A 120,409-nucleotide genomic window follows, 5' to 3' on the forward strand; every position below is an offset into this window, starting at 1 on the left:
CATGCAACAGAAAGCACCTATAAAACCTTATTCTTGTCAGGAACAGGGTAGCGTATCACTTCTATTATAATTCATGACTGGGGGAAGGAGGAGGAGGAGGGAGGTGAGGAGAGGATCCGTGTTTGCCTTTGTGTTGAAAGCAATTTGCTGCTTCTCCACCTATCCAGCTGCACTGTAACATCAGGGTCAAGTCTGAACAGCACCATGCAAAATATTTGGAAAAAGAACGAGCTCTGGGGATAGCAAAGATTGCACTTCCTTATGAAGGCTCTGCTTGAAGGTAACCCACTAAGTTAAAAGACGAGGAAGCTCGCCCTCTTTTTGTGCTCCACAGCGCGGTATGAAGAGCTTTTACTCAGTGTGGCCTCGAGTGCTGGCTGTGGGAGTAAGAGTGGAAAATGCAATGTGCAGGGCAGGGCATGCCAGAGCATCCAGAGTCACTTACAAGTGACTTCTCTCAGCAGCAGAAGGGAATATCCACTTCAGTCCCACTGTGTGCAGCCAGAATTGCTTGTCTTAGCCACCCTACCCTCTCACCCTGTCCCCCTTCCTGTGTTCACCTTTTGTCTGGTCTCCCTATTAAAAATAAAAAATAAAAATCTCAGAGCGCACCCACATGCTCCAGGCTTTCCCTCACATTTAAACTACCTGCCAGCAATGCGGGCAGCTACTGGGTAGGAGAGACCAGTGCAATGCGCTGTGCTTCACACACCACCCCAGGAATCTGCTTCCACCACCACACCAAATTTGAAAGATGGTGGAAATACTATTGCTTCAGCCACCTCAAAACACCGTGTTACTTTTACAGACTGCAGTTATCCATGATTTCACACAAACCCACCCCCAACCCCCATCCTCAAATACATTTGAGTTGAGGAAAAAAACAAAACAAAACACTAGCGACATGGGAGAACAATAAAAAAAATCTACGTTTTAGGACATTCAAGCCACACTCTCTCTCCCTTCACTCGTCTATCTGGAAAAGCAAAAGGCACAAGGGCATGAAAAGCCATTTCAATTATTTCTACTCCATTTGCTTGAGGACTCTTGACATTGATGTTAGAATGAGCACCATCGCCTGACCTACTCTAACCGAGTTATCGCATGGAAAGTAGGACTCTGATAACATTTATGGCAAATTTCCTGCAAAGAGGAAGGGAAATGTCATAAGGCTGATCAGGTGTGCAAAGCACTGAACAGCCATGGTATCAGTGGGTACACAGAGGAGAAATGATGTGTCTTTATACCCTGTTTGCGAGACAACACCAATCATTCAAATTCAACACACCAGTTTTTGTAAAAAATATGATTTACTACTTAGATTTATTTTTCCTTTAATAACACAGTTTAGCATTTCAGAGTTTTGCATTCTATACTCTTACACACTGTCCTTGTTTATTAGCATTTAAACACAAAAAGACATAGCAAGACCTCCAAACACAAATAAATACAAAAACACAATATACAGTAAACTGAAATACAACATAGAATAATGCTATTGGGAAATTAAGACATGTTGCTAATTCTCTTTTTTTATTATTATCTTAACAACATGGTTATTGCTGAGCAATAAATTATACATTTTAAAGTTGTTTTTCCCCCTAAAAGAAAAGGACGAGAACCACTGGTTACCAGATCACTTGCACTGTATCCTTACAGCTATTGATAATTAAGACAGGCAGAATATACACAATCAAATGAGGTTGGCCTTCTTTGGTCTTTGTTTTTGATCATAAAACTGAACACAAGTGTACCGTTCACTGAAGAGTATGAGATTAAAGAAATGGTTACACAAGTTTTAAACACATTAATTTGTACATTGTTCTTGATCACTGATGTCTTTTCCATAGATATTTCTTACAGAATTTCTTGGAAACAAATGTCAGCTTTAGTTTTCCCGATTATTATGTTGTTCCATGCATCTTAAAGGTTATCCTACTTGTCTAAGAGAAATGGACCTACGTCTAGTCCACCGTCTCCTAATAGGGTATTTTTCACAGCTCTCTAGTCACAACTAAATCATTGGAGTTTTATAGCTTGTAGAAAAAATCCTGAACTTTCCTTTTTTTTTTTTTTCTATAAAACTGAAAAAATATATTAACTGAACAACAGCTATAAGAAAAACAAAATAGGTGGATCACATGATGCATCAGCAACAATGGAAGCTTGTACCTTCCCATTCCACAAGTACAGATTATACAACTCTCTGCCAGTGACGCAGGTCATAGTTGGAAGATGTGTCCTTTCAAAGGTGAGCTATTTTCAAATCTGAAGCTCAGAACACTACGCAAGAAAATGACCCTTACGGATGGATAATGCTGGTTTATCTCAGTAACCCTTAGACAGAGTCAAATTTTATCACTACGCATCGCACTGCCAGCAATGGAGCGTGTGAACACCGGCATCGCTAAGAAGTTAAAAAGTCCTTGCAGAACTGGCAACCAAATTAAAAGCTTAGTTCCAAAGGACCAAAAACACGAACACCACACAGAGACGACAAACCCTTCCCTGAACGGGCAGGTAAGTAAGCCACAGAGTTGGGATCCAGATCTGAATTTCACATCAAGGATGGGATGTTTGGATCCAGGATTTTGGTTCAGGTGCTCCTCTGTGAAATTTAGAACTTATTTGAACCCTAAGGAACTAATCCTAACTTGGAGGGAAAAAAGATAAAACAAAACAAAACACAGCCTAATATCTACACTAAGATCATGAAATGGAAGACAGAAGCTGCAGTCTTGCCTATAAATTAGAAGAGAAATAGGAATAGTCAGATCCCTTATGTCTCGTGTATTTCTACTCTTCCAAATCTTAAGAGGATGTCCCTGAATTGGCATTCCAAAGTTTTCCACAACCTTCATTATCTGGTGCTTCTCAGCAAAGGCCTAGATTAAGAGGCAGGAAAGATCAATTAAGCCCTCCGTAATTTGGTTTAAAGGAAAAAAAAAAAACAAACAAACAAACCACAAGAAAGAAATGGTCAGTCACACTACAGGCTGGCAGAACAAAGATTAATCCACTTGAAAATGGTATCGTTCTCCCTCCTCAGCTGAGTTGTCAGCTGGGGCTTTGTTGGGCGATTCTCAACACCCAGAGCAGGACACAGGTTTGCTGCTGTTACTCACGCGTTGTGCTGGCCTTCCCCTCTGCAAAGCAGTCAGGTCATTAGCAATGTCTGGGCTGCCATACACACACAACCCCAAATCACGACAGCTTGTATGTTTAATTCTAGCCCTTACTGTCTTGATGTGGGCCTTTAAGGTACATCAACTTGTTTTTCGGTTCCTTTGAGGGGCAAATGCATTAATAATTAAACCTAGTGATTTGAAGATGACACCAAGGAACTGGAACCTCTCATTTAGCACTGGCTCCAGGAGATCCCTTTTGTCACATCTCATCCTCAGTTTCCTTCTTCCAGAAGAGGAACAGCACTTGCTGTAAGAAAACATTTGCAGATGCAGAATACTCACTATCTCTGTACAGAGCACTAGAAGCTACTCTCAGACAGACTGAACTCCAGAACTGAGCAATTTTATTGCAGTAGCTACAATTCCTAGGTCAACCAGAACCACAGAGGTACTGACTGAACAGGGCAGGAATTTGAAGAAGGGATCCAGCTTTTTTATCTTTTGTTCCCAAATTAAAAAGAAAATTTGAGTTTGCAATTAACAAGTTGCCCATCTCTCTGCTAGTTTAAAAAACAGGAATCTCCTAATTAGCTGAGTATGAGGAAGGATGTGTCCTAGAGGACGTTCCAAGGTCTCCAGAAAGGCTAAGCAAATTGCTCATTTTCCCCGTCAACAAATGGTTTGTTTGCTATGCACAAGCCTTCAAACCTGGAAGATGGGAATCCAAAGTTTGCCCTTAGCCCAGACCTTCCCTTAGCAGCAGCAAGTTGTATTTGCACCACTTGATCAAGTATGAACTGAGGGGAAAGGGTTTTGTTTCACCACTTCTACATAAAATAAAAGACTTTGCATATATATGTGCATGCATGTCTGTACGCATATGTATGTACCTACACTGTGAGCATTTTAAAGAGCAAGAACTAAGAGATTAGGTATGCAACCCAAGAATTTTTCCCCCTCACCTATTTGTATATTTGCATAGTTAAATCATAACAAGGCATCAATACTGCAGTAACATTTTTCATTCTTCTGCGGTGCAGGCAACTTTTCTTGTCACTCCCTACACGCTTCTGTCTTGGACCAAACAGCACCAGTGTTTTAAAAACAGAACACAAAGAAAAAAAATAGAATTCAAAAAATATCACACACAACAGAAACCCTGCATTGTTGGTGAACTGCCTATTACGGATGATGGAATACAAATAGGTGGTACCTTTTAAACTCAACAAGCCAAAATCGTGGCAAGCCGAGAAACACGAGCGATACAATCACAACCTAACACTCATGGGTTCAACACTTAAATTACAACTAACACAAATCTCTATTATCTTTGCATTTGAGAAATTCACCAGGCACAGAAACAGGCACATATCTTCAACTTCTCCTTTTCCAAGTAGGAGAACCCACTGGAAAAGGACAAACTGGTTTTCATATTTATAAGAAAGCTAGCATGTTACCCATATTTTTCATCAAAATTATGCCACCTTTCCCATTTTCCTATTGCACATTCTCTTTGTGAAGAACATTTACAGTACAAGGCTGAAATCCACATTGCATATTGTAAGTCAGCAGTTGAAGGTGTACCATGTAGACAGTAACTGAAACAAGACCCCTTTAGTTAGATCAGGGAAGTAATGCAGACACGGTCAATCGTAATCATCGCGGGTTGGTCTTTGAACCGAAATAGTTTCATCCTGTTTAGAATTCGAGACTTTCTAAATAACAGATGCGTGCCCCTGTGCTGAACAACGCACAAGAAGGGCAGCATCCAGATTCTCACTGGCATCTCCCTAGAGAAAGCTGGAAATGAAAGAGGCTCGTACATCACCTGGAGCATCATCACTAAGAAAGAACACTAGCAAGAGACGTTGGATGTGCACTGCTAAGAACTACTAAGCAGAGGGAAAAAAGGTTCCACTGCAGAAACACTGCTCATAGTAATGGAAATACTCTGGGACCCCTTTTTGCAATAATGGCACGCCACACAAGGTGCTAGGGGTTCAAGAGTACATCTGGGGGCAGACTGTTGCCTTATGAACCACTTTGAATAGACCTTCCCTAAAAACCTTTGGATATCTGGATCAGAAACAGAGTAAAAAGGATAAAGGGCATTTCAATGATAGGAAAAAAAAAAAATTAAATTATTTAAGTGTTGAGTAAAGCACCAGGTATCTTTCCTTCCAATTTAGAGAATATACAGCGGCCCTGTTTTCACAAAATGCTACATACTCCTTGCTGGAAAGCAGAGGAAACTGATTCCTATGTACACAGTAAGAACTCTGCAGAGATGGCCTGTGAGTTCTGCGGACAGAGGGGTGTCAGGTCAAGGCTTCGGGTATTCCACAGCAGGCGGTGTTTACATTTGTGTAGCAAGATCCCGGATTTCACAGTACGCAGGGTTGGCAAACTGGAAATTCTCTGGCAGCTTCATGTAGTTTTAAAAAGTAAGTGCAGTAGGCCTCCGTTTTATTAACTGTGATAAAAAGCATATATGCAAAAATATTTTTATATTGATAGCACATTACTGCATTATAAAAGCTGCCCAAGTGAAGCTGAAGACTCTGGCAGCTGGTGCTTTTGGCACTTGGGAGATGTGGAAAGCAGCATAGAGATCTGTGAAATAACAACAGTGACTGATGTTTCTGCTACAGTGATCGGCATTAATAGAGTTAGCAGTGTTCGTATTTTAACTTCTCTACGAAGTTTCTGAGTCAATATCCCGCTAAGAGGAGATATTCAGATCTCTTAAAGCTACTAGTTTAGGCTGTGTGCAGACTCAGGAAGACTTCCCTATTAGTTCACACTTTTCACATGTTTCAAAGTCCTCTTTCAATCACAAAGGCTGGAAACTTTTTTTTTCCTCCTCTTTTAGAGCCTGGATTTAGAAGCGCAATTCTGTCACAGGAGTTGGAAACTTTAGTCACAAATCTGCAGAATATGCTGGGCCCTGCTTACACCAGAAATCTCCTCCTAGTCCCAGATTGAAACAGGATATAAACTGTTTTGAGATGGCCAAACGTTTTCATTTAGGTTTGCAAGACATGCATTAGCAATGGGAGGAGAGTCCTTTGGACATTTCCACTTGGGAATCCTGTTTTCAGTAAAATTCTGTGATGCACAAACACAAAAGCTCAGCTGCCTACATTCACAATTATTAAAATGACACGGGTTGAGCGAACCTCCGCCCGAAAGCATAAGTGATGGGTTTGCTTGTGCAGCCTGCATAAAACTGCAAGTGCCATGTAATCATATCTACAGATATAGATGCAGGTATATCTATAGATATTTATCTCTTGTGCAGAACGTCCTCCTTCTGTGCTAGAAATTCAATGCTAGCACATGCCTCCATATTTTAGCTTGCACCTGTTGACAGCTGTGTACCATAACGGGAATACAGTACCGGGACAATGGAAGGCAAGAAAAGGAAGACAAATTGCTACTGACAGTCGGGACTGTCAGCAGCAGGCAGTATTCTAGCAGGTGCCTGGGAAACCCATGAAGACCACTTAGCATGCATTGTATATTCATAAATACTTCTTGCAGGCACTGTGTGTGAAGGCACAGCCAAAAAAGACAAGAGCAAAGACAAGCTGAAATACAAAGGCATGAATTCAACTGCACCTTAGACAAAAATTGTGACTATGCCTCAAAAAGCAGAAAGCTGATACGACCTGACGTTAAAGACTAAGATGCACCATCTTCTTTCAAGCCCACGAAGGCTTAACACAGCGGTGCAAGCCCGCTCTGCTGAAGCGGTTCTTGGATTTTAAGAAGCACCACAGTCAGGCTATGTCACTAGACTTGCTTGTCACAGGCTATTAAATAGAAGCAGATGAACACAGCAGGTTGCAATCAGCATGTTTCAGTGCTAGCAAATGCTTTCCACTAAAGTTCAGGCTGTTAGAGGAAAGAAGCCTGGGCATTCCCTGTTAGGATGCTCGTCTACCATGAAAAGCTGCCATGAGCATATATATTCACAGCCCCACAGAGTTCTCGGATGAGTCTGTTTCAAGTGATGCCACCTTACGACCACAGGCATTAGAGGAAAAATGTCGCCTTCCTTCACGCTGGCCATGGAGACTGTCTAGTCCGAGCTCCATAGGAGCACTGGGCATAACGTTTTGGCACCTGAGTAAGGTGGATTCTGCAATGGCCAAGTCATAGAAGCTCCAGAAGCCAAAGAAATGGGGTTTGGCTTCAATTCTGCACATCACAAGGTGCCTACGGGCTCTGAAGACAAGGCTAAACATTATGCCTGAAGTCCAATTAAACTACCATTTCAGATATCAGAATCAATCTGAATAAAAAGCTATGGTTTATAAGCAGCACAGCACACCTAAGGCACATGTATGCATGCAAGCCACCATCACTGTATTAAGACATGGCTGATTTGTCCTTAAGAAGCAATGGCTGCTAGTACGGAACAAACATATAGGCTTTTTCAGCACTAATCCTCCTCCCCAATACTGAATATACTATATACTGCTGACAGCATAATGTGCAACATATATAGCTTGATTGGAAAGCATGGGGCAGAACTTTAAAAAATGTACAGGATTCCGTTTAGAACTCCAAAGTTCAACAAATGCCCTATTTTAGGGTGAAAACAATTATAAATCTGATAATGATGCACAGCATCCATGAGTGATTTTTCCTTAATTTTGAAATAGTGTCATTAACTACGACATATATTGTAGGTTTACATTTCTAAAGAGAAATAACAGAATTGAATAGTTTTTTTTCCTATCACAAGTGATAACCAGTGTTTGATTTCTTCTATTTTTCTTCCAAGAAATATCAGTCTATCAACAGTTTTAAAATAAAATGTTTTCTGTAACAATAGAACTTTAAATAAAAATATGATTTTGATTCAGATACTTTTGAGAAGACATGGATACTTTTCCAAGATCTTCTGACAAAGTAATTATTAAAACAGAGACCAGATGAGGCCTTAAAAAGACAATATACTATATTTCAGACAAGATTGCACCTCAGTTTTTCAAATAATATAATTGCAACATTACTTCATTTCTTCTTTAACATGCTGACAATTTCCAGCTAGCCCACATGTGAATGGTTTTTTTTTTTGTATTCTAGCTTAAAGAAATAAAAGTCAGTAATTTATTCAGCACATACTGTATATGTCTTTTCACCTCCAATTGACTAGATCATTAATAAGTTAAAAACAAAAACAAAAACCCTCTCTGACCATAATCATTATCCTCATGAGGGATAAATGATTCTTCAGAGTTTAAGTGTCGCTAGTTCTATTAAAAAATACACCATGGTATGATTTCTTAATGTGTTGCTACTTTCGCAATTGGACCCTATGCAGTTATGCCTTCAAACTCTTCCGTCTGTTCCACAAGGTGGTTCTGTGAGCTTTAGGACCTCTGATTGAAGACAAACTGATACAAAACCCCCAAATGGAGTTGTCTTCTGTTTAATCTGCCTCCCCCATCGTATGTCAGGGGTCTGGTAGATCCGATGTATCCACTATGACTTTAATAAAAATAGTATCATCTTTAATATACGTTCCATTCTCTAGAACAGTTTGAGCCACAAAGACTGGGCAGCCGGATGCAATGTTCATTTCTCCAGTTGGCTTCTTGAAACTGCTGCTGTTGGGATCTGGCTTGAAAGCATCTCCTAAGTGGCGTCGAGACGGTCCCTGATCCATTAGCATTAGAGTCACTTTCTGCTTAAATGGCCAAGGAAGCAATGCATCATATTCTCCACGCATTATGACGAAAAACAGCGACAAGTGCGTCCCCTTTCCCATGCCATCTCCATTAAGGTAAACTCTGGCACACATCTTGTAGCCAAAGTATCCAGTATAAAAGGGTTGGCTGTACAAGGACAGAGTCTTCCCCATGACTGCCTCTTGCTTCCGACGTTTATAATCTCGAATTTTCCAAATTAGTACTCCGTTGTAACTGGCAGTTTCTAGCACTTGGAATCGGAGGTCCATGTCAGCCAGCCGAATATCATGAACACTCAGCATCTGATCGTGCCTGTTCAGCTGTGTCTCTAGCAGGCCTGTTAGAAAACGGAGAAGACTTGGGTAAGAGAAGAGTTTTTTCTCAAGATTGTAAAAATCTATCACCAATACTGCTATCGTATACACAAACATCTCCTTCCCCAAGAACCAAACCACATTTGGTCACTTTTGAAACAATTTCTACAGCCAACAGCTTGCCAGCCAGAAACCAGGTTAATTGGGATTTTTACATCCACGGGTATTAATGATGCATGCAGTGAAAGTCCAGTCATCTAAGAAATTTTGTCAGATCAGTGAGCAATGTAACTACAGAGGCTCCCATTTTTTAGAGAGAAGACCTGATAGCGTTATCTGCAGGTTATTATTGGCAGCGAAGGCCTTGGAAGGAGTCACAGATTCCACATAATCCCTCTGAAATTCAGAGGCACCACTGATTACTCAAAATGTTCTTCTCACTATTCGACTGAGAAGTCAAGTGCCTTTACCTTGTCTCAAGTTCATTGTAATAGCACAAAATTCAAGCTTAGCTCTGCACTGTATAGTCAGTCACTTCAGAAGAAGGTCTATTTTTAATGTCTCCTTTCCCTTGCATGAGAAGTAGCGTTACTCATTCTCTCTGCATACTGGCAAAATTGACCAACATGAAATACTGAGAAACAGATGCATTTGTAAGGTAGGTTTGTTGCACACACATCTGTTCAAATGTCAAGTTGCTTGCCCTTATCATTTAAAACCTTATGAATGTTCTATGCTATCTTCATAAACTCCAGGTTTTTACTTCATTCAACAAGTATGGCAATAACCTTGTTACTCAAGCACATCCCTGCAGTATTCTTTGGGATACAAATATAGCTCTGTAATAGACAGCAGAACACATGATTTCAAGTGGGAAACAGTAATGTTGATCTATTCATGGGTGAGAACAGTAACAAAAGATGACTTGTCAATACAGAGACAACATTTAAAGAAGCTGCTGAAAGCTATTAGCTTTCAAAGATCAGTGGAAGAAGCATTTATAATGAACTAAAGTTATAATCAAGGCAAGGGTCAAGAAAAAATAAAAAACAAGAAACAAACCTAAAAAACATCACGGAGCAATGCCACATCATTAACAAAGCAACTACATAGTTCCCTATTTATGAATCAGAAGGATCAGCATTTTTGATGCTCCACAGGAAAATGGCAATGGGAGTGGCATTCAACCAGTCCCATTTCTCCTTTGACAACGCACTGAGTACTTCGGACCCTTCTGCTTCCACTTACTTGTATTTCGAGCTCCTTGCCCTGCAGTTTTGTCAACACTTTCCAGCTCAGTCACTCTGTTCTGGAGGGATTCTACACTGCTCTTCATGCTGTCAGCCTCCTCCCAGTTCTGTCGGAAGGGACGGATTTCCTTGTCCAGTTCTTTCAGTTTCTCTGCTTGACTGTCTATCACTCGCTTCATGAAACAGTAAGTTGGAGTTAAAAGAAAAAACTCAACATAAAGACAATTTATTCAAGATAAACAAGGATTAGATTTCCATAAGATGCATTTCCGATACAAAAAGTTTCACTTAGGTCAAATACTGAAATAACACAAAGAGACCTGAAAATTCAGCAGAATAGCCCAAGTATTTACAAAACACCTCAGAAGTCTTTAGTGCTGCATAGATATTAGTATTAGAGCACTATTAGACTTGTCAACACAATCACTTAAAAACAAAATTGTTAGAGTGCTCTTGTCTGAAGATTTCTTTTTAAAAAGCCTTTTGATGCAAGTACAATATTCTGAATGCCTCCATATCAGTATTATGGGCTGGAATTTGTTGGGTTTCGTTTTAGAGTACTTAAGCAACGTAGTATGGGCACAACAACTTCCCATGGTGTGAATCAAGTGGCTATTAGCATGTATGCTTTTATTGTTGGGTAAAACCAACGTAACTTACCCCTCGGGAAAAACAACAGCACTCCTGCACTCCACACGGAGCAGGAGTGTGAATGTGTGCAGATACAGTGGCATCAGCAAGCTACAAGTTTCCATAAACCAGCTATCAATGCCTAAGTTATTTTGTGCCCATATCATTAGGAACAAAAGCCCTGAAGCGCATAAGCAGAACTAGCACTTCTGACCCCTTAAGCACCTTTGAAATTCCCACCCTCACTTCCTAAATTAAATAAACCACACGTCCTGAAGGTGCTTGCTAGTCAAATCTTTTTAAGAAAACAAAGGGAAAAAAAACATAGTTGATTTTGGAAAGCCATTAAAAGCCACAGTCAAGAAAAAACAGATACAGAAAGACTGTTTTTCCCAGCAAGAGGAATACTGCAAGCACCTCAGTAAATACAGAGGACAACATACTCCCCAGTCTACCTCAATTCTGGTGCAAGAAATACATAGTATTTGATGTTGTCACAGCTATATTAAAACTAGCAGGAATTTTAGCCAGAACCCCATATTCATATATGAAGTACAAACGATAAATAGAAATATTTGAGACAAGAAACTACTTTTGCTACCACCTACAGTTAAAAGTCCAAGTCTAACTTTATAGTTTATCATCATATAATGCCAACACATGTAAAAATGACTTTTCACTTCTTTAAAAATAAAAAAAACAGTAGTGGCATTTGAGAACAAAACAAGAAAAAGTTACTTTGCATTTGCCTTCTGGTTAGCCATGTGGATTCGATGTTCCCCACTGATGGGGAAAAACCTTCTGCCTCATGCAACCTTCATTTCCCTTTTAGGCATTTGCTTTTTTTTTTTTTTTTTTAAATCATGTGGTTTCAGTTATACTGGAAGTCTGTAATGCTTAATTGAAGGCTGTCAATTTGACAAACCAGTTAGCAAAATCATGTTGTGGGAGTGTTTTATTTTGTTATGTCCCCAAACCACAAAGTAATCCAACATATTTCAAGATTAACTACTTATTTCTATGTTGGTGTTTTTAAAACAAGCTTACATAAACTTATATATATTGCAAGATTAGGACTGTGGTTTAAGGTTAAGACAGATTTCCTTCACAATGGGCTATGGTTCCATTAAATAGATCAACCAACTTTTCTGGACATACTAATCGTTCAGCTACTGACACAGTTGCACCCTCTTTTAGACTGACAATAATCAGAAAACAAAACAGAACAGCTGTTTGCTATACATACAAAAAGAAACACACCAAGAAATGGCCTGAATGAACACTGTGAGAGCCACAGGACTCGGCCATTAAGTTTACTGAGAACTAAGAACTAAGGTGTGCCTAAGTCTAACACTTTTCCAGTACTCACACAAAACATGAACTCTCCAAGGCAAGGACAATAACATGCTTTGGGGTTTGTACAGTGTCTCACACAGAGATGCTCTCATTTCCTGTTGGGACCTCCTGGCACTAACACAGCATCACACAAAAATACATTTTTAGATGAACTGGGAAAGTGCCAAAGATGCAAACAGTTATAAGCTATTTTCCTTTTAGAAGAAAGCTTTCTCAAAGTTGTTACCAGGGACCAACTTCCCTCCATCAACCTGTTTGCAATGTTCTGCTTTCGTATGCACACCACCGATTTGGGGTTTTAGCTTCTTTTTAACAAGTGTGTAGCATTTAATATCTTGCACCTCCTCATGTGAATTCAAGATACAAAATCATCTGAAATAAACTTGCATCCCGTTTTTAAAAAAGCAGTGGGATCTCTATGTTTTTTACCCTACAGGGAGTCAAGTCTCCCTCATGCTGGGAGATACTGATGTACTAAATCTGAATTTAATGCAGCAGTTGAGAACCTTACTCTCTCTAATTATGCCATTAGAAAGCACACAGATGTCTCATACTGTACTCATAAATTTTCAAGTAGACATCAATTTTCTGCATGAACTTTTTATTCCAGCAACTGACCTCTCCAGATCATTAATCTACAGAGCTATATACCTGAAAAACTACTCTTCTGGACGTTGATTTTCATTTAAGGTTTGGGTTTGTGTAAGTCACTTTCTGAATATTAGCACTACTATGATTAAAAGAATGCAGCAAGTTTCATACATAAGCTGACCAAACTGTATTTGCCATTTTCTCTCTTTAAGATGTTCCTACCGCACCCTTCCATTGCAACTGATAGAGCAAAACTGAACAGCAAAAGAACACACCAGAAAAGGAACCAAGGGTGCTACTTTACTGGGAAACAAATTATGTATCCTTCTTTCTTTGAAGGGATGTATTATCTATCAAAAAATATATATTCATAAGATGGTTGTCTTTTGTCTTACACATTTCATGTCCACACTGAGTTTAAGACTTGGTTTACTAGTATGATTCTGTATGCTCAAAGATACTGGAGACTGGATGTGAATGTTTTTTTCCAAAAGATACTAGTTGAAAAAAAATATCACATATCCTCTTGGTAAAGCTAGTGGAACAGAGCTAGAAAAAGCAGCAATTCTTCCCCTAGACACTAGTATATAGAAAATTAATGTGAATCAAAACGTCCTAAGGCCAAGTACGAACCCATTCTAAGAACCCATTTATTGGTTCATTTCAGTGCCCATAAACCTTCGATGCTTTTTCAGGAGTTGGGCTAAAATGCTTCACAGTGCAGATGATGCCAGTTGTGCTCAACAAAAAACAGTTCTTGCCGTGCCACAGAAGACTAAATGACAATACTGAATTTCTACTGGCAGGTACTAGCATGCATCGGACGTGGGGGACTACGCACGTAGTAGTTCTCCAGACCTAAATCTGTTAGCTCTGGAGCTATCTGTGGCTCTGCAACAGTCATGGCTGCTCAATGCAACTCAGAAAATTGTTCACACCAGGTAACCAATTCCTTCAGCTCCTAGCAGGCAACAGAAGGAGGCCAATCAAGTTGTTCAGGGAGGAGTAAATTGAGGTGAATTTCCAGGATGGCTTTAACAACCTGACTGAACCAGGAAGTTCCAATAAGTGAAAGGAATCTGGCAGAAAATGCTGTAAAATGCAGCTTGGCTTAAAATAACTAAACTAAAATAACTGGCAAAAACAAGTAAAGAGGAGGAGGCAGGAAGAGAAAAAAAGCAAAAAACCCACACCCTCTTCAGTACCTATTACCCATCAAAAATACCTGTTGCAATCTGCCAACTCTATTTGTTTTGTTTTTCTAAGCACAAAGCATTTGAAAATTGATTTTTGTTAACACACTTATGGCTTGGGGAAATCAAAGACATTGCAATCAGTCATCAAGACAATCAAGAAACTGTGCTATGTTTTCTACATTTCCCTCCTCATCACTGGTTATTGAGACAGCACGTGTAAAAACCCAGGCTTACAAATTAACTTACCTCCAGGCAGATTCAATCAGCAATATCAGTACATACATGGATTAGCTTCTCAATGTCAGAACACAATACTGTAAGCATGCAGCCACATCCCAAACTATCATCAGACCAAGTAACAACAGCTAAGGCAGGCTAGACTGGTTACCACGTGGGCAGAACATGGCAAGAGTACGTGCTATACAGAGAAAAGTTGCTGTCGCTTAACTTACACTATAATTTGGAGACTTACATCTGTCCTGAGTATGAACTTCTCTAGTTCAATATAGGAAGTGAACAGTAAGTGAAAGAGCTACTTTTATTTACATTCCTTTTAAATGGATGATAAAGCAGATACTTGATATTCTGGCAGCAGATGTGCTAACATAATGTGTAAACAGTATGTTCACAGCAGCTCGCTAACCTACTTCCTGAAGTTCCCCTACTTGTGTGTAACATCACGCATGCTAACACAAACTCCCAGCATCCACATTCCAAGTTAGGTCTGAACACAGAGCAAAGTATTTCAACTTGGGCTAAGCACTGTGCTACTATACCCAGAGGGCTTCTACTTTATGTTTTGTGGCCAGGTGATTCAGACCACAGAATACGAAACTCAGACCTACTAGCAAAGGAATATATAGATGCAGTTTTCTCAGGAGGCTCAAAGGCCAAGAGAAAGATTTTTTTTTTTAAAGAGTATTCCAATACATCGTACTACCTCTGGATTTTAATTCTACCCTAGACTGATCTCACTCATGATTAATACTTCTTAATATATCAGCAAGTAGAAAAGAAATATACAATAAGTATGTCAGTTTTAAGGTGCTAAGCTTTTCCTGTCGTTTGACAGTAGTTCCTCAAACAAGTATTAAGTATTTTTCACAGAGTAAAATATAATTATGATTGTTCTTCAGATATTTTTTAACTTTGCTTTTAATAATTTTCCTTTTTTAATGGGGCTTCGTTTTAACATTGGGTCGTCAACTGTGGTGTTCTGGTGAAGTATCTTACTCCAACAAAAACAAGCCAGCTGCTGACCAGAAGAAAAAAATTTAGAGTACCTTTAAAATAAGGTCAACTCTCCCCCCCCTTTTAATTTGAACACCTCACTTCCCAAGTGTAAAGGTACAGTACAGAAGCTACTACCATTTCTGCTTTAATGGGGATATTCTAAATTTCTTACCTGTAAATGAAGTATTTTAGATTCATTATTCCGCAGCATTTCCTTCTGTCTTTCAATTTCTATTTCAAAGCTACAAATCTGATTATGTAAAGTTTGTATACTCTTGTTCTTTTCCAAACTTTCATTCTGGAGCAAGGCCACCTGGAAAAAATTCTACAATTACTCCTGCCAGAGTTTATTAAGAATACCTGTAACTTCATTATTTTTAAACTGTCTTGCATACATGAAAGGGAGAAAGATTTTACTAGGATCTCCTCTATGTCTTGCCAAAAAAGTAAATATAAAAAAACAAAACAAAACCAACATAACCTTCCAGTAGCTACTTTTCCACTTCCAGAGTGGTACTGGTACAACTTTGGCTAATAAAAGTACAGATGGGATACACAAACAGCAATAGAACTTGTTTCTAAGCATAATCTTTCCTTTGGTTTGTAATTTAATGGTTTGGTTTCCCAGTTTCCACTAACCAGGTAGTGGAACCATGACTACCTTGTTAGTACAACAACCATTGACTTGACAGTGGCTAGGAGCTGGAAGAACCAACCTGAGCCCTCACAGACAGGGATACCAAAGAAAAGTTGGACAGATGGAAAGCTAGTTAGGAAAGGGAAACATTAGTCTTATTCCACTTATTCCAATCTATTCTGATATATAGCAAATTTAAGTTAAAATGGCATCTGAATGGGATTGACTTGGCTTCACGGAATGTGATGGTGATGAAGACTCCTTTGATGAACAAATATAGAAGGGATCCATGTATCTGAAGGAAAATCCAATGGTGTCTACTAGCAAAAAAAAAAAAAAAGAATAAAGAGCTACAGAGACAGACTGATGATTATGTTCTCTCTGTATTGACATTTTATGAATTCATTCATTAGTGACTCATTCTGATTTTAAAACATGAGCCTTGTTACAAGAATATCATATATTGTATCTCCTTGGAGATGAAAGTAATACAGTAAATATTCTCTGTTACTGCAGGTACACACTATTTTGTGTTCTGTTCATTAATGTGGTTTGGAGAAGGGTGGTGATAAGGTGCCTTTTTTTCCCCGACCTCATTTTCCCTAGGTAAGATTATTCAACAACAAAAACGTGGAAAACAACCAACCCAAAGTAACATTTGGACATGGACATTCAGGTGGATGGTTGGACTAGATAATCTTAGAGGTCTTCTCCAACCTTAATGATCCTATATCCAGACTCATTCCACAGTTAGATCTTTAATGTGGATAACGAGCAGCACTGTTTTCAACCCACCAAAATCTTTTGATAAACATTCCACATTAAGACCAGTTACTTAGATGCTTCATGTTCCCCCCAAAACTTATCCCCTGCCTCAGCAAATACACTGGCATTTGGGGTCACACCATTTTTACTTCTGATGTGGATACCTCTGTAGAATTCCACTACTGTAACTGCCCTCTAATCAGACACAGTTGGATTACTTGAGCATCACTGCATTCCCAGACTCAAGCAGCTAGCCTGTTTAAAAAGGCAAATAATTTTAATCTCTATACTAGCCTAAACTGTGCACAAAAGGACCGCCAGAGTCCAAAGGCATTCAGCGCGTTGAACATGGGCCCAAAAACAGAGAGATGATACTTCATATTATAGGTTGGTATCTACCTTTCCATATAGCATAACATGTGTGTATAGAAACACTTAAAATAGCTCCACCTTTTATCTATCAAACACTAGCACAAAAGGGCTGGTCACCAGTAATGAGACTAAGCTGATTTCACCCATGCAGGGAGCAAAAATCCTGAGGCTATGGGAATGCATGCCTAGGTGTCAGAAAATTCTCAAGAACAAGTGCAAATTTAAATTAGCTCCCCTGCCTCCCACTTATTTCAGATCTGCTGGGGTAGCCATTTTTACATCCTCCTTTTCCTTAATGAATCAGAGTTCTTCAGTTAATCGTGATCTTTACATTCCCTCTCACTTTTTCCTGCTCAGGCCTCCCAGTCGTAATGCTAGTGGCACAGTGTTACTGCCTTACATTTCCATTTTTGTACAAGCTATAACACGTGGGTTTATCTTGTACCAAGATTTTCCACGCAGTTTTACAGATCATAAGAGAAACAGAATTATGTCCTGCAGTCCTTAATCATAAAGAGCAGTCGATGCTAACTCAGTAACTGTATTTAGGTGGCAATTTGTGAATAAGAAATCTTTAAACACTAAATGCAGTTTCATAATTACATTTGGCATAAGTCTTTGGAGCTTAGGTTAATTAAATGAAAAACAGCGTAAAGGAAACAGGGCATCCACTTACAAACTGCATCAACCATCAGCTTCCTTTACTTTTTGGTCATATTTGAAAAACTGCTAGGGTAAAGTGTGTTCTTATTCAGCAGTTTTTCAAATAAAGCTATTCTTACCACTATTGATTAGCAAACAGACTGAAAGAAACCCTCAAGCCACAAAGAATCTGATTAGAACAGACAGGTCCCATATTTAAGTCACATTAAAAATAAACTGTTTCTACCAGATTTCTTTAAGAATGGTACAAAGCCACAAAATTGTGTTCAAATCATTACTTCCATCACCATAAAACCTAGAGGAGTTCAGTCTGCAAGTCTGTCCCATAACAGAGCAAATAGAGCACTCAATTTTAATTCATCCCACAAACTTGTGATTCAAGATTTTAAATCTGACCTCCTCTTAACTACTTTTTGCTAATAAGACCATTCAAATACTTAAGTCGTAACTCAGCACAGCCTTTGTAGCTATGAAGGCTTTCAGCTTGCGTACTCCACATCTCTGTTAAAGACCACTGTGACTGGGAGAAGGCAACGTCTCCTATCCCCTGCATTTCACAGTGAGTACCCCTAATGAGATCTTTACTCTCCAGAAACCAGTGACAAGACTTCCACCAACTTCAGTGGGGCCATGATTTGTGATATTCGTCAGCCAAGTCAACTTTGCACTGTCTTCAGTGCAGAGCGTTTTTTTTCTCAAAGAGAACAACAAGGAAGTTACAAATTTTATTACCCTTCTCTAGAATAAAGTCACTAACATATGATATGTGGTTAGCTATTCTGGTAACTTGGCACTGTCTTGGGATTTCCAGTGATTCAACTCTTTATTATGAATAGGAAGAAGTCTACAAAGCAGGAAGTGAAAAAGAAAAAGGACAAATAAAAAAAAAGGACAAACAATGATAAGCAGTTATGTCCTAAATGGAAGTTAAAAGAACTATCAACACATTAAAAAACATAGTAAAGTGTATATTCTCTTAGCTCTGAAAGAGACAGACACAGAACTGCTGAGCATTTTGTAAATGATGAAGCACCTCTCAGGACACTGCCAAAAGGCAGGAAGTGATCTATTCTGGAAGTCACAGGGAACGCTGCTTCTTCCCCAATTATGCAAAATAAATTGCATCGTTTTACTCAGACTAATGAAAAACAAAACTAAGGATATGAATTGGTATCTGTTAAAACCAAAAATGCACAGTTCCTACATTAACAGAAAGATTCAAGTGCAAAAGCAAACTTAAGTATTGATATTGACCAACAAACTAAAATTTACACACTTAGTAAAAATTGTACGTGAAAAGAGTTAACACTGCACTAGACCTCTCGCAGGCTCAATGGTTTCCCTTACAGAACTTCAAGTTAAAAAAAAAAAAATGCAATCCACAGACTAATATGCTAGGGACAAAACTGTATTTTGCTGTTCCTGTTAACTTCTGCTTTAAAACTGCATTTCCTGTAGCTGCAGGACTTTGCTGGAAACCCATGCATGACAGAGCACTGTGCTAGACCAGCAGAGGAAAGCACTTTCAAGACAGCTTGCTAAACCATTGCTAGCAGTCTGCTGGGAGATGACAGAAGTCACAAGCTACACATATCCAAGTGCCACTGAAGTTAGGCTGGGATTACTACTCTCATTTAACTCACTCTAGAAAAACCTAAAGGGGCTCCTAATTCTTCTGCCTGCATTTCTAGAACAGTTCTATTAGTTCTGGGGTCCCCACTACCACCAAAAAAAAGCAACAGTATTATTTAACGTATGTAGAACTATAAGAACAGCAACCTTTTCCAAAAGATGCAAAAAAGCAACAACTACTTCGGAAATTTTGCATTTTAAAAATCAGAAGCTTAACCATCTGCTCTCCAATTAAGAATTAAGTCATTTAAACTATTCCCAAGATCATGGCTGTTCTTTGTGTGATTTCCAGAATCTCCTAAATCCCAAACAATCTAAAATACTATGAAAGTCAAGGATGCACTGCAACAACTTCACTCTGGTCCAATGCCAAAGCAGAAGTCATCATCCCCAAGAGTTACAGGATGTTTACTTTAATTAACCTTTGCAGGTCATCAAGTTTGGAGAGCAAGAACAAAAATAAACAAAAACTAGTTTATTACATGCTATTTCTAGTAACGTTACCCCTTGAAAAATACTGAGGTAGAAAAAATACAGCTCATAGTACTGCCATAGCTTTCAGAACCCTCTTTTTTGTAAGAAGGCAGCTCAGAGAGGGTATTTAATATTGGATATTATATTAAATATTAAGGTGGTTTATCTAAGTGAACAGAGTGTTTTAACTAATAAGCTACCAATGAGGAAAATTGTACATGGAGTTGCGAAGCCAAGTTTCTTATAGCATTCTATTATAATAAAGGTAGGGTTACAATATGTGGCTTGAGTGCTTTTGGAGCCTACTACTGCTTTAGCTGTACTGTTGAACAGCTGTTAAACAAAAAAAAGTGCTTCTTCCAGTACTTTTAGATGATTTAAAGAAATCAATGAAAATTAGAAGTGAGTAGAAGATATACCTTATTTTCTAGAGCATTGCTCCACTCTTTCAATAAGTTAACATGCTGCACTGCTGAGCTGGCTTCGTGTGCTTTAATTTGTTGGTTTGTTCCCTGTGACAACAAAGAATTTATACATTTTAGCCAATTCCACTTCTTTTAAACCTACAAAGAAAGAGTATATCAAGACATCGAACCAACACTATGTATTTTGGTTCACGGATGCATGTTGCAGAACTGTAGAGAGAAGGGAAATCTACTTGAGAATTTACAAAAGTCAGGAAAACAGTTAATATAGCAAGTGTTTTATACAACTGCCATATATCTCCATCCAATAAACTCTATACGTCAGAGACAATAAAGGCGAGCAAGATTTACAAAATGAATTGTATTTCAGAGCCTTCTGCGTAGCTTTACACTAAATAAAGCATAATAAAACTCTTGAGGCATACAAAACCTAAAGTGTCCAATTCCCCAAAGCGTAATTTAAACTTCTGTTGTATTTCATAAGCAGCTTCAAAAGCACTAAATTTACCCTCAGTTGAGTATTAAAGACAGATATTTAAGACAAATTCATCACTGGAAACTGCCAGCTTTATCAACTACTTTGAGAAATATTTCAATGACTAGTTTGTCATCCTAAGATGTTATCATGATAGCTCTATGATATTCAAATACGCTGCCTCTGCACAAGCTATAAATGCTGTTACAAATAATCACTGTATAAGAAGTTTACAGAACACACATAGATCATATACAGAGTACATAAGATGCGGACCATATTACTTTGTTTGTATTGTGTTGCATTACACCTACTTCAGTAAGTGTTTTGCAATGCAGAGTGTATTAGCAGCGATGGCAGATAAGCTCCAAAGAAACTGAAGAGGTTTCAATGATCCTCAAAGTATGTACTCTATATAAAGTATTAAAAATATATATGTGGATATATGTACATATATGCACACATATACATACATAAAATGAATGGCAATACATACGACATAACAGTGGGCAGGATTATAGCATTGATCAATTCTACAACTAAGAGCATTACTGCTAACACTTAAAATGATGAATGCTCATTATTTAAAAAACTGGAAATACCTGCTGGAAGTAGTTTATTGAGAAGTGTTGCTACTTACAGTTCTTGTCTCTTTAAGCTCTCATGGACTAACAAACGAATGACACTATCTGATAAACTCAATTTTTTCCTGTCAGCAGTTTCTGAAATTTCCTGAATAATCCTTTCATTATATAAGCATACAAAATCGCTATGATATATGCCATCGGGAGCAGAACATTACAAGTGATTGGAATACTACTACTGAATCCAGTGTTAGATATATATATTTTTTTTAATTAACATCACAGGGAGTGCTAAGATTAAAGTCTAGAACATTTTTTTAAACAGATTTCAGCTATACTTTGACTATACACCTATGTGCACACAGACATATGAATGCACATAATACATGTTTTAAATGGGCTCATCTATGTCTAAACTTAATAAAAATGCTAAGACAAACAAATGAAAGAAAATATAAACATACCTAGGTTAAGAAAATAAATACTTTCATAGAAACAAGTGAAGTTACTGGTTTATTTTCTGAAGAACAGAAGCAACATTACTCTTATTCTAACTTACTAAGTTCTTCAAATATGTCAACCTCCCTGTTTCAACAAAGATGTACCTAACAACTGAACTGTCAAAGCATTAAAGGAATGTATGGGTTTTTAATATCATTTACTTTTAAAATGGACAAAAAAAAACAACAATCATCTCTGCTGCTTAATCATTTGGTCCAACTGGATGACTTTTTCTTAACCAAGACTAGAGAAGTCCAGAACTTTCACGCCAAAGAGTTAAGTTCTACTTGCAGACTTTCATCAATTGGGAAGTATAATTGTTATATACTGACCTGAAAAGTGCAGCCATAACGCTTAAAACTACAGGTACTTGGGGCATTAATACATTCTGACAAATGTGCATTCAACTGCAATAGGAAAAAAATGTGAGTTTTGGCAAAAGACGTTTGCATGATAATGCTCAAAACATAAAGGGCACAGGTTATCAGATTTGTAGTGTGCCATTTGCAGAACATACAATACACGTGTGTATATTTTCTCCAGTCTGAACTAAAGTGCAAATACTTTATATACACATATGTAAACCACACGCACATGCCAATACAGTATACAGTGTGATACATTTAATATACAGTGAAACTTCTACTAAAGACTATTTCAGTAAGCAACCCAATTAAAAAAGCAAACAAGAACAGTTTACAATTATTCATATTATTTCATTTGACTTTAATGAATGGACTTTAATGAATGACTAATCTTTGCTCACCAAGTGATTTTTACTGGTGTTCTGGTTAAGTCTTAGGATCAGTTTCACTGTAGCAAAGTACATCTTTTCTAACTCTAACTGCACAAGGAACCAATTTTTCAAAACATCACATGCAATTCTCAGTGCCAAAATTAATGGTTATATTACACAAAAAAGACTAAACAAGTACTGCATGAAACAGACAGTTTTATAGTAGGTACAGTTAAGTAACTTTTTAAAATGCAGTACACCGGACTAAAACTGATTAGTAAAATGCCTGCATTTTTCACAGATTGAGATTTATTCCAGTATTTTAGATTATTATGAACACAGACCACTTTTCCTTTCAAAATAAACCAATTCACAGAAGCGTATGCATATATACAGACAACAGCCATTGCAGCACAGAGGGCAGCAGCTAGATGCAAACTGCCTAAAAGTTGGAGCAAAGAGCCATTTTTGCAAAGGACAGAGCAACAAACACCCTCTCTTCAAAAAGAGGATCTGCAATTTGTCTTTCCCACAAAGCAGACAGGAGCTAGAGTCTAGCTCCTCAGCTGGTACCACTCTTTTGGCTTTCAAGATCTCATGTGAAATTCCCACACAATAAGTCCCATATGACTCATCAGCTCATCCACCTCCAAGGAAGAAGGGGCGAACCAATTTCTGCTTTGAACCTGCAGCTCTGGAACGGACAGGACAGGCTTTACAATCTGATACCGAGATGCAGTCACTCATCTCTGATATACACCTATTACATTTCACTATCTGTAGAAATTCATACTGTAGTTTCAAAAGAAACACACGGTTCAGAAAAGAGACCAAATAAGAATGAGACATGTGGTATAGCAGGCTTACTAGAATGCCACATTTTCAACTTCTCCAAACTAGAAGTCTGCCAAAGAATTATGAATTAAACATGAAAAATTGCCATTTATTCTACAGTTAGATAGTCGCTTTTTGTGCGCTACAGAATTTTCTCAAACTGTTAGGCAGGCATTTTTCCATTTTTGGCATTAGAATTGTTGTCCCTAACCATGCAGCTAAGCTATATTATACACGTATATATATACACTGACGGGATCAGAAAAAAATTAAGCAACATGTAACATCGTATGATGCAGGGCAAGATTGAAGTTCTAATTCTACCAGTGGTTTCAGAACTCCTTTCTGGCTATATGTGCAATGAAGTGATAAAGCCTGGGTTGATGTCATGCAAATTAGTGGGACAATTCTCTTTAGCAGTAAGATATACCTCTTCACAAAATAACTGCTCAAGATTTAACTATGCACAAGTGCTCCAGAACCAGGGTCTAAACTCAGAAGTGTTTAATTCAGAAACTTGCTGACAGAATTGGCCCAGGATATATACTTTCTTTTTTCTTAGCAGTTTAATTTCTGTTAATTTCTGTTTAATTTCTGTTATCTAACATACATGTTAGATTTCATTATCCTAAAGGAAAATGCTGCCCATGTTTGGGAGGTGCTTTATACACCTTGGGTACTGTGATGTATGATTAATAATTTACAAGTGTAACTGAAAAAAATCCAACCGAGGAAGTATAAGTAGAAAGAGATGAGCTGACATCCTCAGATCAGAAACTTGGCTTTCTTTAAATGAGGTTTACAGAGTGCTGAAGACTTAAATAAGCTCTTCCCCATCCTCAGAAAGTTCTATTTGAGGAAAAAAATAATGCACATCGACTGACAGAAGCTACCTATACCTGCTTATAAGAACAAAGATCTGTTCGAAGATGACACTTTGTGTGTTTGGGTTTTTATTTTGTTTGCTTGCTTTAATCTGGTCTATGTTATCGTTCTATGCATAGTCTCTATGCATTAAAAGAAATTTTTATGCATTGTTGCATCTGGCTGTAGGCATGTTGTATTCATGTTACCCTGTACGTCATGCTAGTTCTCCAAGCATTTGTTATTTTTTCCCCATATTTAATAACCTTACTTTACATTTTTCCATAGAATGATTCTGCTTTCTAGCAATTCCTTATATTTTTCTAGTCTTTAACTCTTGTCAACGTGCACTAAAGTTTCATTCACTCATTCTATTTTAATACAAACAATCACTACCCTGAGACGCTGCTCTATTGTGCTCAACAAATGCTTTACACTAGGGTAGGGTGGAGGGGGGGATGTTGTTAAAAAGAAAGCAGGAGAGACATGCACTAGTCTTGGGTAAGCCAAGTGTAATATAGACACAAAACTAAGAAATTATTTTTTAAGTAGTTTTTCAATAAATCATTAAAGATACTTGAGTGTTAATCACACTTAACTGTGTGGTAGAAAAAGCTTTTCTTTAGATCTCACATTTTAATGAAGGAAATGGCTTCTGGCAAAATTCTTGCGAGATCTTACTAAAAAAATATTTGATTTTCCAGCACAACACTGGGCAAGACTTCTTACCTCGCTCCTCATGAGTGTCTTAACACTACATTTGTGAGGACATGAAACCATGACACATGGACAGTCTGTATCTTCATGTTTCTACAGAGGAAAAAGCAAACAAACCACAGATCAGCTTGTACTCTGAAGTTAATGAGCACTTACCTGCAAAGAAAAGCATCCTACAATAATTAAAAATACACTTTTTTTTTCCAACATTAATCCTAATTGTGCAGTTACACAACTGCAATTGCTGAAACATCCTTTAATGCTTTTGATAGATTCTGAACCAAAAATAAATATTTTCTTGTTTTAAGAACAAAAAAATAAAACTTTAATAAAGATTGTCTTGTTTCATTAGAGTAAATCTTCTTGATTAGTATTTTGTTTTTACTCAGGAACAATGAAATAATAAAAATCAAGTTTTCTCCCTCAAGAATTACTCACAAAAATCAAGCACCTTTAAGAGTGAATAGAACCACTGCAGATGTCCTTATGCCTTTTTTTTTTTTTTTTTTTTTTTAAGAACATACAGTGCATGAAAAAGCTCTCCAGCAATATGCATTGTACCATCTCTGATAAGCTTTCCCTCCTATATAAGGATATTTCCCTTCCGATGGTTTTCTAACTTTTATTCCCAAACATCTGATACTGAGTCTCATTGCTACACATCCAATGTTCAAAGAGATGAAATTTATCACACTGCTAGGCAGGCATTTTGATCTGAACCTAGCTGATGACAGATACCTTAGTATTGCTGTCAAACCAAAACACCATAGAAAGGGAAGAAAATCAGGCCCAGTCTAACTGAATTTGCATTTCTTCTCAGTTTTTCTCAGCAAAATGAAAAATCTGGAAAAAAAGTTTTCATTTTATGTCAGGGAAAGGTCCCATTCAACTTGAAACAAACTGTTTCATTTCTGGTACTTAAGAAAAGCAAAGGAAACAAAGGTTTAGATTTATAAGCCCACTAGAAAAGTAAGATGATGTAGCATGCCTTTTTTGCCCAGTATAGATGTCTATCTTTGAAACAAAACCAAGACAAGGGAGACGCAAGCTCTGAGATGTGAAAGGTCTTGGTTCAGAACTCAGTCATAAATCTGTGAGCATCGGAGAACATATACGTCCTCGGTTTTAAAAGCAGATCGGGCATCCTGTCCTTCTGCGTGAAGCAAGTCCTTCCTGGGATCCCTCTGACTTGCACTACCTCACTTGGTGTAGCGCACACAGTCAGAGACAGAAAGCAAGAAAGCTTAGGTTGCTCCTCAGCCAGACAGCCAGGACAGCCTCCTGAAAGGTGCAAGGAGCTAGGTTCAGGCCTACCCCACCAGGACATGGCTACCCAAACAGGCTCTGTGCTCGCACAGACTGAGAACACCTCTCCCCAGAACAACTTCTGCCACAGTGACTGCAGTATTCTGATGAAGAACAGCTATAGGACCATATCTTCTGACAGACTTAAGAACTGGACCTGGACCCCACACGTCACTGTGTTGAAGAGACATCACACACTACCATGCAGCCCTGGGAGCCTACTGTCCTACAGACTTCTCCGATTGTTTGGGAAATACAAAATAAAATTACTCCCTTCTAACATCCCTTCCCTAATTTTAGCTCTCTCTAACCTACCCAGGCTATCTGACTAAGGCTATGAAATAAATGCTCAAAGTTCCCTCACGGTTGATAACAAAAAGGCCCCGTGCAACCCACTGACAGCCCTCTCTCCAGCTCCTCTCCCAAGGTCCACCCAGTGAAACCAGTGACCTCAGGATACAGACTGATCTCATTCCCATGGCAGAATATCTGAATATCACATGCTGCCAAGCACATAAAACCTAAAGCCAAAGGCAGCACACCACTTGGGGAGCAGCGAGCACAGGTGAGGGAAGGCAGAATATTAACACAGCTCTCTAGAGAAGCTACGGCCACATTAGGGACACATCTAGCCCCAAAAGCAGCAACAAGGGAGCAAGGTCTCATGTCTACCCCAGCAGCTGTCCCAGCCAGCTCAGCTGTATTGCCAACTACTGACTGAAGTTCAGATTGCCTTAGCAGGGGCAGGGAGGTAGCAAAGAGCCTAGGCACCAAGTAATGCTGTCCTTCCAGATCTGTATCTTAACACTACCCAACTATAAATTTTATAGGATAAACTTTCAACTAACTTTGTGGATTACCCATCAAAAAACATTAACGCACCTATCAACAGTGCAGGCAAGACAAATGCAATCTAAAAAAAGTGAACTAACTTTGTTAACTAGAGAGTCTGCCTTCAACAACGGGGATTTCCTACCCCCCAAGATCATGGGATTCTATGAAGACACAAACCATATGTACTCCGGTAAAATTATTTTTGTTTCCATTTGCATACCTTTTTTCTCAGTACGCTCCCTCTATCTCCATTTTCAGTTCAAGTCACTGAGGCCTGCTTCAGTCATTATTACGTTAAAAAAAATTAGGCTACAGAAGCTAGAGATGAACTCAGTCTCTGGGTGACAAAACTCTAATAAGTCAAAAGGAGCCTTTTGTTCAAATGTTCGGTCTCATTAAGCTTCTAATTCTCCTCATTACCAAAGTATAATGAGGTAACACAATCAGGCCATAAAAAACAACAGCAGCAGCATTTCTATAATCACTGAATTTCTGAAAATATAGGAAAGGATCTGGAGAAGATCTTGGAAGAGAAGAACAATTACTTTATTTACAACTATTCTTTTCTGTACTTCAGTGTAATGTCATTCTTATTTCCAACATGAATACATAAAAGGTAAATCACTGAATTAAAATCTGGTAGAAAACCTTGTCTCAGCTTCTGAGTATCTTGAAAGCTACCACTTGTTCAAAGATTTCGTAAGTGTTAAATCCACCAATATCTGATAAAAGAGATTTCTGAAACTAACACAGAGTTTTATGTTCTTCAAAAGGTAAGGATGATTTCAGACTCAAAAAATGTAAATGGTGATAACTGCATTGCCCCAATAAAAACCAATTGTCTACAAGGATCCCACAAGCATGTTAATTAGGTATGGAAAACCAGTTGTATAACAAGACCTATCTAATACTCGCTGATTTTGTCCATTAAGACTGAACACATTTTTTAGTGTCATTCTTTGTCTATTATCCATTCCCAAACTAAAGAAAATTCTGGGAGAATACCAGCCATAATCTAACTAAACACACTTTCACATTTGCATGTGCAAGAATAAAATAGGTACATAAAATATTCTTTGCCTATTTTGTATATCTCAACCACCTAATGCTAGGTAATTGCACAATTACTAATTGTACCAAACCTTGCAAGTATATACTGAAATATGTTAAAGACATACTTCCAAACTTGGCAAGATTCAGCCTATGCTTTTTTGTAAAAGCTTATCTGAGCAAGGAATGCTTCTCATCATTGTGAGGATTCACTTAACAATATACAAGAACACAGCTGAAAATGACCACTCTTAGCATACTAAGAGGGCTGAAATCTAAGACTGTCAAATTATAGAAACTATCAAATTATAGAAATTATGTAAATAGAGAGCTATCGTAATTACAGCAAGAGACAATCAGCATAAAATATGGGAAATAATGCACACACTCAGCTTACAATTCTATGTCTAAAAAAATGTATGTCTCTCTCATTCTCTGCTCTGTACTTAGTAATTCACAACAGGCTGCTTATCAGGCAAGTTACTTATATGCCAGAACAGCAGAAATTTGGCCTAGGCCTGTCCTGCACCATTAGTGGTCACACTAAGACATTCTGTTACCACATTGCTGCCTTCCTTCCTCTAACAGTTCATACTGTACCCAAGAAGGGTTAGACAAAAGTTATTTCCCCAGTCAATAGCTAATACTTATGTATTTCCAGTATAACACTCAACTGTTATGATAGGAGTTAGATTATATCAATTTAAGCAAAAGAGAAAAGCAAGGCAGAAGTTACTGTAGTGTCATTATCAGGCAGTGAATCTAATTTATTTTTTAAAGTGCAGTATCTGAACATCAGAACTAAACCAGAATACATTCCCCAGTCACTGCAGTAGCTGGGGAATGTAGCACAGAAAAAAAAAAAGTGTTCCGAAAGACTGCCTATTTTCTGTTTTGAGCTACTAAGTCTGAGAGGACAATACTCTATTGGCAGTTAAACATAACATGAAGAGTTATTTCTCCATTTTAACATATGGAATCTTGAAACAAGAAAATACCGCACCTGCAACATAATCATTGGGACTTGGCTTTTACAGTATTTACAAGTTGTCTCCCGGTATTTACAGGTCTTCTCTACATGGTCTGGCAAATCTTTTCTTAATATTTTTTCTTTGCAATCAGCACGAGGACATGCAAGTTCTTCAAACTGACAATCAGTTTTCAAATGCATCTGAAAGATGAAGAAAAGTCAAGCCAACTAAGTTTTGTGCATTTCTTCTCTCCTTTGAAGACATCCCATGTTAAACAACTTCAAAACCAAAGTAACCTTAGGACCAAAGTAAGAGAAGTTACCTTGCATACGAGAGTGTGCAAATAGCAACAAGTCTACTCAGGAATAGGTAACACTGAATTGACAGTGTTTAATACAGTGAAATCTGCTTTCTAGGTAAAGATATATGCTTTCAGTATGAAAGTTGCGTATGTATGAAATTTCACACAGACTAATTAAACAAAAGGCAAGAATTCTTTTTCAATGTATGTTATCTGACAGACATATATGCTGCTTCAAGGTTTTAGGGTTTAAATACTTTATCTGTTTCACTCACAGCAAGTTTAAATACCCACACAGCTCACTGCAGACTGCTGTATAACCATTCCTTCTGACTGTTAAATTACTAGATTACTGTTATACCTTTGTGAAACAAAGCTGCAAGTTCTGTATGAGTCTGTTGAAGCCAAAGGTTACACAACTCCATGCATAAACCACCACTTATGTCAGAGGATTATCATTGGTAATAAAAAATAAAAGAAATAAACACACCAAAAAACCCTCACATTTTTAAGGTATATATTAGGATTTTTCCCGATTTTTTTTTTTTTTTTAAGTTCTCTCTAGTCCCTGCTTTGCACTTTTACGTTTCAGAGCGCTTTAGTGTCACACAACCACATTATTTTTTCACCACAATCCCTCACAGCATATCAAAAAGATGAATTCCAAAAGGATCTAACTCTGTTCCAACTTTGTAAATAAGCAGCTTAATCACCAGTGTGAGCAAGACACTGGCCAGGGTTTTCATTTGCAAGATTTGTTCTCATTCTTTAACTCAAAAGAAAGCTTATGACTATGTTTGATTACTTACCAGTAATTGACCCAGAGACAGTTGTTCTTTGCAGCCCTTGTTTTCATTTCTGCAGTATATCTGAAGGGCAAGAAGTTCTCTCCTGCAACAATTATCCTTAAACACCTGAAGGGAAAAAAATAAAATAAGATCAAAGGCCACTTCATCTTAGAAACTTAAACCCCTTCAAGAATATGCAAGTTCAAAGAAAGAAGTCATGCAATTCAGCTACAGCGATGTCATTTAATTTTAACCTTACGTGCCAAAAATAAAATGCTACCATTCGATTTTTCTTAATGTGCACATCACAGATTTCTCCACTGTGAAGCAGCCCGGTGACAAAAGATATTTGGACAGATGCTCTACTATTATTCCACCTTTACTACAAATACAGTAAAGGCGGAAGGTAAAAGAAAAGGTTATGATTTTTGCTATTTGTTTGCCTACAGTAGATGTAAACTAGAACTCTTCACGTTATTTGGGAAGCTAGTACGTTAGATAAAATACCATAAGACAAAAAAAAAAAAAAAAAAAAAAAAAAAAGAGTTGAAACAGTGGTTTAAAGAGAGGATTTCAAGGAAGGCAGTCACCCAATGACCAGCCTGGTTTGTTTGAACACCTATTTACACTTCTCTGATAGTACATAGTTATAGAAATTCTAAGGTCTTAGTTCAGAGGAGGTTTACTATTTCACTGATAAGAAGGCTTTAACCATCTCTCCATTTTGATGTTTGTAAGCCTTTCCGGCATTTTTATCTATAATAGAACTGCAAGAAGTTAGAAGTAGAGAGCTAAGGGGGTTAGACTTTGTACCTTTTACACATGATATCCCATTTAAAAAAAAATTCTGTTTCAGAGAGAATGTAATGACACTACCAAGAAGCCCTATTGCTAGGGGCAGAAACTGGGAAAGGACTGGATGCCCTTATGGCTGTTCTTTGCTGTTCTTAAGTGCAAACTGAATGGATAGAAACCCTAGTTAGTTGAAATTGCATCCATGGCCATTTGGAAATACCAAAGACCAAGTCCAACTATGACTACTTCACTGATAAATGGGGTTTTGTGAAATGTATCCCTACAGCTTACGGTCCCTACAGTTCCAACCACGGAACTGTTCGGCATGCCAGCATTTAATAACAACAACAGCACTGTCCAGTGTTTATAAATCTATCCCCAGTATCAGTAAAGGAAAAAAAAAAAAATACTGCAACCAATCTGACACAGGTCACCGATTTTTATTTACTTTTCAGATGTACATGTGAAGTTTAATGAATCAACAAATCTCATTTAAATAACCAATTTTCAGCACTGCAGATCATTCCTCCCCCCTTCAGTAATACACAGTGCTACTAGGCACAGCTTTGCCAACTGAAGTTAAGATAAGAAGATGATTCTTGAAGTTTTGCCAAGACTGTCTAAAAGCTCTTTACTGATTTTGGACACCAACATTCTGTGGGAAGATACAGGTTTCCAGTTTCATGAAAATCACCATCTGACTTGCACACTTAGTCTAACATATGTAATATATGCTGCCCTTTGTGTCATCCTCCTATTTTAAAGATATTTGAACTTTCATCATAAATGTACATATTTATGTGTACTGGGAGCTAGAAAGCCAGAGCTGAAATGATGAATAAAGTAGACATCATGATTATTGGTTTGAGCTCCTCGGAAGCCCATCCATGTCAAAACTGAATTAAGCACTTTTCAGAGAAGTGCTCTGTGTTAAGACAAGAAGAGATTGATGTATCCACTAGCATATTCTTGAAAATGGTTACTATTAGAAGCATTTATTCAGGCAGTAAAGACTACTGACACGAAGAATTTACTAAACACTTCAGAAAAGTCTAATGTAAGAAATGCATAGTCAAAAATAATTTTCTCTACCCTCAACCTTTCAGAAGCAACGCAGTTTTCTTGTGAAATACAACAGAGATTATCAGTGAAATAACTAATCCAAATAAAAAGTCTCCAAGTCTGTTACAGTTACTGTAACTCCACACAGTTTTGTTTCCAGTGTGGTTCACAAAACACCACCATGTAAAACAGAACTAGTCAACAGTAGACATGGTCTAGAGCCAAATCAGGAGTAAGGTTTGCTTAGACCTGTCACAGCCTCTGCAAAACTACAGTAGATGCAATATTTGTTACCATCATTCCAGCTGATGAAAGAAGTGCAGTATGTTGCTGCAGCTTCCAGCTATGAAAACAAGATACAACATCTGGACAGACCATTAGGGATGAAGCCAGCACAGTTTTCTGCCACGTAGTTAACATCAAAAATAAGCTGTCTTCCTAGATAAAATAAACAGCTCAGATTCTAGAGCAAAACTATGTTCTGTAGATAGCTTATTAGGCTTATGAAATAATTGCCAGAAAGCACTTAACACATCTTAGATATGCTACACAATTCAGTACTGTGAGTAAGAAACAATTGTAACAATACCTTGTCTTTCACTATGCTTTCTTGACAGGCTGTACATTTTGGACTTGAAGAACTGCAGAGAAAAGAAAAAAGCTGTATTTTAACTCAACTGAATTTTTACAGTATAAGAACTTCACCTTAATAGGCATTTTACTTGGTTAAGACTGTTCAATTTTTTTTATTTTTTTATTTTTTATTTTTTTTTAACTGTTGGAAGTAAATATAGCTTATTATAATGAGATAACAACATTATGTTATTTCAAGAATTTGGAACAGAGTCTGGCGTTCCCAAGGCAGTAAGACCTCCATGATGCCTCTAGACACCTGCAGAGTGGTTTTCTTCAAGTCATCAAAATTTATCCTCTATTTTACAAGCCTGCACCTGATCCACAATTCTTTTTCCTTCTCTTATCACTGCAAACAGGCAAAATATTGCCTCTTTCAATTATCCAGATGTTTTTCAAACACCACATAATTAAACTTTACTCTCTCTGACAGAGAATTTTAAATAGTTTTACCATAAAAGGATACATGTCCATCTCTCTCACATTTGTTATGGTTTTAGTAGCTGTTACAGACCCCTGCTCCCTTTATCTAGTACAAATCCCTTTATTTCTTTGCAGCTCCTTCTCCCCCAAGTAAAATGGGGATACCCATAGTGATCTCCCTCATAAAGATCTGGGATCTGTGGATGAAAAGCACTATTTAGCAGCTAGGTAAGTTCTTTTGTAAAGCATCTCACCGACAGACTGCAAATTGCTGCTGTTTGCAGCATTGCAGATCAATGTAGAAGGCTGAATTGATTATTTTATATAATCAGTATAGTTAGTTCAGTATAGTTATTTCAAATCACCCCACTGGCTTCTACTCATTGAAGTGACCATTCTTTATGTCTTAACGTATTTCAGAGCATCTTCACTGTCTCGCAGCCTCAATATCTGTGATATTTTTCTTAGATAGAAAAAAAAAGAAAGGAAGGGAGAGAAACTAATCTACTTGAGGGCATATAGTGTTTAATACGATGTCATCCTTTCCTCGCTTTTACTGAATTCACTCAAGCATCCCACTTGCTCTTTTAAGCTACAGCTGCATATTGAGCAGACTTTTTTTTTTGTTATCTACACTGACTCCCAGTTCTTTGTCCTCAAATAACCCTGGAAAAGAACCTGCAAGCATGTAATCAGTGTGTGTGCAGCAGCATACCAACACTGAATGACAAAATTTGGTGGCAGATACAGAAACAATTTCAACTTATTTTTCTTCCTTTTTTATGGCACATTTTTTGATTTCTTTAAAAAAAAAAAAGGCTATAAATTTAATTTTAAAGGATTTGTTTGCAACAGGCACTTAAATATGGTGAAGTACCTACAATGACAGTAGCGTGAAGATGGCCTTAGCCATGTGTTCTTTTCAATAACAGACTGGTTAAAAAAACAGGAAGGTAAAATTACACATATTCTAGCTGCACTGTAATAAGCACATGTGCATGTCTCGCAGCAGGGAAGGAAAACTGCCCAGATTCCAGCAATGCCAGAATCCTTACCGCTTAGATTGTTAAGGGTCTGCTCTGTCCATCTGTACACATCCAAGCATGCCAGGTGTTTGTTTTTCTGCAGTCACTGCTATTAACCATGTAAGAGCCTTCCAAAACATACATTCAGAAAGAAAAAACTGCATTTCTTAAAACAAACTACACCTTAACTGAAAATGGGTATTGAAAGAAAAGTCTTTTTCCCCTCCTCAATTTGGCATGCTGTAGCATAAAACCTATAGGAGCTGATCAGTGAGCTGCAGGCACTGGTATTTCCCCTGTACAGATCTTATTCTTTATTACATGACAGGGTAATGTAGTATCCTACAACCTCTTTTGCCATATTGCATGTATTCTTAATTTGCACCTTCCCGAGTTTACAATATTGCCAAGTGAAATATAGCCTGCTGCCTAGATTTAAAATGGTGACAAAAAGTAAATGGGAGATCACCAAGAGCTTCCAAAGACAAATCCTCTCTAGATTAGTAGTCCTATGTGTAACGTCCAGCAAGCTCATTTTGTTCTGTACTTCTGCTTTCCCAAGAGTAAATGGAACTATTGACTGCTTATTTACAACAGGAGATTAAAGCTTGGACAATGGTCTCCAAATATCAGACCAAGTGTCAAAATCACACTGCTGAATAAAATCCCTGGCAATGCACCCAAGTTGAGAGGCAAAGAAATACACTTCTGTTGATGCACAGATGTTTCTTAAAAGCTAGATATTCCTTTTTCAATAGCCACACTTTTATCCTTACCTACACTGGGAAAGAATGTATCTCTCAGCATTTATTTTGTCTGCAACATACACTCACATTCTACACTCTGAACCAAAGATCTCAGCAACATTGCAGCCAGAATCCACAAAACAAAAAGCCCCAGGCCACAGATACAGAATGTTTGTGGAGCTTCATTTCCCCATAAGACGTGACATTTACCCAAGGGTCCCACCACTCAATTGCAAAGACAGGTCCACAGGTAGGTCAGGTACTATCACTCTGCAGGCTCACTTCCTCACACAGCCACAGCTCCAGATTATTAAATGGGTTCTGGACCAAAATAGCTACCCAATCTACACTCCAGGCAATGCAATTTTTACTTAATGCAACGCTGCATGGAACTAAAACACATTACCAATATTTTCAACAATATTTATGGAAAGCTTAATTCATCTTCACCCAGAGGAAAACACAAATGACTGTGCCAGCATATAGATAAGAAATAAGCAAGCAATCGACAAGATGAAGACTACTTCCAGCCCCAGGCATTAGCTTAATATATGCATAAAACTATGGTGGTGTTCATACTGTTTTCAGCAGTTCACAAGTTTTAAATATGTTTCAGTACAAGAAGAGTTACCTTAGCAAGGCATTCATGCAGGTCTCACAGAATCTGTGTCCACATTCAGTCTGTTTAGGATTGCATAAGATGAGGTGACATTTTTCACATTTATACTTATCCTCCACGGCATTTACAAATTTCTCTTTGTAGCCGCCTTGCTCTGGAACATAAATCGATGCTGAAGGACTGCGATCGGGGTTGGCCCTTTGTTGTACCATTTCTACAGATAAAGGAGGTTCAGTCTTCTTACTGGCATCCATGCTCTAAGATAATTTCTGCGAAGAAATAAAGTAAGAAAACCTCTGAGAAATGAAGGCTTTTTCCATTTAAATAAAAAAACATATCTAGCATCTGATAGACTATGTAAAAACCAAGCACTAAGAGAGGTGTGTCCACACATCATGCACATGCTACACATATAAAGTAAACATATCTACATAAATGTATTAAGCTTAACAACTCTTTAAAGTATTCTACGTTTTTAAAGGCTCTAGAAGGTGAAGAATTAAGCCCCATTCCTGAAAACATAGCCTTAGTTATCTGTGGGCATTGCTTTGGGAGCAAGAAGGAAGAGTTCTTTTTATTCTTTTATCTCTGTCACTGAAAAACATCAGTAATATTGAAGTCATGCCATTAGAGGAAGCAGCAGGGTGTGTGGAGGACAAGGTGTGCTGGTACAGCACCACACTCAATTTTGCTCACTTGCTACTGCAAAAAGCACATAACCATTACTGTCCTATATGGGATATCTGGAACCTACACAGCCCCATTGCCAGCTTCTCCTGTCTAGCTCATGCAATAGCAATGTATAAGATGCACTGTTGTAAGCCTGTTTTAGAACAAAACATCAGGTTTTTACTCATTAAACTGCTTTCCAACCTCTTCATCATACATTCCCACATGAAGAGAGCAGGTGACACAACTCTAATTGGCAGATGAGATATGTCGACATAACATGGCCACTTGATTAATTCACTAGAATGAAGCGCAACTGACAGGCAGCTGAGAAAATAATTAATGCAGTTGAAGACTGAATTACAGTAGCTATTATCCTGGACTGTGATACCTCTAGGTCAGCATGCAGTGAATTAGCAGAGCAACAGAGGAAGAACACTGCGGATTAAATTTGAAAACCTTCTTTGAATAACTTCCTTGCTTATAGAATCTTAGAACAGAAACACAGAATCATTTCAGTTGGAAGAGACCCTTAATGCCACCAAGTTCAGCCATCACATGTTATTAAATATACCATTAAACCATGTCCTTAAGGAGCCACATCCACATCTCTTACAACACCTCCAGGCATGGTGACTCCACCAGTTCCCTGGGCAGCCTGTCACAACGCCTAATCACCCCTTCTGTGCCCTAACCACCCCTCCTGTGAAGGAATTCTTCAGGATACCCAATTTAAACCTCCCCAGCACAACCTGAGGCCATTTCCTCGCATCCTGTCATTTGTCACCTTATCCTGCAGTCAAAAAAAAATCTAAGGGTTCTCAAATACAAAAACAAAACAAAAAACCCACCACCTCAGCACATGAAGGATCAAGCACATTTGGAGGATAAAACACCTATTTACATAAGAAAAATACTTCACTATTTACAACAGAAAGGCCTTCTTCAGCTCTCTCTCCACCTTAACTGACATTTAAGGCATAAGCCTATTCCACTGCTCCAGTTGCTCCCTAACCACTAAAGCTATAATTCGACTTTAAGAAGCAGATCGAAGAAACGAGGCCCAGTTTGTTTCTCAGTTATGAAAGAACATCCACAAACACTACAAAGGGAGTCAAGTACCTGACCTCCCAAATACACAAACCTACGCTTCCTTCACGTACACACTCTTTGTAATCTCTTAGTTTCCCTTGCCAAGCTCAAAACAAGTACTTGTAATTAAATGCATCTTCTTGTAGATCATTTCAGTACCTATACTTCAGGTATAGAATTCTCCACAGAGACTAAACAAACAAGGAAATTTCATTCATTTCTGATACCAAATGTTTTTCTTAAAAGACAAGATCACTGATACCACTTCGTATCTTTACCAACACCATCTGAACATGGGTAAAGGTGTTCAGTGAAGAAGAATCCACACTTCAGTGCCCTCCCGTCCCAGGGGAAAGCCTCTCTGTATCTCCATCAAGGATGGAAAAAGCCTGAGGAAAGCCATCCTCATAACCTGAGTACATAGAGCCAATGATTGCATTGTACTCAAAGCAACAATGAAAAACACATTTTCTACAGTAATCGAAAAAATATAAAGTCTGGTCCATAATTTGAGTTAATGTCTGCCTGCTCCTTATCTATCCTTCAAAGACTGTTCTGCCAAGGCATTAGGCTCTGCAGTCTGAAGCAGATGAAGATCAGTGCTGAACTGAAAGTAATTTGCACTTCTCTTTAATGAAGAAATTCAGATTAATTTAGATGAGGGAAGCAAGCAAAGCCTGAACTAAAGTTTCAGCAGCAAGCATAAAAGCAGACTACGACCACGCTGAAGAGGCAATTCAAGAGGTTGCAACCAGTACACAAGAGATGAGACATGATGCTGAGAACAAGAGTCTTGGAGCCAAGAAGGTTAAGAGAACTGCCATGGGTGAGAAAAGAAAGCGGCTAATTAAAGTAGCTTAGCATTAGAGATTGCCCAACTCCACTGGCATTGCTGAACATCCGCAGCTGGGCAGAGGCAACCCCATCATGAGCTTAGAACTTGGTTCTTTGTTGAAGGGTGCAAGGGAAAAGGAGATTAAAAAAAAAAAAAAAAAAAGACGAAAAGTGTTGTCCATAAGCAGCTGAACTGGTAAGACTTGGCTACCTATGGATTTGCTTCTTGTGTATGACTGCAGGAAAAGCTACAATTCAGTTTTCTGTTGGTTTAAAATGTGCAGATACTAATTTTTTCTTTCCCTCTGCAACCCCATATTCTTTTGTCACATTTGAGACTTCTACCATTTGGTCAACTCTTTAAGTCAACAACCAGCTTCAAGCACACTGATGAAGAACAACAAATACAGGGAACATGATATTCCTTAGAGTGCCAAAATAAAACCAGACATGGCCTGATTCTGACCCACAGAACAAAAAGAAGAAGAGGCACTAAAAGAGATGCTGCAGGGAGAATTGGCAAGTCAAGACAGCACAAAGTTCCTGAACTCATATACCATATAAAACAACTATACTGAATGTTTGTTTCCTCATCCTGCTTCTTCAAAACAAAAAGAAGCTAAACATCAGATATTTAAAGTCTTTCAAAAGCATTATTTTTTTCAGGGAAACTGAAGTAATTGGTCACAAGGAGGCAGGGGTGAAAAGGAGAATGCTCAAGATTCAGCTGAGAAAGAGTACTGAATGCCAAATGAACAGCAGGTGAGAGTTTCACAGAGATATGAAACTGCTCAGTGGCTGAACTGTCAGCTGGATAAAGAGATTTCATACCAAAATAAGCTGCACAGTTCTCCACATGACTCCCCTTTTGGAATTGGCATATTGAATATCATGTCACAGAAAACAACCAGAAAGCACACCGATAAATAAAGTTTACTATGCAATATGCTTAACGGTGAGATTTGTGTGCTTCAGCTTTCCTATTTTTGTTTCATGAAGAACTATGTCAGACAAGAAAAGCTAAACAAGTGCAGCACTACAGCAGCCAGCTTGCTGAGGAATTCTCTTCCACAGTGCTCTGAACAGCCAGCATTTTCTTAGGCAGCAAAACCAGGAAGCCATTCATGAAGTGCTGCAATAAAAATACAACAGAGAATTGAGCTTAAAAGAACACCAAAACATCTTTATTACAACCCAAAAGCTGCATTTAACAATGAGGTGGGGAGACTTGATGTTCATTTCAAACCACACACACAAATCGAACTACTGCATGCACAGAGCTACATCCTCAGGCATGAGTTATGTGCTATTACACACGTAGATGAGATCAATAGTAAACGCAAGTGCAAATACTACAATTCAGCTGCCATCCCTTTGCAAACAGCTTTCTACTATGGGTTACATACCACTACAGGGTGACATCTGCAACATCGCCTTTTCCTTTACAGGACTCGTAACAGTGGGACTCAGGCTATACCCCCATAATCAGGTTTTAAACTGCCAACAAGAGGCACTTCTGAAGTCACACCTCAGTAAGATACTACGTGCTTATAGTAAAGATAACCACTTCTGGAAAGCAGGGAGGTGAGCCTGGCTAGAACATTCAAGATAGCTGCAACTCCTAAGGGCATGGCAAGCTGCCATCAAGTCGAAGACTTCAGTCCTTGTTCAGCAAGCTAAATCTTAACTATCCTAATTCACCACTGGCTACTTCCTTAAGCTCCAGCTTTCTTATCCCTGGGAAAAGTCATCACAATAACAAGAATGAATTTTAGATGTCTTAAAACTCAGTCTGTTGGACAAACTGCTAAATCTTGAGCAATCATCTTTCAGGACAGATCAGCACACAAAAAGAGGCACAATCTCCAAGGTTGTTTCTGTCCATTGTTGATTACAATTCTTTCAGCTGTTTCTCATGCAGTCAGTGTATGCTTACAGTCGCACTTCTTCAGAGGAAGAAAACTGGAGATTCTCTGGTCATCATGTCTGTGACACGGCTTGCCCCCCCAACATCGGTCACATCTCACTGAGCTCTATTCTGTCACTCCTCTTAATACAAGTGAGGTCCAGCCTCAGATACTAGAGTGTCAAGTAGTATTTCAGGCTGCACATACTGCAACAAAGGTTAGTACAATTTCTTCTCTCTTAACTCATACTAATATTAGAAACTGGAAGCAAAAGTAAGTTTACCGACAAAGATGTTCCAAGAATTAGACAGTATGGAAGTTACCAAAACAGCAGTTTGCTCTTTCCTTGTTTAAGCAAGAATGGCTGTTCTTGTTGCAGAGAGGGCAGACATCCTAGAAATCTGCACTGAGGTTTCTGAATTATGCCACATAGTTGCCTTTTGTTGTTGGGTTTATTTCCTCTTTAGGAATAAAACTTATTTGCAACTTAGAAATAAAATAAAGCTTCTAATAAGTTTTAAAATAAATTTACAGTTGAAAAAACAAAATCTGTAACTCTTACTGAGCCCCCAAAAAAGTGATTTAGAAACGGACCACAGGATTTACTAGTTCAAAAGCTCTGCATGAAGACAGTTTCAATACACTGACAATATAAAGCAGATAAGCTTTTACCAAAGCTTTAAAAATCAAAAAAGGTCAAGCAGTTATTTCAAGAAAATGTTTTCGTTACAAAGATAACAAAAGATGCAATCTACTTTTGTTTTACTTAGGACAGAAAAGCTTTTCCATCAAATTGCAAGCTACACCGACGACATAAGTTACCCAAAGAGAACAGTGCTGCATGCACAATACCTAAGTTAAGCTCTGAAAAAAGAAACCTGAAGTTGGATGGGAGCTAAAGATCACAACAGAGCAGTGACCAATTAAGATGATCCAACCTTTCTTCTTCAAAGAGCAGTATTTATATTTTTACCTAGGAAGTATAAGAACACACAAACTTTAGTGTCCCATCCTAACTAGGTCATTTTTTGGTAATATGGAGTGTTTTCTTTTTTAAACCTAGTTTTTACTGAAATAGGGCTCCTTGTTGTTCTATCCATCTTTCCATTCATGTATCAGCCTCTCCAAAAAAATACAACACAACCAATTGGGAACCAACTGTACAGACGGGTCTCATGAAAATGGGCAGCTCTGTGGGGAACAGAAAGAGAAACTTAATGTAGAATCCCAGCGAGTAAAAGGTTAGGAAAGTGCAACCTCAAACACCGCCTGTGTGGTCTATCAGCTGGTCAGTCTGCATAAGCTATGTCTAAGCCACCTGCTCCCCATTGTCTAGGCAAACTGGGTGGTCTTTATCCCCTTTAGTACATTAATGGGAAGGTAGGGTGTTTGAAGGCTTCTTTTTTCCTCTGTAATTACTGAGGAAGGGGGAGAATTGGGTCAAGAAGGGGATCTACTGTACAGATTTGTAGGAAACCAGACAGCAGACTTCAGTTTCAGTCTTCACAGAATTTTCTTTTGTAATTTACAGGATACCCTCAGAGAACCAAATAATAGTTTACTTGGAGTGGTATTTCTAGTTCTTCAGTCTTCCTAGCCCACGCTTTTCTATCACAAAGTTATTGCTTCAAGTTATCGCACAGAATTACATTAAACAATGAAAAAATTAACTTTGTCTTTCAGCATTTTATAGCTTCTAATAAATTCCTAGTACATACTTATTGAAAAGAACATACCCCTCTTTTACTATCTTTTAGACAGTCTTCAGACTCAGTTTTGCTTCTACTTCTGAATGCAATTATAATATATAGCATACTGCCATAACACGATGACTGGTTAAAACAATAATGCAAGCTGAAAGCAGTGTATCAGTGACAACATATCAATTTACCCAATGCAACAAATGTCAAAAAAAATTAAAGCTGAGCAGGAAGAGTGCCATGGGTATTTTGACTCCAGAACTCCTGAGCATGAGCTACCTCCCTGCAGAGGCCTGGTCTCACAGCATCCAGGCACCACCTTGGCCTGCTGTTCAGACCAAAGCCCCACAGTTGTTGAGTCTGGATGGGCACAGAAGAAGAACTGAGAAAATAAAATGTAAATAGTTTGACTCACGCCACAGAAGTATCTAGGCAGTGACCAAAGCAGCACTGGCGCGGCAGGTTTGAAAGCAGAGGCTCATCCATTGATTTTGCCTCGTACCAAGTTCAAAAGTCACTTCCCTCTTCTTGTTTGTACAGGGAAATTAATGATTTTTCCCCTCCATGCGCTTGTTCTGCTTGATGCACTGTTAACTGTCTCTGTACAACACGTACAGTGCTTTGGTGTTTCTAGTGTATGTTTTATGGGGAAGTTCTGAGGGGCACCGGGGATGACAGGGGAGGGATGCGGTCACCAACTTCAGGTATAACTTTACACAGTGAAAAATGAGACCATTCCTCATGTTTTTTTCATGCGACAGATTCAAATACTAATTCCAATACAAAAATAAAAGCTGCAGTGGCATGTAAAATTTTTTCATGTAGTAAAAAGAACTGTGTATTTTTTTAACTGCTTTAACCTTCATCTTACACTTGCGTAAGTACCCGCCTTCCTTGCATAAACTAACGAAAACTGACTTTGAACTTGACCTTGAGATCACATGCAAAATAGAAAAAAAATCAACAGGGGGTGGGGGGAAAGAATCCCTACTTGGATATAAACAGGTAGGATACTAGCATCTGAAGGCACACAGGAAAGACTGAGTACTCTCTGCATGAGAAGCTTTGGCCAGTCACAAGCTCTTCACAGTCAGTTATTAGGTACAGCACCCTGGAATCATTCAGCGTGGAAGAGACCTCTGGAGGTTATCTAGCCCAACCTCCTGCTCAGAACAAGGCTAACTTCAAAGACTGGGCTGCTCAAGGCCTTGCCCAGCTGAGTTTTCAAAACCTTGAAGACTGATGATACCGCAGCCTCCCCGAGTGACCTGTTCCAGTGCTCAGAAGTCCTGCTGTGAAGAAGTTATTTTATAGCTATTACAGTATGATCTTGTATAGAGAAAAGGCCTATCTTTATACATGAACTGCTATGCTCTCAAGCAACTAAAGCAGGTTTCACCATGTTTAAGGGCTCGATGCACTAAAAATTATTGAACCAGTAACAAAACTGGTTTGGGGTCGAATGGTACAGACTATTCCTTCTTTTCCTAGGTGAACTGGGAAACTAACTATAAAAAAAAGATCTGGTATCTTGAAGTACTTGCAAAAGAACAACCATGCATGTCACTTGAACCACAGATATTACAACACTGGGTCTTTCCTGTGTTCCAGTTTGCATTACTGAGTAGCAGAAAGTGAGTGGTAAGTTAGTTTCATATTTTATTCTTTTAACTTTTTAACACTTTCTTTGTCTCCATTTCTTTCAACTACACATTCACGTGAAGTGACTTCCAGCATTAAACACAACAGCACCCCTATACAACAAGCTCAATTTAGCAAGCCTACTAGACCGTACTTTCATGGAAACAGTTCTAATATACTTGTTACACTGAGCAGTAATTATACCACTATTAAGAGTTGAGAATAGGAGTATTTATAAGTAATAATGTAGTATTCATTCTTTTTGGAATCCAAGAGCCCAGAGACTGACAATTTTAATAACTACTCGACGTTGAGTAGGATAATTAACATCCAGTCTAATATAAACTGCAGCAAGGGGTGGGAGTAACAACTCAAAGAGATTTGATTTTAGGTTATTTTAAAAAAAAAAGGCAGCAGAAAAAGTAATTCAGTGTAATTTAGTACTGCTTAAAAAGTCAGCTTTTCTATGTATAACTTAATTTTTTGAAAGTTAACATTTCTTTCCAATCATGACATATGCGATTGCAAAACAACCAAGATTCAGTTTGAGGCAGTAGTAAAAAGTGCTTGTATTCCAACTTGCACTTGCTATCTACAGCTCTTAATAATTACTTCATAATCTCAGTGGGCTACCAAAACACAGTATAAAATCATCTGAAGTACAAGAAATCAAACGCCTCTTTTAGAAATCAAAGATCTCTTAAGCTTTGAAAGCCTGGTTCACAGGACAACAGATAAGAGACATTCTGTCCAACCTCGCCATTCGTAGGTCAGAAAAAGAAAACTTACCAGGCTATTGCATGTCATTCATCAAATTAACTCCCAGCTGGGACCCACAGCCCTTTAACAGGTTTTTAGTAGAAGCATGTAAAGAACAGGAAAGATCAAAAGACGACCAGATAACCACAGGACAAAGTGCAGATCTTCCTCTTCTGTTTTGGGGAAGTCCGCAATTGAGATATGCCAGCCACACGTCAAGGAAGTGGATCAACACCCTGTATTTTCATAACTTCTGGCTCTGTTTCCAAAGGAAAGACACTCACCTATCACAAGAGATTGAATTCTCTGGGAATGCCATAAAAAATCTGTTTCAAGTTAAAGGTAGTTTCATTTCACAGAACTGTTTTATCTATGCTCTGAAGAGAGCGCCAGCAAAACCTGTTTATATTTGCATCATGAATACTCCGTCTTTATGGAAATCTGTTTTATGGAAATTTATTTTCATCAGTCCAGAGTTCCTCCATTTCAGAGCAAGTCTAACATTTCTTCTACCTTTATTGTACAGCATAAAAGTCATTCCTCCAAATGTTACAAGCAGTAATGAAAAATCAGATGTATCCAGGTGTAAAGATGTATGCCACTTCCCAGTTATGCCGATTATGAGGAGGAAACAGTAGATTTGAACTACTCATGACAAATCCTAACAAGGATCAATAAGGATTAAAGTGGATGCCCTGTGCAAATCACTTTGGCCAAAGCACGTAGTCCTAGAAAAAGATGTCTCATTTCCAAGTGACCTAAAAAGTCATTTTTCCTACTGAGGTATGACTTCAAGAAAAACAAACAAACAAACTGCTGCATGATTTTAATCAGAAATGATTTTCAACTACATCAGCTCAAGACACCAACATCTTTTAATCTGACATCACCAAATAAGAATCAAGAAGTCTTGCTTTTAGTCTTTTTTTTTTTTAAATAATCAAACAACAACAAAAAAACACCGTCATTGGATGCTGTTCTCTTCCACTGTTAATCATACAGATCTCCAGTTTCAAGCCTCATGAATACTCTTCAAATCAGAGTCTATCTACTCTGCTGACTGGCAAGTACATGAAGAATACTTTCTGCATTGCCAATTTCTGGCAGAATACATCTGTGCTGAGTCTAAATGAAACCATCTTTGAAATGTACGCAGCAGTACTACCTATCTTAAAATCCCTTACCTCATCTTCTGCTGTTCTTTCCAGAAGCAAAGGTGTCGGAGACCAGCAAGTAAATAAATAGAAGTGCTACAAGAGTCTTAGAGTAAATAACTGTAAGAAAACTGCTTTTTGTCAAGAACCCTAAAGATATTAGTCAATCCAATTTTAAAATGCAGCTGATGTTTAACAAAATAACATTACCAGGTAATTCTGAACACAGCAGAGTACAGAGGATGCTAGTAAATGAAATAAATGCAACTTCAAGTATAGCTCTGCACTTTTTGAATTCAATGCTGAAATTAAATACTGTGGAACTAGAAACGGGCATCCAAGAACACCGAGATGACAGCATCTCATAGATGCAAGAAATTCTTTCCAGTCTAACTGAGGTAAGTTTTCTAAGCCTACATCCAAAGCTCAAAAATCCATTCACCTATGTTTTATTCACATAAAACGTTTCCCACTCTTCCAATCCAATTGACTACTGCATGCCTATGCTATAAAATACAGGTAAGAATTAATCTCTCATTGGAAAAGCCCTAAGTATTAATCAATTCCAGAACCTAACAATAAATGACATCAGAATATTTAATACTGAATTGCCTGGAAGACATTCATTTAAGCACAGATTGCTCTTACTAATCTTAGGTGCACTTTTCCCCATTCTAGGTAACAACCTCAGCTTTGTCTGACATCATTGATTCTTACTCAGGAAGAAAGGGGAGGGGGGGGGGACGTAAGGTCAAAAAGTGGGGAAAAACAAAAACATTGTCCATTTGTTCAATGATACAACCACAGGTTTATCATCAGTGTTGACATTGCCTACTTCAGTGTTAGCATTGTATTCTTCATGACCACCATCTTGAATTTTAGGAAAAGAGAGAGGTTTTTTTGTTGTGAAGATTACTGTAGTAAAGAAAAATCCCATTAAAATACATTTCAAAATGGAATCTGAAAAGAACATTTATGCTACTATTTCTAGTTATATTAAAGCACACTCCACATTCTATATCTCTAGTAAAAACATATTACTGAAGTTCAGTTTTCAAGAGCAAATAAAAACACTTGGAAAAAGTCCTAAGTCAGGCCTATCAGAATCTGAAGTCATAACTTTCTAGAAAGCAATGAGATTCTGTTTAAAGGACTTATTTTAAAATGTACTCATGTAAGAAGCTGAGGTTTTTTTGTAAATGAAGACTCAGACTCACAAAACATGTTTTCCCATCAATGCAAGAAAGAACTAACTTGTTACTTTCTCTTGCAGTAAACTCAGGCTTTGGGAATGTGCTATTTGAAGGCCAAATCCATACAGGAGAAAGATACGAGTTCCTTCTGGTGTTATGACAGTGTTTGTTCTACCAGCTGCAAAGTCCTATTAAAAGATTCTTCTGCCTGGAACCTGATGCAATTTCCTACTTTCAACATTCAGATTGCGATTACTTTCGCAAACCATTTGATTATTTTGTGCTGCCTACCTTAACTCTTGTATTTGCTGCCTGCAGGTGTATAGCAAGTTATCCTGGAGGTTTCAGATCAGTAGATGTTGTTGACATCTTGAGAATAAGCCATCTTTAGAGTATCAGTTTAGACAGGATAACATACCAAGGACAAAAAAAAAAAAAAAAAAAACAGGTCCTTTTGAACATTTGTCTCTGGCACTGGATTTTGAGAATTAATAAAAGTTGATGAGGGTTTTGTCCTCTATGATACACTTAAAGTGAAGATTGTAAGACTACTTTACTAATTTTTTTCCCCAGTAAGTTTCACATCGCTAGTCCAAAGTGTTATCCACTGTTAGCCAGCCAAGAAAAGTTTGTAACACAAGAAATAAGCAAACTTGCAAGCATACTTATGGTAGAAGTGTACAGTATTGCTTCTTTGTAAGAGATGCACTATAAACTTGCAACTTCCACTTTATCCACAGGACCTTAGAAAGACTTTTGCTAACATGAGGCTGCCAGTTTTAGCCGGAAATTCTTTTTCCAGAAGGCTCCAGCCAGAAGGCTCCTCTGATTAGTATTAATAAAATCATGTTCAACTTCTCCAAATTAATACTGAAAAGAGTAATTGTTTAATAATGGCAGTCTAATATTAAACTATTTTTTTTTTTTTTAATTTGTGAAAAAGCAAATCTGAAATCCTCCAGGTGCTGCACCAGAAACTAGAATAGTACTCAGATTCCTTGTAGAATTTATGCTGATAAAGACTATCTGCTTGCATTATAAGGATCCATGCAGGCACAGTCGAGATATTCAAAATGCAAAGAATAGCTTCCAACTGGAGCAAATGCTAAGTTTAAAAGTATGCAAAGGATATTCACTGTTAGACCAAGCAGCTTAAACCCTAAGATTAGAGTTTAAAGGATGCTGCATCAGCAGCGAGTATTCAGAGGATAGACAGCTGTAATTTCCCACTTTTTTTGCAAATAACTTGAACCCAAGAATGATGCTTTATTATAGCAGTAGTTTGGATTTTTTTTCCCCACCAATTCTATTGAATGGCTACCTGATTTTAAGACTTCACACTTTGTTTTTTTTCTCCTCCACCACAAAATAAGCACAATAGCGCTTACCTTTTATAGCCTGCCTGTCCTGAATTGTTCTACATCAGCAGAAAGTATTATTTTCAGAATCTTCTTCAACTAAGATTTAAGAGTCACTAGTCTAAATCCTCCTCGAAGACTTTTAAAAGTCTCCTCTCCGATACTGTCCAATAAAACTGCAGCCCAGTGTTTTATATGAAGCAATTTCAGAATCTGGAAACACTAACACCAGATATATCATAGACAAATAGCTAGAATTCAGAGCACGAGCATCTCTATACATAAGTAGAACTGCCACCGTACCACTATAAAGCCTTCTGTGAAGAGCCCTTTCTTCTAATGGCTTTACATTTCTTCCAGCAGCTCTTACACTGTTACACACTGTTACCTTTAGAAGATCTCAAAAAAGGCATCAAATTTAATCCAATTAAAAACAAAAATGCACCTCCTGCACTACAGAATAAAGTCCCAAATTAGTTGAAAATTCCAAAACAAGCATCTGTGGAGCCAGGCTCAAGCCTACTCCCCAGGATCTTTTCCCATCATTAAATAACCTCTACAACATACTAGGTACAAGCTCACAGCCTCCATTACAGATGGGCATCCCACCATAATTTAGTTCAAGCCTACAGAAGAGGAGCACTTGCTTTCAGGAAATTTTCTGGCAAAATACAACACTTGGATTAAAAAAACAAAGTAGCTCCGAAGCATCTGTTAAGCATGCTTTGCCTTTCCCCTATCCCTCTGCTAACCTTAGAAGCAATTATTTTGAGGCCAAGCACAGAAAATTCCTAGCATTCCTAGCATCAGTAAATTTTGTAGATAAACCATAAACTTCTTTTTATATCTAATTTTCAAGACAGTTATTCAGGAAAAAAAGTGACAAACCTAGGTATTCACAAGTACGTACCATATATACATAATTTATAAAGTTCTAGCATTTTTTTCTCCTGGGCATCGACTGCACCAGGGTTTTACTAATCACAGCTATCACCAGCACAGCTGTCAGCAAATAACGTAAGTGAAGGTTATCCTACTTTGGAACACGGACACACTTTGTTACCAGTCCAAACAGCTACTGTGCCTCGCTGAATTAATGGATTTTGTAGGCACATTTACAGAGGACATAGGGCTAATAACAGCTTTAATTAGGGCAAATACGCAGCATCCAAGTTCAGCTGAAATGAAGCTAATCCCAACTTTCTCTCTACCCATATAAAAATTTTTAAATATTTAACATGTCATCACAATTTTTACATCTGTAGATGAATCAAAAATGTGGTCAAAACTGAATATAAAAAGCAAATGAGAGCTCACCTTTATTAATACAAACATTTTGTACCGAAATACTATCCTTTACACAGCCCCCTTTTCTCTTATCTGCTGAGTTTTGACCAGTAGCTTCATTCAACTACCAGAGTTTTACCTTGAAGTACAACATTAAAATCTACAACAGATTTTTAGAAACGTATTTTCCTGATGCCTATGGTCCATAACAGCACCAGTGTAATGGAAACTAAATGCTGGACATGGAAATTCAGACCAAAGACATCAAAACGAACACTACTTGCCCTCACAACAGGTTGTATTGCATTTTTGATGTCCACAAGGAGTGAATGTGTACAACTAGATGCTGAAACAAAAACAAGGCAAAAAAGGAGATTTTCAGTAAAGTTTGAAATGGCACATAAGCAGAAAACCACTCAAGAGTCCTAACAATCTACATCGATCCAGTGAAAAGACTGCTCAGATACATGTAGAATGCTCTCCCAAGAATATCCTTCTCCTTTGAAGTTTTATCTAATGCTATCCAATTTTTATGCTTCGCAAACAAGGTTTGTCTTAGCAGCCAAAAAAAAGTTTTATTAAAAACATCAAGAAAGAATTTAACACGAATGTGAATACAGCGTCAAGCTACCCTCGGTCAAGTCACAGGCATTAGAAGATTAAAGGTGAGCCTCCAAATAGATAAAAAATTTATTTTCTTGCAATCTGCTCTTTAGCAGAGGTCCTCTGTAAGAGAAGGTTACAAAACCCTTTTTCATTTAAATGCCACAGCAGTATCACTGCTGCTATCAGAATGGTTGAAATCCTTGATAGTTCTTGCCCTCTTCCCAGCCCAGCCTTTGCTCCTAACTCACTGCCTCTGCTAACCTCTTCACTAGTCATCCTAAATACACGGCTAAACTGCACATCACTCTGGAAATCACATACTCCTCATGTAAGTTCCACATGAAAGACAACTGAAGATATTGCAACATTAAAAGGGAACTTGTTAATTTTAAAAGCTCCTGGAACAGCTTTCTTGATGAAATTTCAATCCCTTTCTTCACACATTAACATCCCCTCCCTTCTCTCAGATTTGGAGCAGGCTCTTTGATTGCTTACATCTCCTTTGTTTTATTTGAATCTCATTTGATCTGCCGCTTCAGGTGAGAGCAGGAAAAAAATAAATAAATTTTTCTCAATGCTCAGAAAGGGTTCTCTTTACTCTTGCCAATAAGAACAGCTTTGCTAGTCTGCCACATTTCTTTCTTTAGGGTAAAGAAAAAAAGTTAGTTACATCACCTTCATTCAAAAATGCTGTATAGGTTTTTCAGCATCTATAAAGTCAGTCTAATGAAGTTGAGTACCAAACTAACTTAACAAGTTTTAAAAAGAACATAGATAAAGACCAGTATAGGTAACATACAAATGCACGATTTTTAAACTGTTCTTTTCCTCTCCACTATCACTCACAGCAGGTTTTTCAACAAAACATGCTCAAAGGACAACAAAACATGCTAAAAGGACATGCACAAAGTTTTTTTTTCCTGCCCTCACACATGTACAAGCTTATCCACCCTGATGTGTTAGTTTTCATCACAGACATAAAAAACACACAAACACTTCAAAGTCGTGCAGTTTTCTTGTTAACAGTGACTTCCATTTGGAAACGTTATTCTGGAAAAGCAGCTAAGTGTTTTACAGGGCATTTCTTCAAAAATGATTCACCCTATAACAGTATTCAAACCTGTATTAGAAGAAAGCAACGTGTTTGGGGGCAAACTTGTTTGATCTCAACATTTTTACAGGCGCAGACAAAGAGGAAGAGTCTGAAAGCATTATTAATGGAAGTGTCCATCAATCTCTATGTCCATTCCTAAAAGTTGGCAGTCGAGGTCAGACAACAAATGCCCCAGTGCTTACACAACCAATACAGTAATGTGAAGCCCCCAGAGCTCTCATGCTACAAGGACAATGCTTTGTGACCATGTTGTAGAAACCTCACTTAACCATTTACACTACACACAATCAAACCACACTTGTGCAATACTTTCAATTTCTCAGTTCTTGGCAGTGAAGCCTGCAGCCACCTACCACAAAGCCTAACAGTGTCAGCAAAGTCTGAGAAGCCCGACCAGCTATTCCGTGGTGCCAGCACAACGATGTTCCCAGATGACGCTACGCAGGGTGGCACCGAGGGCCCAGCTCGGCAGCGTGTTCCCAGCTCTCATCCTGCAAAGATGGATCAACCTCAGCAGTTACACAGAAGGGGTTACAGAAACGTAGACAGTCACAAAAAATCACCCATCTGCCACTCCATGTGCTGGGCTCTCATTCTCGTAACCACAACTAATGTAAGGAACTTTGCACCACGAGACCAAGGGAACATTTATTTAGTTGGAAGTGCCACAGGCTTTCAGAGCTATTAAATGAGCCCTTTTCTGATCTTTGTCACATACTTCAATTCACCTTTGGTCCTCAGGAGGCGGAAAGGCAAGGCTACCACTTCTAACAGAACAACAGCCATGATGCACCCTTGGACCAGAATCCTATTAATTAAGGCTAATGAGCGGTTTCAGACTCTGGAAAAAGAAATTTATTGACCAACGAAAGCCCAGTCTGCCCCATTCTAGCAACAGAGCTGGAAAAACAGCCCAGTTCTAAAATCCATACCAACGAACTCTTACTCACATGAAAAGATTTACAGTCTTACACTTCCCCCACCAAACTAGTAAACACACCCCAAATCAGTCTATAATGCTTACAGATGTCACAAATTTCAGTACTGATTTTTTTATATATATTAACTCAGAAAAAAAAAAAAAAAAAAAAAGCAAGTTTTAAAGCTTTTTCAAGCTCCCACCCAGAATTTAGACACCAATTACGATTGCCCTGGTCACTATCCATTTACATTCTCAGCTATAAAGCTTAATTTAGCGCAGCGATTTCTGAGCTTCCAGCCCCTCCTTTCTCTCCTTGCACATAATTCCTTCCAATTCAGAGAATTTAGGAGCCTCCACATTTTCTTTCTTACTAAATGAGTGCACTCCACAGCTAAATACCAGCATTATGACAATGCTATCACCTTAAATTTCTTACATTAAAAAAAAAAAAAAAAATCATCCAAAGACAAGAACAAGACAGAAAGGATTGATTTTTAGTTCTTACGGTTAACATAAAGAGGACAAGCATTCTCAAAATGCTGTTCTTGAATATAAATTTTTCATTGTTACATTGGAATATCAGAGTTAAACACGCCCCAAAAAGATCTTTTAATTCATCTTAATTAAAAGAACTGTTCATCAGCTTGAGTATACTAGATAATCCAGGGAATTTATTACAGTGAATTTCAATGAGTTGCAAGCAATAAGGTAATCAAAACTTTTACTCTCCAGCAGAACGTAGCCATTGTTGCATGCTACAACATGCAGAAGTTACTTCCATTAACCTTCAAATGTTAGGCAACAAAAAGTACCTTACCTTGCTCTCCACTGTCTGAGCACAGAGGATTAGAAACAAAGCATTAGGCAGAAACTGCAAGCAGTTCGTATCACAGAACAAACAAACCACTGCATCACCAAACGTAATGGCTGGCTGCCATGACATGCACACACGAGGGACACAATGAAGACTTATCCACATACTTCTTTGCAAGCAATCTCTGAATCTGGAACCCGAAGGCATCCATGCATTACCTCCCGCTCCCAAACGCGGATCTCAGTAAAACAACACTGCAAGGAGTCACCACAGCTTGATTTTCCCTCCTAGCAATTCCCTCCTTGCCAGTGACTGCACTGCAGTCTTTCTGATGGCTACGCAAAATGCAGGCAGGGGAGGACTGAAAGAGCCCAGGAAAGAAACAGTCACAGTAAAGTTTGCTCAAATCATCTCCTGCCACGTCAGATGCGGGCTTAAGGGAATTAACTGCAGAGTTTGGTGGGATCTCTAGGATTTTCTCTACTGTCCCTCTCACATTCCTGCATCTCTTCTTTTCCCCTCCTTTTAATTCAATAATTTGAGTTTTACTTTGTAGCAAACTTCCCTAAGAGGGAATTAGGGGAAAAAAGGTAAATAAGAAAAAATATTTTAAATAAACATTTTAGTGACTTCACTATTTATAGTCATATTAAAACTATCTTTTATGTCCATAACCATTCATATTTTAAGGTGTTAAAAATAAAGCAGTCTTTTAATGTTTTGAAGGTGATAGGGTTTTCTTGGGGGAGGGGGAGGAGGGAAGAGAGTTGTTTAGTTTGTGGCTTTTTGGTGTTGTTTTTTTTTTTGCTTATGCTGTTTAAATAGGGCAGTCTAGTTAATTAACTATTTTAACACTTGGATGCTTTCCCCATACAATTAAAATTGCCATGATTACACAGCAGCAGCATTTGCAAGACAAATGCCCAGCAGCAGCATTTGTAATTATTTCCCAAGTATTCCACAACAGCAGCTAAAGTATACATTAGAAAAAAAAATACTAAAGAAACTTTCACAGACTGCCTGAGGTTGGAGGGCACCTCTGGAGCTGATCTTGTCCAACCCACCCACCCAAGCAGGGTCACTACTACAGGCTGCCCAGAACAGTGTCCCACTGGGTTTTGAGTTTCCCCTACAAGAGACTCTCCAACCCCACCTTGGGCAACCTGCTGCAGCATTCGAGCATCCTCAAAAAGGTTTCCTTGTGTTTAGATGAGTTTTTTTGTGTGTTTATTTATTTATGCCCATTGCCTCTTTAGAGGCTAGAGGTCTAATTCATACTTGTTTTAACAGAGAAGTTTAGTCTAGCTTGTTTTTCCCTTCCCCCTCTCTCTTCTTCACTCTTCACAGCTGCATTAAGAGCAGAGGGAGCAGCATGAGAGCCCCAGTACCAATCAGCCAGTGAGCTCATTTGCAACAATAGGCTCATCACTGCTTTTCACCCCTCCTTCCCTCTGCATCCTGCAGAGCAAGGCTCAAGGCCAGATCTTTTAGTCCACAGCAGCCCAGCTGCCTACCATCAGCAAGCTATTATTCCTCAAGATCCATCCACCTCCTCCTTGGGTGAGGATCCTGCCCAGACTTATCTGTTTTGGCATCACCAGAACATCAGGTTGGGCTGAACACATGCTGACAATGGCACTGAAAGCTCAGCAGCCTCCAGTAATTCTTCAGCACTCCCTGCCTCACCTCCCTACCTTCTGCTGCAGCCCCAGGAGAAAGGGCAGGAGCCAGCATTCAGAGTATGCTATTTGGGGATAAGCAGAAAGGAAACAGGAAAGAATTAGGAGGTGCGTGCATCCTCTTGGCTTCTGGCTCACAGCAGTGAAAAGGTTGCTTGTTTCTAGTGGCAAGCTTCAACAGGGTTTACATTGACCTTTTAAAGAAGAAGGTAATGGGCAACGCAGGTACAGACTCATGTACATAACCAAAATATCTACCTCCCACTCCCCCACCCACAGATGGGAGAAAGATTTACTTTCTCACAGCTGGGCACAAGTGCTTCACTTACTCTTCACAGGGGCTCCTGAAATCCCATGCCCTGACACAACAGCCTTTTTTTTTGTTTGTTGGATTATTTTTTTTTGTCTTGTGGGGTTGTGTGTTTTTTTTTCCTCCTTTTCCAATATGGCTTAGTTAGTAATGGACAATGTGTACTCAAGTTTAGGCTCCCATACAGAGTTTTAGTTATTTTAAGCTTGCATCTACTAAAAAGATTTTATTCAGTGCCAGAGGTCATCTTCAGTTTAGAATCTCTTCCCTGGCTTGTACGCCAAACATTAAGTGCCACATAAAAAAAAATTATGATAACAGATTTTGAAAGGGGAAAGAACTGTGGGCATTGGAACAGGAAAAAAATAATCAGAATTATCAGAAACTTTCTGGATGACTTGGAGCACTTCTGCACATTTCTATTCCCGTTCATCAAGGAACAGATATAATGCCTCCTTTCTCTCATCTTACCTGGACACCTACCAAGATCCCACCTCTTCACATACTTGTATATGTATTACCTTGTATAATAGGACTTCAGTCTTAAGCTGGGAACTGCCAAAAGTCAAAAAATAACTAGAAATAAGGAACACAAACACATAATTATATCTTGGTAAAGCTGGGGGGGCGGACCAGCAATATCCCCTTTCCCTAAAAAGGGAACATAAATGGTAAAGATTTGTAAATAGTTTTCAGTTTTTGCATTTAGTCTAAAACTATCACTTTAACACTTTTTAACCTGTTTTGCTTTGGGACACTGAGAATGACTTCAAGACAGAGACATGCAGCCTAGATGCTTTCTGGCTGGGATTCACACACTATCAAGGATGCACATAGTATTTCCTAAGAAATGACATCCAGCATTAAGTTAGATGCTAGGGCCAAGGGAAAAAATTCTTACAGAAAGATAACAAGCCTGCTTCACAAATTGTTCAAAATCCCCTGTATTTGGGGGGAAAGGTAAGAGAAAAAGAAAAAAGGTTATGAGAGTATCCTGCTGGATTTTCTCCTTTCGCAACTAAGGTATAACGTAGTTTCCCAAATTAGGCAGAGCTGACTAAGGAAGTTGGCTACCATCTGAGTTCTTATCACATTTCTAAACTATTTGTTAAAAAAAAAAAAAAAAAAAAAAAAAAAAAGGAAAAGAAAATCTTTTCTTCTGGTGTTCAATGAAAGAGAGAGAATAACTTGCTTACCTTGCTTGCAAATGAAACAAAACTGATAAAACAGCCCAGAATTTAACAAACCTCCACATACTATCAAGCAACATAACTCCATCAAGCAGAGAGTGCAGAATAACTTGCCAAATAGTCCACTGATTGTGTGGAAAACACAAAAGACACTACAAGAGGGCTGGCTTACAGAAACAAGAAAGAAACTTGCTTGAGTTTTGAGCTATCACCCTGATTCATACCTAAAGCAACTCAGAGCACTGAAGCCGATTTGTAAAATTAATACCATCAACTTAAAGATGTGAAAACACAAAGGAGAATAAGGTACTTTACAGTTTCATGCAATGACAGAAATACTACAACTACGCCTCCCGCCAAAAAAAAGGAAAAAAAAAGAAAACCACCTCACACAACTGTCACGAGGTTTCTAGATACACGCATTACAAAAACAACGTATGCAGCAGAGAAAAAATTTCGCAACCTACCTGTTTACATGAGAAAAATTCGCAACACAAACCGCAGTGATACACAAGACTGCAGTCTGTACTTCCAATGGATTAATATATTGTCTCCCACTGCTGAGAGCTGGTCTTGATTCAGTTAAAGCCTAAGCACTCAGGCTTTCCTGCTGGGAAACAAACAAGTAAAGTCGGTTTCAAGTGTCTCCTATTAATATACAGAAACAATTCTCTCAAGCTTGAAGGCACAAATAAGAAATAGTAGGTTAGAGCTCCATGAAACCACACAGACTACAGCAAATCAGAAAGCTACACTGAGATTTGTTAGTCGACTAGGAAATTCATTGCAAAAGTGTATTTACTTCATGGAGGAAGTCACCACTGCCACCACTGAGTGAGTCAAGCTAATCTGCAAGAATGTTTTACATAATGGGAAAATTTTTATTGGCCAGAGGTTCACAGTGTTCTTGAATTTCCAGAAACTGCAGATGTAAAGATACTTCTGTTAACCTGAACCAAAACCAAGAAAAGAAACTATCTGAGATGCATGCTCCATTTCTCAACACGGGTCTAATTTTACTAGCTACTGTACTTGAACCTATTCAGCGTAGGAAAAATTTACACTCAGATAAAAATGGGAGGAAATACGAAGACTGAAAACACAGGTAGTTTTAATATTGCCACCAAACAGTATTAAAACACATTGGCTAGCACATCATGGCCATTTCTAAACCGTGATACTGAGAGCTGAACGTAACTTAAGTTACCAGTTTATTCATGTAAAAAAAATTACGGCTGGTGAAACAATCGGAATGGATTTACAAGAAAGCACGATACCATCTTAATTCTTCCATTTGCACTTTATGGTGACATACATGTAAAAGCTAACAAGAGAGCCAAGAATCCCTACAGACTGACAGTAACAAACTGAAAGGTCTTTTTCTTTTACCAATGAAAACATACTGCAAGCCACACTTGAGAGTAGCCCTGAGGAGAAGGACCTGGGGGTGTTGGTTAACAAGAAGCTCGATATGAGCTGGCAATGTGCACCTGAAGCCCAAAAGTCCAGCCATACCCTGGGCCGCTTCTAAAGGCCACCAGGGTGAGGGAGGTGATTGTCCCCTCTGCTCTGCTCTTGTGAGACCCCACCTGGAGCCCTGCACCCAGCTCTGGGGCCCCAGCACAAGAAGGACATGGGGCTATTAGAATGAGTCCAGAGGAGGGCCATGAGGATGATCAAGGGGCTATGAGGACAGGCTGAGGGAGCTTGGGCTGTTCAGCCTGGAGAAGAGAAGGCTCCAGGGAGACCTTATAACAGCCTTCCAGTACCTAAATAGGGCCTACAGGAAATCCGGGGAAGGACTCTTTGTCAAGGAGTAAAGTGCTAAGACAAGGGGAATGGTTTTATACTTGAGAAGGATAGATTTAGATTAGATATACGGAAGAAATTCTTTGAGGGAGGTGAGGCACTGGCACAGGCTGCCCAGAGAAGCTGTGGATGCCCCATCCCTGGAGGTGTTCAAGGCCAGGTTAAATGGATCAACAAAAAAAGTGACCGAAAAAGGCCATCTGAGTCCAGTAACTACATGCTCCTTTCCTAGTTTCAATGTAAAAAAGGGGTCTGCCTCTACTGCAGGATGGAACTGACCTGTAATCAGGCAAAATTGTTGCATATATAAATATACACGCACACAGTGACGTAAGCAAAGAAGAAAATAAAAAACATATTCCTGTCTGCTATCTGGCGATGAATGCACCCATTCATTTGAAGGCCCAAATTCTACCCCCAGAACATACAGGCCAAGACCAGCGACACAGCTGCACTGACCAGGTGAAATACAATATCTCTGCCATGCAGAGGCCAAAGCAAGCTGTTCGAATGGCTCTGAGGACCCAACAGTGCCCACCAGTTCATGTAGAAAGCTCCTCACCTGCACCTAGCCTGCCAGCTTTCCAGTCAGGCTTAACAGCACCATGCTTCCGCTGGCTTCATCATCTTTATCCACATACCAACTACCAGTCCTCCCTCTCCACAAACTGGCAGACTGCACTCCCTGTGTGCCTTATCAAAAAACCACAACCAGAACAATATTGGTTTTGTGGTCTGCCTAAGGTTTTCCACCTAAGGCAATCGCTGCACTTCATACCGTAAGGGTAAGCGTTGCTGCTCCTAGGGCGTTACACATCTGGAAGTCATGCTGGAGCGAGCTTAACCTGCTCTTTTGCTAGACAGCCCTACAAAGGTCAGAGGTCTCCGAGCTACTGCCATAAACAAGAGCCGTGCCATGAAAGCACCTTTCCTTTATTCTGATAGGGATACAGTGCTACAGAGGGTTCAGTAAGTCTTGTCAAACAACACATTTCCATGTGCTACAGCACATGGGAGAGGCCTCAAGTACAGCAGTCCAGAACTGCAGAGTGGGAGCACACAGTACTAGCAGACTAAATAAGGGGCAAAGGATGAATTAAAAAATTCAATCCTTGCAGCAGCAAGCATGCATTCCAGCCCATGATGTAATCCTCTACTGAAAGGAAGAACAGAAAGGATGGAAGCAAACAGAACACCACCACACAACTGAAAGACTCCTTTTTTTCCTGTATTAGAGACTTCTGTCCTTCCAAAGCACTCCACTTGTGGACAGAATAAGAGGATAACAGAAAAGCCCCTTATATCACTATTTAAAAACAGTGAAGAGTTCTCTACTGACAAACTGACTGCCCAGACCTTATACCTCCAATCCAGCTATTCCCAAGTCAGAATAAGGACTGGAGACAACTCTGAAGCCTCCTGTGTCTGTGCAACCACCAGAAGCAGTTATGTCTTGGCAAATTCCAGGCAATGATATTACTGATTTAAGACGTGTAACATTCCACGACCTCTTTTCCCCTATGCATTTTTGCCAAGCTCAGTATTGACAGGAAGTTAGTTTTAATCGACTGACATAATCCTGAGAAGTCAGCCTGGCTTCAATTCTCATCCTGACTGTTTGTCCAAAGTTGGTTAATTTGGGCTGTCTTCTTAACTCGTTCTGCCGCAATCATGGCAAAGCTGTGACATTGTCATGATGAGGACTGACCGTTCTGAGTATCCGCAGGAAGAAAGACCCAGTCACCACTTAGTCTCATCCTGGCTATTGAGAACGGATGAATATTCTACATTAGCCTAGAACAACAGGAGCCACACTAATTTACAGCCATTATATGTTAACCTCTTTATTCGAGCACCAAACATCTCAATAAGCAGGGAGGTTTAATTGAAGGCCGTAGAAGAGTCTCTCAGACATGCAAACATTGAAGGCTTCTTAAAAACATTTTTATTTACAGGAGGAATAGGAGAGATCAGAGGAACAAAGAGACAACACCAGTTTAAGGAGAGTCATCAGGGAGCTCTTCCAGGACAATCAGGCCATACAGACATGTGAATTATTAAACACTCTCTAAATACTTTTGCTCCTATTGTTCTTATTGTATGTAATATTTAGCAATAGGCTCTGACGCCTGAGCCCCAGTGACTAATTACAGCCATTAGGATACTGCTACATCTTCATTTCGCCTTCCAATCTTTCCCTTTGCATTTGCTATACTTGTGGTAGTAAAAAAAAAAAAAAGACTTAAAAAACAGCTCCTTCATTTTACAGTTCACTTCACAGCTTTATATAACAAAACTCATGTTCACTGATCATTTAAACATTGCCCACGGTATAAAGTGAGTTCTAGCACGCTGCAGCTCTGGGTCTACTCTACAAATGGGGAAAAGATGCAATTTCATTTCAGTGCTAGTAATGGCATCAGGACTGACACGTTGCATTTAGTCTAGTTGCATTCAGATTCAGGCATCTCATTTAAGATGAGGCTGTAGGACAAGTACTTCGAAGCTCAATGACATCTTGAATTGGATTCAGTATTGAAATTCGGGAGATCAAGAGAAATTGAGGCTGCACCCTTGCTGCAAGAAAATTGTAGGCTATATGAAAACTTAAGAGCAGTCAGCTACCCAAAGCCAACAACCAAGCCCAATCAAGACCTGTTCGTTTTGAATTGGAATTCTGTTCTCCAAAATACTTGCAGGTATTCCTGGTTTGGTATCCATCTCGGAATGTAATAGATTTATTCTCTATTATTCAATCCTTTAAGTCACTGTTGAAAATTATAACCATCCCAAACATAGATGCTTAGGCAATACATCCCAGGATGATCACAGCTACCAGCATATTTCCTCTCTCTTCTCCAATCCATTCCATACTACTCCTGCAGCTGTCCTTCTTAAAACGGGATGGTTCTCCCCAGTCTCCCTACATCCTTAATCATGACACAGAAAGAACTGCAATAGAAATACTACGGAGAAGTTTCATATAACCCTTAGGATCATTCTGCTATCTTGCAGATGTTTACAAACAAAACATTTTTTCTATTTTTTCTGGTAAATAAAATCATATTACACAGTTTCACACCACTCTTGTTACAGAAGTCACAAAATCAAATATGGAAAACATCTGGAATTGCATTTACCCTCCAGGAATTACCATAAATATGCTGAAGAGTTAATAGCTAATTGGGTTATGCATTATAATATTTCATTCTTACATAGAAGAAAGCAGCATTAATTACTTCATTTCTCTTGGCATCAACTGTTGTTACTTTTTCCTTCATATTGACTATTAGAAAAATATCCTCTTAACTGCTCAAGACTGCATGAAAGAATAACAAGAACATATTTTTATCTCCCTCATTAGTTTGATATTGTTCTTTGCCTCAAACACTCCAATTTTTTTTCCCTACATGCCTGTGCCATTCTGTCTTGCTCATCTTTAACACTGTCCCCTAATTTCATACAGTTTCTTCTTGAATTTCAGATCATTAGCAGTGTACTGATTTAGCCAAAGCAGTCTGTTGCTATGTGTCAGTGCAAAAGAAGTACAAATTAGTAATTCACACTTACCTGCTCTTTAAGGAACAACTTCACTGAATTCCTTAGTCTTAGTCATGCTTCCCAAGGCATCTTACCTCCAAGTTTTCTGAATTCTAGCCATTCTGTCATACATTATAAACTTTTAACTGTCCTTAAAGGGCTGTTATTATGAGCAAGCTGCACGTTACTTTTAGCGAACTGGTAAGATACTTATGGCAAAGTTCTCGTTCTCAACAGCTTGTCCGTTTTCCCAGTTACCTCATAACTGGGAACTTTTCCTGTTTGAGTTTTCCCCCAAATGGATCGTTAATATCAGAAAAGAGAACCATCCCTCTGCCTTATTACTCCAACTTGCTAGATTCTGGGGGAATTAACAGCACCTTGTAGTCACACCTTCTAAACCCAGTTAAGGTCAGAAAGTGAACCAAGAATCTGCAAGCTGCTCACTTACTTCTCTTGAAGCTAGAAAATTACATATGAAATCCACTGGCTGCTCCTTACCAGCTTTAAAAGGCTGTTAAACTCCAGCCAAGTCTGTTACATTAGGCTTCCCGTTGCTGAGTACAAAATTATTTAAAATTTCCAACCCCAAGAGGTAGAGTTTTTAAGCCATTTCTGCTAGCCAGCCTTCCTGAATGCTTTTCAATAAAAACCTTCCCAAAAGAAAAAAAAAAAATCTGTTTCTTAAAAAAGATTTCATCTATATTTCTTGCTAAGTGTTATTTCATGCTATGAAACTCTTTTGCTGACTAGTCACAATCACCTGCATTTGTTAAATCATACTAAAAATACTTCTACCTGTAATGAGAAAAGGGCTGTGACTTCATGAACCCAACCTAGAATCACAGAGTGGTTTGGGTTGGAAGAGACCTTAAGGATCAGCTAGTTCTAGCCCCCAATCAACTTGTATTTCTCTTGTCCAACACCAGTTCTAAAAACTGGTTATTCTTCTACTTGCAGCCTTCATGGCACAGAAGAATTCAAAGACCTCAGCAACCCAGCCTCACCATCTTTGAAGGAGTCCTAACAGCATGGATACACTTGATAATGCACATTTTCAATTAATATGTATGAAGAGTTAGGTGTCCAATCATGGGAGTTTAGTGCAATTTTAGATGCTCTAAAGCACCCAAGATGTGCAGGACTGGCAGATACATGCTTGGACATATGGAGCAAAGTCTTGGAGCAGTAACTTGAGACTGTCTGGGACAACCTACAGCATTTAAGATGGTACCATGTGCCTACACGTAGGCACCATTTCTGTTCCTGTATTTTTTTTCTAGAACTAGCTAGTCAGCCATGGTTCAGGCAAATGAATGCTATCACTACACATTTAATTAGCAGTGTTTTGTTTCAACTTAAACATGAAACGCAGGTGGACAGGGAACAGCAAGAAGACAGGAACTCAAATTCACCAGGGTGTTAATGCTGCAGTGGTCAGTCTAATTCACTTGGGGATTTTAAAATCAAGTATTTCTTGACACTGAATTTCTTTAATACTGTAGCATCCCCACCCACATGAAAGCAGTGTATGAAGGTAACACAGAGTCATCATTTAAACAGATGAGGGATACAACAAAAGAGGCAGCTGCTAGAATTGAAATCATCCATGCGAAAAGCATATGCTTTACTTCTGCCATATCTCCTTCCCATGGAGACAGCCTGTCTTTTCAGCATCTTACCTATTCACTTCAAACCGAAAAAAAAAAAAACATCTTTGCAAGTATCACTGCCTTTGGAAAGTATTTTATTAAAAAGCAGTCCTTTAAAAAAATGTAAAAACAGTTCTAGGCAGAAACCTGCTTCTATTAGGTACCTAAATATTTCAATACCAGCAGCACCATCTAATGGAGAGCTCACCAATTTTTTCCCCCTTAACATGACAAACGTTTTGGAGATGATAACAACTGATATTTTAACACATAGCCTATCTAATACTCTGCAGAAACTGATTAGCTACAAGAGAAGCCGAACCATTTCTCCATAAACAGTCAGACAGCCCATTTTCACAGGTATGACATAAGTACAACAGGGAGTTTGTTTAACCAGGAGATAAGATTTTAGTTGAAGTATTTGAATATGGAATTGTGGAAAAAAGCAATGCCAGTTTAAAAACATCTTAAGAATGTTTAAGCTTTCTCTCCAAAAGAGAAAAAGAGATGCCAGTGCCTCTGAAGTCTAAGGAATACGGACAACCCTGGATCTTAACCATAGCAACCCAAGTCACTACCTGCACCTGCTCAAAATGAAGCTGAGCACTCCAAGACATCCTGAAGGTTGCTCTTTTGCTACAGGAGATGGGCAGCAGATCAAAAAAAAGCATCACTAAAGCATGTAGCACAAGAGATAGTGGGAACTGCCAATAGTCATCTCATTAACATTTTCTCATGAAAACATGACAGGAAAGTATATAGTTACAGATGTAATTGACCTATATGAACTTTTTTCCTCACGTCATTTCACCTTCCTTGTTCTTTGGATGGTTTGTTAAATCACAGCATTTCAAGGAAGGGTTCAACTACTTTGAACTTCGCCAGTTAACTCAGCACACTGACACTCTTGTTCTGGAATAGCTGCTTTTTTATGTACAGCTCAAAGGACTTTCAAAGGCTGGCTGCCCCAGCTCACCTCAGAACAGTCAACTGATACACTGAGAGTTTGTATTAGAAGACAAACAACTCCTGGTAAACAAGTCTGCAAAGCTACACTACATGTCAGACTTCAGCTACATGTACTACAGGATTTACATGCACAAAGAGGAAAACTCCAAATCACTTCTTCGCTTATTTTAGGAAAATCTCCTCAGCAAAAGATACACAGACTGTAGTAGGCGGATATTTGTTTGCTTGTCCTAACAATTTAAAAAAAAAAAAAAAAAAAGAACACACAAAACAAACAAACTGCTAAGAGAGTAAATCCCCCAAAACTCCCTCAAAAAGTTACTGGCTGGAGTACTGAAAGTTACGTATCTAAATAATCCTTTCCAAAATGAAAGTGAAGCTTTCAGGAATTTGCAAGAAGGAAAGAGGAAGAAGGGGAATTTACAGGCCAAGGTATTGAAAAAATCGCTGACAAAGTACAGCACACAAACTGCAATAAACTTGCTTTATGTTCCTGGATACTGCCAAGAGCATTCTTCTGCACATGCTCCAAGAAAGTGTGAAAATATCTCACTTTAACACAGATTAAAACAAAAAAAAAAAAAACAACTGCCAAACAGTAAGGGCAACACAACAGCAATGTCTGCTACTCTAACTACAACATGGGATCCATTGCCATTTCCATTACTCACCAACACCACCAGTGAGCAGTACGGCACGTTTACTAATATTAAGTGTAGCACGCTCAGGTTCTGCATAGAGAAGAACAGTTCAACTCCTAACAGAAAACAGAGAAGACATTCACACTCCAAATCAGCACTAGGTGTTAAGAATTTCAAATTAAGCTGGCTCAAATCCTTTTTTTCCACAAAAAAAAAGTTGAGTTCTAAAAGGCAACAGAAATACTACTGCATGAGACTGTCTGAAAACCACTAGATACACACACGTGTATCAACAGCGTTCACTTTAAGTAGGCAACCTCCTTCCATTTAAACTAATGACAATATTTTGAGAATATGCAGCTTTACAACCACATGCACTTTACCTTTGGCACCTGTTGAACATAGAACTGGTACCCTCGTCACGTGAAGCTACGACAGTCAGAACTAAAACGTTCCCAGGTAAAAGCACAATGCTCCTCTCTCAAGGAAAACAGAAAAGAGGACAGTGAAAAGCATGGAAAGAGAGCATTTGTAGATCTAAGGACATGTATACTTCAGACAATAGGAGGGTATAATGTAGATCCATCTTTAGTGGCATGGAAGAGCTTGCTAATTCGCCTTGGGTTGGGGGAAAATGAAAGAAACAGGCAGCTACAGAGAGGTCAAAGAAAAATTGACTTACAGATAAAGACTATTAGCCGGAAGTATGAAAATAAGTACAAGCCTGGAAGCAAGTATTTCAAGAGAAAAGTGATGCAAATGGAAAGGAAAGTGAATGGGAAAGTGAAGTCAGTCATTTTGGTCAAGTAAAAGGATGAGACCACCTTGGAATAAAAGTCATCCCTTCACAACTTAAAATTACAGGAGATATAGAACAACTGAAAGCAGTTCAAAATAAGCCACTTCTAAGAATCAGAAGAACCAACTTAAAAAATTAAGAGCGTTTACACTGTTTGGCCAAACAACTTAAGATGGAATAGAAACACTGTGATAAGAGTATTTCATTGGTAGCTGAAGAGCATAAAACGCAGAAAGACGAGTGACTTCGGATGCTTTAAAGGAGTTTAAAACAAGCGGAAGATGAATGGAAATTTTAAGGCAGTACTTCCTAAGCAAAAAAATAAAATCAAGGTAAGACACAATTCCTTAAAGCTGCAAGACATTAAATAAATGGTCAGAGGACACATTACTCAAGGAAACTTACTCTTGGAAGGTTCTTCTCTGTGGAAAGAGAAAAGATAGGGGATAGGTATAAACGGATACAGTACACAACATATCCATAACAGAAAACTCTAACAATTATTCTAATTATCTCTCACAAGTACATGGACCAGCTCACAAAGTGAGTTTTATTCACATTGCCAGCTCATGAGCCAAATTTTGGGCTTTGCCATTAAAGTTATTTTAGGCACCTTTATTGTGCAAGTAACCTGGTTCCACAGACTAAGGAAAGCCCATTACTGTTCTAGAGCATCCAAGGCAGAAAGCTGGGAACACTTAAGAGCACCAGAACAGGTACCACTTTGACAAATTCTGGCCTGGACACTCAGGTTCATGGAGCCCTGCATGCTTGCTGTATGCAGCAGTGCAAGAGCTGTGAAGCAAATACTGCTTCCTGTCCCATAACGCTGACGGTGCAGAAAGGCACAGCGCTGTGGAGAAGACAAAACAGGATGCCTCTACACAACTGTTGAAATTCATGTCATTTATCAATGGATAAAGCTCGTACTGCCCTGCTGTGCCTCAGCACCTCATCACCTTTGATGTCCTCAGAGGGCAGGAAAGCACCACTATTTCCATTTTACAGAGCAGGAAAAGCCGAGACCATGGGGCCAGCAGAGAGACATAAGCCGCAAGCTGTATGACAAGTATTCTCAGAAGTCCCAGTCAGCTCTCACCTAACCCTAGAGGCACCTAAGTACCAGTACTCTCACCCCAACAGCACCTTGAAGATATCTTCCGTGCTTCAAGAACAGTCTGTCTGGAGGACAAGGCTGGTCACCTCAGCAAGCACCTCAGTATCAGGTTCAAAGGCACCAGAAGACAAGAAACAAGACATCGGTGGAGAGAAGCATCAGCAGACTGTATGCATGCCTTTCCTCATCTCGGTAATCATCCTAACCACCCTTCTGAGCCATCGCGCTTCCTCTTGCTCCGTTTCACAGGCACAGCGAGTTTTGATTATTCCTGGCATAGCAGAAGAGTTTCAAGAGAAGGAAGTGACACTGTGCTTAACTGGCCTGTGAGCTGATTGTGAGAATGCTCCCCAGGGAAGTAGAAAAGTTGGATTGGAATCCCCCTTCTGCCCCGGGGACGTGAGCATGATGTCACACCGCTCAGCACCACAACAACAAAGGCCCTCGGCGCTTTGGCCTTCCAATGACTTACACTGCAAACATCTACAGGAACAAAACAACAGCCTCCAGGTCTCCCAGATCTTATGCTATCTTCAACAGGCCAGCTTCTTGCTCTCAAGAGATGTCAGAGCTTGTGGGAACAGAGTGGCAGCCAGGAAGGCACTGCTTCTTCTAGAGCAGCATCTGCAACGTGCTTTTCAAGACCAACCAAATCAAAAGAATTCATTTTGCTAGACACCCAAGAATGCTGTGAAGACTCAAGGCATTCCAAGCTTGTCTCAAATGGGCGTATCTTACTTGATTTACCAAAAGATGTTTTTTGTTTTAATGAAGAAACGAAGTCAGGCAAGTTCAATATTACTCCAAATGTTAAACTTCTGCAATCACAAGCTTCCATGCAGCCATCACTGGAGCACGTAAAAGAGAAGTTTCACCCCTTCTTTCACTAAGGTTTGGTCTCGAGCACTTGCTATGCATACTGTTTGTGAAAGCATTATAATCACTTCAGAGCATTTATACTGCATTACTGAATTATCAGTGATTTTATCATGGTAAATAACCTAGAGAGTGCTTCCTCTACGCATCAGCTAAATCTATTTCGTAAGTGAGCATTTTATGACGGTATATAAAGTAATACCGGAACTATAAAATGCTCCGACCTAGAGAATTCCTGCTATGGCCAACGCAGTTCCAATGCTTGCAGTTTGCAATAGCCAATCATGATGTCAGAGTACACAACGACCCAGTTTAAAGTACAAGGAGGGAGCCAGGGATGGAGGCCATCCCACACGTCCAACATGGAACTTCTGCACACACGAGCACCGTGAGCCTGCCCTTCCCATGCTGCCTTTTACCAGATGAACTGCAGGATTCTACCAAAAATCACACCTACATGCGCAGAGAAAATGGGCATGGAAGAACAACAGCATGGAAATCAAAGGCTTAACATTTTGGGGGTGTGGAAAGGATTAGTGACCTACAGTTGTTGTATATAATTTTAGAGACACTCGCCCTGTTAACCTAGTTACAAAGCCAACAGTCAGGAGCAATTGAAGTCACAGGGGCAACAATGTTTTGCTGTCAGTGCTGAAGTAGAAAAAAATCCAGGAAGAGAAGAAAACAATTCTCAGACCCCACTACATAAGATGGATATATCACAATTTCCAATATCAAATCATCTTTTGCCTCATTTTCTTCTTGTGCTCTTAGATCTTTCTACTGACACTTTCCTTGCTGATTTGCTAGGGGTGGAGGGAGTTGTCTTTATTTTCTCTTCTCTCCCATTAGCACAGACCAAGAGAGCACCTCTTCCTAATCTGCAGACACCTAATCATCTTTCCTTGCAAGCTGCCACCCCTTTCCTCCGAGTTCTCTAGTCCTTTCTTTTTCCTTCTGTCTGAAACAAACAAACAAAAGAAAAAAGCTTGAAGACATAACAGTTAAATGTTTTGTTATTTGTCAAAACAGACATACACTGACTTCAATCTATCTGCTTATGACGGCAGGGGCTTCCAGCAGGCAGACCAGCTCTATTTTCTTTGCCAGCCCTCTGCTGCTGTGGTTTCTATGTCACTACTTCATCACTGCAGGTTTAAAAGTGTAAGATAAAACCCTGCAAAGCTACAGCTCTCTTTCTTGTGCTACAATCACACCTTTATATTGTTGCAAAAACCCACACAACCCTCCCTCCCTTGGCTTCTCTACCCCGTACCACATCTTGAAATCTCCGATTTCACTCTCTGCCACCACTTTTGGTGTTCCTGAGCCACAGGCCAAAAATGCCAGGAGGTTTTAAATACAAGCATCATATGCAGAAAGTACCCACCCACAAGAATCAAAAAAATAAAAAAATAAAAAGCCTTGGCAATTCTTTAAAGGAACGGTGCACAAGAACACAGACATCTGAAACCAACATGTAATGAGCAGTCTTTAAGACATCATAAGATTCAGCACCTCCAATTAAGAAACACTATTATGCTAAAAAACATGAAATCCAGTTATTGCATCATCTTGGCTACCTGAGATCAAAACCTGTTATTCTTGCAATATCTATTCATACAGAGCCAATTTGGGATATTGGATTAGATTTAAGTCATGCCTATTTTTAAACTGCCTTACTTTTCATCTGCAGAACTGTGATTGTCTACTTACTGATGTATTTACATACCGGTGGTTTAACAACAAAAGTTAAAAATTAGGACTGCTGACTTTCCTTGTTTTCAGTATTGCCGTAGCTACTAATACAGCACTGGAAAACACGTTCCCCTGCCATCACTTAAACTTTTCATTATGAACAAGAGCAATGCAAAGACCTGAAATGCAGCAGGCTGTTGAAATCATTTAGAAACAAACCGTATTAGCATGGACTGGTAAGACCTCATTAAGAATTTTCTGTTACTGATGTTAACTACTGCCATCTTACACAGTTTTCGCAGGCACCAACAGTAAATATGCTTACATGATGCTCAAATTCTCTGAAGCCATACTAGAACTGCTTCTCAAAACCAGGATCATCACAGCTAACCACAGGAGGACTTCAGGCAAGCCTAAGGACTCAGTCATTTAGTGTCCTCTTTCCATTACAATTAATTTGCTTCGACACTGAATGCGCTTTACCTTTCTGCATCCTAGATCCAGCTGCTAGTGGAAGCGTTGAATCAAGTCAAATTTCAGTAAAACACCTACCATTTTCACGTTGTACCAAAGCAACTTTTATAACCTCATAGCGCTGTCTGCTTGTGATGCCCCAACTCATGATACATCAATGTTTCCGTTATCAAGCCCTATTACAAGGGGTTTCCCAGTCCAGCCATAAAAAAAAAAAAGATTCAGTCCAAATATTCAAATATTTCCTTGTCTGAAAATAAAAATCCTCTCCCTAAGCTAAATAAACAACATTTACATCCACGTTACTCATACAATTCAGCATGTAGAGATTGCCTTTTATAGGCACTTTTAGCCAAATAGCTCATTCTAAAGGACAACATACATGATGTTATCATCTCTTTAGTCGTAACTCTAGTGCTCAATGCATCCTTTAAACCCAGGCTTCCACGCAAGTCAACAGCTATTTTAAACACTGACTTTTACTATTTCACATTAAACTATTTCATCCGTCTGAGCTACATACGGTTAACACGCCTTGACATCACAGGCTGAGCTCCCTTTCGGTCTATGAATGCGAGTTCAGAGTAGTACACAACAACCCTGCATGAATCCTACGGGACAGACGCACGGCGAGGAATACACAGTTCCACCAAAGAGATGAAACACAGGGATTACAGTACACAAGACCCTGTTAGATCTCAACGAGGCAGAGAGGGCAGGGACCCAAGCAGACTGCAAATTTCGCATTGTATCACTGGAACTTCCCACATTTTACTACTACAGAAACAGAAAACGACAGAAAGGCGTTCTAGCGCGCGGCGGAGATCCACCTAGAGGTGCACGTACAGCCTTTCATGTCACACACAAGCTCAGACTGGCAGCAGGCGAGATTACGCCGCTCAGCATTCACACAGTTTCACTCGTTCCTCTGCATGTAATTCGGATCGCAGGCACTTTGGATACAAATAAATCAAGACGTGGATGCCTTACCTTCCTATTTTACAAGCCGCTGCAGTTCTCAGATTATGAGTCAGTCATAGGTTCATCTGCAGAGGAATGACTCAGTATAAACTTTTAAACACTCGTTATTTTTTTTTTTCCCCCCCTCTCTCCCTAACCCGCACCGCGGTCACTAACTCGAGCGGGCGACGACGCGATGCTGCGAAAAACAGCGCAGGAAAAATGAATGGCGTTAAAAATAAATAAATAAATAGGGAAAAAAAAAAAAAAAAAAAAAAAGCAAAACACACACAAAGCTCCGCTCCTGCCAGCCACCCGGGCTGCAGACGGGGGATAAAAAAAATAAATAAAATAGAATAAAATAAAGCCACGGCCACGGGTTTATATCCCACAACCACCCCCCACCCCCCCCGCCCGGGGACAGCCGGGGCGAGCCCAAGGGGGGCCGAAGCGGGCCGGGGCTAAGCCAAAGGGGGGCGAAGGGAGCCGTGCCGAGCCGGGCAGCCCGGGGAAGGCGCTGAGGTGTCCGGAGCCCCCCCGGAGCAGCCGTGCCGGGTGGCTGCGGGCAGGCAGCGCCTCTTTAAAGGCCGCCGGCCCGCCCCCAGCGCCGCACACGGAGCGAGCCAGGGGCGCAGCGAGGCTCCCGCATTCAAACGCCGCAAGGCAGCGCGGGGAGAGGCAGCGGGGGTGGGAAGCGGGGAGAGTAGAGGGGGGGGGGGGGGGTAAAATAAAGTACGAAAACGGGGGGCACCTGCAAAACACCCAGCGCCTCCGGGCAGGCACAGTCCGCGCTGCTCCGTCCCCGGCCGCTGCCGCCGCCGAGGTCCCGGCACCGGGCGCCGCCTGCCAGCAGATGCCCCGTGTCAGCGCCGTGCCCCCCCCACACCCCCCAACAACTCCACCACGGCTCCGGGGAGCAGCCCCCGTCCAGCAGCAGCAGCAGCACCAGCAGCAGCGGGGGGGGGGAGCTGCGAGCACCCCGCGGCCGCCCCTACCTGCGAGCGAGCGGGCACGGCGGCGGCGGCGGCTGCTGCTGGAGGAGCCCGGCGAAAGGCGCCCGCCAAGCCCGGCGGAAAGTCCCGGCCGCCCTGCGCCGTCTCCCCCCCGCCCCGCACTTCCTCTCCCGCCCGCTCAGGCTGGAAATCCCCGGCGAAGCCCGCTGCGAGCCCGGCTCCTCCCCGCACACACAGGGGCGGGCCCGGCTCCAGCGCGCAGGCGGCAGCCGGGGGCCGGGCTTTGCCCTGCCCGCCTGCACCTGATGCCTCTGAGCCCCCCCCCCCCCCCCCAAATCAGCACCGAGCCACAGTGCCCCGGGATGAGGGGTTGGGGGTGCCCCTGAGGGGGTTTTGGGGTTGTGGGGGGGGTACACAGGGAGTGTGAGGGGATGTGGGGGAGAGGAGCCGGTCGCTGTGGGGAAGGCGGTCGGCTTTATTTAAAAAACGCCACCGAGGTGGGAGGGGGGGTGAAGGGGGGGAAGGGGAGGGGAAAAAATACCAAAAAAAAAAAAAAAACCACCACCACCACCACCACACACACAGAGAGAGAGAGAGGGGGGAGGGGAGGGGGAGAAGAGTCTGGAAAAGCTGAGGAGGGAGCCGGGGGCAGGGCGGCTCGACCACCACCACCACCCCCCCCTCAGGGGGGCTCCCCTCGGAGGGGCTGAGGGGAGGGGGGGATGCTGCTGGCCCCTGCGGGCGGCCGCAGCGCGCTGCTGTCGCGACATGTCGCGAGGAGGAGGAGGAGGAGGAGGGGGGGAGCAGCCGCCGTGAGGAGCAGTGCGGGTGCTGGGGAGGGGGCTGGTTTGGGGGGGGGGCGGGCCCAGAGCCAGCCCCCAGCCCCCTGCCCACCGCCCCCCGGAGCCGCTGCCAGCCGCATCCCTGCAACGCCCACGCCCCGCGAAGCAGCAGGCGTCCCCAGCCCCGGCGGTGTCCTCACCAGACCCTAAACAAGGAGGCTCGGCTAATCCCCTCCTCGTCCCCACTTGTCCGCTTTTTCTCTCCCCCCCCCCCCCCGCCTCCTTCCCCGCTCCCTCCTCTCGCTGCCGTGTCCCCAGCGAGGGGCTGGCGCTGCTGTCAAGGCAGCTGCTGCTGCTGAAGCGCTGCCGTCAACCTGCGGGCAGGAGGACGGGCAGAGAGCGAGGTCTGAAACCTTCCCCTCACCTCCTCCGGGCTGCCCAGCGCTGGGGAGGCTGCGAGGAGCGAGCCCGGATTTCTCCGGCGGCGGGGCTGCCAATAAGTTTCTGTCAGAGGCAAACCTGCAATTTCCTTCCTTGCCACTCTTTTTGCTGTTGTGTGTGTGCGTGTCCTCTTGTTTTGCTCTAGGAAAAAAAAAAAAAAAAAAAAAAAAAAAAAAAAAGAAAGAAAGAAAGGAGAAAAAAAACCATAATAGGATTCCGGTGCTGGTAGCTCCAGCAGCTGTACTAACGTGTTCTTCCCAAAAAAGAGACTGAAAACAAAGTCTTACGCTACCTACGAGATGTCAGACAGAGCCTTTCCATATTTAAAAATGTCGGTAGCTGAAGGGATAAAGCATTAATCTGATGAAATACCTCCCATTCCAAGTGCTTGGTTCCTTTTTTCTTTTTTTCTTATCACAATTACAATATTCCAAAGAATTCAAACACGATTATTGCAGTGATGTATGTCCCCTGTGCCTGGCCTATAAGGGATTTCATGGCACACACAACATTTTCAGTCAAAGCAGCTCCTGTCAACGCTGCTGCGGCACGCTGCACGTCCCTGCCACGCAGCGCTGCTGGCAGCAGTGCCTGCAACACGGTCCTGGAGGGGCAGCCGCTTGGAGCCACAGAAATGATGGAAAAGGGACCCTGGATTTTAGTGAAATGGTTCAAAGAAGTGAAATGAGAGGGCATCGATTTGGAAAATTGCATGTGAGAAGAATTAAAAAAAATCCATAGAAAGAATGGTGGTCATCCATTAGAAACTTGAATAGGGATGGTTATCTGTAAAAACTAGGGGGGAAATGTGGACGAGTCGATATTATGTGATTAAGGGAAACCATAATTCCTCAGGTACAGGCTGGAAAATATCACTGGGAAGAGGCAGGGCTTAAATGTTCTGGAGGGTGATGGGAGGTAGGCAAGCAGGGGGTCCATGGACGAGGATGCTATCTCAGGCCTCGTATTAATAAGTGGCAAAGGCCTTGCAGAAGGCTGTAATATTGAAACTGAGCAATCACAGACTAATTCAGCTCCTGTTAAACTGCAAGAGGGACAAGTTGCTCAGGGGTCACAGAACATGGAGAAACAAAGGATGCTCATGATGGGACTGAGGAGCCTAGAGCTGATTTTTACCCACAGATACCAAAAGAAACTGGCAAATGAAAATACAATTTCAAAACCAATTTGTTCAAGGTTAGAAGTAGTGAATGGAGGAGGGCAGTGATGCTGGTGGCATTAGGCCTGCCCGCCTGGCCTTTGTACGGGGGTGTATGTCTGTGAGAAAATGACTGTGAGTTGCCAGCACGCAGAGCTGTGGAAAAGGCTTATGTGAGCCTATGATGCACCAGCTGGGGTATTTTTAGAAGAGATGGGGAAGTATTCGCATGGCTTTACACAGCACTGCTGGGGACCCTCCCCTCATTTGGAAAATTATATATGTTTCTGGTGACTTACAATCAGAAAAGGCTGACTCAGGTTGCAGCAGGTGCAGAGGAGGAGCAGCGGGGTGACGGGGGAACGGGGCTTCTGTGTTCTCGGCCCGGAGCTACAGGCATGCAAGCTTGGCTTCCTTAGCTAGCCAAATGAAGGCTGCAAAAAGGCGTGATGATTCACTGTAAATACATTCAAAGAGTAAATATCAAGGAAGGAGAATTATTTAAATTAATGAAAGAATTACACAAGCACAAGGATGTATGGTTACGAATCGGTCATGAGCTTGGACTCAGACTGGAAAGCTTTCTCACCATGCCAGGAGTGAGCAAACAGTGCCCTAGGCACAAGCACCCAAAGGGTTTTAAATCGGGGCATGGTACCGTGATATGTCCGAGGGGAATTTAACGGGGACCGAGCTGCTGCCCTTTTCCATTGCACTTATACCATTCCCAAACTTCAGGGCTGCTTCTGGTCCTCTACCCCAGCTGCACTTGGCTTCTCAGGGTTTTCTCAACTGCCTCTGAAGCACTGGAAATTAGTCAGAGACAGGATGTAGAAAGGACACTGGTGACATGAAATCGTCAGGTGGTTTGTGGTGCATCTTGCTCATAGGCGTACGGTTGAGCTGATTGACGGATCTGGGTCATGAAGAAACCTTTTCCCTCAGGTGAGGCTGGCAGGGGACTGCTTCCCCTTTGCCCCCCACCCCTGCCGATTTCTCAGAATCTTCTGGGAAATTTACTTGGCAAATGCCGTGCTGCAGGGATACTGGTGTCATCTCCTGTCACAGTCCTCTGTGATGCTGTGCGTGTGAGGTCTGGTCTTTTGCTGCAGCTCTTAAGTTTATTATCCAATACTCAGAAGTGTTTTGTGACCCTGGATGAATGGGGTTTGCAGAAAAGGTGTTATGTGAGACATCCTGAACAAAACCTCCACTGCGTTGTTGCTCACCATTGTAGGGGGAGATCATTTCCAGTCCTATCTCTCTGAAAGCAGCATCAACAGATTATTTGTAATGCTGGAGGTGAACCTGGGAGAAGGATAGAGAGAGGACAGCAAACCATTGTTTCTCTGTGAAGCGGTTTCCTGCAATTAACAGTCATTCAGCTGAACTATTGTAGCCGGTGATGATACAGTACATCCTTATTAGCCCTGCTGTTTCAGGTGCATTTTGGCATTGCTTCTATACATAATGCTACCTCTAATGTTGTGAGTCGTGTGCATTGTGCCTGCCCTCTCCACAGTTTCTGCAGATGTGTTTTCAGAAGGCGGTTGTGTCACGTTCCTAATCGATGCCTATTGTGCATTTGAGGAGGACTTAGCACAAAACAGCTTCTGCATCTGGCATTGGGGAAGCTTCTTGACTTGCAGCTTCCTCATCTTACGCTATGGATTGAAGGTGCTAATTAACAGAACAATAAAATCATTAAATTTATATTCCTTTGTATCGCTGAAGAGAATTTGTATCATGGGAATACACATTCATTTATTGCATCCTATACATGAGATAAAGATTCCCCTGAGTTTATTTCAACTGCTGCTAAGCAGGAAAGTCTAACATGATAGCCCTCTTGCTTAAGGAAAAAAAGATTTCCCCTGCCCAAGCAGTGATTTGTACTTTACATTCCTAGAAAGTGATGGCTTTTTAAATGACAAGCATTTGAGGTGAAACATTCCCTAAGTCTTCCAGAAGTTTAAGAATATGCTATGTGACATTTTTCAATGCTTCTCTCAAGCTAATTGTAATTCTCACGTCAGCTTATAGACATCCTTCACAATTGACAAGAAATATTAGTATGACATATCAGAAGTGTGTCTCAGAAATCTTAGGGCTTTCTTATTCTCTTGCTGAGACCATTAAAAAAAAAAAAAAAAAAAAAAAAGTGAGATCCCCAGGCTCCCCCACCACCAAGACTGCCATTGTGCCAGTGCCAAATTGGCTTTGGAGTCAAATGAAAATTTTGAGCAGATGTCCAAAGATGCCTGTAGAGTGGGTCACATAAACTCTAAGTTGTACCTGGAAGAGATAAGGCAAGTTACTACAGCAGGGAATTACTAGAGCAGAGCGATTCTTCAGCTACACGTCTGTGCCTCAGTACATCTCCAGATCCAGAGCTGTGGTGGGAAGAGTGCAGACTCAGCAAGACCTGCTCTCCACCATATGGAGATTTCCCTGTGACAGCTGAATCCGAATATAACCAGTAAAAGCATCTTAAAGGCTGCTTTGTGCCTTTTCAGCAGCATGAAGCAGCTTTATCGGGATCAAGGATTTGGTCCAAAAGTTTTCCCCAGACATAAGATGTCTGTTATGATACTAGCTTGTTGCTAACAAGTGCAAGGATTCTATGAAATACCTGGCAAAGTAAAAGGCTGAGATTAATATAACAGCTGTATTGACTTATCCAGATGCCCTCATTTTCTGGGTGATACACCCATCTCTGAAAATATCTTTGGGATCTTTTCTCCATCAATTATCTCAGAATGTAATCACAGAAAAGAAAAAAAAAGCCTCTCCCAATATTGGCAGAAAGACCAGATAAGTATTCTTTCAATGCTGAGAATTGCTCATTATTGTAGAAATTGTTACTGGCTCTTCACAGTAATCAATAATAGCTGTTTCTTCAGGGTGACACAACTATTTTTACTTTCACCTTTTCTACATGTAGTCATGGGAACACAAACCAACCTGTGAGAATCAGACTTAGGAACAATTTGAGCATTTGAGGTGACGGGGAGGTGGTCATTGAGTCTCATCGCTTCCCTGGCTTCCAGCTTAGCTGTGTGCATCATCTCCAGCACCATGAGGGCATCACAAAAGATTGGGTTCCAGTCATGCCAGCTAAGAGGCATGTTTTTTCCGCTATTTTTGACACAGCTCTAGCAAGTTTTAAAGGGAGTTTCAGAATGTTCTTGAAGATCATTTAAGCTTCTGGGTGCTCTTCTGTCATAAACAAACTGCCTGCAAAAGGTGTGTTTCCAAACCCTGAAAACCCAACTTCATCAACAGCCTGATGCAGGCAGACCAGCTGGCCTTGGTACCAAAGAGGTTACTGCAAGATGGAACCTCAGCATTTGCTGCGCAGTAATGCCAGCAGATTCCTGGACAGAATCCAGTCAGTAGCAATAATCATGTAAAGAATAGTTGTTCAAGAAGCCTAGAGGAAAATAAAACTTCGCTTGTCAACGTTGTTCCCTTGGGAGCTATAGCTTTTCATCGTGGAGCCCTGATTCCCTATGTTAAATCGCGTGAATCTTACCATATGTGTATGACAGATACTATCATCCTATTGAAGGATGCTCTGTCCCGGATCCAGGTCTTGCAGATACAGTTTTGGGACTTGCTTCATGCCATTAACAATTCCCTGCCAGCCTTTGTCTAATATATATCCAGCAATCTAGTGGATCCACAAGTGTTGGATCCAAGGCTTATATTTGCACGAATGTCACGTCCTTCTGCCTCTCTGGCTTTTAGCATACAGCTTGTACATGTAGTTTCCTGATGGTCTGCCTCTTGTTACTTAACATTTTTTTCCCCCACTATTCTTGGCAGTTTTCTCACCTTGTGTAATAAATAGCAATTCAGATTTACAGTTTCGCAGCTACCATTCATTCTGCCTCGTGATAATATGTGGGAAATGTGGTAACTCTAGGGGAAAAAACTACCCAGCTGTTTGTCAGAAGATACCTCTTAGCTGGGATTCTGCTTATCCCCCCGAGTCTTCAGAATTAGGAGAGGAAAAAAGATCAGCCTACTTGCTGACTGATATTTAGGATAATTTCACTTTCCCCTGTATTTTTTATCACAGGGTTTTGGGAGGTCTCTGCTCTCTGAATTTGAAGAAAATGACAAAAAGCCTCCGAGTGGTATCAAGATGAGAGCGGCTGTCTTGTGATGCAAACAACTGACTGTCTTAGCAACCACAACACACTGCACAGGTGAGATCCAAGACCATCTACTTAAAATGTATCTTCAGGGATGCATGATGATATTCAAATACTTTCTGTGTTGAGCTTCAGTATTCTCTGATTCTCTGTATCAAATATGTTCAGTTTTCAAGTAAAAAAATTAAATAAATCTAAATGCTCTCAAGACAAATTCAGCCTAGCCCCTAAGAATCAAGCTTCTCTTCTTCTTACCTCTCACCAGCTATGATGAATGCTCTGCAAGCCACATTACACCCTAATCAACATTTGCATAATCTTTACTATCTCTATGATTACAGTATGAGGGGGTTATATATAAGCTAGACAGTAATTAAACAGAGCTAGAAAGAATCCAGCTCCAGTGATTAGCATAAAGAAGCAATGACTCAAGAGCAGATAGACTGGGGAGAAAAGCTGAGGAGGAAAAATGTGAGCTGGCTATCAGGATAAGGCTTCTGGTGAGCCTGAGAGCTGGAGAGCTGTGGGACAGCTTGTATCAGCGCGGGGACAGGGAAGGAGGAGGCCTCATGGCCTGAGGAAGGCCAGTGCCATGTAGCTCCAGTGAGTTGTGGTGTTGGGGGTACAGGGAACCCCTCCTCTAGCCCAAGTTGCTTTGTCATGCAGGATTATTCAGGCCTCTGGTGCAGACCCGCACCAAGGCCCGAGCAGCAGGAAGAAGCCAGACAGAGCTGCTGGACATGAGGTTACCAAGCAGCCACAACTGCTCAGCTGTAAGGCTCCTGTTTGGAAACTGGAGCCTTACAGGAAACTGGATAACAAACGAGTTCTGTTGGCACCAATGCACACAAGAGCCACATCCACTGGAGAAGAAGCCCCTCCTGTTGTGCCCGATATTGAAAGGCCTGTTGTGGAAATGGTGAAATATTAGCTCAGATCCTGCAAAGGTATGAACTAGGTGTATTAGAAAAATTCCTTTGGAACCTTCAGATGACTAGAAAGAAATGTGCCTGACAAAACTGTCTCAAAGTTGTAAAGAAACCCATCTTTTTCTGCAAGAAATGAGTGACCTACTGCTGTTGGTGGTTGTCATCTCCGATAGCAGTGGGATGTCATATCAATCACGGGCGTCCACCCTGCAGAAAAGTGGACAAAGAGAGGTAATACTTAGAGTATCTTCTGTCGTGACAATAAAAAAGAGCTCCTTTGAAACTCAGGAGAGATGCTGAAACTCTGTAAAGAACCCTTGGAGCAGCAGGAGATGTATGGAGAAGTCGTCTGGTCAGCTTATTTAGGATCCACAGGGGAATGGGACAGGGGGATTTCACCATTCACTAGGTCACCCCACAACGGTCCCCAGGTTCTTCACTCTTTTCATTCTTCCTAGATTATATCCTGAAGAGATAAGAGCCTGCATCTGAGCCTGCACTGTTTTCCTGGGTTCAGTTTCTGGAGGGTCTCTTCTAGGGTGCTTCCCCTAGGGCATTGAGAAGGGTGCTTCCACATCCTGAACTAGCTGCCTAACTTTAGTTCACTGCTTAGCAATGAAGCGTTCCCCTCATGCAGACAGATGTGAGTTAAAAATGTACGAAATCTAATGTCATTTTTGTGTGGAACTGAAAGTTGCAGAAAGCTAAATTCTTCTTTGGCCTTGGTCTTACCTGTGCTGTTGGTCTTCATGCAGCCTCTGCAGAATTAAACCACAGTAAGCCAGAGCAGATGGGAGGCCCTAGACTCTCCTGTTCTTTTAGAGATAATACACAGTCATAAAACCAAAAAATAGTATCCCTGCCACCTCCAATTTCCACAAGGTATTGGGAAACTTTCTGATCTGAGATGCAAAGTGGAAAGCTGTGGCATTTTCACTGACTTTCCTGGAGCTGCTCCCAACCCATACTGTGGTAACATACTGCCGACTCAGCTGAGATCAATTTTTTTTTTTTCTCTAGCTGGGCCTTCCATTTCAGTGGTTGTGGAGAGAAGGTGGCAATCTGTGTCTTTTCCTGGAAAAGTTATTTCCTCCAGGTAATGGTATTGCTGCAGAAGTATAGCCTTGCATCTTTTATATACTTCAGGAAATGCTTTATTTGTAAGAAGGGCATATCTAAAACTCAGACACCTTTGAGGAGCTACAAATTGCCAATTCTCCCAATTTTTATCATAAGTTTTGTGATATTTGAGGCTTTTTCCTCAAAGTACCAGCTTCTGGAGTGATGTGATTACACAAGAAGCTCTCATTTTTCTTTCATTTAAACAAAAAGGCAGTAATTTTCTTGCTCTCATGGCTGCAGAGGGGAGGCTTAAAAATATAACCTGAGCACACTGCAAAGGCTCAGAAAACAGAAGGCAAAGCAAAATGAGTTGAACATATATTCTCTTCTAAACTTTATAATTAGAAGCCCATGTCATTTTTTTTATTATTATTTTAAGATGTGACTCATGATTTTTAAATTATTTGATTTGGCAATACTATATAGATTGACTATGCTCTTGGATAAAATTCTTTGTCACGCTAAAGGCGAAACTGAGCCAAGAGTAAATTCACTATAAACAATTACATATATTGTCTATTCTTGGCTTTTTTAAAACATCATCTACTCTTTACAAAAACTCTATAACACAATGAAGACTAATGGAAAAGTATAGCTTTCATCCCAGCCAACCCCCAGTATATGAAAAATATAAAAATTGAAAGGCCCGACAGAAAAAGAAGCTAATAAAACTTGAAATAGTTGAGATTTATTTCTTTACAGTGTAACTTCTCCTATACCCACAGGACCACATTCTGTTCTGGGTTACACTAGGGTAAATCCAGAGTAAATCCAGTAAAATAATCTGACTTTATTGGCCACAACTAATATATTTTGCAGTGAATTGATATCAGTTCTGCTGGGTGTATTTGTCATTCCATTTCTAGTTGCAGCATTTATATCAAAATCTAGTAAGAACAGTGTGACTGGGGAATTGAGGAAGAACTAACATTAAGCCTGAGTGTGCAACTTCTGTTTGACTGATATCCCTTCTGTCCTGCTTCTGATTATTAATTCTGAAGCCTTTAATGATGTGATCACATACTTCCCACAGGACCATCTACCTCTCTGAGTAACAGATTGCTCTGATGGGGGTAGGTATGAAATCTGCAGCAGGAGAGATTCTTGACTTCCAGATCTCTGTTTCATCTTAATCTTAAGGAGTACTTGGAGCTACACAAACCATGTCCAGCAGAAAGTAGGTGAGAATGGGGTATTTGCATACCCAGCTGGTAAGGAGTCCAAGACTGCAAAGAGAGTTTACCATGTTCTGCTTGAAATACCTTGAATGCGAAAGAAAAGCACATGGCCTGAAAAGAAAAAAAAAAAAAAAAAACCAAAAAACAATCCAGGAGTCAACCTTGTAGTTTTCTGATCTATAATCAGAGGGTGTTACCCACTGCTCTTAGCAAGGTCTTTGCAGGGGCAGATGTACTCTATAATCAAAGTTAAAAGACAGATAATGAAATTTATTTCTAAAGCCCCTCATAATTTCCCCAAAATAACAGAGCAAAATGAAACCCTTGCCAGGCTGATATGAGGATGAACTTAATGTTTGTGAAGCCCTCAAAACCAGCAGTGATGAGCACTGGAGAAAATTTTAGAGCTTGAGCTACCGTATCGCCGATATAAAGTGAGGGGAGTAAAAGTCTTAGATGTTAACTCTCACACCCTCCAACTCCAAGAGCACTCATCCCTCAAACTGCCCTTTAAAATCCTGGTTACTTACTAAAAATCACCTGGATGTGATTCAAAGGGCAGAAAAGAAGGATGTGCCAGAGGAAAAAAAAAAAATATATGGCATCCTTACCTAGGAGGAAATAGATGGTCTTTAAAACAAGTCTGTATAACATGCAATAAAATGTGTAGGGTACAACTCATTAAATGCTGCAGATAAAACAAAATGACTAAGGGATCCTCTGCCTCTCTCTTGTACCAAAGAAATTTGAGTCCTTTGGAAAAAAATAGTATCCCATTAAGAGCTGCCTCATAATGCAGTCTTTATTCTGTCATTTTTCTGAGTCATCTGAATTTCTGAATCACCTGAACTTCAACCTCATTGTCACTTGCACGTATAGATTTCTATTTTGGGGAGTGGGGAAGGAGTTTTAATACTTTTTTTTTTTTTTTTTTTTGATGTGGCATCTGGAATCATTCATATCCTCATGCTCAGGAAGAGATGACTCTTCAGATCCTCTCCACGCACTTCTGCTGCTTGACCTAATGGAATATCTGCTCACAGTACTACAATGCCCTGTAGTCTGAGAGCACCCATCCTGCCCTCACAGCTTCACAGCTATTCATTGACAACGGAACAGGGAGGCTCAGCAGCCAGCCTGCCTGTCCGTGCTCTGATGGGGGGGTGTCACACAGCTTAATGGGCATTCCCCTAATACAGACCTTTCTGCATCTCTGCCCCATTCTTTTCTTTACAACCCTGGCTTCTTGCACTATTCACTTTTCCCACTGTTTTCACATCACTCTCCATTGCTGAGGGATCTCATCCTCATCCCAGTTTCTCTGATGACCTGCTTGTAACCTCCATCTCTGGATTTTCCATCCAAGTACGGTTCTCAATGACTTTTCACCAAGGACAGCTGCCTTTTAATGACGTTAATTCCTGTTTCTCCTCCCTATTGCTAATTTCCCTTTCCTTTTTCTCCCTCTCACCTCTAGGCCTATGCCCCACACCAGGGTACCATTGTGAAATCTTTGCAAAAAAAATTAAAGAAATAAATAAAAAAGGAGGTTGTTGAAGAGTGCCATGGTATAATCTCAGCTATGGCTTGGTACCACCTAACACAAGTACTGAAATGCCACAAAAATACTTTCAGAAGTAAGGGTTAATATGGTTGTCTAAAATTCAAGTTCACAATTTCTGTAGCCCATTGCACAATACAGTTCACAGAACTTACACAACTTTAAAGAGTTATAGGAGAAAACCTGAAAGGCTGGATCCAAGAATTAAGAATGTTAACATGTGCTCCTGTCTGCTTAAGAAATCAAAGGAAGAGGGTTCATTAGGCTTGACACCATCACTCCTGGAGGCTCCTAGACTTGTTTTTACAACCCAAATGAAATGGGAGGAGTAGTCTGGTCAGGATATTTATTGGAAGTGAAGATATACAGTGGAATGATTTGGTAAATCCAGGGGCTTGGTCCATTTTGCACCCTTAAAGAATCAGGCAAAAATCACTACTTTTCTTGTGGCATGGTTGGAGGCCTTTCCCCACTGAAGAAGATCAAGGATAACAGGTTTGGAAATCTAAAACTCTAAAACTCATCTAATTTCTCAACCAAGAGAAAAAAAAAAAAAAAGATTTTACCATGAAGCTTTAGGAAAAGACACAACTTGCAAGTAAAAGGGTCAGAGAAAATATGGCATATCATGAAACCTTCAGTGATAGCAATAACACACTTAATACATCAGTGTCAAATGTTTATGTCCTTGGTGTATTCCAGTAATAACTTGTGTAAGACTGTTTTTTTCTCTAAGCTTATGTGTCTCTTTACCCACAGTTCACAGAAATGCTTCAGTCTGGAATAAAGTTTGGAGGGGACAAAGACAAAACAAGACTGACTACATAAATTATTAGGGGTAGACTGGGATGCTGGGACTCAGAGGTAGGTGCCTAAATCTCTGGAACAGAATTTTTCCTCACACTTTCTCCTCCATCCTTTTCATTTCCCTCCAGAATCTCTAATTATTTCATGCAGCAGAGAAAAGCTTCAAAAGGTTTGCGGGGTCCTCTCTTCCAGCATAGCTGCAGCTACGCCTGGATGCTCCGCTGATGGGCAGTAGGTGAATGGATCTCTTTGTCAAGTGCTCTAACCCCTGTCTCTTGTCTCATCTCCAGCAGCTGACACAGAAACAGCAGAAACAACAACAGAAAGACTAATGCAACAGAGCCAAGTTTCAGCCATCTGGCTCCAGTTTGAATTTCAGACGGAGAAAGGCACTGCCTGGTGGCATGCAGTGAGATGTCTATGGCAAGGGGCAGATCTAAAGCTTTGGTCAGGCGGTCTCTTGAAAATGTATCTGTGGCAGCTAAGGAACTAGCACTTTGCCCTTCCACTACTTCTTCTGGTCTGAAAACCACTGCTTTCCTCTAGTAGAACTGGCAGAGTTGCTCATGATATAGCTCATCTTCTTCAGTGCAAAACCCACCTGGTCTGGCTTTGCCCTGGAGTGGATGAACCACATTGCGGTGACAGTGGTAATCTTGGGGAGAGACACGGCAAACAGTTGAAAAGACGATCATTTCCTAAATGGCTGCGGCCTCTTCTGAAGTGATAGTGTGTATCTAAGGATGTCTCCTCTTTCCAGGGCCTCCTTCAGACTGTCTTAGGTAAGCAGCACTTCAGCATACTGGTGTTTGACACTCCTGATGACATTCCTGACACTCCCTTACCATCTGCATGTGCTGGGGGACCAAGGGAGCTAACACCGACCCGCGGGCTCTGTGGCTGGTGTGTATCTCTGTGTTCTTATGAGCCCAGCTGTAGGACAATCCTCCCTTCACAGGGAATAAATGCACTAACAATTTGAAGGCACTGGTAAAAGACAGGAAGGAGTCGTTTACAAAAATGTAAAAAATATACTTTTCCAATAACTTGTAGGGTAGGGATTTTTTCTCATATCAATCTTACCGCAAAGTTAGTCAGGCTTAGGCAAGAGCCAGTTGTTCCTAAAGGGAATATCCTTTAGCTTAAATATTGTTGTCTGTGTTACATGATGGTCCAAAGAATAATTTTAAATTTGCCTTCAGCAACCAAAATCCAATAGCAGCAGGAAGGTGTGGGGAAGCCAGCTGGTGCCTGCCCAGTCCTCACGATCTGCAGACATGCGCCAAGCCAGCAGACTGCCTTTTGAACCTGGAATGTTTTTACTATCGACTGACTTTGTTTTTGTCCTGTCTCCTGCCTCCCTCCCTCGTTATCACTATGGTGACTACCATATCACAGCCTGTCTCACAGCCGTTGAAACCGTCTCTCTCTCTCCCTCATTCATCTTTTCTTCCTTAGCATCCTTTTTCCCTTCAACCCAACCCTGCCCTTTAAATGAAAGGATCAGCTCTGGACTGGGGCTGAAGTCATCTCAGCTGTCCAGCCTGTCCCTGCTGCGTGCTTGTCTCATTGCTCATCAATCATCTCCTGAACTACCTCAGTTTGCCAGGCAACATTTTAAGGTAAACCAAAATAAGCAGTGGTTCACCTTGAAGCACACACTTCCAACTGTGGCAGCCAAAGAGCTGACTGACAAGCAGCTGTACAACAAAAGGGAGGCGAACAAATGTCCTAAGGTAAACTTTCCCTTCTCTTACTACAGACTCCCCTATAAATACAGGTAATAACCACTCATCCATCTTCCCCTTATTGATTTAATCCTGTGTCAAACCCACCTTTTCACATATTCTGGAAGAGATCCTGTTTTCCTCCACGTGTCACCTCGTATCACCTAGCACAGCGGCTGAGAGGAGCAGAGTTCAGGAATGATAACGAGCTGTGTTCTTTCTGATGCAAGACACAGCCCCAGAGGCTCGAAGGTGCTAACTCAACTCCAACTTGTTAAATGAAGTCCGAGGCTTCAGACAGCATCTCAGGCTTGCGTGTTTGCCTTAATGTATCGAAAGAGAGAGAAAATATTAAAAGCATCTGAGACGCAAAGGATCAAGTTAGGCTGTTATTTTTAACATTCCTTATTCCATTTCCAATTACCTTTTATCCCAATTTCCTATAGAAATGAGGCTTATGAGATCAACCGGGCAATGCATGCCTCTCCCCACCATCTTCTTTCCCCATCAGCCAATCTCAAGAGAATTGAATAGAGAAAGTAGAGCTCCTCCGAGATAATTAAATTCTTACAGGATTTATAAAAGCCAGTGGCCAGGAAGCAGAGAGTGTGGTTTGAACCTTCCCAAGTTGACCTCCGGTGCTTTTTCTCCCATCACCCAGTTTTTAGAATATCACTTAGCTTTAAAATACTGTGTGTGAGGAATGTTGTCAGGGAGAAGAAAGGGGAAGTGGAGTGCTTGGGGAAGCAGAGTGCTTTGATGGGCACGTACAGGGTGCTACACACAACAGCCACCCAGTGCCACCATGGTAAAGGCCGAGCACTGGAGCCCTCCTGGCTGTGTGCAGACAGGACACCCAAGGGGTGTGGTAAAGAGACGAGGGCAGGTTAATGCAATACCAAGAACACAGGGAATAGCAAAGGAAACTTCTCGTGTAGCTGTGTGGCTGCAGCCATGCTGCTGTGAATGATAAACTTCTGAGTGGTCCAGGCAAGGACTGCCCAAACCCTGCTCTAGAGGTCTGAAGTCTGACTTCCATGAGCCAGAAAAGGAGGTTGGGCGTTAGGGGACATGTCATCCTGGAAATGTCTAAATATAGCTTACATTAGATGAACATGGGGTGCTGACAATGACTGCCACGAATGTGCGACCTTAGTATAAGGATGAAGAATTAATCAATTAAAAATGCATGATAGGAGCTAGCGGGCAACGAGGGAGTGCAGAAAGGACTGAGTGAAAGCCAGCGGGGAGCAGCTGTAGCCCAATTCATCTGCCTTCAGCAGCTGTGCTGTGTGGTCCCTGGTACCGGTGTCACGTCTGCTGTCCCACCCCTGTGCAAAGAGCCGAGGTGAGCCCCGAGCTGTCAGGAGCCACATGAATGAGCTGTAGTCCCTGTAGTGCAATGGCAGCGAGCAGAAAAAAAGAGGTTCCCCAGTGGAGTATGGTCAGCTGGTAAATGGCCAGCGGTGGAGGAGTTGCTGGGTCCCATCTCTGGAGCACGGCCAGTTCTGGAGTCTGCTGTGGCTAACGGGGAGGCGCGAGACCTTGAGAGAGCACCTGCTATGGGGCCGTGGGGTGAGGAGTCTCCCCCTTGCCCTGGGGCTCCCCTTGCACAGGGGGCTGCTGCTGCTGCTGCTTGAGCACAGCCCTCCCGGTCCCTACGGCCACAAGCGCAGCTCACGAGGCCCCCAAAGAGAAGAACGCTCGTGGTAGGGGAAGGGATGGGTTAAAGAGGAGGAGGAAACGACAAGACAATCTCAAGAGAAGCCTGGAGCAGCAGAAAAGCAGAGAAGCTGTGAAGTGCAGGGACGATGGAGAGGAGGAAGAAAGCCAGCCAGCTGAAGGCAGCAGGAAAGCGCTGGAGAGGCCGGGGAGGCAGGACGGCCGAAGAACATGGAAGAGCACAGCATCATTTATGCTTTATGCAGAGATAACAGAAGACCTGAGTATAATTCACTTAAAAGTCAATACTGCCCTTTACGTGATAGGAACATAGATCTGCAGAGAAACAGGCTTCATTATTTTTCCTGCTTACAGAATGACCTAATATCGGGGAAAGCCACTCTTTGGCTGGCTGTTACAAGGTACTGGAGGTGACAACAACTGTCCGCTTTGGCGAAAAGGGAAAAGGTTATTTTAAATGGGCCAGAGCAGACATTGTTTTCTTTTGTTCCTCCAGAGGAAAAAAGACAAGAGCACACAAATGGAGAGAGAGAGAGAGAGGTGGAAGAGCTGCGGAGACAGAAAACACAGCATCTGTTTTGGTGCCGACTCTTCCTCTCCGTCTCATTGTGAAAGAAAGGGCACAGCACGCAGTCTTATCATTTCCTTTGAGATGATTTGTTCCAGTTTTCAGCTGTTCAGGGCACAGCTCAGCCTGTCTGAGCACCCTCACAGCACTGTAACAAAAATACAGTCATGGCTCTGGCTGATCCAGACTTTGAAACAGGGGCACAAGGAGACAGAGGAGAGAGGAAGAAATAAGCAGAAGGAAAAAGAAAATAACACGTACAAGTCCACCCTGGTGGAAATTAAGATTTCAGCTGATTCCTTTACCTCAATTTCCCTGCCTAAATCATTTTTCCAGAAGCAGGTGGAAGAAACCCATCAATAACTCAGTGGTTTCTGGGATTTGAGAAGAGCCTGGGCAGGGCAGCCCCAAAAGCAACAACCTCCTCACCAGTCTGTCCTCCTCACCTTGTGCCTGCTGCAGACCCCAGATGGGCAGAAACCCCACTCTCCCACCATTTTATCCTTATTAATGACCTTTCAGTTTGCCACACTCAGACTTAGCGAACCCCTCAGCTGTGAACCCTGTGACACAAGAGAGAAACCTGCCCCATCACTGAGTGCTGGAGGCTGGCAGGGCCCTTTGGAGGCCACCAGATCCAACCCCTGCTCAAGCAAGGCCACCCAGAGCAGGAAGCACGGTCCCTGGAAATGGTCTGAGGAGCCTGAGAGCCCCTCATAAACCAGATCAGAGCCTTGGCCCCAAACAAGGGAGCACAGGAGAGGCACTGCAGAGCAAGGTTGTCCCCTGGGAATGCTCACAGGCTCTGCCAAATTCACATCCCCTCACCTGGAATGAAGGAGAGCACGGCTGCCAGGACGTGGCAGGTGGGTTGGATCCTCATGCAGGTGATTTGGATCCTGTTGTCACTTCCAGAGCACACACCACACAGGTGTCCCTGAGGGAAGAGCACAGGCACAGTCTCAGCATCACATTTACAGCTATAAGTAAGGCTGGAGCACCTCCACACACATGGAAACATCGGGTGTCCAGCAAATTCATGGTTTGGAAGCCAAGGTGGTCTTTTGGCTAGGTTTTAACTCGGGAGGGATTTTCAGCATCATTTCCCACTTACCCAGTGCAGATCTGCCACTCGCTGTTTGTGTGCTTCCTCTGCAAAGAGGGTAGCAGCACCCGAGGAACCACCTGCTGCCTACAGGGATCCATTTCTGTGTCATTTTCTTATTCAGTTGTTATGTGACAGGCTGAGGATCCCCGTTGTTAATTCTCCTCTTCCTGTTTCTTACCGTGGCCAGTCCCACCTGAGTCATGCCAGCAGAAACATATTGTAAAAGTACAAATGTGAGAAAAAATGAGTTGTTAAAATGTTGGCCCTGAAGTACTGAATGAAGCAAAGAGAGCCTCCTGAGAAAGCCTGCTCTGCTGTGTTTTATTAAACAGGAAGAACTTGGAGACACCAGAGAGCCAGCTATTTGCCCAGGTCCCAGCGAAGAGATTTGATTTTTCATTTTCTCTTGCCTCTGCTCCCTCTACTTGCCGGGAAGGGAGGAGGATATAAACGTCTCTGGTTTGGCAGGAGAGCCCTGTTCAGACCCTAACCAGGCTGCTGAAAACTGAGGAGGCTGCTGGCAGGAATCTGCATCTCAATTTTATGCCAGCAAAACTGAAAAAGCTAAACAGATTTTTACCTCCACCCCCCACAAACTTTGACGCTCTGAATTGGTTTGGTCTTTGATTTTGCTTTGGGGCTGTCGTCTTTTAGAAAGCCCTGGGTGTTGCTTCAAGGGAAACCTCAGGAGCTGAAGGAGAGTTAATGCTGGGGAACACAGGTAGCCAAAGAGCATGCTGGCTGAAGAACAAACCCAGTAATCCTTCACTGGAATTAAACATTACCGGAATAGAAGTTCATATTTTAATATACTTTTGAATGCATTTTTAAAGGTATGGAGCCAAGAGTTACATGAATTCTCCAGCAGCTGAAGTGTTCTGGTTTCTCTAGGTTTCCCCCAAGCCCCACAGATGATGTGTGACACTGGGAGCTAACTGCAAACATTCACAGGAGGACACCAGTCTTTTTTAGTCCTCAGTGCCATTTCTTGCCTTTCCATGCAAATACCTACTTTAAGTCTCTTTGCCTCCATCCCCTCAGGCAGCCCTTAGTCCCATTCCCATCACATGGAGGATCTCTTTGAGGAGTATGATGACAGAAGAAGGGTCCTGTGAGAAGCCATCTTATTCATCCAGTTATCCAGACCCTTCAGGACGAACAGCCCTGCCTTACAGGGGTAAAGGCCTTGGGACTCTCCCAGACTGCAAGGCGTTTAGTAGCTAAGCCAAGGCAAAAGAACTGTAAAACTTTCCTGGAGGATGACTCCAGCAGAGGAAATCTGTATCTCAAAGAGAGCTGCTAGACCCGGGTGTAGAAGGGACAAAGGAGCAAAAACCAATACAGCGAGGCATCCAGTAATCTCTGCTGCTGTAACACCCGTTGGGAATACAGCACCCGCACAAGTTAAGGCAGCTTTCCAGAACTGCTGCACCCATGATACATAGTGATGAGCCCCTCAGGATCACCGCTGTAAGCTTCTCTCCTTGCACCAGCACCTCTACCAGCACACCAACAAGTGAGGACAGACAGCATCACTGCAGCTCCTCAACACCTGACGGGTGATCACGAAACGGGGGCAACAGGACAAAACACGAGGAAGCCTTCAAGAAATGCATATTTACCTGAATAGAACAAAAATCAGGCAATTCTTTGAGAACTTCATGTATATTAGGACACCAACACAAAGGAGGATTTGTCTCCAGCTTAATTTTGGAACGTTACTTTGGAGAAATGATTTACTAATGCAGTGTATTCAGGGTGTTCTGGATATTGAACTGAGGGTTGGTCACTTCCCTTATTAAATAAGAGGCTGTTGGTATGTTTTCAAAGAAGCCAAACCTCAGCACAACCCAAGACCTGCAATAGGAGGCCGGTCTCCCTTTCTCACACATCAGCCAGCCAAATCCAGCCCTTGGCTGTAGCTGTCTGGGTGGAAGGCATGGCGAGACATCCTTCTTGCTGGTCAGTTTAAAATAACAGATTTCAAGACTACATCCAGGCTTTTTTTTTTTGCTTTTTTTTTTTTTTGCTTTTTTTTTTTTTTTCCCAAAATGGACAGCAACTTCTAAGTTGGAAAAACACTTTTTTATTTTTTCTTTATAATTACTTATTTCCTAAGTTCTTACCAAATCTTGCTAGCCCTCGTATGCAAGACTTGCAAGACTGATTTTTATTTGGATGAGAGACGGAACCAAAATTCCAGGGAGAGCTGGGCAGCACATGCTCCTGCAAACATTGGCACACAGTTTTCAATGGTCCAGGGCTGCCTGAGATTTTGGAAACAACGTCTTGAGACGCTGAGACGCGCATGCTGCGAAAGAGCAGCTTTCCTCTTGGAAGCGTAGCATTTCCAAGAAAAGGACATTCTGTTCCCCGCCACCTCTAAAAACAAAACTGATTCTGTCATCTCCATGTTTGTTTTGCTGCAACTGATATTTTTAAATTGTTTATTAAATACAGTGGTGATTTAATTGAATGTTTGCAATAGCGAGAGATCTGTGCTATTGGCTTGAGCCAAGTGCCAGAAGGCATGCAGAAAAACTTCCCCCATCACGCTGCTGTTGCCAGGCCTCCATGGCTTGCAGAAAATCCCTTTCTGATCACCCAGTACTAAACCTCCTAAATGTTGTCCCCTCCCCGCCAGCACCACTTGGGATGAAACTGCTGTGAGAAGTTGTCTCAGAGGCCAAACTCATTAAAATCTGGAGCCAATGCACAAGGGGTCCATCCTTAATTTCACCTTATTTGTCAAAAATTGTTTGCCAGATCCTCCCAAACCACAATATATAGAAAGAGTCCATGCAAAAACCTCACTGCATTTGCCAGAATCGTGGGACTTGTGCTGCAGCACTATTGCACTGGAAACTATTATAATGAAAGCTCATAAATATTTCATTGCAGAAGTGACCAAATATGAAACACATTCAGCAAAAGAATTTCAAAGAAAATCTTAAAAGATTACATCTCTGGAAAATGAAAACATAGGGGTTTTGGTCTGGAAACTGACAGAAAGACTGATTCTGTAATTGCAATGCTAAAACAAATATGAGAAAACACAGAAATCAGCTTTGTAGTGATGAGATAAAGTCAGTGCCCATTAAATGACGGCTTACACAAAATACACTGAAAAGAAACCCAAACACCACAACATTAAAATTAAAATATTAAGACCTAAATCCACAAAAGGGGAATTCTGAATTAAATCAAGTTTCTACTTAATGCATTCTTACAAAAATGTCACTTTTCCAAAAAGATACTTTACTCCCAGTACATTTTCTTTCTATGTACTAGGCCACAGAGTAAGAATAAATAAATGATTTATTTACATGGTTTAAATAGCATTGTGTATTTCACAGTCACAGCTAAATTAAATATATGGGACGCAGGACATCCAGAAATACGACCAAGCTACCAGGACTGTATTTAACAACGGCTGTCTCTCCTCCCATCACTCTCCACAGCCCAAAGCCACTTCTGCAAGGGAATTGCTGACATTTATGTCTCCCTACCCTATACTTGCCCCCAACACCCCCCCCCCCCCCAAAAAAAAAAAAAAAAGCATGTCACAGAATCACAGAATCATCTAGGTTGGACCTAACACTAACAAGTCCTCCACTAAACCATATCACTGAGCTCTACATCTAAACGTCTTTTGAAGACCTCCAGGGATGGTGACTCCACCACTTCACTGGGCAGCCCATTCCAATGTCTATCAACCCTTTCAGTGAAGAAGTTCTTCCTAACAGCCAACCTAAACGTCCCCTGGCACAACAAGCAAATAACAAGCAATGGAAGCCCCTGCCTTATCCCAGGGGTTGTCCCTCAGTCCTCTCTCCCACACGCTCCTCATTGCCCACCCGCAGCAGCATGAGGCCTCCCCTGGGAAAGGCACCACAACAGCGCCGGGTAGACCCTGAAAGGAGGAACAAGTAAGGGCTCAAGGGCTGAGAGCTCGATATTTCCATTGAAATGGAGAAGAGATGCTCTGGGTGACATCTCGCCCCTGTTGAGGGTTGAATGCTGGGCCAAGCTACCCGCAGTAGAAGGCCTCAGGCACCTCTGTAAAGCTGGGCCTGGCTCTGGATGGAGCAGAGCCTGGCCAGGAGGAAAGGGAGCCTGACCTGAGCTGAGAGGGGTGAAGGAGATGGTCTCCAGGAGGCCTGGGCATCAAAGCGATGGTGGAGATAAATGGGGGCAGAAGTGACAGGGAATGCATGTGCTAGATGCCAAGGGAAACAAGGCCAGAGACCAGTGGGAGAAAGGTGACACAGAGGAAAGGACTGAGGATGCAAAAAATGATGAAAGGAAGGAAAAACAAAGAAAATTACTCTAGTCAGTTTGAGGGGGAGGCGCTGACTCCCATCTAGACAAAGCCTCCCTTCAGTTTCCAAATTCCCCGTACAAAAATGTGGACAAGAACAATTTTCCTCCTGCTCCCAATGAAACAAATTGGAACATGCCCTCTAACAAAAGCTGCTGAAGCAGAGTCAGCACTGGCACAAGAACAAATGGGTCTGAAGTGGCCGTGAATACATTTAAGGGGTAAATGAGAGGAGCAGCAAGGAGCAGAAGCTGAATTCGGTGTGAAATGGAGCATGATGCACTCATTAAAGGGATTGTATGGGGCGATCACCCACAAAGTCAGGGAACTTGTTTCAACAATCCCGAAGACCCCCAAACCCATTCCCAAATCCCACCGAGCCTTCTGAGCCCCCCTTTTGCCAACCTCTCTTGTTTTCACGGACTCAGCAGCACCACACTTAAAGAGTAAAGGACAAAGACATAACACAAATTTAGAACCATTAATGTAATGCCATACATATTTATACTCTTACACTGATAAGGACCAACTTTTTGACTCATGAATATAGGGCCAATCAAGTGCTGCAAGAGCACACACAGATCCATCCCAAAATAATGCTTTATATATATTTCAGGAATGAGCCTTAACTATACTTAGGATAAGGAATTTGTCTTCATGTGATGAGCCTGACCTCATCATCTACAATAGGAGCGGTTGTGAGCAAGCAGACGCTCCTCTCGACTGCAAGGTCCAAATCACCCATATATTTCATACATTTAAAGTACTGATCTGGAACCCATTGCCGTGGTGTCTGGGTGCCTCGTCGTCTGCCTAAAAATAAACAAATATCAGTTACCCGAGTGGGTGACTCATGATCATACACGAGCCCCTCACACTGTGAGCAGGCTGGCTGGTTAATTAACTCAAAGTCTGACTAACAGATGATCCTACTACTACCTTCAAACTATCATCACTTTAATTAGTATGTGTAAATGGGCCCAAGTGCACAAAGCCAGCAAACTAGTTTCCTCTTTCCTCCTACATCAGCTGCTAGAAAAAAAAATAAAATCCCTGTTCTGAGACCCAAATTCATCCCTATCGACAAGTAACAGTCCCAGAGCTCTTTCTGTCCCACATGCAAAATACGGGCAGAGGAGCAGGTTTTCACTTCATCATACCAGCAGGGAAATTATAATGATGCAGCTCTTCACCAGACTGTGAACCCAGCACAAAACTCAATGTACTTTTCAGATAACTGACACAATGCTAATGCAGCTTGCTGTCGATATTTCTGATAACTTAACCTCACCGTCCATCCCATTCCACATGGCTAACAAATGCAGTCTATTGGGACAGTACTTGTGAATCTTGACCTCACAGACAATACTGCCTTAAATAATACAAATATTTTAAAACAAAACATTTTTAAATGAGCAGAGCCCTTTGGGCGGTGACAGGACGGTTTATTTTCTCAACTTTAGTTTTTCATTTAAAAACCCCTCTTGCTTACATGTGTGTATATGCATGCATGTGAGCAGCTTTCTCTCGATATAGATATAGATGATATAGATACAGATATATGGGACCATATGGAAAACTTTTTACCAAGACAGACTTAGCCCAGGGGGATCTATGCTGGCAAGCACGGGAACCTCGGCTGTCTTTTGTCTCAGTAGCAGCTTTGTCACTGCCAGCAACATTAGTTCAGTTACCATTCAAAAATGCAGAATAAAAGTCTGGGCTTCATTTTCTAATAAATCCTCCACAGTCAATTGTTTCAAAATAATACAATAATAAAATAAAATAGATAAAGAAATAGAGGTTCGCCTTCCTTCTTTCAGAACAGAAGTAGCGTCATCTCGCTAGGAAGTGTTACAGCTGGCCGCCTTTAAGACATACTTGAGGTTTAAACCCATTTCATGTTCCACGTGCTGGTTGCTCTCCAGTCCAAGCAACTCCTCTGGGTTGGAAAGGGAAGGAAGGGGGATCCCGACAGACATTCCTCATCTATGATCAGCAGCTATAATTGCACTATCTTTTACCTCGCTCCAGCATTTTCCAAACCCCACCGCTCTCATGCAGGGAAAACTCTTTGGAAGTCAATATGGAACTACCTCTCCAGAGTCGATGAGAATTGACTTTTTCAGTGTGCCTGCAGGTGCTGGCCACTGTCGCTTTTTGACATCCTGCATTACACCGGCTTTGTGTGTACAAATGAGTGAAGTTGTTCCCCGGTGACTGACTTGAAGAGACTTATTACTACTGACAGCTGCAGGAACTCTCTTTTTGCTCGAGAGATAAAAATGTGTGTTTTGGAGCCAAAGAACCAGACAGTCAGAACAAAATACACTGAAGCTGATGATAAAACTCCCACCAGCTTCAGTGGAACTGAATTCACCCCATCTCAAGGCTCTTGGTGGATGTGTGCAGTTGTGCTTCATAGCATTGTGCCTTCCTTACCCCGAGGGTCTGCTTGGCCGCATGCACGTACAGTGATGTCAGGTGTAATTTCAGACCTCAGACCACAAAGTGCTCTCTTATCTAAATCAGTCCTAACATTTTCTGTTGGAACAGCAGTATATGGGTCAGCGCCATCTAATGAATGAGAACAAGGTCTGGCCTCATATCCCCTTCCGTGGGATCCATCGCACCCAACTGACATTACACTCTTGAGCCTTAAATGCACACTTCTCTTCACATTGCTGCTTGAGTTTTCTGTCAGCATCCCAAAATGTGTGAAAACAAAGACAATTCAAAGTTTTCACCTTACTTTATTGACTACTTAAAAGTGGTGTTCGCTAGTACCTACAGAATTATCTAAGTAGGGTAACACGACACCAAAAAAAATGCCTTTAGAGCCACAGGAGTACATCACCGGTTGAGCTGTGTGTACTACTTGTACCATGAAAAATACTAAGACTTCATCCTATGTTATCCTTCAAAAGCTATTTTTTTTGCAGGAGTTATGAATGCGCATGAAAACAAATGGAAAGAATGTGCTGCAGAGGCAAACACAATGCTCACCACAAAAGCTGGCCCAAAGAAAAAAAAATTCCAACATCGTTTTGTGAGGGCTTTGTTTCAGGGAGAATAATTAGCATGAATACTGCAAATATGCATTCTCTGACCTAACCAAAAATCTGAACAAAGGCAAGAAAATCTTCACACTGTGGAGTTTTTTCCTTTTTATTTTAAGATGACTGTGAATGTCGTGGGACATTTTCAGCCTGATATTAAGAAAGTGTTAGAAAGTATGAGCAATTTCACATATTACACCTGACTCTTCTCTCCACACTGAATGCTTTTGTAGAAGCATAATTTCAGTTGCATTCGGAGCTTCCCTTTCACTCTAGAATAGAGCCAAGAACTGCAAAGGAAACAAAATAGCCTATTTTACAAGAAAATAGCAGTAAAACTGATTATACAGAACATACCCTCAAAATTACCGTGTGAATACACTAGAAAAAATAGAGTTATTTTAATTACTTTGGGTAAAAGTGTGTTACTGAAGCAGGTAGCATCCTTTTAGCCAAAAAGCCAACAGTTTGCATTGGGGGTCAGCACTTTCTTCATCGTTAAGCAATGAGGTTTTCTCATATTAGGAGCATACATGCACCTCCCTCTTCTATCAAGACTTTTTTTTCCTAATTCTGTTAAGGAAATGAGGGGATGACATAACATATATATATATATATAAACAACATCAAAACAAAGGATGAACTTAAAATAAAATTCAGACTGTAAGTTTTATTTTTGTCTAAAATATGTTGTTTGTGTCAATGTAGTAGGTGCTATGACATTACCCTGCTGTAAAGTGAATTCTGCTATGAATGTTAGTAAAGGAGAACATTTTCTCTTGTAAATTCCACCTGGAGACTTGTGTCTGGATTGGTTTTGTTTTCTGAACTGAGATTATTTTTCCTACTTTAAAGTTCCTGTGTACAGAAGACCCATCTTTTTTGGTTTTGTTTTGTTTTAGATTTCAGCATCTAAAAAGGAATTTCTCCCTCTTGCTTGGGTCAATCCTTGTGGTGGGGTAAGGGCCCATGCCAAGAGGACTGCCCCTACCAGCATCCTCACAATTTAGCCCTTTCCTTTGGCTTCTTGAGACTATGGGGGAAGAGCTGCCCACTTCTCCCTCACCTTCTCTTTGTTGCCAGGAGCCTAGAGATGGTGCTTCCACAATACTTCATCCATTGCTTGTCTGCCAAGCAATTCCTCCAGGCTCCAAAGGACACACGCTTGGCCCCTGTCTCCTTTGTCTGCCATACGCTGATGGCTGAACCAGGCTAGAAATTGTATCTAAAGGCCATGAAAAGCTCAGAGTCCAGAGAGTTTCACACACTGTTTCATGACACCATTAAGAGAGGAGCTTGGAACATCCCATGATCATCTGGCTGTGAGGAGAAGACTGTCCTACACCACCAGTGCCAGGGATAGCGCTGTTGGTATCGCTGAGGGCAGGCAGGCAAATTTTCAGAAATCCCTGCCCAGCCCTCAGCTCCATGACTCAGTAACCAGCTGATCCTGCCACACCTGTGCCAACACAGCTCTCCCCAGAGGCATGCCCCACGTGTGCCAGCACTGCGAGTGTCTGCAGGAGCCTCGGTGTGCGCTGCTCGTGTCTCTGCCCTGGAATACCTCCGGAGCACCTCCAGCCAAACTGCGTCAGTGCCAACGCTGGTTTGCAGTGGCAGCACATCCTCTCATTAATGGTCTTTGAGCACAACTCTAAGGTATCTTGGTACCTTGGCACAAAGCGTGTCGCAAGCTCTCACACACATCCTCCTCCTGAAATGCAAGCAGGAAATTACAGCCTGTAATCCCTTGTCTCTACCATGCTGCCACCATTTTCATCATCAGATACTGGGGAGGCTGTCCTGCACTTGTGCTTTAAACAAACCTGAGTTTCAGAGAAAACCCTGAGCCTCAGCATCATGAGGCCCTACCATGGAGCTTCATCCAGTAAAACAGGCAAGTGCAATAAAAGAAAATGGGTAATACCACAGCAAAATAAACAAACCTTCTGCAGGCATCACCTGAGAGTGAGCCTGCAGTCTTGCTGGACACCCCGGCAAAGATGAGCTGCTGCCTCTTCCCTGTCCACGGAGTGGTAGAAATGGGGGGTAGGGGACAGGCAGCAGCAGGACCTGTGCCATGGAACTGTGTTTGCCATGGCAAAACGTGTGTGTGTCACACTCCTCGAACGGGACACCTCTAATGGGTAGGTGCCCAGTGCTATTTTCTCCCCACTGACCCACTAACGCCAGGGACTGTTCTCGCAGTGAAATAAAGAGGTGAGCTTTCATAACAGGGGTAGGGTTGCAAGACCAGGATCACAAGGACTGGTACATTCATTGCTCAAGAAGAAACCAAGACCAAAAAAGCCTCTCCCAGTAACGAGCTACTCTCTCTGGGCCACATTTGGGGCCTGACATTTCAGCTGTCAGCTGTGCTCGGAGCCGGGGCAGCTGAGAGGGGAACTCCCCTCTGCGGCTATGCGGTCAGTAACGTCCAGCGAGGACTGGGGTGATCAGATAGGGGCAATCAGGCTTCAAACTGTTGCCACAGGACCTCCAGGGCCTCCTCTGACCCAGCCCTTAGTCTTTGTGGCTTAGCCATCCTCACAAAGATAAAAACAACTTCCTTTCTCCACTTGTGCCTGCCTGGCTCCCACAGTAGCTGCAGGGGTTCAAAGAACACGCGGTGCAGCACCCCTAAATCCTGAGGTTTGTTTCTTCATTTTTCTGGCAACAGAAATGTTTGTAGGCTTGCTAGGGGTTGGTTAATGTTGTAAAAAGGATATTCTTCCCTTCCAATCATCCCCACCTTCCCCAGTTACAGGCAACATCTCCCAGCAAACACCCATGCGGAAACGCAGCTCATTGCAACGTCCTTCGGCTGGAGATCTCAGGCTGGCTCCTGAGAGAGCAAACCATGCCAGCAAAGTCTTTTGCAAGTGATACAACTACATCAGCACTGGGACCTGTGCCAGCACAGCTATTTTTTTTGGCAAGAGAAGGGTAAAAAGCCCCTGCTCCGACCGGTGGAACTAAGCTGGCAAACAGAAGCACCGGGCATTGCACCTCTAACGGGGTCTGCCTCCTGTGCCCCCTTCTCCGTCCCCACTTTCCCCCAGCACTGCTTACACACACAGCTCCAGGTCTGCCCGGGAAGGGGAGGGCTGTGCTGCAAGCTCCTCCTGAGGATCCAGCCAAAAACCGGAGTAAACAAACACAAAGAACCTGCGGGAGACGAGGGCCGTATGCTGCGAGTCAGTCCAGTAACTCGCTCATTCACTCCTGACCTCACCGAGCACATAACCCAGCAGCATCGCCACGGTTCTCATTGCAAACTGCAAAGCTTTTGTTTCAAAGGGAAACGGCTTGAATGGGCTTCATGGAAAATAAATAATAATTAAAACAAAAAAAAAACAAAAAAAAAAACAAAACAAAAAAAAAAACAGCGAGACAGCGTTTTGTCTGTGATAGCTGCAGTGCTGCTGTTTCATCTGCGGAGCGCTGCTGGAGGCAGCAAACAGCCAAAAAACATTGCTGCAGCCTGCGCACCATAATGAGCAGTGAACTTCATGGATGAGTTGGGACCGTTTAATCGATAGCGTTATTAAGCAAAGCTCGCTTCCCCCCTGCCTCCTCCCCACGAAGAAGAAGAGCGGCTCAATAGCGAGCTGTGTGCTAACGCGACTGCAAAATTACAGTTTAACAAATATCTCAGAAAGGGGAAGCTGCACGCCTGGCTTGGCAGCGGCCGTGCCCGAGCCCTCTCGCACGCCTCGCTGCAGTGGCACGGGTGGGGGTGAGGGGCGAGGGCACCCTGACACTGCCCCAGCAGCGGGTGCCGTGCTCGGGCACGCAGGGACGCTCGGCACAGCCCGAGTGCAATTTCCAGTGCCTCTGCAGGCTTGTGCCTTGCTTTTTGTTGTAGCAAGCAGTGCGTGGTGCAGTCTGACAGTGCTGGAGAGGAGGCTGTGCTACAGCTACACGTGCATGCAAGCAAACTGAGGCAGCGAAAAACAAAGTGCACGCAGCCACATCGCTGTTGACACGCAGGTAAATGCTGAAGGCGGATTCTCATCCTTCTTGTTAACAGACCCGGGCTTCTTCCCGTGATTTAGCAAGCTGATACTATTTGGGCAAAACACCACAATCAACATATAAGTTGGCAGGGATGGCGAATTCAAAAGGCTTTGAATTGTGTTGACACAATTCCTAGCTTGAAAGCTTATAGCTTACAAACAACATAACACGTAACAACGGTGTGTATTGATTTCATTAAATAATAGCACAGGGTAGGGGCAAATTGTTCCCAATAGCAGCTTTTAGGAAAATCACTTTATAGCCCATAATACCTGATAGAAACGGACTGCTGGCAAGCTAGACCAAGGGGAGAAAGAGCTGAATCAGAGGCCCCTGGGGTGCAGAGCCGGTCTGTGCTGCAAGGGTGTGGGAATCCTGCAGCAAGCGTTACCGATTCTGCTCCAGCCCTGCAGCAGCAGCAGCAGCAGCATGTGACTGTTTGCGGTCCCGGAGCCCTGCTCTGCCCTGCCTGCCCGGGAAATGCAGCCCTTTGCTCCACCATGCAGCGTCAATCCACGCGAGCAGAGCTTGTGCTGCTCCCAGGCAGTGCTGCAGAGCAAAACATGGCCGGGGCAGCCTGGAACGCTTTGCAGGCGCTGCGCTGGTGGGGTTTTACCACAACAACTAGACGTAGACCCCGGGAAAGCAGCCTGGGTGCAGACACCATTTATCTGCCAGACTGAACTGCTGCCAGCTAAGTGTTCCTAATCTCTCCTCTGCTCCCCTTGCCCCAAACAAGCCCTAGGAGGGGAAAAAAACTGCTTGGGGTACATCCAAGGTTTGTTGTTTTGTGTTTTTTTCCAACACAAATCTGTCAGGCACCTATTGCTTCTCCTCACACCTCCAGCTAGCACAGCTCTGCCAGCACCGAGGCGAGGCCAGAGCCTGGCCTCGAGCAAGATGCAAGGGAAAAGCCTCGGGTTTGTCAAATTAGCTCACGCTCCGAGTGGCACGGACCGCATTAGGACCTGGCGGGGCATCGGTTTAACCTCTCCATTAGTTCCCATCAGCAAATGCTGCTGCCCCTGCCAGGGTGGAGCCCACTTAATTGGGCTTGTGACCTCCACATTCTCTGTCTCCTCTCATTCAGAGCAGACTCATAAAAGCACAGACGCTGCCAGCCAGAAGTGGGCTATTAGTAGTAATAGTAGCGGCGCTGTTATTATTAGCTAGTCTTTTATTTATTTTTTAGGAAGTTATAGTGCCGGACTGCAGACCTGCCCGTAATGCTTTTCTAAGGGGGGTAGGGGGTGGGGGGAGGAGCAGACTCCCCGGCACCAAACCCATCATTAATCTATTTTGAAAACAAGATCTTGTTTTCCACATCTCCCTGCCTGTCTCACTTGGATTCTGCCAACACATTTTTTATGGTGGTTTGGGATTTTTAGGGGGTTTCTTGGTGGTGGGGGAGGAGGTTAACGATTGATAAGTTCACTGGCTGGCCTCTTGGTGAGTCAGGAGAGCAAACTGCAGCCCGTGCCCTTGCATCCAGTAAGCAAAGCCCTTCCGAAGCCCCTCTCTGCAGGGTGCTGCATGCAATCGCTTCCAGCTGGCAGATGTGCCCATTTCGATGCACAGCGGCATCTGGAGGCGCCGGCATCACCGGTCGCTTGTGCAGGAGGTTTGTGTCCTGGGAGCGTGGTTAACTCCCCAAAAAACAGAGTGATTCCAGACTGACCGACCTCGGGATCCTCAGCTGGTGCTCTGCAGAGCTGGCTTTTACTGGTGCGTCCCCAAAGGGGCAGCTGCTTCCCCCACGGCAGAGGAGCCACAGGCCACAGGAGCAGCCAGGGCACCGTCCTGCCCACCTGAGCAGTGCTCACCCAGTTCAGAGGTCCTCTCTTCATCACTGCTGTGATTAAAGATGAGCCTCGGCTACAGGCTACAACGTCAGAGCTGGTCTGAGCGGTTTATCATGCTGGAGGGAGGCACTCCGAATCTGAGGAGATTTGTCCTGCGTGTCAGTTAAGACTAGCTTAGGCTCAGAAGCTAGCTCAGCCCCTGGCTGCCGTTGTTTGAGGGGGAGGTGTGCTGTCCTGGTAGGAAGAAATCATTGCAAAGGGTTCACCGGAGGAGAAGCGAGCTCTGCGTTAGCAGCCTTTGCAGGCAGGAGCAGCAGAAGACCAGCAGCTTTTCTGTGAAGATGCTCAGGAAAGCTAAACGATAGCACTTCAGCTTATAGCTTTAGACCCTGTTTGGGGAATTTCCAGCATGCACGATTCATTCATTTGCTTTTTCATGGGGTCCCTCAGGAGCTTTTGTGCAGCTGTAACTGTGTATAGCAGAGCACGAAACCTGGCTTGCCCCCTAGATAGAAGGGGCAGCCCCATCCTGTACCAGGGGCTTTCAGCGTCCTGGAGGAGACATGTTGCAGCTCCTTGCCCTCCAGACCAGCATAAACGTTTGTAAAAGGCATCTGAGCTATCAGCAACCCAGAGCTGAGAGCACAGACCTTGAGAAACAACGTCTCTACTTCAAGCACCACCTTTGCCTCCAAGTAATCCTATACAAGACCCCCTTCTCTCTCTGTGCCTCAGTTTCTCTCCTGGTAAAATGGGCTGACAGGTCTGATCTGTTCTGACCAACCTTTGAAAGGTCCCAAGGGGAAAGGAAAGCAATAATCTTGGGTAAAGGAAAACAAATGAATAGTCAGGTAAGAAGCCTGACACAGCTGGAGAAAGCAAAGCAGAAACAAGCGCAAACAAGTTGGGAGCCAATTCACTGACACCCTCAGTAGAGGGTCTCGTCAACTACCGAGACTCAGACAATCCGGGCAGATAGAAGTTCGTGTTTTACCTCTAAATAATGCAGAAAGTCCCAGCTGCTGCAGGGAAAGAAGTCCTCCCCCTAGGACAGAGCCAGAACGGCTCAAGAGGACGTGAGCGTGCTGCAAAACAAATCTCACATAAAGGCTACTGCGTGCTTTTCTCATTTAAAACGGTGTTGTGCTTATTCATCTTTGTGCAATGTCCCCTGTGATTGCACACGGCTACATGCAATACTGGAGAAATTCAATTATATTGATTTACAGAAGAAAGAGACAATAACAAATGTAATGGGTAGTTGTTATTCCATATTTTATCGTGATCCATTAAGACTTCGGTTTCTAATATCCTCTACCTTTAGTGTGAGAATGAAATTAAAACAATCATTTTCAGGATGAGGCTTTTCTCCACGTAAAGCCCTGGGCTGCCAGCTAACCAAGTGCAGGCACACATAAATCAAGACCTACTCAAATCTGGGTGCATTCAGATCCTTGCTGGAAATAAATTGAAACAGTTTCCTCTCAGAAATGGTGCTTCTCAACAGAAAATACGCCAAGTGGTCAATCCCACTCTAATGCTATGCAAATCTATTTGTGGAGCAGATAAATATACAGGAGGAAAGTAAGGCTTTTTGTTTGAAGGTGCACATCCTAATTACCAGGTAGGTGACCATGCAGCCACAGCAGGGAAATGGAAAAGTCCAAGCATTAAGATAAAGCAGGTGGAACATTGCTGGTCCGTAGCATGTTCCAGGCACCACTGACCAAAACCTGATTGATTTTAACAGAGCCTTGAAAAAAGAGAGATTTTTGAGAGAGGGAAAGAAATCAGTCATCCAGACTTGAGGTTACTGGCTAAGAAATCTCTGGCATCTCCCACTGCTGGATACGCATATCACCAGTGACAGCTTAATGTGCTGCTGCTCTGGCACGGGGCACACAGCTCCGTCCACACAAGCTGAAGCCCTCGAGCCTCCCCTAACCCTGTTTTCCTCCTCTGCCTCATCTGTCATTAGGATTCACATTCCCATACAAGAGGAGGGCCCAGATTAAACACAAGATGCAGCCCGTTCTCCAAATCCGTTCCTTCCAGCAGCAAGTCCTGAACCTCTCTTGCTCACAGTCAGGCTATCCCCACAGGAATTTCCCTCCACAGGGTTCAGACCCTGCTGCTGACAACACAGCCACTTCTTTCAAAAACACATGGAAAATGACTGTGCTTTATTACGGTCAGAGGCTAACAAGTTGGTGAAGCACATTCCAGTGCTATGATATCGCTCTGAACAGAAGAGCAATAGGATGCAGCCCCGGCTCTTTGAGGTAGAGCATTTCTATGTTAATTGTGGTTTGGGAGTCCTGCTCAGCATTTGAACAAATGACCATTTGTTTCCAGCATCTTAAGCTATGACTGCATCCAGTTTATGGTGATTTAACAGAGTATTTACAGCTGAGGTTAATCATTTCCCTGCAGTATTTCTTATCTCATTGCCATCACTTGACACCCTGAACAGCTCCTCCCCATCCACCCCCTGAGACTGCCTGGACCAAGCAGCACTGTGCTGCTGAAACTGCAGCAAGGCCTCTTTTGGCGTGCTCCTGCCTCGGACAGAGGCAGTCTTTGCCCTGCTAGAGCATTGTCTCCTTTCCCCAGAAATCACTCCCCAGGTCACAAATCTCCCCCCACAAGCCCATCAGTGCTGACGGCGATGCAGTGCAGAGACACACAGCCTGCCTGGTGGCTGCTCTTCCCAAAACGAGGACAGGCAGAGGAACCTGGCCAGCCTTCCTCCGGTGAGAAGACGCCGGCACTGCTGCAGCTCGTAGCTGTCTGGCACTTCTCCAGGCCAGGCTGGTTGCTGTGTAAGAAGAGCAAGCAGCCCACAGCACGCTCCCCTGTGAGAGGAGACGCGAGGAAGGCTCATGGCCCAAGGCAGTTCCTCAGCCCTCACTCTGTGCATGAAGCCTGCGGCACCTCATAGTCCCAAAGCACCCGTGGCAAGCCAATGTCCACCCAGGCCCCAGCCCTGGACACTGCCCAGAGCAGCCCCTGCCCAAGGTCTCCAAAAGGCTCGTGGTTTCTCTCAGCAAGCTCCTTTCCCTGGGGTGGGATGAGCCTGAGGGGGGGAGCTGCCCTCCAGGCTCTGCCCTCTGCCACAGAGCACAGGTTTCGCAGCCATGTGGGATGTGCTGCTACACCACCTCCACCTCGTCAAGGCTGCTTTGGGGCACACTCTTTCCAAATTAATCACTCCTGGCTAATACACAGGTCAATGGCAAGCACAAGTTAGTGCAGGCTGGCTCTGCCCCAGCCCCAAGATCATCCCTTGGGTCCCTCCAGGGTCCCCCTTTGGGGACCGAGGGCTGGGGGCTGGGTGGAGGCCCCTGTTGGGCGCACGTGGCTCTGAGGGGAAGCAGCAGCTGCAGGTCCTCCCCAGGGAGCAGAGGCGAGTTTCGGTGCCACTTTCTCACAATGAACCCTCCAGCCCTCCTGCATGCCCTGGGCCAGCCTATTGCTGCCTCCTTGGCATTTCAGGCATTCAGGGAAAGCTCCTGGAGCTCTACAAGAGGGCCTCGATGCACCAAATGTGTCCCCAAGCAGAAGGAGGGAGCAGGAGGAGCAGCAGGGCAGCATACACCCCCACCCAGCTGAACAAGGCTCTGGAGGGCACTGGGGGCTTTGAGACACCAGGATCGCTGAGGCTGAGGACATCGAGCGGCCATCTGTCCATTCTCCCCTCTTCTACATAAAACCGATGTCCTCTGCAGGGCCTCAGACCAGCTCTGCTCCTTGGTGCCCATGCAAACCTCCACCACCTCAGAAGTACGGTCACGTAAGCACAGGAGATGTGGTCTCCCAGCCAGACCTTCTCCCCTGAGTTCACCACCCATGTATTTGATAATTCACGGATTCAAATATTCTACCTTTTGCCATTTAACCTTTGTCAGCAAAGTTAATTTGCAGAGGCAAATTGTGAGCTCTGTGGGATAGAAAGCACATTTTCTACTGTGCTGTACATAGTAACAGTTTCTATGTGCTATTCCATAGAAATACGAGTCTTTACAGGACCAACTAAATATAACAACTCTAATGAAGTTACCTCTGGTCTTAAACATAACATGCTGCCTTCCAAACGGCAGGGCTTCAGCACACACATTGTTCCCTTTCATCAAAAATAGGGGAGCAGGGTGGCTGTTTTTCTGTCCTCAGGTAACTTTACCTGCCTCCTCTTTGGCCCTTCACTTTTTCAATACCAGGTGGTGCCCCCTGAGTAGTGCCACAGCCCTCCTGAGCCGCCTCCTCCTGCCCAGGCCACTTCCCAGCTCTCTCCCACCACCATGCTCTCCTGGCCTCATGAACTTCACCTCTGCCATTGCAAGAGCTCTTTATCCTTGCTTTTCTTGGCCTCTCCTTGCCTCACCAATTCACATCACCACCCAAATCCCAGCAGAAAACAGCTCTGCCACATTTTGCTATGCGTATTTTTTTGATTTCTGGTTACTACCTCTGTATAAAGGAGGAGGTAAAGCTTCTCTGAAAGAAAACAATCATATACCATCATCAGGATGAACAAAACTGAGTGTTGCCTGAACTGCCTGGTTAGGTAGGAAAGAACTGAAGTTTCCCTTCAGAAGTTCACAGCATAGCTGCTTCAAAACCAAGGACCTGTAATGATCTCCTATAGTCATGGCTATGAATTTGGCTGCTTGGGCTGATCCCTCCTTGTGAGTTATACAGGGTGGCACCCAACCCAGCAGCACGGCCACTCAGGTTAAAGGCACACACAATAACTTCCAGGGATTGGGACAGCAATAGCAGACAGCGACTGCAGCCTGGCCAAAGAGCAGAGCTCCTCGGACCACCGCACCCTAATGTCTTTGGTTATTAAATGCATTTATTTGGGTCATCCGCTCCTAAAACTACCATAAGAGTGCAGAGCAGGCAGAGGGGAGGCTGCTTACAATAGCTGCTTCTGTTTAGCGTCTTATCTGGAACCTGAGTCACAGTTGGCTGCTGGTCCAGAACGGAGAAGCAAAAGACACCCAAATGAAGCGTAGTCAGCTGCAGCGCTGGTTTAGCATTTCACTAACAGGCTGCCTCTCATAAAATCACTTGCAACTTATATTATGTACACAGAGGGAAAGAGCGCTCCAGGAGTTACCGATACTCCACAGACACAGAAATAAACAATGGTTTAGCTAACATTGTGTACAGTTACGGAAGGTGGGGTGGATCAGTATCTCTATTATGCATTTCAAGCTCACGGATAATAAGAATCGGATTTTCCTTTTCTACCTCCTGTCTGCTTTCTCTTACACTGCAGGCAGTATCTGGAGAGCCCAAATGAGGAAAGAGTGCTTGACGATGTCACCCTCAACCTGAGCAGATGCAGAGCTGTCACTTATTTGCACAGAGCGGTCTCCGTGATGACAGCCCAGGTACCCAGTCCCAGCGCTCCCTCACTTTGCACACCTACTCCCTGTACCTGAAGGAGCTGGGCTGTGTTGGCTGAACAATGGGAGTTCCTTTGAAATACCCATTTCACATTGCCTTTAAAGGCCAGATCCAGCCAGCAGCACTCAGTACTGCATACATTGTGATAAGCTGTAGATCATAGTTTGGCAGGAGACTGACCTGCAGATTGCCAAGTTGTCCAGGAGCTGGTAAAGCAGAAACCTTGCTGCCTGCTGCTAAGACGGGTGTGCCCGGGACCTGTGAAGCAAGCACCAGGTCCAGGACATGAAGTTTCTCATTGCTGATAGGAACTGGCACATCTGGCTGCACCTCAAGTCACAGCTGACAGCATTCTGGCTGGGGTTGTGCTCTACACCACCCCATGGTCTCCTTTGTGACGGGCAACTAGCCAGGAACAGGGGTGATGCCACTGCTCTGATGGCTGCCCCCCTCCTCCTCTGACTAATTCTCATGATGTCACTGGAAGATCATCTGCCCTGGGGGAAATTTGAACTTAGGATGTTCAAATTCCAAGGAATAGTTCAATTTACAAGCCTAGACCCGGAGTTTTGTGCTCGCTGCAGCCTGAGATGCTCTTACAACACCATGCAATCGAAGCTGGGGACACAGCATGACACCTAACAACCTTTGCATGATACACCCTCATTTTCTGTTTCCCTGCTCTGAAACACTCTGTTTGCTCAATTGCTCACCACCACCAAGTGAAGGAAGCTCAGCAATCATGTTCGCCTTGGCACCTGGTGCACAAACCCAGCTTGAAAGCATGGCCAGGGGAGGGTGGCAGGAGCAGGAGACATGCCCTTCCTCCTGCCTTGCTCCCTGTTCCATGCCCAGCACTGACCTGGGAGCTGTGCCTTGCTCAGGGAAAGAGCATCAGCGCCCCCTCCGAGGTCGGTCCCAAATCTCCACACCTCTATTTCCTTTCAAAGATTTTCTCCCCACTAGTCCAAAAGGGTGCGAGCTCTGTGCGTGAGGTGAGTGCTGGCCACCGCAAGCAGAAGCCTGCAGCAGCAGAGAACAGCCTTCTCCAAATAATCCGCTTTACTGGTTCACCACAGCCCCTGGAAACTCCTCACCTTACCCAGGCTGATAATACAGCACAAGAGCAGGCACCACTCCAACACACAGCCACCAACAAATCCAGATCTGTTGCTGGTAAATGTGAGGGAATGCTTCACAGCTTTATACATCTGCAGCCTCATCTTGGTCATATAGCAATGAATTATTGCTTTTGCCTTACCTGCTGCCTCCCCTTACGTCTTCCAGGATGTGAAACAACTAGTCACAGATGGGGGAAGACAGCCTCCAAGAAGGGCTTCCTCCAAGTTCGAGGAGCAGGGGAGAAAGGAGATGCAAAACATTTCCAGCCCAAGGAAAATGCATCAGGAAAACAGTCTGACTACAGAAAAATTGGATAGTGTTGCCACTGAAACAAACCAGAGGTGGCTGGAGAGTTGTCAAAGTTTTTGCATGTGTGCTTCGTTGGTTTTGTTGTAGTTGTTGTTGTTTGTTTTGTTTTGTTTTTGTTTTTAATACAAATTAATTTAGAAACAGAATGCAGAGGTGCTCCTTTTGTATTGTCTCAGCTCAGAGGATGTTGATTTGCAGTTTTGGGGAGGTTTTAGAAGAGGGTGCTCTTCTTGCTGTTGATGGAGCAGCTGGCTTCTAGGCAGTGGACACATCACTTTGTTTCCTCTTTGCTAGTTTTTGCAGAATATTGTCATGTGGCACTACATTTCCCTTCTCTGATATGTGTATATATATAACACATACAAAAAATAAAAAAATTATATATATATATATATTTATACATACGTTTGTTTCCCATGTCTGTATTTTGGACCTCCTTTTTTCTCTCCAGGCACCCTTATTATCCAGGCCAATAAATATTACAGCATCTCTTGCCTGTGGATTAGGAGGGATGGAAATATCTGTTCAAATGCTCGGAATAATCCATTTTTTCACTGCACATAATAGGGGAGGGGAAGAAAGACTCATAAGCCATGATGGGTGATCAGACAGAGGAACAGCATGTACACAAAACACTCTGCAGTGTGTTTGGAATTACGCTGTGCCCATTTTTGAAAGCTTAATTTGTCATTTCAGGATTTTGTATACCAGAGGATACAGCTGCAGGCTTGAATCATTGTATTCCCATCAGGGCAGCTCACAGAAATCGTCTAGGAAGCAAACCATGTAACGGCATTGCAAGGTGTGTTGTTTTCGGTAGGCCGGCTAAGAACATGTTTGTCAAAAAAAGGGGGCACTGGAAAAAACAAGCAAACAGACAAACAAACAAAAAACAGCGTACCTGTATGTCTGGAAAGGCAGGATCAGGTTTCGAGTCCTTGTGTCAAAAGAAACCTCCTGGTTCCTTGAAAGCACCCAAATGTCTCTGGATGCCCCAGCCCCATCTCCCTTCCCAGCACGATGCATTTCAGGACTGGAGGAAAGCCACACCAGTTTTGCAGGCAGGATTTAAATCTCCAGTGCATGCTGGATGCAGACAAGATCAAGGCACCAGAACTTACTGAAATTGCTGCTTTTCCTCAAAAAAAAAAAAAAAAAAATTAAAAAAAAAATCTTTTCCCTTTATCGCAGGAAATTTAGCCACCAACACACAAAGCTTTAAGAACCCAAAGAAGCAAGTGGATAAAACAGAAAAGGTGAAGGAGAAACAAGATATGAAATTAAATAAAGGATTATAACACTTGTCTCTTGCCTGTGAGAATTTGGAAATGTGAGACAGTGAGGTGCCTAGCACCAGAAAAGCCATCAAAAAAGGCTCATGCAAGATTTTATTTTTATGAAGACGTACTCCAAATGAAGACAAGCAAAGCGTGGCTTTAAAATAAATAAAATTTTTCACAGTCAAAAAGATTAGTTTTGCTCAATAGTCTACAGCTAAGTGGGAAGAACAAGCTGGTTATTAGACTACACTAGAAAAGAAACTGAAGAACACTGCAGTCTTACAAAAAAAATAATAAATTAAAAATAGAGGGATATCAGTTTCATACAAAGACAGAAGCTGCCAAGGTCTGAAATAGCAGATTTATATCAAACCCACAGCCTAGCAAAATGCCTAGTTTAAGGCTAGATTGCAAGGGCTGTCAGAGACACAAAGCTGGAAAAGAGCCTGCTAAGAGGGCCTGATTTGATGTCAGCCTGAGATGAGCAGCAAGGAGTCACTGCTGCTGCAGGCAGCAGCAAGCCCTGCACACAACCACGCTGTGGCACGGCAGGGACGAGTCGGCAAATCCCACCTCAACAGAGAGCCAAAGCCAGAACTGCAAGGCCCAAGAAAAGGTTAATGGAAAATTAAAACCCACTAGCAGCTCAAGCACTTTGTTTGTGGACCAGTTGATGACCAAGAACATCGTGAGGAGCCACAGAAACCACCAGAAACCTTTAGAAACCACCACCTTCAGAAACCTGCCTTCAGTGGCCTGGTGCAAAGACAAGCCACAGCAGCTAACAGGAGAACGGCTGGTGGGGATTTCTTGGAAAGCCACAGCGACCAGTGAAGGAAACGTCAGCATAAATGTGAAGACATCTTATAAATGGAGCGGTCATGTGAGGGTGGATTATCTGAAGTTTCAATGAAGGGGTTGAAAAGAAAATGTAATTGTGGCCATTGCTGAACAAGTGACTCAGATATCGCGGTAGGAAAATGATTTCTGCTGTAGATATCACCAAGCTAGATGTCAGAGGAAAACAGAATGTCGAAGAGTTTGTTTCAAGGAACAGCTTCCTATTTCGGAGCTGAAAACACACTGAGCTCAGCTCAGCTTGGGTTCATCTTCCCAAACTTTCACATCTCCAGCGTGGAACCTGCATCTGCAGCACCCGGCCGGGGGCGCTCGGAGAGTAAGGGAGAGGAGCTCACACCTCCAGCATGCAAGAAGGGAAGAAAAACAAAATAAAAGCATGATTCCAGATAGTAGGTGGAGACAATAGAGAAAGCAATACCTCTAAAGTAAAATAAGAAAGGCAGAATTAAAAAAAAAAAAAAAAAAAAAAAAGACTGAACTAACATTTTTGAACATACTGGAGGAAGCCAGATTCACAGTCCAAGGCTGGCGCAGGCCTTTTTATGCTGGGAAAACAGATATTGATTTCAGATCATTGGTCTTAGAATCCAAAAATAACATTATTAAAGATTACAAACCAGTAACCATGTGGTCTCCTGTTTAAAAGTCCGTCAGTCATGGCATAACAACTAAGGAAACAGCCGCTAACCAAACACAGCTTGATTGTTACAAGTTTAAGTGATTTGGGGTTTTAGTTGTTGTTGTTTTTCTTTCTTTCTTTTTGTTTGTTTGTTTGTTTTGGGGGTGATAATGAAGGAACTCCTTAGAGTCTGAGGCAGTTTGGCTCTGCCTGGTATCACGCTCATCCACCTCATGGGAAGCGATGCTCGCAGTCCCAGGGCAGCATACAAGCCTGTAACGCGGTGTTTTTCTACGTGCAGGGAGACAGTTCCACATTCCTCATGCCTACAAAGAATTGCCAGAGGAAAGCAGAAGAAAGGCAGAATTAAAAAAAAAAAAAAAAAAAAAAGACTGAACTAACATTTTTGAACATACTGGAGGAAAGCTCTCCTGTAGAAGAAACAGAAAACCTTTCAAGCTCCCTCAGAGCAAGGGGAGGTGGCAGCTCTGCTCATCCTCAGTGCAGACCCAAACCTGCCAGGGCTGAGCTCACCGCAGAGTAACAGCGGTGAGGGGGACCAGGGGTGGGTGCAGAGGTGCTTGGGACACACAGGAGCAAGGCCAGCTCTGAGCACAAGCAGGTCCTGCTGCTTTGCTTGTGCAGTGCTGCACAAGTCCTTCCTTCCAAATCACCCTGTGAGATCCCAGGGTCGAAACATGGAGTCCCAGAGCACTCCAGACAGAGCACTTCTGGGAATAACCAGTGCCTGCAGCCAGAGACAAGCAGAAGATGCCTTTCCTCGGCTGGCAAGAATATTTATCAATTTGCTACATCCAAGCGTTACATCCAGCCAGGTAGTGATGGGATTTGTGCCCCATCCATCATGGGCAGCCAGGAGCCAAGTGCACCCTGCAGCCTCACCCCTCATCAAGCTGTGAGACCCCCGATTCCCCTTCCCATGACTCCTGGAGACCCACGGGGATGCTGCTGGCAGCTGCATGAGGCCCCAGCTCCCACGGTGGGATAGGATCCTACCTTTTGCCTCCTCGGTGGCCCCCGGGAATTGCCACGGCTTCTGCTAAAACCGGTCCGCGGACAAAGCGCTTGAGATGCTAATGGATTTTAATTTTCCATGAATTTGCAAGCAGCAGTATCCTGCAAAGCTTTGGGTGATTGTTCATGCTTCCTCACCTAGTCTAACATTTATTATATTTTTCAAACAGACATTAGTATTAATTTAATCTTGATTTTTTTTTTTCTTTCCTGAAGCAGGCTATAATTAAATGTCCTTTTCCCGTGACATTTGCTAGGATATAGTGAGGCCAGGGCTTTTTTAAAGACTCATTCAATATAACTAGCATTTCAATTAGTGTAAGTGCATGAAGTAAACATTTCAAAAAACAGCCCGGTCCCTTGAACTCATACACATGGGACAGTTTAATTTTTAACCAACTGTAATTTTTTATTATTTTTTTTTTAATGCAAGGAAGCCTGACTGAATGGTAGAAGTCCTAGCAAAGCGTACATGTAAAGCAAGCTGAATTTCTTTTCATTTTCTCCTCACAGTTGTAATATATTTTCCTTTCCTCAGCTGAAGCTTCATGTTGACACTTCATCTCTGCATTGCCCTTACTCAGGTAGATTTTCATGTAGGAAATTTCCTACTGTTTTACTGAATGCAGCTGCTTCCCCTTTGGTCCATCACATCAAGATGCCCGAGCGTGGACTGACAAAGGTCTGTGTAACATTTCCAGCGACTTACCATTTCTCTTTAAAAGCAATCACAGAGAAATATGGTATTCTTCTTGTTCCTATTTTTCAGGGAAGATTTCTAAAAAAAGGCCTCCTTCAGGGGCTTGCTGACACCAACCCTGTGCTGAGAACAAGGTCATTAAGGCAGGAGCCGCATCCTGATGTACATCAGCGCAGCATCTCCCACCGCAGCCCCTGACCTTGCTCGGGGTGCTGGGCACGCTTAGGCAGCGCTGTACAGTACCAGCAGTAATTGAGCCTTTAATAAGTTGTCTCAAATTACCATAGGAGCCATTAAGGAAAGGGACATTTAATTACAGTTCTCTGTTAGAGGGGGGAGAAAAAAAAGCCACGATCATTTTTATTCATCCTTTGCGGAGTGCAGTGGCCTGGGGACGTGCCCTGCGAGGGGACACGTTCCTGAAGGTGCTGCTCAAAGGCTGGGGACAGAGCCCGCGGCACAGCATGGGGACATGGTGGTGGACATGGGCATCGTGCCTCATCCTGGGATTGCTGTAAATCACAGGGACTTCAGGCCCTAATTACTGCCAAGACCTGAAGAAACACGGGGATGGTGCTCAAGAAGAAACTCAGCATCTATGCCGCTGGGTCCTCTTCCCAATAATCCTGTTGCAGCACCAAAATGAAGTGTGATTATAAAAGCCAAGTGTATTTCTAAAAATAAAGGAAATACCAGTAAATGTCTGCGTATGAAATGTAGCATTTTATCTAACACTACCAATTGAGCTAAATGCTGTGCTGCACATTCTGCTGTTCCCAGAATAAGCACAGTGCATCTCAAATTGATTTACCCTTATTACTCATTTTGTACCGGGGTTTGCAAATTTCTCTCCCAGTGCAGAACATAATTTCTGTCTGTTGCTCATGGATGGCAGCAGGCTGACTCCAATAAATCCCACTCGGTCAGAATCGAGCATCTACATAATGATTCCTCCAAACCAACCGACTGAAGCGCTGCCTGCGCTTTCATGTCAGTGCTAACGGGGGGCGATTTCAATAGTTTCATTTATTGTTCCTTTAGCCTCCTTTACAGATCCCAGAGCCTTCCAATTATTTCAGACTCCGGAGATGCTTTCATCAACTGAGGTGCAAAGCAATCCTCCAGGAGATGAGGTGCGAGCGCTGCCATTCCCAGCTAGAAGCTCAGCTTCACAAGGGTTCAGCCGTCAGCCGCCTCCGACTGACACCGAGCACCCCGTGCCCTTTTCCCATTTCAACCGATTGCACTTGGGTTGAGTTGGAACAACACAGGCCGTGCTGTCGGGGTAAAGGTTTATGAGCAATTTAGCAATGCTGCTAGAACGTGTTTATTTTTGCTCCATCGGTTTCTACAGTTACTGCGTACTGACGAGTGTCCTCAGCTTTGTACCAGGCTCTCCCGTCTGTGCCCGGCATTTCCTGCCCAACGAATCTACGCAGGGCTCTTATCGATAATCCCTCGCCTTGCTCAGTATTTGCTCGCAGGAACTGCAGCAGGGATCGGCGCTTGGTTTTCCTGGGCACCGTGCTCACAGGCAGCACTGGATCCCCCCCAGTTTTTTGGATCCAACTGCAACAGGTGGGCACGGGAGATAAAGGGGGGGGGAAGAAGAGGAGGAGGAGAAGTTAAAGGCTGAAGCCGACCTGCCTGGCATACTGATGAGCCACCTCGGTGCGCTGCTGGAGGATGATTTCCCCATCGCTCCTTACGGCGGTGAAAGCACAGCGCAGAGGAGCGCTGCGGGGAACAGCAGCCCGACAGCAGTGCCTCTGAATGAGACGCAACATCAGGAAAATGCTGCAGGAAGAGACCAGCACACTTGGTCTATCGTGCTCCCCATCACCTCCAGCATCCTTGTGAAGGGACACGGGGACAGGAGCCCCCCCTGCCCCGTTAGCTGAAGCCCCCTTCCCTGCCCCGGGGACAGGTTTTGCCTCCAGATCCCAGTGCCCCCCCTCAGGCCCTGACAGCCACAGCCTGCCTTAGGGATGTGCTTTTAACACCTGAAGCCTCTCCTCTGGACTTGGCCAATTAGAGGCATAGTTGCAGCGACTGCAGAATTGCTCTCATTTTGTATTTCATTTTTTCAGTTAGATTAGTTCAGGGATCAGAAAATGAATGAGCTTAGCTCCAGTCCCACAAGCCTGCTTTTCCTCCAGGCAGCTTAACACACTGCTCTGCTTGCTAGACAAACATTTAATCACTGTCTGCACTCAGTATCCTCCACCATGCTGGGAGATGGGCTCTTGCCAGGTTGCTCCAACAGGCAGAGCAGCCACACACATACATTTATTTCCCTTGCAAGCTGTGGCCAACACACAAGGACACACACAAAGAAAGGAAATCAGTTTTCTAAGAGAAATGCCTTGTAAATAAGATCATGCTAAAAGGGCTCTCTGGCTTCCAAAGCATCTTCAACGTAGCTATAAAGCGGAAACCTATCTGATAACATAAATATCAGACAATTTATCCCAGGAAACAGGGGTGAAGGGAGACTCAACACCACATGCTAGCCAATCCCAAACACCATGGTTCTGAGGGGAGGGTGACAGGAGTGATTTCAATGTTATAAAGTTTGCTTTTTCATGAGAAGAGCAGACAAACTGTGCTACTCGGTCCATCCCAAGTGAGACTATGACACACCTATAAGTACCTGGCTGGGAAGAAGTGCCTGATAAAAGCCTTTAGTCTAGCAGAAGGAGATGCAGTGAGATACCAAGTGGAAAGAAAAAAAAAATGCTGGGCAAATTAAGGCAGCAAAGGTAACTTACTATTGAAGCAACTTGCTTAGGGACCTTGTGAATTCATTGTTGCTTGAAGTCAAGCCTGGGCACCTTTCCAAGAGCTACAGCTCAAAAAATAAATTACAGGTGTGACAGAGCTGATGTTCTGGAAGCACAGAGATATGATGAAGGCCAGGGAAACAGTCACATCAAGCAGAAGTTGTTACGAATAAATTGGTATTCTTACCCTACAGGAACTGCTGAAGTGTGTGGGAGAGGAAAGGGGGGAAAGGGGCAATTAAGGCAAGCTTCTGCCATTGCCTGCATAGATGGTTTGTCCTCTGAGACATCACCTCCTGAAGAAAACAGCACCGTTGGTTCAGAAGGCCCAACGAGGCCCTCGAGCTAAATACCAGCGCTGCCAGACCCGGGGGAAGCATCTCACCCTGCAGAAGGTGAGGGACATGTGAATGCACACGTGTGCTTTGTGGGAGGACGTTTGGGGCTGCTGCTGCCCCTGACAGCTGTGGAGGCCCACCTGAAGTCAGACGCATGGAAATCACCACAGTAAATCAGAAAGCAGCTGCAGTTTTACAACCCTTCCCCGGAGGCACTGGAGGAACACAGGACAGAGGCACCAGAAAGACCTGCAGTACCCAAGGAGGCCCAGGAGAGCTGTGAGTACGGCCAGATAAGGGTCAGGAAGGGGTCCCTGTGCAGAAGCTGTGGGGCAGATTCTGAGATGGATTAGGGCTATTAAAACCTGAGTGGAAATAGGCGGGATAATCCACACAAATCATCAGTATGGGCTTTGCTGGCCTTCAAAACCCGCATGAATTCATCCCACTTGGTCATTTATCACTACAGGTGCGGGTCCTTCATGCTTTCCAGCACAGGTTATGCCTCCCCCTCAAATTACAGCCATCTAGATTTCTCTTCAGAGAAACCCCCCGAATAAATCATCTGTGATTCATAATTTATTCAAGCATTTCCCAAGCCGTTGGGCTACATATTACTTGGGCTGTCATCTGACAAGATTAATAGCTTTCAGGAGCCATTGGGAACACCTTTCCCAGCCTCTTCCCCTCAGAGCTTTACCAGTTCTGGCAAAACACAGGCTGGAAGTGCCACCTGGCACTCCTGTGCTGAACACAAACTGTCAAGGAACAGTTTGCGTGGAAAGACTTCCGAACTCAAAGTTTCGCAGCAATAAAGGATGTGGCACACCTGTCACTCAGCTCTGCTAACGATTAATTCCCTTCGCCGCCTCATTTCCAGGACTTCCTTTGTCAAGAGCTGATTTCTGGCCCCGTGGCAGCCTGGGTTGCAGCAGCACCTGCCCACCTTCTGTGACCAGAAGCCGTCTCCCCCAGAAGCCCTTCCAGCTGCGGGCTCCCCTCTGCTCCTGCAGTGTGACATACACCAGGTGCCTCCTTTCTGCATGCAAAGAACTCGCACCACTTTCCTCCAACACCTCTCCATTCCTGCCATCACCCTCCTGAAACCTCAGCTTCACAACCTCACAATAAATAGATGCTTTAATTTAATTAAGACGCTGATTTCGATATCTTCAAATGGCCAGATGAATCTGGGCTTGCATCAAGCTTAGCACATGAAATCCCTTTTTCTTGTTGGGGGCAGAAGAGAGGAAATGAGAGCACACATCCGTGCCCCTTCCTCCCGTAGGGTCTGTGATTTATTCCCAAGCTTCTGCTGCAGGTAATATTTAAGACAGCAGCACACACTGCCCAGCTTCCAGCTACACACACGTGGCTTCCAAAGACTTCTGCAAGCATTAATCAAGCACTTGAGGACACACAATTTTCACATACTAATTTACTTAAATGACATGTTACTTTGTCTTCACAACTGAGACACCTAAACAGCTGAACAGAAATCACAAACTGAATCTCATAGGAATAATTAGTATATGAAAAATAAAGCAGACCGAGCTAGAGCCACCCAGGCAAGCAGCCCTTGGGGTCCGTCGACGAAAACAACTCATTTAGAAACAAAATAGTCACAGGCTAAAGAAATTTGGACAGCATTCTCCAAAGCTCCAGCTATATTAAGAGAACAACCTGCCATAAAGTTTATCATGAAAAATGGATCTTGTGACGTGCAGCCAGAGCCAGCCTGGAAAACAGGCCAAATTGCTCACTCAGGAACGGTGGGAGTGAGGCAGAGCAAACAGTTATCTGTTAACAGCAATCCTCAGTTATCTGAGCATTTTCTTCTGCACTTCGGTTATCCCTGGTTAGGAGTTTCCAGAAAATCTGCTACAAACACCATCAGTGTCACAGAGCAAGCCAGTGCCAAGGGCAGGAAACATAGGCCTTCAGGAGCAGGCCCGCATGGACATCTCTCTCCAGAAGTTTCTTGCACCCAGCCAGGGACTCACCCCTGCAGCCTGACATTCAGACACTCGACCTCAGCCTCTGCAGTGTTCCCCCTGCAGGGCCAGGCACACAGCCACACGCAGCTCCTCAGGTCAGCCTCCTTCCCACCAGCACTGAGGTTTCATAGGGTTTATTCTACACAAGCCGAAAGCCATCCTTTGCTACTAAGCATATGCTCCAAATCTCTTGTATGACACTTTATTTGCATGTGCTGCCTAAAATGGCACTCTTGGCGCTTTTGGTAGCCCTGCATCACAGCTATTGGGAAACACTTTCTTACTTATAGACATAACTGCTTCTCTACAACTGTGCCACATTACATTTTTTTCTCCAACAGACTGGAAAACCAAGCCCTACCTGGGCATTATACTAGGACCTCTTTAACATCCACAGAAAGGACACATCCCAGTACTTCCAGTCTGCTTTCACACTGGCATTACCACTCTCTACCCTGTGTTCACAGGTGAGTTAACATCAGCTTAGCTCTGGCAGAAATTAGCAGAAATTATAGTTTGCTCCTCCTCCACGAGCCTGTTAATGGCTCTCAGCAGTGCTGTCAGTCCCCCCAAGCGAACAGCAGTTGCTTGAAGCCTTTACCCAGGTTCTGAATTTTTAAACAAAGGTTTATTCTCCTGAGTGTTTACGGGGCATTAAGTAAACATTAAACTTTTTAGTAAAGTGTAAAGACATTTAAAACCATCTCAATTACTCAGCTCTCATCTACACAGCACTGTGACCTCTCTGTCCCAGGAGGAAGGAAAAACAAGAAGGAGTTACTAAATGAAAACAACAAATTCACCTTTGGAAGGAAAACAGAAATGACTCCACTACCTTCTAGGCAATCTTCAAATATGAAAGCAGCAACAAAAATAGCATCAACACTCTTTACTTCATTTTGCAGATTACTTTTTCCTTTCATACCAAAGCAAAACAAAAGCATTACAGAAAGAAAACTGGACTGTGTGCAGGTTTGAAGGCACTGCCTTCTTGCTAACATAGTCTCAAACCCTTGAGAATAAGCAGTTTGATCCAGCTTTGATTTTTACTTTGACCACAAAGTAAAAAGCAGGGTTTCTAAATGCAACATATTCGCCTCCTCAAAGGCCTCAGAAAGGTTCCCCAGCCAACAAACACGAGCAGTTCAGAGGTGCCAGATGCTCTCCCTGGTTGATCAAGCATTGCTGAAATCTTGCTGCTTCTCGCAGTGTGCTGATGCATTGCTCTGTTAGCAAGGCACATCCTTCCTTGTCAAGTTTCTGCTCGGCCCCAAACGCTAATGAGGGACTGGTGGGTAATCACTTAAACTATGTTTACTCTGAAGTTATGAAGTTATTTACTGTCCATCTGGTCCCACTCTTACTGCAGACTATGGAAAAGCACCTAAAAAGGCTTGAATCATGCTCTGCGCTATTTAATGCCTATAAGCAGCAGCATCCTAGTGTGGGAAGACTTCCAAATTTAAAGCATTAAGCAGAAAATACTTTGGGAAATCCTGCAGAAGTTAGGGGGGCATTAATTAATTTATATAAAATTGTTTTCTTATTTTAAGAGATTTTATCTGCATCCTGAGAGTCTGGCAGAAGAGGATGGAGTGAATTTCACATTACGGAGTCACTAGGCAGTGCACGTGCGAGGGCACTGAAGACACAAGGCAGTTCACAGTTATTTATTACACTTTTTTTCTTTACACCGGATTCGGAACTGCAAATCTGGAGCCGTGGGCAGATCCCAGCACTCATTGCTAGCACTGGACAGAAACAAAACAGGAGTTCCTCCTGGAGGAAGAGAAGCCATCCATCCGTGCCCAGGGCTAAAGGCAGTGTTCGTAACAAATTGCCTGACTAGTTTATCTTCCTTATGTCCATATCACAACTCTCTCAAATTATTTTTCTGCTGCTAAATCCCCCTGTGGTTCTGGGTCACTCATTGAAAGTCAAACCCAGAGCCTGCTTGTGGTGGAGCACAGGCATGGGCACTGTTTGCCTCCAGAGTACGGCACCACCGCAGCTAGGGCCTTGCATGATTGATTGTGGGAAGCGGGATCTTTGTACAAACACTTTTAAAGGAGAATTTGATTAAACTTAAAAGGTATCTTCTAGGAATATTTGTACCAGAGAGACTTGATCACGCAAGTTGAGAGAACTAGCCATGCAACAAAAGGAAATTAGCTT

The 120,409-nt window shown here is 42.3% G+C and overlaps 1 protein-coding gene across 10 annotated transcripts; it reads right to left on the bottom strand.

Annotated features, from left to right (window-relative positions):
- Window positions 1-1,294: 1,294 nt before the first annotated feature.
- TRAF3 (TNF receptor associated factor 3) lies at window positions 1,295-71,471 on the bottom strand. Of its 10 annotated transcripts, none has more exons than XM_082760969.1 (14): window positions 71,391-71,466; window positions 71,147-71,238; window positions 70,426-70,481; window positions 56,328-56,467; window positions 35,644-35,900; window positions 32,775-32,826; window positions 30,350-30,454; window positions 29,272-29,439; window positions 25,092-25,172; window positions 22,261-22,335; window positions 20,363-20,455; window positions 15,573-15,713; window positions 10,393-10,567; window positions 1,295-9,167 (listed from the first exon to the last, which is right to left on the bottom strand). In XM_082760969.1, exons 5-14 carry the CDS (start codon window positions 35,883-35,885, stop codon window positions 8,596-8,598), a joined length of 1,704 nt encoding a protein of 567 aa, XP_082617095.1. In that variant the 5' UTR covers window positions 35,886-35,900; window positions 56,328-56,467; window positions 70,426-70,481; window positions 71,147-71,238; window positions 71,391-71,466; the 3' UTR covers window positions 1,295-8,595. The 10 variants fall into 10 exon arrangements, with proteins under 10 accessions (XP_082617095.1, XP_082617091.1, XP_082617094.1 ...); XM_082760965.1 differs by having other exon boundaries at window positions 56,328-56,470; XM_082760968.1 differs by lacking the exon at window positions 56,328-56,467.
- Window positions 71,472-120,409: the final 48,938 nt, after the last annotated feature.

The sequence above is a fragment of the Aythya marila genome (genome assembly GCF_965140915.1).
Source record: "Aythya marila genome assembly, chromosome: 5".
Classification (NCBI taxonomy): domain Eukaryota; kingdom Metazoa; phylum Chordata; class Aves; order Anseriformes; family Anatidae; genus Aythya; species Aythya marila.

What these genes read in the sequence shown, in the direction of transcription:
- TRAF3 (XM_082760970.1), bottom strand. Translation starts at nt 35,885, where the DNA reads ATGGATGCCAGTAAGAAGACTGAACCTCCTTTATCTGTAGAAATGGTA. An exon ending in TCCCAATGATTATGTTGCAG is followed by an intron (nt 25,173 to 29,271) that starts GTGCGGTATTTT and finishes TTTCCTCTGTAG; the next exon opens with AAACATGAAGATACAGACTG. An exon ending in GCAATGCTCTAGAAAATAAG is followed by an intron (nt 15,714 to 20,362) that starts GTATATCTTCTA and finishes AATTTTTTCCAG; the next exon opens with GTGGCCTTGCTCCAGAATGA.